Genomic DNA, 139,645 nt, shown 5'->3' on the forward strand with positions numbered 1-139,645 from the left:
TGGAGAACAGCGACAAAAAAATTTTAAAAAGACTAGTACGCGAAAGACAGCAGAAGAGAAAGGTAAAATAATGAATCCTACATGCCACATGCATAACTCTCTTCATTCAAGGCTATTTTCAAAATGAGAAGAAAAAAAAAAAAAAAAAGATCATCTTTTCCTCAGAGAGCAAAAGTGGAGTAACTGGATTGTGTTGCCTTGCTTACAGTTACCAGAAGAGTTAACAGCAGTGTTGAAAACTCCTGAAGCTGGCTAACTACACCTCTAAATGTTTTACTACTGTGTTATGATTCTGTCTTCAGTTAATAGAACCTGATATACAACAAAGAGATGGGAGCACATGGAGATGCATTGGAGAGCCTACGCTGGAGGTAACACATTCATTTTTTACTCAAACAAATCCAAATTAGAAATGTTGAAAATGACCTGGGGCCATTTCAACAGCCAGCAAACTGACTAACACAACCAACTTTTTGCTTTTATTCAATCCTTTGCTTGTTTTACCTGGGCCTTGAAGATCTGTCTGCAGCCTTCCTCTCTGCAAATATATCACACTCGTCCTATTGAGAACCCATGGCTCATCACAGCTGCTTCGCCACGCCTGCTTCCAGAAGAACTGGCAACTACAAGCTGGGAGCCAAGAGATACAACACTTCACTTGGAAAAGGGCCTTCCATGAATCCTAGAATCCCAGAATGGTTTGGACTAGAAGAGACCTTAGAGACAGATTCTCTTCTTCCCACATCCTGACATGGGCAGGGACACTTTTCCACTAGTCCAGGTTGCTCCATGTCCGCTCCAGCCTGGCCCTGGACACTTCCTGCCATGGGGCTCCCACACAGCCTCTTTGAGCAACATGTGCCAGGCCTCAGCACCCACACAAGGAAGAATTCCTTTCCAATATCCCAGCTACCGCAGCCCTCTGGCAGTTTGAAGCTATTCCCCCTTGTCCTGCGAGTCCAGAACCTTTTCCAAAGTCCCTCCCCAGCTATCTTGGAGCCCCAGCAGGCACTGCAAGGGGCTCGAAGATCTCCCTGGAGCCTTCTGTTCTCCAGATTGGACACCCTCAGCTCTCCCAGACTGTCCTAGAGCAAAGAAGCTCCACCTTTCAAAGCACCTTAGACGCCTCCTACCGGCCAAACTCGATGGCAACGCTGGCCTTCCGGGCCCTACGGATATCGCTTCCGGTGTCGCTCGGGGTCACTCCCGGCTCTCTCCCCGCCCCCCATGGGGCCCTCAGGCGATGCTGCTCCGACGCCGCTCCTGCCGCTGTCAGACCAACGGGAGGGCGGGGGGCCAGCCCAGCCTCATCCACAATCCACAGTGTCCTCGGCGGCTGCTGCGGGCTCATGGAGGCCCACACACCCGGAAGCAGAGCTCCCAACACAGAGGATCATAGCCCCACATTTGTGTTCGTCTCTGCACAAGGCAGGGCAGACTTGCCATGCCCGGACTTTTCAGTTCAGCACGAGAATGAGAATGCACCTGCGCCATGGGGGAGGAAACCGCTAAAGACTACCTCATACCTGGACCCTCAACTTAATGCCTAGGCACATGCCATTCCTAAAGCTGCACTAAAGTATTTTCCCTTGTGGGTAAGAAATGCCATTGTTCTGGTGTGCAGCTAAAGGCGCAGCACAGGGAGGCCAGGGCAAAAGCTGGGCAAGCGCCCGTACTCACTCCTTCGCTGTGCTGTACTCCGCGCAGCTAGAGCGAAGCAAGAAGGACGCGAGGAAGAAGAAAGCGTTCTTAAAGTAGCCCCCTGGCAGCAGCCCTGAAAGGGCGCATAACACACGGCGTCTCGCTGTCCTCCGTTCTACATACTCGCGGCTCCCTCTGCCGACTCGCAAAAGTTGCTACCAGAGCAGAGGCGGCCAGATTGAAGAGGCAGTGCCTAGGTTCACCTTCTCCTTAGGAACTGCACGTAAGCCACGTCCAGCTCCTCGCTGCACTCTGGATTTCCCCTCTCCGCGGCACTTACCGTGGTGCTGTGTGCAACTCGGCGCCTAGAAGCGACCGCCAATGCTTTCCCAGCAGGCTGCAAGGGAACCAAGGAGCAGCACAAGCAGCAGTGCTTCAGCTTGCTCCTTCCGACTGCTAAGGGCACTTGGGAAGGCAAGCGAGAGTCAACCACCTTCCTCTCCTAGTAGCCTGTAACGTGGTGCACACAAGCACGGCTCTTGTGCCGCTTCGTTCACCGCTCTCTCCCTCGCCCTCGCCTGGCGCCGCTTTCACTTCCCGGCGGCCAGAAGCCCCTGCAGGGGCGCCACATAGCCATCAGTGTGCCGGCAGCCAAGAGCTCGAGAACGCTGCTTCTGCCCAAGCCCGCCTAGGGCGTGCACCTTTGTTCTCAGAGCTCCGTGCAACAGTCTGCCTCTCTCGCACTTCTAACGGAAAACGAAAGCTTTTCGCCTACGCCCTTCACAGAGATCCGTTGCCAGAACGAGAATGACTTGTAGCCGGAGCTCGCCCCCGCCGCGAGGAAGCTGCTCTTAGCACCGCGTTGCAGGGACACGTCTCGCTTCTTGACTACGTGCTTAGCGCTCTCCGAATTCGCTGCTAGCCCCACGGTCCTTCTCAGCTGCAAGTAGCAGCGCTCGCAGTACATAGAGCTTCGCAAGGACCGAAGACCCGGAGGGAAGTATCGCACACGAAAATGTGGCAGGACAGAGACGTGTTCTACATTTTCCCTTCTCGTCATCCACTTTGTGTTTCTGATGCTTCTGCTGTTAGGAATCACTCCTTGAAAGACGAGCGAGAGCGTCTTTCTGGGTGCATTGCACTGAGTGAGTGCTTGCTAGTGACTTTGCACTCGGAGCCAAGGCAAGAGGGCGTGCTTGCCAGCAGAACTGAGAACACGCTTTTGGGCAGAGCTGAAACTGACCGCTGGAGTTCTGCTCTCTCCGGACGGCAGAAGGCGAAGAATGAAGCCGCTTGCGAGCGGCGCTGTGCAGCGAAGAGCACACGAGTGAGTGCTCGCTAGAGACTATGCACTCGGAGCCAAGGCAACAGGGCGTGCTTGCCAGCTGAACTGAGAACACGCTGTTGGGCAGAGCTGAAACTGACCGCTGGAGTTCAGCTCCTTCCGACTGCTAATGGCACTTGCGAAGGAAAGCGAGAGTCAACCACCTTCCTCTCCTAGTAGCCTGTAACGTGGTGCACACAAACACGGCTCTTGTGCCGCTTCGTTCACCGCCCTCGCCCACGCCTACGCCTGGCGCCGCTTTCACTTGCCGGCGGCCAGAAGCCCCTGCAGGGGCGCCCCATAGCCAGCAATGTGCCGGCAGCCAAGAGCTAGAGAACGCTGCTTCTGCCCAAGCCCGCCTAGGGCGTGCACCTTTGTTCTCAGAGCTCCGTGCAACAGTCTGCCTCTCACGCACTTCGAATGGAAAACGAAAGCTTTTCGCCTACCCCCTTCACAGAGATGCGTAGCCAGGACGAGAATGACTTGTAGCCGGAGCTCGCCCCCGCCGCGAGGAAGCTGCTCTTAGCACCGCATTGCAAGGACACGTCTCGCTTCTTGACTACGTGCTTAGCGCTCTCCGAATTCGCTGCTAGCTCCGCGGTCCTTCTCAGCTGCAAGTAGCAGCGCTCGCAGTACATAGAGCTTCGCAAGGACCGAAGACCCGGAGGGAAGTATTGCGCACGAAAATGTGGCAGGACAGAGACGTGTTCTACATTTTCCCTTCTCGTCATCCACTTTGTGTTTCTGCTGTTTCTGCTCTTAGGAATTGCTCCTTGAAAGACGAGCGAGAGCGTCATTCTGGGTGCATTGCACTGAGTGAGTGCTCGCTAGTGACTATGCACTCGGAGCCAAGGCAACAGGGCGTGCTTGCCAGCTGAACTGAGAACACGCTGTTGGGCAGAGCTGAAACTGACCGCTGGACTTCAGCTCCTTCCGAATGCAAAGGGCACTTGCGAAGGAAAGCGAGAGTCAACCACCTTCCTCTCCTAGTAGCCTGTATCGTGGTGCACACAAGCACGGCTCTTGTGCCGCTTCGTTCACCGCCCTCTTCCTCGCCCTCGCCTGGCGCCGCTTTCACTTCCCGGCGGCCAGAAGCCGCTGCAGGGGCGCCACATAGCCAGCAGTGTGCCGGCAGCCAAGAGCTCGAGAACGCTGCTTCTGCCCAAGCCCGCCTAGGGCGTGCACCTTTGTTCTCAGAGCTCCGTGCAACAGTCTGCCTCTCTGGCAGTTCGAACGGAAAACGAAAGCTTTTCGCCTACGCCCTTCACAGAGATCCGTTGCCAGGACGAGAATGACTTGTAGCCGGAGCTCGCCCCCGCCGCGAGGAAGCTGCTCTTAGCACCGCATTGCAGGGACACGTCTCGCTTCTTGACTACGTGCTTAGCGCTCTCCGAATTCGCTGCTAGCCCCACGGTCCTTCTCAGCTGCAAGTAGCAGCTCTCGCAGTACATAGAGCTTCGCAAGGACCGAAGACCCGGAGGGACATATCGCACACGAAAATGTGGCAGGACAGAGACGTGTTCTACATTGTCCTTTCTCGTCATCCAGTTTGTACATCTGCTTCCTTTGCTGTTAGGAATCGCTCCTTGAAAGACAAGCGAGAACGTCTTTCTGATTGCACTGCACTGAGTGAGTGCTCGCTAGGGTCTTTGCACTCGGAGCCAAGGCAAGAGGGCGTGCTTGCTCGCAGAACTGAGAACACGCTGTTGGGCAGAGCTGAAACTGACCGCTGGAGTTCAGCTCTCTCCGGACGGCAGAAGGCGAAGAACGAAGCCGCTTGCGAGTGGCGCAGTGCAGCGAAGAGCACACGAGCAGCCAAAGAGCTCCTTCACAATCGCTTTCACTTCTCAGTGCTCTTGCTGCTTGGAAAAGCAGCACACAGCCTTTTCACACCAGGGCAAAAGCTGGGGCAGACCCCGTCCTCACTCCTTCGCGCTGCTGTACTCCATGCAGCTAGAGCGAAGCGAGAAGGACGCGAGGAAGAAGAAGCCGTTCTTAAAGTAGCCCCCTGGCAGCAGCCCTGAAAGGGCGCATAACACACGGCATCTCGCTGCCCTCCGTTCTACATACTCGCGGCTCCCTCTGCCGACTCGCAAAAGTTGCTACCAGAGCAGAGGCGGCCAGATTGAAAAGGCAGTGCCTAGGTTCACCTTCTCCTTAGGAACTGCACGTAAGCCACGTCCAGCTCCTCGCTGCACTCTGGATTTCCCCTCTCCGCGGCACTTACCGTGGTGCTGTGTGCAACTCGGCGCCTAGAAGCGACCGCCAATGCTTTCCCAGCAGGCTGCAAGGGAACCAAGGAGCAGCACAAGCAGCAGTGCTTCAGCTTGCTCCTTCCGACTGCTAAGGGCACTTGGGAAGGCAAGCGAGAGTCAACAACCTCCCTCACCTAGTAGCCTGTAACGTGGTGCACACAAGCACGGCTCTTGTGCCGCTTCGTTCACCGCTCTCTCCCTCGCCCTCGCCTGGCGCCGCTTTCACTTCCCGGCGGCCAGAAGCCCCTGCAGGGGCGCCCCATAGCCATCAGTGTGCCGGCAGCCAAGAGCTAGAGAACGCTGCTTCTGCCCAAGCCCGCCTAGGACGTGCACCTTTGTTCTCAGAGCTCCGTGCAACAGTCTGCCTCTCTCGCAGTTCGAACGGAAAACGAAAGCTTTTCGCCTACGCCCTTGTCCTGGTTTTGGGCAAATTTGGGGGAAAACCTCCAGAAGGAGCCCCCAGACAGCAAACCCCACTACTCCTCCCCCCCACCCCACCGGGTTCGGGAAGAATTTCCTCGGAGAAGAGTGGGAGAAAAAACCTGTTTATTTAACAAGCAAGACACTCCCCAGCACAGGGAAAAAAGACAACACCAGCTGACAAAAAAAATCTCTTTCACCGTTCTGAAGGGATGACAAACTCAGTCTCTCTGGCGAGTGGTCGCTCAGTTATCAGTCTCTGGCGCTGGGGATGACTGCTGCAGGTGACAGAGTGTAGACTCCCGGTGTTTCTTGGGGTTTCCCAGGTCCCCGTCCGGAACAGGTTCAGATGGTATCCAGGAGAGGGAGGGGACGGGGTGGAAGAGAAAACAGTCCAGGGAAAAAGTTGGACTGCCTAGCTGAACTAACTAATAAGAAAAAAGCAAGGGCAAAGCGAACGAAAGAAAAAGAGGCAGAAGCGAGCAAGCAGGCAAGCAAGCAGGCAAGCAAGCAGGCAAGCAAGCAAGCAAGCAAGCAAGCAAGCAAGCAGGCAAGCCGAGCTAAAACCTCTCCTAAACATAGACCATGGGGGAGGTGAGCCGGCTGATAATAAGACAAAACAAAGCTTCACTCTCAGACTCAGTCCTGGAAGCACAGGACATAATACCAAACATAATCAGGACACACGATTGGAGATAGAAACACCATAACATCACCCTAGGACATTCCACCCCTTATCTCCATATCGTGAACATACTAAACAGCATGTAAAAACTTCAGCAAGTAGAAATTTCCATCTTTCACTTATTCGGACACATTTTCTTCCATCTCACTTGCTCAAACCTTCGACACTTACACATTTCCTTCTATCTCACTTGCTCAGACCTTTGACACTTACATATTTCCTTCTGTCTCATGCTGCCTCACCCCACAATCAGATCTCCCTGAGGCACACATCGTGTTGTTCCATCTCTCTGCATTACCCACCATGTACAACCTGGTCCTTGAGCAAAGACAATCCCACGAATGGGTTTGTCTGTACTCGGGGCAGAATTGATCCAAACTGCCTTCCCCAACAAACCTCTGATATGTGCCACTGGGACTTTGTCTCCATCTACTATATTCAGGGACTTAGACTGGGCAGGGCCCGCTCGGTTGGTGGAACCCCGGGTGTTAACTAACCAAGTGGCCTTTGCTAAATGCTGCTCCCAGTTTTTGAATGATCCCCCACCCAATGCTCTCAAGGTGGTTTTTAACAGTCCATTGTACCTTTCCACCTTCCCTGCAGCTGGTGCATGGTAGGGGATATGGTACACCCACTCAATGCCATGTTCCCTAGCCCAAGTGTTGATAAGGCTATTCTTGAAATGAGTCCCATTGTCTGACTCAATCCTCTCAGGGGTGCCATGCCTCCAAAGGACCTGCTTTTCCAGGCCCAGGATGGTGTTACAGGCTGTAGCGTGAGACACAGGGTAGGTCTCCAACCATCCAGTGGTGGCTTCCACCATGGTCAGTACATAGCGCTTGCCCTGGCGGGTTTGAGGCAGTGTGATGTAGTCAATCTGCCAGGCCTCTCCATACTTGTACTTGGACCACCGCCCCCCATACCAGAGGGGCTTCACCCGCTTGGCTTGCTTGATGGCAGCGCACGTCTCACAGTCATGGATAACTTGAGAAATACTGTCCATGGTTAGATCCACCCCTCGGTCTCGTGCCCACTTATATGTGGCATCTCTGCCCTGATGACCTGAGGCATCATGGGCCCATCGAGCCAGGAACAACTCTCCCTTGTGTTCCCAATCAAGGTCTATCTTCGACACCCCTATCTTTGCAGCCTGATCTACCTGCTGATTGTTTTTCTGCTCTTCATTAGCCCTACTTCTGGGAACATGGGCATCTACATGGCGAACCTTCACAGGTAATTTCTCTAACCGGGTAGCGATATCTTTCCACTCTTCGGCAGCCCAAATTGGTTTTCCTCTACGCTGCCAGTTAGCCTCTTTCCATCTCTCCAACCATCCCCACAGAGCATTGGCTACCATCCATGAATCGGTATAAAGGTAAAGCTTTGGCCACTTCTCTCTTTCAGCAATGTCTAAGGCCAGTTGAACCGCTTTGAGTTCAGCAAGTTGACTGGATCCACCCTCTCCTTCAGTGGCCTCTGCTACCCGTCGCGTGGGGCTCCATACGGCTGCTTTCCACCTCCGATTCATCCCCACAATGCGACAGGAACCGTCGGTGAATAGAGCATAGCGTGTTTCCTCTGCTGGTAGTTGGTTATATGGTGGAGCTTCTTCAGCCCGTGTCACTGGTTCTTGTTCCTCATCTGTGACACCAAAACTTTCACCTTCAGGCCAATTTGTAATTACTTCCAAAATCCCAGGGCGATTCAGTTTTCCAATCCGGGTGCGCTGTGTAATGAGGGCAATCCACTTGCTCCATGTAGCACTGGTGGCATGGTGGGTTGAGGGAACCTTTCCTCTGAACATCCACCCCAGCACTGGCAGTCGGGGTGCCAGGAGGAGTTGTGCTTCTGTGCCAACCACCTCTGAGGCTGCTTGGACCCCTTCGTAGGCGGCCAAGATCTCCTTCTCTGTTGGGGTGTAGTTAGCTTCAGACCCTCTGTAGCTCCGACTCCAAAATCCTAATGGTCGGCCTCGAGTCTCACCAGGCACCTTCTGCCACAGGCTCCAGGACAGACCATGGTTCCCGGCTGCAGAGTAGAGCACGTTCTTCACATCTGGTCCCGTCCTGACTGGGCCAAGGGCTACTGCATGAGCAATTTCCTGCTTTATCTGGGCAAAAGCTTGTTGCTGCTCAGGGCCCCAATGGAAATCGTTCTTCTTGCGGGTGACCAGGTAAAGAGGGCTCACAATCTGACTGTACTCAGGAATGTGCATCCTCCAAAAACCTATGGCGCCTAAGAAAGCTTGTGTCTCCTTCTTGTTGGTTGGTGGGGACATAGCTGTGATTTTGTTGATGACATCAGTAGGAATCTGACGCCGTCCATCTTGCCACTTCACTCCCAGGAACTGGATCTCTCGAGCAGGTCCCTTAACTTTACTCTTCTTGATGGCGAAGCCGGCTTCCAGGAGGATTTGGATGATTCTCTCTCCTTTCTTGAACACTTCTGCTGCTGTGTTCCCCCACACAATGATATCATCAATATATTGTAAATGTTCTGGAGCCTCACCTTTTTCTAGTGTAGTCTGGATCAGTCCATGGCAGATAGTAGGACTGTGCTTCCACCCCTGGGGCAGTCGATTCCAGGTGTACTGCACTCCCCTCCATGTGAAAGCGAACTGAGGCCTGCACTCTGCTGCCAGAGGAATGAAGAAAAATGCATTGGCGATATCGATAGTGGCATACCACTTTGCTGCCTTGGACTCCAGCTCGTACTGCAGTTCCAGCATGTCCGGCACGGCAGCGCTCAGTGGTGGAGTCACCTCATTCAATGCACGATAGTCTACGGTCAGTCTCCATTCTCCTTCAGATTTACGTACAGGCCAGATGGGGCTGTTGAAGGGTGAGTGGGTTTTGCTGACCACCCCTTGGCTCTCCAGCTCACGGATCATTTTATGGATGGGAACCACAGCATCTCGAGTTGTTCTGTATTGTCGGCGATGCACTATGGAAGTGGCAATTGGTACCTTTTGCTCTTCTCCTTTCAGAAGTCCTACAGTACTTGGATTCTCAGACAGTCCAGACAAGGTGTTCAATTGCTGGATGCCCTCTGTCACCACAGCTGCTATCCCAAATGCCCACCTGAATCCTTTTGGATCTTTAAAATACCCCCTTCGGAGGTAATCTATGCCCAAAATGCATGGGGCCTCTGGGCCAGTCACAATAGGATGTTTTTTCCATTCATGTCCAGTCAAGCTCACATCAGCTTCCACCAAGGTAAAGTCCTGTGATCCACCTGTCACACCAGCAATAGAAACAGATTCTGCCCCCACATATCTTGATGGGACTAATGTGCATTGGGCACCAGTATCAACCAAAGCTTTATACTTTTGTGGTTCCGATGTGCCAGGCCAACGAATCCACACAGTCCAGAAGACACGATTTTCCCTCGCCTCTCCCTGGCTAGAGGCAGGGCCCCTCTAAGCCTGTTTATCCTTCTTTCCTTGGGCATATGTCTTAGAGGTTCCTTCAAGGGGATCAGATATATCATCATCATCATACTTGGCAGCTTGGCTACGGGCAACTGGAGCTGCTCTCCTTTTGGTGGAACTTCCTCTTTGGGTCTTGCCTTCCTTCAATTCACGCACCCGTTGTGCCAGAGCAGCAGTAGATTTTCCATCCCATCTCCTCATGTTTTCTCCGCAATCACGTAGGAAGAACCACAGCTCAGCTCGTGGGGTGTACCTCCTCTCCCCATCAGGGGAACGTCTGCGTTGGATACCAGGGCCTCTAATTTGTACTGCTGAGATTTGGAGAAGGTCCTCTTTAATCTCCTCCCTGAGTCTTTTATGATTCTCCTCTATCTTGTCTTCTAATTTCTGCAGACGTGTTTCCACAGCTGCAATTCTGGCATGTGTTGGGCCATGCACAGCATCTGCATATGCTCGGAGCTTCTTTGCCATATCAAGCATGGTCTCATCCCTCTCGTCCCGCTTCATTATTGCTAAAGCAGAAGCGTATTCATGGGGCCCAAGTCGTACAAGTTTTCGCCACATCACAGATGTACATGGTACCAAGTCCGGATTCCTAGTTGTTATGTCATCTGAGAAGATAATCTCTGCCACTGCCATTTCTCTCAGGCGTTGGATCCCTTGTTCTATCGTCTTCCAGTGGGTCTGCTGCATATAAAGATCATCTGCACACAGGTATCTTTGTGCTACACTGTCCAGGACCCGTGCCCAGAGGCTGTGAGGGTTAGGCCCTCTCATCATTCCTTGGTCGATGACAGGATCATGTGACAGGGATCCCAAATGCCTGGCTTCAGTGCCATCCAGAATTGTAGCCTCGCCTGCAGCATCCCAAAGACGGACCAACCAACTAATTATAGACTCATCAGGTCGTCGGGTGTAATCCTTTCTTAGGCCACGGAGGTCCTTTAGGGAAAAAGACTCAATATTGGCCTCTGATCTTTTACCAGTTGCTTTGACTCCTGGTTTTATGTCAGGAGGCGTCGAGGGTCCTTCTCCTGCATCATCATCATCATCATCCACTGGTCGATCAGTCTTGTCTGTGCACTTTCCACTTCTCGTGCTGGTAGCAACAGCCATTGGTTGAGGCTTACTGACAGGTTTAGCTGCTGGCTTAGGCTCACTGTCTGGTGTAGTTGTTGGCCTCGAGCCTGGGGTGTTGGCTGCAGCCTGAGTGACTGGGATAGTGGCTGATTTATCTGCCTGTCCCCCTTCCTCTGTCTGCTGCCCTACAGTATCTAGCAGGGTACGGTAAGCATATGCCAGGGCCCAGCTCACTGCAATGATCTTCTTCTCCTTAGAATTACCATGGCACTTCTCTTTCAGGTACTTTGCTACCTCAGCTGGGTTCTGAATTTGTTCACATGGAAAATCCCAGGATGTAGGGTCAGAAAATTCCTTTAAGATTTGGCCCATATCCTCCCATTTCCCACACCATTCAGGATTCCTCACGCCTGGCTCTACTCTGGGGTCAAGGGTCTCAGCCCCTCTAGAAATCTCAGCTCTCATTCTAGAGAAACTGCAGACTGTATAGAGAAAGCTTACTATATTAAACACCAGAAAGATGGTCTCTTTAACACTCAGGGGGAACTGAACATTCTCTAATAAGGATGTAACAAATTCAGAGGAGAAGAAGGAGAACAAAGGCTGAAAAGCCTCATCCCCTGCTTCTCCTCTAACAAACTGAGTGCACAACCACAACCAAGAACCATACATTCCTGGAACAGATTCCAGCACCTTTATAAATCTCCTGCAGGCCATTAAAACCAAGCCCAGCCCGATGGATATTTTGGTCAATGCCCCTCTGCTACAGAAACTACACATTAGGGACAATACCGCAGCTATTTCTGGATAAGCAAATAAACCCAGGGACCACAAAGGTATTAAGACTTCAAAAAACCCTAGGGACCAAAAACCCATGCAGGCCTCCACCCCAAAAGACATGAATTCCAACAACATAGCCAATAACTGCTCTATACCAACACAAAAGAATTTGAACCAAATTATTATTATTAGAACAGGGTTTTTTCCCACTTTCTTGAGCCTCGAGTTGGGCGCCAATTTATTTGTCCTGGTTTTGGGCAAATTTGGGGGAAAACCTCCAGAAGGAGCCCCCAGACAGCAAACCCCACTACTCCTCCCCCCCACCCCACCGGGTTCGGGAAGAATTTCCTCGGAGAAGAGTGGGAGAAAAAACCTGTTTATTTAACAAGCAAGACACTCCCCAGCACAGGGAAAAAAGACAACACCAGCTGACAAAAAAAATCTCTTTCACCGTTCTGAAGGGATGACAAACTCAGTCTCTCTGGCGAGTGGTCGCTCAGTTATCAGTCTCTGGCGCTGGGGATGACTGCTGCAGGTGACAGAGTGTAGACTCCCGGTGTTTCTTGGGGTTTCCCAGGTCCCCGTCCGGAACAGGTTCAGATGGTATCCAGGAGAGGGAGGGGACGGGGTGGAAGAGAAAACAGTCCAGGGAAAAAGTTGGACTGCCTAGCTGAACTAACTAATAAGAAAAAAGCAAGGGCAAAGCGAAGGAAAGAAAAAGAGGCAGAAGCGAGCAAGCAGGCAAGCAAGCAAGCAAGCAAGCAAGCAAGCAAGCAGGCAAGCCGAGCTAAAACCTCTCCTAAACATAGACCATGGGGGAGGTGAGCCGGCTGATAATAAGACAAAACAAAGCTTCACTCTCAGACTCAGTCCTGGAAGCACAGGACATAATACCAAACATAATCAGGACACACGATTGGAGATAGAAACACCATAACATCACCCTAGGACAGCCCTTCACAGAGATCCGTTGCCAGGACGAGAATGACTTGTAGCCGGAGCTCGCCCCCGCCGCGAGGAAGCTGCTCTTAGCACCGCATTGCAGGGACACGTCTCGCTTCTTGACTACGTGCTTAGCGCTCTCCGAATTCGCTGCTAGCCCCACGGTCCTTCTCAGCTGCAAGTAGCAGCGCTCGCAGTACATAGAGCTTCGCAAGGACCGAAGACCCGGAGGGAAGTATCGCACACGAAAATGTGGCAGGACAGAGACGTGTTCTACATTTTCCCTTCTCGTCATCCACTTTGTGTTTCTGCTGTTTCTGCTCTTAGGAATTGCTCCTTGAAAGACGAGCGAGAGCGTCTTTCTGGGTGCATTGCACTGAGTGAGTGCTCGCTAGTGACTATGCACTCGGAGCCAAGGCAAAAGGGCATGCTTGCCAGCTGAACTGAGAACACGCTGTTGGGCAGAGCTGAAACTGACCGCTGGACTTCAGCTCCTTCCGAATGCAAAGGGCACTTGCGAAGGAAAGCGAGAGTCAACCACCTTCCTCTCCTAGTAGCCTGTATCGTGGTGCACACAAGCACGGCTCTTGTGCCGCTTCGTTCACCGCCCTCTCCCTCGCCCTCGCCTGGCGCCGCTTTCACTTGCCGGCGGCCAGAAGCCGCTGCAGGGGCGCCACATAGCCAGCAGTGTGCCGGCAGCCAAGAGCTCGAGAACGCTGCTTCTGCCCAAGCCCGCCTAGGACGTGCACCTTTGTTCTCAGAGCTCCGTGCAACAGTCTGCCTCTCTGGCAGTTCGAATGGAAAACGAAAGCTTTTCGCCTACGCCCTTCACAGAGATCCGTTGCCAGGACGAGAATGACTTGTAGCCGGAGCTCGCCCCCGCCGCGAGGAAGCTGCTCTTAGCACCGCATTGCAGGGACACGTCTCGCTTCTTGACTACGTGCTTAGCGCTCTCCGAATTCGCTGCTAGCCCCACGGTCCTTCTCAGCTGCAAGTAGCAGCGCTCGCAGTACATAGAGCTTCGCAAGGACCAAAGACCCGGAGGGAAGTATTGCGCACGAAAATGTGGCAGGACATAGTCGTGTTCTACATTTTCCCTACTCGTCATCCACTTTGTGTTTCTGATGCTTCTGCTGTTAGGAATTGCTCCCTGAAAGACGAGCGAGAGCGTCTTTCTGGGTGCATTGCACTGAGTGAGTGCTCGCTAGTAACTTTGCACTCGGAGCCAAGGCAAGAGGGCGTGCTTGCCAGCAGAACTGAGAACACGCTGTTGGGCAGAGCTGAAACTGACCGCTGGAGTTCAGCTCCTTCCGACTGCTAAGGGCACTTGCGAAGGAAAGCGAGAGTCAACCACCTTCCTCTCCTAGTAGCCTGTAACGTGGTGCACACAAGCACGGCTCTTGTGCCGCTTCGTTCACCACCCTCTCCCTCGCCCTCGCCTGGCGCCGCTTTCACTTCCCGGCGGCCAGAAGCCGCTGCAGGGGCGCCACATAGCCATCAGTGTGCCGGCAGCCAAGAGCTAGAGAACGCTGCTTCTGCCCAAGCCCGCCTAGGGCGTGCACCTTTGTTCTCAGAGCTCCGTGCAACAGTCTGCCTCTCTCGCACTTCGAACGGAAAACGAAAGCTTTTCGCCTACGCCCTTCACAGAGATCCGTTGCCAGAACGAGAATGACTTGTAGCCGGAGCTCGCCCCCGCCGCGAGGAAGCTGCTCTTAGCACCGCATTGCAGGGACACGTCTCGCTTCTTGACTACGTGCTTAGCGCTCTCCGAATTCGCTGCTAGCCCCACGGTCCTTCTCAGCTGCAAGTAGCAGCTCTCGCAGTACATAGATTTCGCAAGGACCGAAGACCCGGAGGGACATATCGCACACGAAAATGTGGCAGGACAGAGACGTGTTCTACATTGTCCTTTCTCGTCATCCAGTTTGTACATCTGCTTCCTTTGCTGTTAGGAATCGCTCCTTGAAAGACAAGCGAGAGCGTCTTTCTGGTTGCACTGCACTGAGTGAGTGCTCGCTAGGGTCTTTGCACTCGGAGCGAAGGCAAGAGGGCGTGCTTGCTCGCATAACTGAGAACACGCTTTTGGGCAGAGCTGAAACTGACCGCTGGAGTTCAGCTCTCTCCGGACGGCAGAAGGCGAAGAACGAAGCCGCTTGCGAGCGGCGCAGTGCAGCGAAGAGCACACGAGCAGCCAAAGAGCTCCTTCACAATCGCTTTCACTTCTCAGTGCTCTTGCTGCTTGGAAAAGCAGCACACAGCCTTTTCACACCAGGGCAAAAGCTGGGGCAGACCCCGTCCTCACTCCTTCGCGCTGCTGTACTCCATGCAGCTAGAGCGAAGCGAGAAGGACGCGAGGAAGAAGAAGCCGTTCTTAAAGTAGCCCCCTGGCAGCAGCCCTGAAAGGGCGCATAACACACGGCATCTCGCTGCCCTCCGTTCTACATACTCGCGGCTCCCTCTGCCGACTCGCAAAAGTTGCTACCAGAGCAGAGGCGGCCAGATTGAAAAGGCAGTGCCTAGGTTCACCTTCTCCTTAGGAACTGCACGTAAGCCACGTCCAGCTCCTCGCTGCACTCTGGATTTCCCCTCTCCGCGGCACTTACCGTGGTGCTGTGTGCAACTCGGCGCCTAGAAGCGACCGCCAATGCTTTCCCAGCAGGCTGCAAGGGAACCAAGGAGCAGCACAAGCAGCAGTGCTTCAGCTTGCTCCTTCCGACTGCTAAGGGCACTTGGGAAGGAAAGCGAGAGTCAACCACCTTCCTCTCCTAGTAGCCTGTAACGTGGTGCACACAAGCACGGCTCTTGTGCCGCTTCGTTCACCGCTCTCTCCCTCGCCCTCGCCTGGCGCCGCTTTCACTTCCCGGCGGCCAGAAGCCGCTGCAGGGGATCCACATAGCCATCAGTGTGCCGGCAGCCAAGAGCTCGAGAACGCTGCTTCTGCCCAAGCCCGCCTAGGACGTGCACCTTTGTTCTCAGAGCTCCGTGCAACAGTCTGCCTCTCTCGCACTTCGAACGGAAAACGAAAGCTTTTCGCCTACGCCCTTCACAGAGATCCGTTGCCAGGACGAGAATGACCTGTAGCCTGAGCTCGCCCCCGCCGCGAGGAAGCTGCTCTTAGCACCGCATTGCAGGGACACGTCTCGCTTCTTGACTACGTGCTTAGCGCTCTCCGAATTCGCTGCTAGCCCCACGGTCCTTCTCAGTTGCAAGTAGCTGCGCTCGCAGTACACAGAGCTTCGCAAGGACCGAAGACCCGGAGGGAAGTATCGCACACGAAAATGTGGCAGGACAGAGACGTGTTCTACATTTTCCCTTCTCGTCATCCACTTTGTGTTTCTGCTGTTTCTGCTCTTAGGAATTGCTCCTTGAAAGACGAGCGAGAGCGTCTTTCTGGGTGCATTGCACTGAGTGAGTGCTCGCTAGTGACTATGCACTCGGAGCCAAGGCAAAAGGGCATGCTTGCCAGCTGAACTGAGAACACGCTTTTGGGCAGAGCTGAAACTGACCGCTGGACTTCAGCTCCTTCCGAATGCAAAGGGCACTTGCGAAGGCAAGCGAGAGTCAACCACCTTCCTCTCCTAGTAGCCTGTATCGTGGTGCACACAAGCACGGCTCTTGTGCCGCTTCGTTCACCGCCCTCTCCCTCCCCCTCGCCTGGCGCCGCTTTCACTTGCCGGCGGCCAGAAGCCGCTGCAGGGGCGCCCCACCGCCAGCAGTGTACTGGCAGCCAAGAGCTCGAGAACGCTGCTTCTGCCCAAGCCCGCCTAGGACGTGCACCTTTGTTCTCAGAGCTCCGTGTAACAGTCTGCCTCTCTCGCAGTTCGAACGGAAAACGAAAGCTTTTCGCCTACGCCCTTCACAGAGATCCGTTGCCAGGACGAGAATGACTTGTAGCCGGAGCTCGCCCCCGCCGCGAGGAAGCTGCTCTTAGCACCGCATTGCAGGGACACGTCTCGCTTCTTGACTACGTGCTTAGCGCTCTCCGAATTCGCTGCTAGCCCCACGGTCCTTCTCAGCTGCAAGTAGCAGCGCTCGCAGTACATAGATTTCGCAAGGACCGAAGACCCGGAGGGACATATCGCACACGAAAATGTACGAGGACAGAGACGTGTTCTACATTGTCCTTTCTCGTCATCCAGTTTGTACATCTGCTTCCTTTGCTGTTAGGAATCGCTCCTTGAAAGACGAGCGAGAGCGTCTTTCTGGGTGCACTGCACTGAGTGAGTGCTCGCTAGGGTCTTTGCACTCGGAGCCAAGGCAAGAGGGCGTGCTTGCTCGCAGAACTGAGAACACGCTTTTTGGCAGAGCTTAAACTGACCGCTGGAATTCAGCTCTCTCCGGACGGCAGAAGGCGAAGAACGAAGCCGCTTGCGAGCGGCGCTGTACAGCGAAGAGCACACGAGTGAGTGCTCGCTAGTGACTATGCACTCGGAGCCAAGGCAACAGGGCGTGCTTGCCAGCTGAACTGAGAACACGCTGTTGGGCAGAGCTGAAACTGACCGCTGGAGTTCAGCTCCTTCCTACTGCTAAGGGCACTTGCGAAGGAAAGCGAGAGTCAACCACCTTCCTCTCCTAGTAGCCTGTAACGTGGTGCACACAAGCACGGCTCTTGTGCCGCTTCGTTCACCGCCCTCTCCCTCGCCCTCGCCTGGCGTCGCTTTCACTTCCCGGCGGCCAGAAGCCGCTGCAGGGGCGCCCCACCGCCAGCAGTGTGCTGGCAGCCAAGAGCTAGAGAACGCTGCTTCTGCCCAAGCCCGCCTAGGACGTGCACCTTTGTTCTCAGAGCTCCGTGCAACAGTCTGCCTCTCTCTCACTTCGAACGGAAAACGAAAGCTTTTCGCCTACGCCCTTCACAGAGATCCGTTGCCAGGACGAGAATGACTTGTAGCCGGAGCTCGCCCCCGCCGCGAGGAAGCTGCTCTTAGCACCGCATTGCAGGGACACGTCTCGCTTCTTGACTACGTGCTTAGCGCTCTCCGAATTCGCTGCTAGCCCCACGGTCCTTCTCAGCTGCAAGTAGCAGCGCTCGCAGTACATAGAGCTTCGCAAGGACCGAAGACCCGGAGGGACATATCTCACACGGAAATGTGGCAGGACAGAGACGTGTTCTACATTTTCCCTTCTCGTCATCCACTTTGTGCTTCTGCTGCTTCTGCTGTTAGGAATCACTCCTTGAAAGACGAGCGAGAGCGTCTTTCTGGGTGCATTGCACTGAGTGAGTGCTTGCTAGTGACTTTGCACTCGGAGCCAAGGCAAGAGGGCGTGCTTGCCAGCAGAACTGAGAACACGCTGTTGGGCAGAGCTGAAACTGACCGCTGGAGTTCAGCTCTCTCCGGACGGCAGAAAGCGAAGAACGAAGCCGCTTGCGAGCGGCGCAGTGCAGCGAAGAGCACACGAGCAGCCAAAGAGTTCCTTCACAATCGCTTTCTCTTCTCAGTGCTCTTGCTGCTTGGAAAAGCAGCACACAGCCTTTGCAGGCCAGGGCAAAAGCTGGGGCAGACCCCGTCCTCACTCCTTCGCGCTGCTGTACTCCATGCAGCTAGAGCGAAGCGAGAAGGACGCGAGGAAGAAGAAGCTGTTCTTAAAGTAGCCCCCTGGCAGCAGCCCTGAAAGGGCGCATAACACACGGCGTCTCGCTGCCCTCCCTTCTACATACTCGCGGCTCCCTCTGCCGACTTGCAAAAGTTGCTACCAGAGCAGAGGCGGCCAGATTAAAGAGGCAGTGCCTAGGTTCACCTTCTCCTTAGTAACTGCACGTAAGCCACGTCCAGCTCCTCGCTGCAATCTGGATTTCCCTTCTCCGCGGCACTTACCGTGGTGCTGTGTGCAACTCGGCGCCTAGAAGCGACCGCCAATGCTTTCACAGCGGGCTGCAAGGCAACCAAGGAGCAGCACAAGCAGCAGTGCTTCAGCTTGCTCCTTCCTACTGCTAAGGGCACTTGGAAGGCAAGCGAGAGTCAACCACCTTCCTCTCCTAGTAGCCTGTAACGTGGTGCACACAAACACGGCTCTTGTGCCGCTTCGTTCACCGCCCTCGCCCACGCCTACGCCTGGCTCCGCTTTCACTTGCCGGAGGCCAGAAGACGCTGCAGGGGCGCCCCACCGCCAGCAGTGTGCTGGCAGCCAAGAGCTCGAGAACGCTGCTTCTGCCCAAGCCCGCCTAGGGGGTGCACCTTTGTTCTCAGAGCTCCGTGCAACAGTCTGCCTCTCTCGCAGTTCGAACGGAAAACGAAAGCTTTTCGCCTACGCCCTTCACAGAGATCCGTTGCCAGAACGAGAATGACTTGTAGCCGGAGCTCGCCCCCGCCGCGAGGAAGCTGCTCTTAGCACCGCATTGCAGGGACACGTCTCGCTTCTTGTCTACGTGCTTAGCGCTCTCCGAATTCGCTGCTAGCCCCACGGTCCTTCTCAGCTGCAAGTAGCAGCGCTCGCAGTACATAGAGCTTCGCAAGGACCGAAGACCCGGAGGGACATATCGCACACGAAAATGTACGAGGACAGAGACGTGTTCTACATTGTCCTTTCTCGTCATCCAGTTTGTACATCTGCTTCCTTTGCTGTTAGGAATCGCTCCTTGAAAGACGAGCGAGAGCGTCTTTCTGGGTGCACTGCACTAAGTGAGTGCTCGCTAGGGTCTTTGCACTCGGAGCCAAGGCAAGAGGGCGTGCTTGCTCGCAGAACTGAGAACACGCTTTTGGGCAGAGCTGAAACTGACCGCTGGAGTTCAGCTCTCTCCGTACGGCAGAAGGCGAAGAACGAAGCCGCTTGCGAGCGGCGCTGTGCAGCGAAGAGCACACGAGTGAGTGCTCGCTAGTGACTATGCACTCGGAGCCAAGGCAACAGGGCGTGCTTGCCAGCTGAACTGAGAACACGCTGTTGGGCAGAGCTGAAACTGACCGCTGGAGTTCAGCTCCTTCCTACTGCTAAGGGCACTTGCGAAGGAAAGCGAGAGTCAACCACCTTCCTCTCCTAGTAGCCTGTAACGTGGTGCACACAAGCACGGCTCTTGTGCCGCTTCGTTCACCGCCCTCTCCCTCGCCCTCGCCTGGCGCCGCTTTCACTTCCCGGCGGCCAGAAGCCGCTGCAGGGGCGCCACATAGCCAGCAGTGTGCTGGCAGCCAAGAGCTAGAGAACGCTGCTTCTGCCCAAGCCCGCCTAGGCGCGTGCAACTTTGTTCTCAGAGCTCCGTGCAACAGTCTGCCTCTCTCTCACTTCGAACGGAAAACGAAAGCTTTTCGCCTAAGCCCTTCACAGAGATCCGTTGCCAGGACGAGAATGACTTGAAGCCGGAGCTCGCCTCCGCCGCGAGGAAGCTGCTCTTAGCACCGCATTGCAGGGACACGTCTCGCTTCTTGACTACGTGCTTAGCGCTCTCCGAATTCGCTGCTAGCCCCACGGTCCTTCTCAGCTGCAAGTAGCAGCGCTCGCAGTACATAGAGCTTCGCAAGGACCGAAGACCCGGAGGGACATATCGCACACGAAAATGTACGAGGACAGAGACGTGTTCTACATTGTCCTTTCTCGTCATCCAGTTTGTACATCTGCTTCCTTTGCTGTTAGGAATCGCTCCTTGAAAGACAAGCGAGAGCGTCTTTCTGGTTGCACTGCACTGAGTGCTCGCTAGGGTCTTTGCACTCGGAGCCAAGGCAAGAGGGCGTGCTTGCCAGCTGAACTGAGAACACGCTTTTGGGCAGAGCTGAAACTGACCGCTGGAGTTCAGCTCCTTCCGACTGCTAAGGGCACCTGGGAAGGCAAGCGAGAGTCAACCACCTTCCTCTCCCAGTAGCCTGTAACGTGGTGCACAAAACCACGGCTCTTGTGCCGCTTCGTTCACCGCCCTCGCCCACGCCTACGCCTGGCTCCGCTTTCACTTGCCGGCGGCCAGAAGCCCCTGCAGGGGCGCCACATAGCCAGCAGTGTGCCGGCAGCCAAGAGCTCGGGAACGCTGCTTCTGCCCAAGCCCGCCTAGGACGTGCACCTTTGTTCTCAGAGCTCCGTGCAACAGTCTGCCTCTCTCTCACTTCGAACGGAAAACGAAAGCTTTTCGCCTACGCCCTTCACAGAGATCCGTTGCCAGGACGAGAATGACTTGTAGCCGGAGCTCGCCCCCGCCGCGAGGAAGCTGCTCTTAGCACCGCATTGCAGGGACACGTCTCGCTTCTTGACTACGTGCTTAGCGCTCTCCGAATTCGCTGCTAGCCCCACGGTCCTTCTCAGCTGCAAGTAGCAGCGCTCGCAGTACACAGAGCTTCGCAAGGACCGAAGACCCGGAGGGAAGTATCGCACACGAAAATGTACGAGGACAGAGACGTGTTCTACTTTATCCTTTCTCGTCATCCAGTTTGTACATCTGCTTCCTTTGCTGTTAGGAATCGCTCCTTGAAAGACGAGCGAGAGCGTCTTTCTGGGTGCACTGCACTGAGTGAGTGCTCGCTAGGGTCTTTGCACTCGGAGCCAAGGCAACAGGGCGTGCTTGCCAGCTGAACTGAGAACACGCTGTTGGGCAGAGCTGAAACTGACCGCTGGAGTTCAGCTCCTTCCTACCACTAAGGGCACTTGCGAAGGAAAGCGAGAGTCAACCACCTTCCTCTCCTAGTAGCCTGTAACGTGGTGCACACAAGCACGGCTCTTGTGCCGCTTCGTTCACCGCCCTCTCCCTCGCCCTCGCCTGGCGCCGCTTTCACTTCCCGGCGGCCAGAAGCCGCTGCAGGGGCGCCCCACCGCCAGCAGTGTGCTGGCAGCCAAGAGCTCGAGAACGCTGCTTCTGCCCAAGCCCGCCTAGGACGTGCACCTTTGTTCTCAGAGCTCCGTGCAACAGTCTGCCTCTCTCGCACTTCGAACGGAAAACGAAAGCTTTTCGCCTACGCCCTTCACAGAGATCCGTTGCCAGAACGAGAATGACTTGTAGCCGGAGCTCGCCCCCGCCGCGAGGAAGCTGCTCTTAGCACCGCATTGCAGGGACACGTCTCGCTTCTTGACTACGTGCTTAGCGCTCTCCGAATTCGCTGCTAGCCCCACGGTCCTTCTCAGCTGCAAGTAGCAGCGCTCGCAGTACATAGAGCTTCGCAAGGACCGAAGACCCGGAGGGAAGTATCGCACACGAAAATGTACGAGGACAGAGACGTGTTCTACTTTATCCTTTCTCGTCATCCAGTTTGTACATCTGCTTCCTTTGCTGTTAGGAATCGCTCCTTGAAAGACGAGCGAGAGCGTCTTTCTGGGTGCACTGCACTGAGTGAGTGCTCGCTAGGGTCTTTGCACTCGGAGCCAAGGCAAGAGGGCGTGCTTGCTCGCAGAACTGAGAACACGCTTTTGGGCAGAGCTGAAACTGACCGCTGGAGTTCAGCTCTCTCCGGACGGCAGAAGGCGAAGAACGAAGCCGCTTGCGAGCGGCGCTGTGCAGCGAAGAGCACACGAGTGAGTGCTCGCTAGTGACTATGCACTCGGAGCCAAGGCAACAGGGCGTGCTTGCCAGCTGAACTGAGAACACGCTGTTGGGCAGAGCTGAAACTGACCGCTGGAGTTCAGCTCCTTCCTACTGCTAAGGGCACTTGCGAAGGAAAGCGAGAGTCAACCACCTTCCTCTCCTAGTAGCCTGTAACGTGGTGCACACAAGCACGGCTCTTGTGCCGCTTCGTTCACCGCCCTCTCCCTCGCCCTCGCCTGGCGCCGCTTTCACTTCCCGGCGGCCAGAAGCCGCTGCAGGGGCGCCACATAGCCAGCAGTGTGCTGGCAGCCAAGAGCTAGAGAACGCTGCTTCTGCCCAAGCCCGCCTAGGCGCGTGCAACTTTGTTCTCAGAGCTCCGTGCAACAGTCTGCCTCTCTCTCACTTCGAACGGAAAACGAAAGCTTTTCGCCTACGCCCTTCACAGAGATCCGTTGCCAGGACGAGAATGACTTGTAGCCGGAGCTCGCCCCCGCCGCGAGGAAGCTGCTCTTAGCACCGCATTGCAGGGACACGTCTCGCTTCTTGACTACGTGCTTAGCGCTCTCCGAATTCGCTGCTAGCCCCACGGTCCTTCTCAGCTGCAAGTAGCAGCGCTCGCAGTACACAGAGCTTCGCAAGGACCGAAGACCCGGAGGGAAGTATCGCACACGAAAATGTACGAGGACAGAGACGTGTTCTACTTTATCCTTTCTCGTCATCCAGTTTGTACATCTGCTTCCTTTGCTGTTAGGAATCGCTCCTTGAAAGACGAGCGAGAGCGTCTTTCTGGGTGCACTGCACTGAGTGAGTGCTCGCTAGGGTCTTTGCACTCGGAGCCAAGGCAACAGGGCGTGCTTGCCAGCTGAACTGAGAACACGCTGTTGGGCAGAGCTGAAACTGACCGCTGGAGTTCAGCTCCTTCCTACCACTAAGGGCACTTGCGAAGGAAAGCGAGAGTCAACCACCTTCCTCTCCTAGTAGCCTGTAACGTGGTGCACACAAGCACGGCTCTTGTGCCGCTTCGTTCACCGCCCTCTCCCTCGCCCTCGCCTGGCGCCGCTTTCACTTCCCGGCGGCCAGAAGACGCTGCAGGGGCGCCCCACCGCCAGCAGTGTGCTGGCAGCCAAGAGCTCGAGAACGCTGCTTCTGCCCAAGCCCGCCTAGGGGGTGCACCTTTGTTCTCAGAGCTCCGTGCAACAGTCTGCCTCTCTCGCACTTCGAACGGAAAACGAAAGCTTTTCGCCTACGCCCTTCACAGAGATCCGTTGCCAGAACGAGAATGACTTGTAGCCGGAGCTCGCCCCCGCCGCGAGGAAGCTGCTCTTAGCACCGCATTGCAGGGACACGTCTCGCTTCTTGACTACGTGCTTAGCGCTCTCCGAATTCGCTGCTAGCCCCACGGTCCTTCTCAGCTGCAAGTAGCAGCGCTCGCAGTACATAGAGCTTCGCAAGGACCGAAGACCCGGAGGGAAGTATCGCACACGAAAATGTACGAGGACAGAGACGTGTTCTACTTTATCCTTTCTCGTCATCCAGTTTGTACATCTGCTTCCTTTGCTGTTAGGAATCGCTCCTTGAAAGACGAGCGAGAGCGTCTTTCTGGGTGCACTGCACTGAGTGAGTGCTCGCTAGGGTCTTTGCACTCGGAGCCAAGGCAAGAGGGCGTGCTTGCTCGCAGAACTGAGAACACGCTTTTGGGCAGAGCTGAAACTGACCGCTGGAGTTCAGCTCTCTCCGTACGGCAGAAGGCGAAGAACGAAGCCGCTTGCGAGCGGCGCTGTGCAGCGAAGAGCACACGAGTGAGTGCTCGCTAGTGACTATGCACTCGGAGCCAAGGCAACAGGGCGTGCTTGCCAGCTGAACTGAGAACACGCTGTTGGGCAGAGCTGAAACTGACCGCTGGAGTTCAGCTCCTTCCTACTGCTAAGGGCACTTGCGAAGGAAAGCGAGAGTCAACCACCTTCCTCTCCTAGTAGCCTGTAACGTGGTGCACACAAGCACGGCTCTTGTGCCGCTTCGTTCACCGCCCTCTCCCTCGCCCTCGCCTGGCGCCGCTTTCACTTGCCGGCGGCCAGAAGACGCTGCAGGGGCGCCACATAGCCAGCAGTGTGCCGGCAGCCAAGAGCTCGAGAACGCTGCTTCTGCCCAAGCCCGCCTAGGACGTGCACCTTTGTTCTCAGAGCTCCGTGCAACAGTCTGCCTCTCTCGCACTTCGAACGGAAAACGAAAGCTTTTCGCCTACGCCCTTCACAGAGATCCGTTGCCAGAACGAGAATGACTTGTAGCCGGAGCTCGCCCCCGCCGCGAGGAAGCTGCTCTTAGCACCGCATTGCAGGGACACGTCTCGCTTCTTGACTACGTGCTTAGCGCTCTCCGAATTCGCTGCTAGCCCCACGGTCCTTCTCAGCTGCAAGTAGCAGCGCTCGCAGTACATAGAGCTTCGCAAGGACCGAAGACCCGGAGGGAAGTATCGCACACGAAAATGTACGAGGACAGAGACGTGTTCTACTTTATCCTTTCTCGTCATCCAGTTTGTACATCTGCTTCCTTTGCTGTTAGGAATCGCTCCTTGAAAGACGAGCGAGAGCGTCTTTCTGGGTGCACTGCACTGAGTGAGTGCTCGCTAGGGTCTTTGCACTCGGAGCCAAGGCAAGAGGGCGTGCTTGCCAGCTGAACTGAGAACACGCTGTTGGGCAGAGCTGAAACTGACCGCTGGAGTTCAGCTCCTTCCGACTGCTAAGGGCACCTGGGAAGGCAAGCGAGAGTCAACCACCTTCCTCTCCCAGTAGCCTGTAACGTGGTGCACAAAACCACGGCTCTTGTGCCGCTTCGTTCACCGCCCTCGCCCACGCCTACGCCTGGCTCCGCTTTCACTTGCCGGCGGCCAGAAGACGCTGCAGGGGCGCCACATAGCCAGCAGTGTGCCGGCAGCCAAGAGCTCGGGAACGCTGCTTCTGCCCAAGCCCGCCTAGGACGTGCACCTTTGTTCTCAGAGCTCCGTGCAACAGTCTGCCTCTCTCGCAGTTCGAACGGAAAACGAAAGCTTTTCGCCTACGCCCTTCACAGAGATCCGTTGCCAGGACGAGAATGACTTGTAGCCGGAGCTCGCCCCCGCCGCGAGGAAGCTGCTCTTAGCACCGCATTGCAGGGACACGTCTCGCTTCTTGTCTACGTGCTTAGCGCTCTCCGAATTCGCTGCTAGCCCCACGGTCCTTCTCAGCTGCAAGTAGCAGCGCTCGCAGTACATAGAGCTTCGCAAGGACCGAAGACCCGGAGGGAAGTATCGCACACGAAAATGTACGAGGACAGAGACGTGTTCTACATTGTCCTTTCTCGTCATCCAGTTTGTACATCTGCTTCCTTTGCTGTTAGGAATCGCTCCTTGAAAGACGAGCGAGAGCGTCTTTCTGGGTGCACTGCACTGAGTGAGTGCTCGCTAGGGTCTTTGCACTCGGAGCCAAGGCAAGAGGGCGTGCTTGCCAGCTGAACTGAGAACACGCTGTTGGGCAGAGCTGAAACTGACCGCTGGAGTTCAGCTCCTTCCGACTGCTAAGGGCACCTGGGAAGGCAAGCGAGAGTCAACCACCTTCCTCTCCTAGTAGCCTGTAACGTGGTGCACACAAGCACGGCTCTTGTGCCGCTTCGTTCACCGCCCTCTCCCTCGCCCTCGCCTGGCGCCGCTTTCACTTGCCGGCGGCCAGAAGACGCTACAGGGGCGCCACATAGCCAGCAGTGTGCCGGCGGCCAAGAGCTCGAGAACGCTGCTTCTGCCCAAGCCCGCCTAGGACGTGCACCTTTGTTCTCAGAGCTCCGTGCAACAGTCTGCCTCTCTCTCACTTCGAACGGAAAACGAAAGCTTTTCGCCTAAGCCCTTCACAGAGATCCGTTGCCAGAACGAGAATGACTTGTAGCCGGAGCTCGCCCCCGCCGCGAGGAAGCTGCTCTTAGCACCGCATTGCAGGGACACGTCTCGCTTCTTGACTACGTGCTTAGCGCTCTCCGAATTCGCTGCTAGCCCCACGGTCCTTCTCAGCTGCAAGTAGCAGCGCTCGCAGTACACAGAGCTTCGCAAGGACCGAAGACCCGGAGGGAAGTATCGCACACGAAAATGTACGAGGACAGAGACGTGTTCTACTTTATCCTTTCTCGTCATCCAGTTTGTACATCTGCTTCCTTTGCTGTTAGGAATCGCTCCTTGAAAGACGAGCGAGAGCGTCTTTCTGGGTGCACTGCACTAAGTGAGTGCTCGCTAGGGTCTTTGCACTCGGAGCCAAGGCAAGAGGGCGTGCTTGCTCGCAGAACTGAGAACACGCTTTTGGGCAGAGCTGAAACTGACCGCTGGAGTTCAGCTCTCTCCGTACGGCAGAAGGCGAAGAACGAAGCCGCTTGCGAGCGGCGCTGTGCAGCGAAGAGCACACGAGTGAGTGCTCGCTAGTGACTATGCACTCGGAGCCAAGGCAACAGGGCGTGCTTGCCAGCTGAACTGAGAACACGCTGTTGGGCAGAGCTGAAACTGACCGCTGGAGTTCAGCTCCTTCCTACTGCTAAGGGCACTTGCGAAGGAAAGCGAGAGTCAACCACCTTCCTCTCCTAGTAGCCTGTAACGTGGTGCACACAAGCACGGCTCTTGTGCCGCTTCGTTCACCGCCCTCTCCCTCGCCCTCGCCTGGCGCCGCTTTCACTTGCCGGCGGCCAGAAGACGCTTCAGGGGCGCCCCACCGCCAGCAGTGTGCTGGCAGCCAAGAGCTCGAGAACGCTGCTTCTGCCCAAGCCCGCCTAGGACGTGCACTTTGTTCTCAGAGCTCCGTGCAACAGTCTGCCTCTCTCTCACTTCGAACGGAAAACGAAAGCTTTTCGCCTAAGCCCTTCACAGAGATCCGTTGCCAGGACGAGAATGACTTGAAGCCGGAGCTCGCCTCCGCCGCGAGGAAGCTGCTCTTAGCACCGCATTGCAGGGACACGTCTCGCTTCTTGACTACGTGCTTAGCGCTCTCCGAATTCGCTGCTAGCCCCACGGTCCTTCTCAGCTGCAAGTAGCAGCGCTCGCAGTACATAGAGCTTCGCAAGGACCGAAGACCCGGAGGGACATATCGCACACGAAAATGTACGAGGACAGAGACGTGTTCTACATTGTCCTTTCTCGTCATCCAGTTTGTACATCTGCTTCCTTTGCTGTTAGGAATCGCTCCTTGAAAGACAAGCGAGAGCGTCTTTCTGGTTGCACTGCACTGAGTGCTCGCTAGGGTCTTTGCACTCGGAGCCAAGGCAAGAGGGCGTGCTTGCCAGCTGAACTGAGAACACGCTGTTGGGCAGAGCTGAAACTGACCGCTGGAGTTCAGCTCCTTCCGACTGCTAAGGGCACCTGGGAAGGCAAGCGAGAGTCAACCACCTTCCTCTCCCAGTAGCCTGTAACGTGGTGCACAAAACCACGGCTCTTGTGCCGCTTCGTTCACCGCCCTCGCCCACGCCTACGCCTGGCTCCGCTTTCACTTGCCGGCGGCCAGAAGCCCCTGCAGGGGCGCCACATAGCCAGCAGTGTGCCGGCAGCCAAGAGCTCGGGAACGCTGCTTCTGCCCAAGCCCGCCTAGGACGTGCACCTTTGTTCTCAGAGCTCCGTGCAACAGTCTGCCTCTCTCTCACTTCGAACGGAAAACGAAAGCTTTTCGCCTAAGCCCTTCACAGAGATCCGTTGCCAGAACGAGAATGACTTGTAGCCGGAGCTCGCCCCCGCCGCGAGGAAGCTGCTCTTAGCACCGCATTGCAGGGACACGTCTCGCTTCTTGACTACGTGCTTAGCGCTCTCCGAATTCGCTGCTAGCCCCACGGTCCTTCTCAGCTGCAAGTAGCAGCGCTCGCAGTACACAGAGCTTCGCAAGGACCGAAGACCCGGAGGGAAGTATCGCACACGAAAATGTACGAGGACAGAGACGTGTTCTACTTTATCCTTTCTCGTCATCCAGTTTGTACATCTGCTTCCTTTGCTGTTAGGAATCGCTCCTTGAAAGACGAGCGAGAGCGTATTTCTGGGTGCACTGCACTGAGTGAGTGCTCGCTAGGGTCTTTGCACTCGGAGCCAAGGCAACAGGGCGTGCTTGCCAGCTGAACTGAGAACACGCTGTTGGGCAGAGCTGAAACTGACCGCTGGAGTTCAGCTCCTTCCTACTGCTAAGGGCACTTGCGAAGGAAAGCGAGAGTCAACCACCTTCCTCTCCTAGTAGCCTGTAACGTGGTGCACACAAGCACGGCTCTTGTGCCGCTTCGTTCACCGCCCTCTCCCTCGCCCTCGCCTGGCGCCGCTTTCACTTCCCGGCGGCCAGAAGCCGCTGCAGGGGCGCCACATAGCCAGCAGTGTGCTGGCAGCCAAGAGCTAGAGAACGCTGCTTCTGCCCAAGCCCGCCTAGGCGCGTGCAACTTTGTTCTCAGAGCTCCGTGCAACAGTCTGCCTCTCTCTCACTTCGAACGGAAAACGAAAGCTTTTCGCCTAAGCCCTTCACAGAGATCCGTTGCCAGGACGAGAATGACTTGAAGCCGGAGCTCGCCTCCGCCGCGAGGAAGCTGCTCTTAGCACCGCATTGCAGGGACACGTCTCGCTTCTTGACTACGTGCTTAGCGCTCTCCGAATTCGCTGCTAGCCCCACGGTCCTTCTCAGCTGCAAGTAGCAGCGCTCGCAGTACATAGAGCTTCGCAAGGACCGAAGACCCGGAGGGACATATCGCACACGAAAATGTACGAGGACAGAGACGTGTTCTACATTGTCCTTTCTCGTCATCCAGTTTGTACATCTGCTTCCTTTGCTGTTAGGAATCGCTCCTTGAAAGACAAGCGAGAGCGTCTTTCTGGTTGCACTGCACTGAGTGCTCGCTAGGGTCTTTGCACTCGGAGCCAAGGCAAGAGGGCGTGCTTGCCAGCTGAACTGAGAACACGCTGTTGGGCAGAGCTGAAACTGACCGCTGGAGTTCAGCTCCTTCCGACTGCTAAGGGCACCTGGGAAGGCAAGCGAGAGTCAACCACCTTCCTCTCCCAGTAGCCTGTAACGTGGTGCACAAAACCACGGCTCTTGTGCCGCTTCGTTCACCGCCCTCGCCCACGCCTACGCCTGGCTCCGCTTTCACTTGCCGGCGGCCAGAAGACGCTGCAGGGGCGCCACATAGCCAGCAGTGTGCCGGCAGCCAAGAGCTCGGGAACGCTGCTTCTGCCCAAGCCCGCCTAGGACGTGCACCTTTGTTCTCAGAGCTCCGTGCAACAGTCTGCCTCTCTCGCAGTTCGAACGGAAAACGAAAGCTTTTCGCCTACGCCCTTCACAGAGATCCGTTGCCAGAACGAGAATGACTTGTAGCCGGAGCTCGCCCCCGCCGCGAGGAAGCTGCTCTTAGCACCGCATTGCAGGGACACGTCTCGCTTCTTGACTACGTGCTTAGCGCTCTCCGAATTCGCTGCTAGCCCCACGGTCCTTCTCAGCTGCAAGTAGCAGCGCTCGCAGTACATAGAGCTTCGCAAGGACCGAAGACCCGGAGAGAAGTATCGCACACGAAAATGTACGAGGACAGAGACGTGTTCTACTTTATCCTTTCTCGTCATCCAGTTTGTACATCTGCTTCCTTTGCTGTTAGGAATCGCTCCTTGAAAGACGAGCGAGAGCGTCTTTCTGGGTGCACTGCACTGAGTGAGTGCTCGCTAGGGTCTTTGCACTCGGAGCCAAGGCAAGAGGGCGTGCTTGCTCGCAGAACTGAGAACACGCTTTTGGGCAGAGCTGAAACTGACCGCTGGAGTTCAGCTCTCTCCGTACGGCAGAAGGCGAAGAACGAAGCCGCTTGCGAGCGGCGCTGTGCAGCGAAGAGCACACGAGTGAGTGCTCGCTAGTGACTATGCACTCGGAGCCAAGGCAACAGGGCGTGCTTGCCAGCTGAACTGAGAACACGCTGTTGGGCAGAGCTGAAACTGACCGCTGGAGTTCAGCTCCTTCCTACTGCTAAGGGCACTTGCGAAGGAAAGCGAGAGTCAATCACCTTCCTCTCCTAGTAGCCTGTAACGTGGTGCACACAAGCACGGCTCTTGTGCCGCTTCGTTCACCGCCCTCTCCCTCGCCCTCGCCTGGCGCCGCTTTCACTTCCCGGCGGCCAGAAGCCGCTGCAGGGGCGCCCCACCGCCAGCAGTGTGCCGGCAGCCAAGAGCTCGAGAACGCTGCTTCTGCCCAAGCCCGCCTAGGACGTGCACCTTTGTTCTCAGAGCTCCGTGCAACAGTCTGCCTCTCTCGCAGTTCGAACGGAAAACGAAAGCTTTTCGCCTACGCCCTTCACAGAGATCCGTTGCCAGAACGAGAATGACTTGTAGCCGGAGCTCGCCCCCGCCGCGAGGAAGCTGCTCTTAGCACCGCATTGCAGGGACACGTCTCGTTTCTTGTCTACGTGCTTAGCGCTCTCCGAATTCGCTGCTAGCCCCACGGTCCTTCTCAGCTGCAAGTAGCAGCGCTCTCAGTACATAGAGCTTCGCAAGGACCGAAGACCCGGAGGGACATATCGCACACGAAAATGTACGAGGACAGAGACGTGTTCTACATTGTCCTTTCTCGTCATCCAGTTTGTACATCTGCTTCCTTTGCTGTTAGGAATCGCTCCTTGAAAGACAAGCGAGAGCGTCTTTCTGGTTGCACTGCACTGAGTGCTCGCTAGGGTCTTTGCACTCGGAGCCAAGGCAAGAGGGCGTGCTTGCCAGCTGAACTGAGAACACGCTGTTGGGCAGAGCTGAAACTGACCGCTGGAGTTCAGCTCCTTCCGACTGCTAAGGGCACCTGGGAAGGCAAGCGAGAGTCAACCACCTTCCTCTCCCAGTAGCCTGTAACGTGGTGCACAAAACCACGGCTCTTGTGCCGCTTCGTTCACCGCCCTCGCCCACGCCTACGCCTGGCTCCGCTTTCACTTGCCGGCGGCCAGAAGACGCTGCAGGGGCGCCACATAGCCAGCAGTGTGCCGGCAGCCAAGAGCTCGGGAACGCTGCTTCTGCCCAAGCCCGCCTAGGACGTGCACCTTTGTTCTCAGAGCTCCGTGCAACAGTCTGCCTCTCTCGCAGTTCGAACGGAAAACGAAAGCTTTTCGCCTACGCCCTTCACAGAGATCCGTTGCCAGAACGAGAATGACTTGTAGCCGGAGCTCGCCCCCGCCGCGAGGAAGCTGCTCTTAGCACCGCATTGCAGGGACACGTCTCGCTTCTTGACTACGTGCTTAGCGCTCTCCGAATTCGCTGCTAGCCCCACGGTCCTTCTCAGCTGCAAGTAGCAGCGCTCGCAGTACATAGAGCTTCGCAAGGACCGAAGACCCGGAGGGAAGTATCGCACACGAAAATGTACGAGGACAGAGACGTGTTCTACTTTATCCTTTCTCGTCATCCAGTTTGTACATCTGCTTCCTTTGCTGTTAGGAATCGCTCCTTGAAAGACGAGCGAGAGCGTCTTTCTGGGTGCACTGCACTGAGTGAGTGCTCGCTAGGGTCTTTGCACTCGGAGCCAAGGCAAGAGGGCGTGCTTGCTCGCAGAACTGAGAACACGCTTTTGGGCAGAGCTTAAACTGACCGCTGGAGTTCAGCTCTCTCCGGACGGCAGAAGGCGAAGAACGAAGCCGCTTGCGAGCGGCGCTGTGCAGCGAAGAGCACACGAGTGAGTGCTCGCTAGTGACTATGCACTCGGAGCCAAGGCAACAGGGCGTGCTTGCCAGCTGAACTGAGAACACGCTGTTGGGCAGAGCTGAAACTGACCGCTGGAGTTCAGCTCCTTCCTACTGCTAAGGGCACTTGCGAAGGAAAGCGAGAGTCAACCACCTTCCTCTCCTAGTAGCCTGTAACGTGGTGCACACAAGCACGGCTCTTGTGCCCCTTCGTTCACCGCCCTCGCCCACGCCTGCGCAAGGCTCCGCTTTCACTTGCCGGCGGCCAGAAGCCCCTGCAGGGGCGCCACACAGCCAGCAGTGTGCCGGCAGCCAAGAGCTCGAGAACGCTGCTTCTGCCCAAGCCCGCCTAGGACGTGCACCTTTGTTCTCAGAGCTCCGTGCAACAGTCTGCCTCTCTCTCACTTCGAACGGAAAACGAAAGCTTTTCGCCTACGCCCTTCACAGAGATCCGTTGCCAGAACGAGAATGACTTGTAGCCGGAGTTCGCCCCCGCCGCGAGGAAGCTGCTCTTAGCACCGCATTGCAGGGACACGTCTCGCTTCTTGTCTACGTGCTTAGCGCTCTCCGAATTCGCTGCTAGCCCCACGGTCCTTCTCAGCTGCAAGTAGCAGCGCTCGCAGTACATAGAGCTTCGCAAGGACCGAAGACCCGGAGGGAAGTATCGCACACGAAAATGTACGAGGACAGAGACGTGTTCTACTTTATCCTTTCTCGTCATCCAGTTTGTACATCTGCTTCCTTTGCTGTTAGGAATCGCTCCTTGAAAGACGAGCGAGAGCGTCTTTCTGGGTGCACTGCACTGAGTGAGTGCTCGCTAGGGTCTTTGCACTCGGAGCCAAGGCAAGAGGGCGTGCTTGCTCGCAGAACTGAGAACACGCTTTTGGGCAGAGCTGAAACTGACCGCTGGAGTTCAGCTCTCTCCGCACGGCAGAAGGCGAAGAACGAAGCCGCTTGCGAGCGGCGCTGTGCAGCGAAGAGCACACGAGTGAGTGCTCGCTAGTGACTATGCACTCGGAGCCAAGGCAACAGGGCGTGCTTGCCAGCTGAACTGAGAACACGCTTTTGGGCAGAGCTGAAACTGACCGCTGGAGTTCAGCTCTCTCCGGACGGCAGAAGGCGAAGAACGAAGCCGCTTGCGAGCGGCGCTGTGCAGCGAAGAGCACACGAGTGAGTGCTCGCTAGTGACTATGCACTCGGAGCCAAGGCAACAGGGCGTGCTTGCCAGCTGAACTGAGAACACGCTGTTGGGCAGAGCTGAAACTGACCGCTGGAGTTCAGCTCCTTCCTACTGCTAAGGGCACTTGCGAAGGAAAGCGAGAGTCAACCACCTTCCTCTCCTAGTAGCCTGTAACGTGGTGCACACAAGCACGGCTCTTGTGCCGCTTCGTTCACCGCCCTCTCCCTCGCCCTCGCCTGGCGCCGCTTTCACTTCCCGGCGGCCAGAAGCCGCTGCAGGGGCGCCCCACCGCCAGCAGTGTGCCGGCAGCCAAGAGCTCGAGAACGCTGCTTCTGCCCAAGCCCGCCTAGGACGTGCACCTTTGTTCTCAGAGCTCCGTGCAACAGTCTGCCTCTCTCGCAGTTCGAACGGAAAACGAAAGCTTTTCGCCTACGCCCTTCACAGAGATCCGTTGCCAGAACGAGAATGACTTGTAGCCGGAGCTCGCCCCAGCCGCGATGAAGCTGCTCTTAGCACCGCATTGCAGGGACACGTCTCGCTTCTTGTCTACGTGCTTAGCGCTCTCCGAATTCGCTGCTAGCCCCACGGTCCTTCTCAGCTGCAAGTAGCAGCGCTCGCAGTACATAGAGCTTCGCAAGGACCGAAGACCCGGAGGGACATATCGCACACGAAAATGTACGAGGACAGAGACGTGTTCTACATTGTCCTTTCTCGTCATCCAGTTTGTACATCTGCTTCCTTTGCTGTTAGGAATCGCTCCTTGAAAGACAAGCGAGAGCGTCTTTCTGGTTGCACTGCACTGAGTGCTCGCTAGGGTCTTTGCACTCGGAGCCAAGGCAAGAGGGCGTGCTTGCCAGCTGAACTGAGAACACGCTGTTGGGCAGAGCTGAAACTGACCGCTGGAGTTCAGCTCCTTCCTACTGCTAAGGGCACTTGCGAAGGAAAGCGAGAGTCAACCACCTTCCTCTCCTAGTAGCCTGTAACGTGGTGCACACAAGCACGGCTCTTGTGCCGCTTCGTTCACCGCCCTCTCCCTCGCCCTCGCCTGGCGCCGCTTTCACTTCCCGGCGGCCAGAAGCCGCTGCAGGGGCGCCCCACCGCCAGCAGTGTGCTGGCAGCCAAGAGCTCGAGAACGCTGCTTCTGCCCAAGCCCGCCTAGGACGTGCACCTTTGTTCTCAGAGCTCCGTGCAACAGTCTGCCTCTCTCGCAGTTCGAACGGAAAACGAAAGCTTTTCGCCTACGCCCTTCACAGAGATCCGTTGCCAGAACGAGAATGACTTGTAGCCGGAGCTCGCCCCCGCCGCGATGAAGCTGCTCTTAGCACCGCATTGCAGGGACACGTCTCGCTTCTTGTCTACGTGCTTAGCGCTCTCCGAATTCGCTGCTAGCTCCGCGGTCCTTCTCAGCTGCAAGTAGCAGCGCTCGCAGTACATAGAGCTTCGCAAGGACCGAAGACCCGGAGGGACATATCGCACACGAAAATGTACGAGGACAGAGACGTGTTCTACATTGTCCTTTCTCGTCATCCAGTTTGTACATCTGCTTCCTTTGCTGTTAGGAATCGCTCCTTGAAAGACAAGCGAGAGCGTCTTTCTGGTTGCACTGCACTGAGTGCTCGCTAGGGTCTTTGCACTCGGAGCCAAGGCAAGAGGGCGTGCTTGCCAGCTGAACTGAGAACACGCTGTTGGGCAGAGCTGAAACTGACCGCTGGAGTTCAGCTCCTTCCGACTGCTAAGGGCACCTGGGAAGGCAAGCGAGAGTCAACCACCTTCCTCTCCCAGTAGCCTGTAACGTGGTGCACAAAACCACGGCTCTTGTGCCGCTTCGTTCTCCGCCCTCGCCCACGCCTACGCCTGGCTCCGCTTTCACTTGCCGGCGGCCAGAAGACGCTGCAGGGGCGCCACATAGACAGCAGTGTGCCGGCAGCCAAGAGCTCGGGAACGCTGCTTCTGCCCAAGCCCGCCTAGGACGTGCACCTTTGTTCTCAGAGCTCCGTGCAACAGTCTGCCTCTCTCGCAGTTCGAACGGAAAACGAAAGCTTTTCGCCTACGCCCTTCACAGAGATCCGTTGCCAGAACGAGAATGACTTGTAGCCGGAGCTCGCCCCCGCCGCGAGGAAGCTGCTCTTAGCACCGCATTGCAGGGACACGTCTCGCTTCTTGACTACGTGCTTAGCGCTCTCCGAATTCGCTGCTAGCCCCACGGTCCTTCTCAGCTGCAAGTAGCAGCGCTCGCAGTACACAGAGCTTCGCAAGGACCGAAGACCCGGAGGGAAGTATCGCACACGAAAATGTACGAGGACAGAGACGTGTTCTACTTTATCCTTTCTCGTCATCCAGTTTGTACATCTGCTTCCTTTGCTGTTAGGAATCGCTCCTTGAAAGACGAGCGAGAGCGTCTTTCTGGGTGCACTGCACTGAGTGAGTGCTCGCTAGGGTCTTTGCACTCGGAGCCAAGGCAACAGGGCGTGCTTGCTCGCTGAACTGAGAACACGCTTTTGGGCAGAGCTTAAACTGACCGCTGGAGTTCAGCTCTCTCCGGACGGCAGAAGGCGAAGAACGAAGCCGCTTGCGAGCGGCGCTGTGCAGCGAAGAGCACACGAGTGAGCGCTCGCTAGTGACTATGCACTCGGAGCCAAGGCAACAGGGCGTGCTTGCCAGCTGAACTGAGAACACGCTGTTGGGCAGAGCTGAAACTGACCGCTGGAGTTCAGCTCCTTCCTACTGCTAAGGGCACTTGCGAAGGAAAACGAGAGTCAACCACCTTCCTCTCCTAGTAGCCTGTAACGTGGTGCACACAAGCACGGCTCTTGTGCCGCTTCGTTCACCGCCCTCTCCCTCGCCCTCGCCTGGCGCCGCTTTCACTTCCCGGCGGCCAGAAGCCGCTGCAGGGGCGCCCCACCGCCAGCAGTGTGCTGGCAGCCAAGAGCTCGAGAACGCTGCTTCTGCCCAAGCCCGCCTAGGACGTGCACCTTTGTTCTCAGAGCTCCGTGCAACAGTCTGCCTCTCTCGCAGTTCGAACGGAAAACGAAAGCTTTTCGCCTACGCCCTTCACAGAGATCCGTTGCCAGAACGAGAATGACTTGTAGCCGGAGCTCGCCCCAGCCGCGATGAAGCTGCTCTTAGCACCGCATTGCAGGGACACGTCTCGCTTCTTGTCTACGTGCTTAGCGCTCTCCGAATTCGCTGCTAGCCCCACGGTCCTTCTCAGCTGCAAGTAGCAGCGCTCGCAGTACATAGAGCTTCGCAAGGACCGAAGACCCGGAGGGACATATCGCACACGAAAATGTACGAGGACAGAGACGTGTTCTACATTGTCCTTTCTCGTCATCCAGTTTGTACATCTGCTTCCTTTGCTGTTAGGAATCGCTCCTTGAAAGACAAGCGAGAGCGTCTTTCTGGTTGCACTGCACTGAGTGCTCGCTAGGGTCTTTGCACTCGGAGCCAAGGCAAGAGGGCGTGCTTGCCAGCTGAACTGAGAACACGCTGTTGGGCAGAGCTGAAACTGACCGCTGGAGTTCAGCTCCTTCCTACTGCTAAGGGCACTTGCGAAGGAAAGCGAGAGTCAACCACCTTCCTCTCCTAGTAGCCTGTAACGTGGTGCACACAAGCACGGCTCTTGTGCCGCTTCGTTCACCGCCCTCGCCCACGCCTACGCCTGGCTCCGCTTTCACTTGCCGGCGGCCAGAAGACGCTGCAGGGGCGCCACATAGCCAGCAGTGTGCCGGCAGCCAAGAGCTCGGGAACGCTGCTTCTGCCCAAGCCCGCCTAGGACGTGCACCTTTGTTCTCAGAGCTCCGTGCAACAGTCTGCCTCTAACGCAGTTCGAACGGAAAACGAAAGCTTTTCGCCTACGCCCTTCACAGAGATCCGTTGCCAGGACGAGAATGACTTGTAGCCGGAGCTCGCCCCCGCCGCGAGGAAGCTGCTCTTAGCACCGCATTGCAGGGACACGTCTCGCTTCTTGACTACGTGCTTAGCGCTCTCCGAATTCGCTGCTAGCCCCACGGTCCTTCTCAGCTGCAAGTAGCAGCGCTCGCAGTACACAGAGCTTCGCAAGGACCGAAGACCCGGAGGGAAGTATCGCACACGAAAATGTACGAGGACAGAGACGTGTTCTACTTTATCCTTTCTCGTCATCCAGTTTGTACATCTGCTTCCTTTGCTGTTAGGAATCGCTCCTTGAAAGACGAGCGAGAGCGTCTTTCTGGGTGCACTGCACTGAGTGAGTGCTCGCTAGGGTCTTTGCACTCGGAGCCAAGGCAAGAGGGCGTGCTTGCTCGCAGAACTGAGAACACGCTTTTGGGCAGAGCTTAAACTGACCGCTGGAGTTCAGCTCTCTCCGGACGGCAGAAGGCGAAGAACGAAGCCGCTTGCGAGCGGCGCTGTGCAGCGAAGAGCACACGAGTGAGTGCTCGCTAGTGACTATGCACTCGGAGCCAAGGCAACAGGGCGTGCTTGCCAGCTGAACTGAGAACACGCTGTTGGGCAGAGCTGAAACTGACCGCTGGAGTTCAGCTCCTTCCTACTGCTAAGGGCACTTGCGAAGGAAAGCGAGAGTCAACCACCTTCCTCTCCTAGTAGCCTGTAACGTGGTGCACACAAGCACGGCTCTTGTGCCGCTTCGTTCACCGCCCTCTCCCTCGCCCTCGCCTGGCGCCGCTTTCACTTCCCGGCTGCCAGAAGCCGCTGCAGGGGCGCCCCACCGCCAGCAGTGTGCTGGCAGCCAAGAGCTCGAGAACGCTGCTTCTGCCCAAGCCCGCCTAGGACGTGCACCTTTGTTCTCAGAGCTCCGTGCAACAGTCTGCCTCTCTCTCACTTCGAACGGAAAACGAAAGCTTTTCGCCTACGCCCTTCACAGAGATCCGTTGCCAGGACGAGAATGACTTGTAGCCGGAGCTCGCCCCCGCCGCGAGGAAGCTGCTCTTAGCACCGCATTGCAGGGACACGTCTCGCTTCTTGTCTACGTGCTTAGCGCTCTCCGAATTCGCTGCTAGCCCCACGGTCCTTCTCAGCTGCAAGTAGCAGCGCTCGCAGTACATAGAGCTTCGCAAGGACCGAAGACCCGGAGGGACATATCGCACACGAAAATGTACGAGGACAGAGACGTGTTCTACATTGTCCTTTCTCGTCATCCAGTTTGTACATCTGCTTCCTTTGCTGTTAGGAATCGCTCCTTGAAAGACAAGCGAGAGCGTCTTTCTGGTTGCACTGCACTGAGTGCTCGCTAGGGTCTTTGCACTCGGAGCCAAGGCAAGAGGGCGTGCTTGCCAGCTGAACTGAGAACACGCTTTTGGGCAGAGCTGAAACTGACCGCTGGAGTTCAGCTCCTTCCGACTGCTAAGGGCACCTGGGAAGGCAAGCGAGAGTCAACCACCTTCCTCTCCCAGTAGCCTGTAACGTGGTGCACAAAACCACGGCTCTTGTGCCGCTTCGTTCACCGCCCTCGCCCACGCCTACGCCTGGCTCCGCTTTCACTTGCCGGCGGCCAGAAGCCCCTGCAGGGGCGCCACATAGCCAGCAGTGTGCCGGCAGCCAAGAGCTCGAGAACGCTGCTTCTGCCCAAGCCCGCCTAGGACGTGCACCTTTGTTCTCAGAGCTCCGTGCAACAGTCTGCCTCTCTCTCACTTCGAACGGAAAACGAAAGCTTTTCGCCTAAGCCCTTCACAGAGATCCGTTGCCAGGACGAGAATGACTTGTAGCCGGAGCTCGCCCCCGCCGCGAGGAAGCTGCTCTTAGCACCGCATTGCAGGGACACGTCTCGCTTCTTGACTACGTGCTTAGCGCTCTCCGAATTCGCTGCTAGCCCCACGGTCCTTCTCAGCTGCAAGTAGCAGCGCTCGGAGTACATAGAGCTTCGCAAGGACCGAAGACCCGGAGAGAAGTATCGCACACGAAAATGTACGAGGACAGAGACGTGTTCTACTTTATCCTTTCTCGTCATCCAGTTTGTACATCTGCTTCCTTTGCTGTTAGGAATCGCTCCTTGAAAGACGAGCGAGAGCGTCTTTCTGGGTGCACTGCACTGAGTGAGTGCTCGCTAGGGTCTTTGCACTCGGAGCCAAGGCAAGAGGGCGTGCTTGCTCGCTGAACTGAGAACACGGTGTTGGGCAGAGCTGAAACTGACCGCTGGAGTTCAGCTCTCTCCGGACGGCAGAAGGCGAAGAACGAAGCCGCTTGCGAGCGGCGCTGTGCAGCGAAGAGCACACGAGTGAGTGCTCGCTAGTGACTATGCACTCGGAGCCAAGGCAACAGGGCGTGCTTGCCAGCTGAACTGAGAACACGCTGTTGGGCAGAGCTGAAACTGACCGCTGGAGTTCAGCTCCTTCCTACTGCTAAGGGCACTTGCGAAGGAAAGCGAGAGTCAATCACCTTCCTCTCCTAGTAGCCTGTAACGTGGTGCACACAAGCACGGCTCTTGTGCCGCTTCGTTCACCGCCCTCTCCCTCGCCCTCGCCTGGCGCCGCTTTCACTTCCCGGCGGCCAGAAGCCGCTGCAGGGGCGCCCCACCGCCAGCAGTGTGCCGGCAGCCAAGAGCTCGAGAACGCTGCTTCTGCCCAAGCCCGCCTAGGACGTGCACCTTTGTTCTCAGAGCTCCGTGCAACAGTCTGCCTCTCTCGCAGTTCGAACGGAAAACGAAAGCTTTTCGCCTACGCCCTTCACAGAGATCCGTTGCCAGAACGAGAATGACTTGTAGCCGGAGCTCGCCCCCGCCGCGAGGAAGCTGCTCTTAGCACCGCATTGCAGGGACACGTCTCGCTTCTTGACTACGTGCTTAGCGCTCTCCGAATTCGCTGCTAGCCCCACGGTCCTTCTCAGCTGCAAGTAGCAGCGCTCGCAGTACATAGAGCTTCGCAAGGACCGAAGACCCGGAGGGACATATCGCACACGAAAATGTACGAGGACAGAGACGTGTTCTACATTGTCCTTTCTCGTCATCCAGTTTGTACATCTGCTTCCTTTGCTGTTAGGAATCGCTCCTTGAAAGACGAGCGAGAGCGTCTTTCTGGGTGCACTGCACTGAGTGAGTGCTCGCTAGGGTCTTTGCACTCGGAGCCAAGGCAAGAGGGCGTGCTTGCCAGCTGAACTGAGAACACGCTTTTGGGCAGAGCTGAAACTGACCGCTGGAGTTCAGCTCCTTCCGACTGCTAAGGGCACCTGGGAAGGCAAGCGAGAGTCAACCACCTTCCTCTCCTAGTAGCCTGTAACGTGGTGCACACAAGCACGGCTCTTGTGCCGCTTCGTTCACCGCCCTCTCCCTCGCCCTCGCCTGGCGCCGCTTTCACTTGCCGGCGGCCAGAAGACGCTGCAGGGGCGCCACATAGCCAGCAGTGTGCCGGCGGCCAAAAGCTCGAGAACGCTGCTTCTGCCCAAGCCCGCCTAGGACGTGCACCTTTGTTCTCAGAGCTCCGTGCAACAGTCTGCCTCTCTCTCACTTCGAACGGAAAACGAAAGCTTTTCGCCTAAGCCCTTCACAGAGATCCGTTGCCAGGACGAGAATGACTTGTAGCCGGAGCTCGCCCCCGCCGCGAGGAAGCTGCTCTTAGCACCGCATTGCAGGGACACGTCTCGCTTCTTGACTACGTGCTTAGCGCTCTCCGAATTCGCTGCTAGCCCCACGGTCCTTCTCAGCTGCAAGTAGCAGCGCTCGCAGTACACAGAGCTTCGCAAGGACCGAAGACCCGGAGGGAAGTATCGCACACGAAAATGTACGAGGACAGAGACGTGTTCTACTTTATCCTTTCTCGTCATCCAGTTTGTACATCTGCTTCCTTTGCTGTTAGGAATCGCTCCTTGAAAGACGAGCGAGAGCGTCTTTCTGGGTGCACTGCACTGAGTGAGTGCTCGCTAGGGTCTTTGCACTCGGAGCCAAGGCAAGAGGGCGTGCTTGCTCGCAGAACTGAGAACACGCTTTTGGGCAGAGCTGAAACTGACCGCTGGAGTTCAGCTCTCTCCGTACGGCAGAAGGCGAAGAACGAAGCCGCTTGCGAGCGGCGCTGTGCAGCGAAGAGCACACGAGTGAGTGCTCGCTAGTGACTATGCACTCGGAGCCAAGGCAACAGGGCGTGCTTGCCAGCTGAACTGAGAACACGCTGTTGGGCAGAGCTGAAACTGACCGCTGGAGTTCAGCTCCTTCCTACTGCTAAGGGCACTTGCGAAGGAAAGCGAGAGTCAACCACCTTCCTCTCCTAGTAGCCTGTAACGTGGTGCACACAAGCACGGCTCTTGTGCCGCTTCGTTCACCGCCCTCTCCCTCGCCCTCGCCTGGCGCCGCTTTCACTTCCCGGCGGCCAGAAGCCGCTGCAGGGGCGCCACATAGCCAGCAGTGTGCCGGCAGCCAAGAGCTAGAGAACGCTGCTTCTGCCCAAGCCCGCCTAGGCGCGTGCAACTTTGTTCTCAGAGCTCCGTGCAACAGTCTGCCTCTCTCTCACTTCGAACGGAAAACGAAAGCTTTTCGCCTAAGCCCTTCACAGAGATCCGTTGCCAGGACGAGAATGACTTGAAGCCGGAGCTCGCCTCCGCCGCGAGGAAGCTGCTCTTAGCACCGCATTGCAGGGACACGTCTCGCTTCTTGACTACGTGCTTAGCGCTCTCCGAATTCGCTGCTAGCCCCACGGTCCTTCTCAGCTGCAAGCAGCAGCGCTCGCAGTACATAGAGCTTCGCAAGGACCGAAGACCCGGAGGGACATATCGCACACGAAAATGTACGAGGACAGAGACGTGTTCTACATTGTCCTTTCTCGTCATCCAGTTTGTACATCTGCTTCCTTTGCTGTTAGGAATCGCTCCTTGAAAGACAAGCGAGAGCGTCTTTCTGGTTGCACTGCACTGAGTGCTCGCTAGGGTCTTTGCACTCGGAGCCAAGGCAAGAGGGCGTGCTTGCCAGCTGAACTGAGAACACGCTTTTGGGCAGAGCTGAAACTGACCGCTGGAGTTCAGCTCCTTCCGACTGCTAAGGGCACCTGGGAAGGCAAGCGAGAGTCAACCACCTTCCTCTCCCAGTAGCCTGTAACGTGGTGCACAAAACCACGGCTCTTGTGCCGCTTCGTTCACCGCCCTCGCCCACGCCTACGCCTGGCTCCGCTTTCACTTGCCGGCGGCCAGAAGCCCCTGCAGGGGCGCCACATAGCCAGCAGTGTGCCGGCAGCCAAGAGCTCGAGAACGCTGCTTCTGCCCAAGCCCGCCTAGGACGTGCACCTTTGTTCTCAGAGCTCCGTGCAACAGTCTGCCTCTCTCTCACTTCGAACGGAAAACGAAAGCTTTTCGCCTAAGCCCTTCACAGAGATCCGTTGCCAGGACGAGAATGACTTGTAGCCGGAGCTCGCCCCCGCCGCGAGGAAGCTGCTCTTAGCACCGCATTGCAGGGACACGTCTCGCTTCTTGACTACGTGCTTAGCGCTCTCCGAATTCGCTGCTAGCCCCACGGTCCTTCTCAGCTGCAAGTAGCAGCGCTCGCAGTACATAGAGCTTCGCAAGGACCGAAGACCCGGAGAGAAGTATCGCACACGAAAATGTACGAGGACAGAGACGTGTTCTACTTTATCCTTTCTCGTCATCCAGTTTGTACATCTGCTTCCTTTGCTGTTAGGAATCGCTCCTTGAAAGACGAGCGAGAGCGTCTTTCTGGGTGCACTGCACTGAGTGAGTGCTCGCTAGGGTCTTTGCACTCGGAGCCAAGGCAAGAGGGCGTGCTTGCTCGCAGAACTGAGAACACGCTTTTGGGCAGAGCTGAAACTGACCGCTGGAGTTCAGCTCTCTCCGGACGGCAGAAGGCGAAGAACGAAGCCGCTTGCGAGCGGCGCTGTGCAGCGAAGAGCACACGAGTGAGTGCTCGCTAGTGACTATGCATTCGGAGCCAAGGCAACAGGGCGTGCTTGCCAGCTGAACTGAGAACACGCTGTTGGGCAGAGCTGAAACTGACCGCTGGAGTTCAGCTCCTTCCTACTGCTAAGGGCACTTGCGAAGGAAAGCGAGAGTCAACCACCTTCCTCTCCTAGTAGCCTGTAACGTGGTGCACACAAGCACGGCTCTTGTGCCGCTTCGTTCACCGCCCTCTCCCTCGCCCTCGCCTGGCGCCGCTTTCACTTCCCGGCGGCCAGAAGCCGCTGCAGGGGCGCCACATAGCCAGCAGTGTGCCGGCAGCCAAGAGCTAGAGAACGCTGCTTCTGCCCAAGCCCGCCTAGGCGCGTGCAACTTTGTTCTCAGAGCTCCGTGCAACAGTCTGCCTCTCTCTCACTTCGAACGGAAAACGAAAGCTTTTCGCCTAAGCCCTTCACAGAGATCCGTTGCCAGGACGAGAATGACTTGAAGCCGGAGCTCGCCTCCGCCGCGAGGAAGCTGCTCTTAGCACCGCATTGCAGGGACACGTCTCGCTTCTTGACTACGTGCTTAGCGCTCTCCGAATTCGCTGCTAGCCCCACGGTCCTTCTCAGCTGCAAGTAGCAGCGCTCGCAGTACATAGAGCTTCGCAAGGACCGAAGACCCGGAGGGACATATCGCACACGAAAATGTACGAGGACAGAGACGTGTTCTACATTGTCCTTTCTCGTCATCCAGTTTGTACATCTGCTTCCTTTGCTGTTAGGAATCGCTCCTTGAAAGACAAGCGAGAGCGTCTTTCTGGTTGCACTGCACTGAGTGCTCGCTAGGGTCTTTGCACTCGGAGCCAAGGCAAGAGGGCGTGCTTGCCAGCTGAACTGAGAACACGCTTTTGGGCAGAGCTGAAACTGACCGCTGGAGTTCAGCTCCTTCCGACTGCTAAGGGCACCTGGGAAGGCAAGCGAGAGTCAACCACCTTCCTCTCCCAGTAGCCTGTAACGTGGTGCACAAAACCACGGCTCTTGTGCCGCTTCGTTCACCGCCCTCGCCCACGCCTACGCCTGGCTCCGCTTTCACTTGCCGGCGGCCAGAAGCCCCTGCAGGGGCGCCACATAGCCAGCAGTGTGCCGGCAGCCAAGAGCTCGAGAACGCTGCTTCTGCCCAAGCCCGCCTAGGACGTGCACCTTTGTTCTCAGAGCTCCGTGCAACAGTCTGCCTCTCTCTCACTTCGAACGGAAAACGAAAGCTTTTCGCCTAAGCCCTTCACAGAGATCCGTTGCCAGGACGAGAATGACTTGTAGCCGGAGCTCGCCCCCGCCGCGAGGAAGCTGCTCTTAGCACCGCATTGCAGGGACACGTCTCGCTTCTTGACTACGTGCTTAGCGCTCTCCGAATTCGCTGCTAGCCCCACGGTCCTTCTCAGCTGCAAGCAGCAGCGCTCGCAGTACATAGAGCTTCGCAAGGACCGAAGACCCGGAGAGAAGTATCGCACACGAAAATGTACGAGGACAGAGACGTGTTCTACTTTATCCTTTCTCGTCATCCAGTTTGTACATCTGCTTCCTTTGCTGTTAGGAATCGCTCCTTGAAAGACGAGCGAGAGCGTCTTTCTGGGTGCACTGCACTGAGTGAGTGCTCGCTAGGGTCTTTGCACTCGGAGCCAAGGCAAGAGGGCGTGCTTGCTCGCAGAACTGAGAACACGCTTTTGGGCAGAGCTGAAACTGACCGCTGGAGTTCAGCTCTCTCCGGACGGCAGAAGGCGAAGAACGAAGCCGCTTGCGAGCGGCGCTGTGCAGCGAAGAGCACACGAGTGAGTGCTCGCTAGTGACTATGCACTCGGAGCCAAGGCAACAGGGCGTGCTTGCCAGCTGAACTGAGAACACGCTGTTGGGCAGAGCTGAAACTGACCGCTGGAGTTCAGCTCCTTCCTACTGCTAAGGGCACTTGCGAAGGAAAGCGAGAGTCAATCACCTTCCTCTCCTAGTAGCCTGTAACGTGGTGCACACAAGCACGGCTCTTGTGCCGCTTCGTTCACCGCCCTCTCCCTCGCCCTCGCCTGGCGCCGCTTTCACTTCCCGGCGGCCAGAAGCCGCTGCAGGGGCGCCCCACCGCCAGCAGTGTGCCGGCAGCCAAGAGCTCGAGAACGCTGCTTCTGCCCAAGCCCGCCTAGGACGTGCACCTTTGTTCTCAGAGCTCCGTGCAACAGTCTGCCTCTCTCGCAGTTCGAACGGAAAACGAAAGCTTTTCGCCTACGCCCTTCACAGAGATCCGTTGCCAGAACGAGAATGACTTGTAGCCGGAGCTCGCCCCCGCCGCGAGGAAGCTGCTCTTAGCACCGCATTGCAGGGACACGTCTCGCTTCTTGACTACGTGCTTAGCGCTCTCCGAATTCGCTGCTAGCCCCACGGTCCTTCTCAGCTGCAAGTAGCAGCGCTCGCAGTACATAGAGCTTCGCAAGGACCGAAGACCCGGAGGGACATATCGCACACGAAAATGTACGAGGACAGAGACGTGTTCTACATTGTCCTTTCTCGTCATCCAGTTTGTACATCTGCTTCCTTTGCTGTTAGGAATCGCTCCTTGAAAGACAAGCGAGAGCGTCTTTCTGGTTGCACTGCACTGAGTGCTCGCTAGGGTCTTTGCACTCGGAGCCAAGGCAAGAGGGCGTGCTTGCCAGCTGAACTGAGAACACGCTTTTGGGCAGAGCTGAAACTGACCGCTGGAGTTCAGCTCCTTCCGACTGCTACGGGCACCTGGGAAGGCAAGCGAGAGTCAACCACCTTCCTCTCCCAGTAGCCTGTAACGTGGTGCACAAAACCACGGCTCTTGTGCCGCTTCGTTCACCGCCCTCGCCCACGCCTACGCCTGGCTCCGCTTTCACTTGCCGGCGGCCAGAAGCCCCTGCAGGGGCGCCACATAGCCAGCAGTGTGCTGGCAGCCAAGAGCTCGGGAACGCTGCTTCTGCCCAAGCCCGCCTAGGACGTGCACCTTTGTTCTCAGAGCTCCGTGCAACAGTCTGCCTCTCTCGCACTTCGAACGGAAAACGAAAGCTTTTCGCCTAAGCCCTTCACAGAGATCCGTTGCCAGAACGAGAATGACTTGTAGCCGGAGCTCGCCCCAGCCGCGAGGAAGCTGCTCTTAGCACCGCATTGCAGGGACACGTCTCGCTTCTTGTCTACGTGCTTAGCGCTCTCCGAATTCGCTGCTAGCCCCACGGTCCTTCTCAGCTGCAAGTAGCAGCGCTCGCAGTACATAGAGCTTCGCAAGGACCGAAGACCCGGAGGGAAGTATCGCACACGAAAATGTACGAGGACAGAGACGTGTTCTACTTTATCCTTTCTCGTCATCCAGTTTGTACATCTGCTTCCTTTGCTGTTAGGAATCGCTCCTTGAAAGACGAGCGAGAGCGTCTTTCTGGGTGCACTGCACTGAGTGAGTGCTCGCTAGGGTCTTTGCACTCGGAGCCAAGGCAAGAGGGCGTGCTTGCTCGCAGAACTGAGAACACGCTTTTGGGCAGAGCTGAAACTGACCGCTGGAGTTCAGCTCTCTCCGGACGGCAGAAGGCGAAGAACGAAGCCGCTTGCGAGCGGCGCTGTGCAGCGAAGAGCACACGAGTGAGTGCTCGCTAGTGACTATGCACTCGGAGCCAAGGCAAGAGGGCGTGCTTGCCAGCTGAACTGAGAACACGCTGTTGGGCAGAGCTGAAACTGACCGCTGGAGTTCAGCTCCTTCCTACTGCTAAGGGCACTTGCGAAGGAAAGCGAGAGTCAATCACCTTCCTCTCCTAGTAGCCTGTAACGTGGTGCACACAAGCACGGCTCTTGTGCCGCTTCGTTCACCGCCCTCTCCCGCGCCCTCGCCTGGCGCCGCTTTCACTTCCCGGCGGCCAGAAGCCGCTTCAGGGGGGCCCCACCGCCAGCAGTGTGCTGGCAGCCAAGAGCTCGAGAACGCTGCTTCTGCCCAAGCCCGCCTAGGACGTGCACTTTGTTCTCAGAGCTCCGTGCAACAGTCTGCCTCTCTCGCAGTTCGAACGGAAAACGAAAGCTTTTCGCCTACGCCCTTCACAGAGATCCGTTGCCAGAACGAGAATGACTTCTAGCCGGAGCTCGCCCCCGCCGCGAGGAAGCTGCTCTTAGCACCGCATTGCAGGGACACGTCTCGCTTCTTGTCTACGTGCTTAGCGCTCTCCGAATTCGCTGCTAGCCCCACGGTCCTTCTCAGCTGCAAGTAGCAGCGCTCGCAGTACATAGAGCTTCGCAAGGACCGAAGACCCGGAGGGACATATCGCACACGAAAATGTACGAGGACAGAGACGTGTTCTACATTGTCCTTTCTCGTCATCCAGTTTGTACATCTGCTTCCTTTGCTGTTAGGAATCGCTCCTTGAAAGACAAGCGAGAGCGTCTTTCTGGTTGCACTGCACTGAGTGCTCGCTAGGGTCTTTGCACTCGGAGCCAAGGCAAGAGGGCGTGCTTGCCAGCTGAACTGAGAACACGCTGTTGGGCAGAGCTGAAACTGACCGCTGGAGTTCAGCTCCTTCCGACTGCTAAGGGCACCTGGGAAGGCAAGCGAGAGTCAACCACCTTCCTCTCCCAGTAGCCTGTAACGTGGTGCACAAAACCACGGCTCTTGTGCCGCTTCGTTCACCGCCCTCGCCCACGCCTACGCCTGGCTCCGCTTTCACTTGCCGGCGGCCAGAAGACGCTGCAGGGGCGCCACATAGCCAGCAGTGTGCCGGCAGCCAAGAGCTCGGGAACGCTGCTTCTGCCCAAGCCCGCCTAGGACGTGCACCTTTGTTCTCAGAGCTCCGTGCAACAGTCTGCCTCTCTCGCAGTTCGAACGGAAAACGAAAGCTTTTCGCCTAAGCCCTTCACAGAGATCCGTTGCCAGGACGAGAATGACTTGAAGCCGGAGCTCGCCTCCGCCGCGAGGAAGCTGCTCTTAGCACCGCATTGCAGGGACACGTCTCGCTTCTTGACTACGTGCTTAGCGCTCTCCGAATTCGCTGCTAGCCCCACGGTCCTTCTCAGCTGCAAGTAGCAGCGCTCGCAGTACACAGAGCTTCGCAAGGACCGAAGACCCGGAGGGAAGTATCGCACACGAAAATGTACGAGGACAGAGACGTGTTCTACTTTATCCTTTCTCGTCATCCAGTTTGTACATCTGCTTCCTTTGCTGTTAGGAATCGCTCCTTGAAAGACGAGCGAGAGCGTCTTTCTGGGTGCACTGCACTAAGTGAGTGCTCGCTAGGGTCTTTGCACTCGGAGCCAAGGCAAGAGGGCGTGCTTGCTCGCAGAACTGAGAACACGCTTTTGGGCAGAGCTGAAACTGACCGCTGGAGTTCAGCTCTCTCCGGACGGCAGAAGGCGAAGAACGAAGCCGCTTGCGAGCGGCGCTGTGCAGCGAAGAGCACACGAGTGAGTGCTCGCTAGTGACTATGCATTCGGAGCCAAGGCAACAGGGCGTGCTTGCCAGCTGAACTGAGAACACGCTGTTGGGCAGAGCTGAAACTGACCGCTGGAGTTCAGCTCCTTCCTACTGCTAAGGGCACTTGCGAAGGAAAGCGAGAGTCAACCACCTTCCTCTCCTAGTAGCCTGTAACGTGGTGCACACAAGCACGGCTCTTGTGCCGCTTCGTTCACCGCCCTCTCCCTCGCCCTCGCCTGGCGCCGCTTTCACTTCCCGGCGGCCAGAAGCCGCTGCAGGGGCGCCACATAGCCAGCAGTGTGCCGGCAGCCAAGAGCTAGAGAACGCTGCTTCTGCCCAAGCCCGCCTAGGCGCGTGCAACTTTGTTCTCAGAGCTCCGTGCAACAGTCTGCCTCTCTCTCACTTCGAACGGAAAACGAAAGCTTTTCGCCTAAGCCCTTCACAGAGATCCGTTGCCAGGACGAGAATGACTTGAAGCCGGAGCTCGCCTCTGCCGCGAGGAAGCTGCTCTTAGCACCGCATTGCAGGGACACGTCTCGCTTCTTGACTACGTGCTTAGCGCTCTCCGAATTCGCTGCTAGCCCCACGGTCCTTCTCAGCTGCAAGCAGCAGCGCTCGCAGTACATAGAGCTTCGCAAGGACCGAAGACCCGGAGGGACATATCGCACACGAAAATGTACGAGGACAGAGACGTGTTCTACATTGTCCTTTCTCGTCATCCAGTTTGTACATCTGCTTCCTTTGCTGTTAGGAATCGCTCCTTGAAAGACAAGCGAGAGCGTCTTTCTGGTTGCACTGCACTGAGTGCTCGCTAGGGTCTTTGCACTCGGAGCCAAGGCAAGAGGGCGTGCTTGCCAGCTGAACTGAGAACACGCTTTTGGGCAGAGCTGAAACTGACCGCTGGAGTTCAGCTCCTTCCGACTGCTAAGGGCACCTGGGAAGGCAAGCGAGAGTCAACCACCTTCCTCTCCCAGTAGCCTGTAACGTGGTGCACAAAACCACGGCTCTTGTGCCGCTTCGTTCACCGCCCTCGCCCACGCCTACGCCTGGCTCCGCTTTCACTTGCCGGCGGCCAGAAGCCCCTGCAGGAGCGCCACATAGCCAGCAGTGTGCCGGCAGCCAAGAGCTCGAGAACGCTGCTTCTGCCCAAGCCCGCCTAGGACGTGCACCTTTGTTCTCAGAGCTCCGTGCAACAGTCTGCCTCTCTCTCACTTCGAACGGAAAACGAAAGCTTTTCGCCTAAGCCCTTCACAGAGATCCGTTGCCAGGACGAGAATGACTTGTAGCCGGAGCTCGCCCCCGCCGCGAGGAAGCTGCTCTTAGCACCGCATTGCAGGGACACGTCTCGCTTCTTGACTACGTGCTTAGCGCTCTCCGAATTCGCTGCTAGCCCCACGGTCCTTCTCAGCTGCAAGCAGCAGCGCTCGCAGTACATAGAGCTTCGCAAGGACCGAAGACCCGGAGAGAAGTATCGCACACGAAAATGTACGAGGACAGAGACGTGTTCTACTTTATCCTTTCTCGTCATCCAGTTTGTACATCTGCTTCCTTTGCTGTTAGGAATCGCTCCTTGAAAGACGAGCGAGAGCGTCTTTCTGGGTGCACTGCACTGAGTGAGTGCTCGCTAGGGTCTTTGCACTCGGAGCCAAGGCAAGAGGGCGTGCTTGCTCGCAGAACTGAGAACACGCTTTTGGGCAGAGCTGAAACTGACCGCTGGAGTTCAGCTCTCTCCGGACGGCAGAAGGCGAAGAACGAAGCCGCTTGCGAGCGGCGCTGTGCAGCGAAGAGCACACGAGTGAGTGCTCGCTAGTGACTATGCACTCGGAGCCAAGGCAACAGGGCGTGCTTGCCAGCTGAACTGAGAACACGCTGTTGGGCAGAGCTGAAACTGACCGCTGGAGTTCAGCTCCTTCCTACTGCTAAGGGCACTTGCGAAGGAAAGCGAGAGTCAATCACCTTCCTCTCCTAGTAGCCTGTAACGTGGTGCACACAAGCACGGCTCTTGTGCCGCTTCGTTCACCGCCCTCTCCCTCGCCCTCGCCTGGCGCCGCTTTCACTTCCCGGCGGCCAGAAGCCGCTGCAGGGGCGCCACATAGCCAGCAGTGTGCCGGCAGCCAAGAGCTCGAGAACGCTGCTTCTGCCCAAGCCCGCCTAGGACGTGCACCTTTGTTCTCAGAGCTCCGTGCAACAGTCTGCCTCTCTCGCAGTTCGAACGGAAAACGAAAGCTTTTCGCCTACGCCCTTCACAGAGATCCGTTGCCAGAACGAGAATGACTTGTAGCCGGAGCTCGCCCCCGCCGCGAGGAAGCTGCTCTTAGCACCGCATTGCAGGGACACGTCTCGCTTCTTGACTACGTGCTTAGCGCTCTCCGAATTCGCTGCTAGCCCCACGGTCCTTCTCAGCTGCAAGTAGCAGCGCTCGCAGTACATAGAGCTTCGCAAGGACCGAAGACCCGGAGGGACATATCGCACACGAAAATGTACGAGGACAGAGACGTGTTCTACATTGTCCTTTCTCGTCATCCAGTTTGTACATCTGCTTCCTTTGCTGTTAGGAATCGCTCCTTGAAAGACAAGCGAGAGCGTCTTTCTGGTTGCACTGCACTGAGTGCTCGCTAGGGTCTTTGCACTCGGAGCCAAGGCAAGAGGGCGTGCTTGCCAGCTGAACTGAGAACACGCTTTTGGGCAGAGCTGAAACTGACCGCTGGAGTTCAGCTCCTTCCGACTGCTACGGGCACCTGGGAAGGCAAGCGAGAGTCAACCACCTTCCTCTCCCAGTAGCCTGTAACGTGGTGCACAAAACCACGGCTCTTGTGCCGCTTCGTTCACCGCCCTCGCCCACGCCTACGCCTGGCTCCGCTTTCACTTGCCGGCGGCCAGAAGCCCCTGCAGGGGCGCCACATAGCCAGCAGTGTGCTGGCAGCCAAGAGCTCGGGAACGCTGCTTCTGCCCAAGCCCGCCTAGGACGTGCACCTTTGTTCTCAGAGCTCCGTGCAACAGTCTGCCTCTCTCTCACTTCGAACGGAAAACGAAAGCTTTTCGCCTAAGCCCTTCACAGAGATCCGTTGCCAGAACGAGAATGACTTGTAGCCGGAGCTCGCCCCAGCCGCGAGGAAGCTGCTCTTAGCACCGCATTGCAGGGACACGTCTCGCTTCTTGTCTACGTGCTTAGCGCTCTCCGAATTCGCTGCTAGCCCCACGGTCCTTCTCAGCTGCAAGTAGCAGCGCTCGCAGTACATAGAGCTTCGCAAGGACCGAAGACCCGGAGGGAAGTATCGCACACGAAAATGTACGAGGACAGAGACGTGTTCTACTTTATCCTTTCTCGTCATCCAGTTTGTACATCTGCTTCCTTTGCTGTTAGGAATCGCTCCTTGAAAGACGAGCGAGAGCGTCTTTCTGGGTGCACTGCACTGAGTGAGTGCTCGCTAGGGTCTTTGCACTCGGAGCCAAGGCAAGAGGGCGTGCTTGCTCGCAGAACTGAGAACACGCTTTTGGGCAGAGCTGAAACTGACCGCTGGAGTTCAGCTCTCTCCGTACGGCAGAAGGCGAAGAACGAAGCCGCTTGCGAGCGGCGCTGTGCAGCGAAGAGCACACGAGTGAGTGCTCGCTAGTGACTATGCACTCGGAGCCAAGGCAAGAGGGCGTGCTTGCCAGCTGAACTGAGAACACGCTGTTGGGCAGAGCTGAAACTGACCGCTGGAGTTCAGCTCCTTCCTACTGCTAAGGGCACTTGCGAAGGAAAGCGAGAGTCAATCACCTTCCTCTCCTAGTAGCCTGTAACGTGGTGCACACAAGCACGGCTCTTGTGCCGCTTCGTTCACCGCCCTCTCCCGCGCCCTCGCCTGGCGCCGCTTTCACTTCCCGGCGGCCAGAAGCCGCTTCAGGGGCGCCCCACCGCCAGCAGTGTGCTGGCAGCCAAGAGCTCGAGAACGCTGCTTCTGCCCAAGCCCGCCTAGGACGTGCACTTTGTTCTCAGAGCTCCGTGCAACAGTCTGCCTCTCTCGCAGTTCGAACGGAAAACGAAAGCTTTTCGCCTACGCCCTTCACAGAGATCCGTTGCCAGAACGAGAATGACTTGTAGCCGGAGCTCGCCCCCGCCGCGAGGAAGCTGCTCTTAGCACCGCATTGCAGGGACACGTCTCGCTTCTTGTCTACGTGCTTAGCGCTCTCCGAATTCGCTGCTAGCCCCACGGTCCTTCTCAGCTGCAAGTAGCAGCGCTCGCAGTACATAGAGCTTCGCAAGGACCGAAGACCCGGAGGGACATATCGCACACGAAAATGTACGAGGACAGAGACGTGTTCTACATTGTCCTTTCTCGTCATCCAGTTTGTACATCTGCTTCCTTTGCTGTTAGGAATCGCTCCTTGAAAGACAAGCGAGAGCGTCTTTCTGGTTGCACTGCACTGAGTGCTCGCTAGGGTCTTTGCACTCGGAGCCAAGGCAAGAGGGCGTGCTTGCCAGCTGAACTGAGAACACGCTGTTGGGCAGAGCTGAAACTGACCGCTGGAGTTCAGCTCCTTCCGACTGCTAAGGGCACCTGGGAAGGCAAGCGAGAGTCAACCACCTTCCTCTCCCAGTAGCCTGTAACGTGGTGCACAAAACCACGGCTCTTGTGCCGCTTCGTTCACCGCCCTCGCCCACGCCTACGCCTGGCTCCGCTTTCACTTGCCGGCGGCCAGAAGACGCTGCAGGGGCGCCACATAGCCAGCAGTGTGCGGGCAGCCAAGAGCTCGGGAACGCTGCTTCTGCCCAAGCCCGCCTAGGACGTGCACCTTTGTTCTCAGAGCTCCGTGCAACAGTCTGCCTCTCTCGCAGTTCGAACGGAAAACGAAAGCTTTTCGCCTACGCCCTTCACAGAGATCCGTTGCCAGAACGAGAATGACTTGTAGCCGGAGCTCGCCCCCGCCGCGAGGAAGCTGCTCTTAGCACCGCATTGCAGGGACACGTCTCGCTTCTTGACTACGTGCTTAGCGCTCTCCGAATTCGCTGCTAGCCCCACGGTCCTTCTCAGCTGCAAGTAGCAGCGCTCGCAGTACATAGAGCTTCGCAAGGACCGAAGACCCGGAGAGAAGTATCGCACACGAAAATGTACGAGGACAGAGACGTGTTCTACTTTATCCTTTCTCGTCATCCAGTTTGTACATCTGCTTCCTTTGCTGTTAGGAATCGCTCCTTGAAAGACGAGCGAGAGCGTCTTTCTGGGTGTACTGCACTGAGTGAGTGCTCGCTAGGGTCTTTGCACTCGGAGCCAAGGCAAGAGGGCGTGCTTGCCAGCTGAACTGAGAACACGCTGTTGGGCAGAGCTGAAACTGACCGCTGGAGTTCAGCTCCTTCCTACCACTAAGGGCACTTGCGAAAGAAAGCGAGAGTCAACCACCTTCCTCTCCTAGTAGCCTGTAACGTGGTGCACACAAGCACGGCTCTTGTGCCGCTTCGTTCACCGCCCTCTCCCTCGCCCTCGCCTGGCGCCGCTTTCACTTCCCGGCGGCCAGAAGCCGCTGCAGGGGCGCCCCACCGCCAGCAGTGTGCTGGCAGCCAAGAGCTCGAGAACGCTGCTTCTGCCCAAGCCCGCCTAGGGGGTGCACCTTTGTTCTCAGAGCTCCGTGCAACAGTCTGCCTCTCTCGCACTTCGAACGGAAAACGAAAGCTTTTCGCCTACGCCCTTCACAGAGATCCGTTGCCAGAACGAGAATGACTTGTAGCCGGAGCTCGCCCCAGCCGCGAGGAAGCTGCTCTTAGCACCGCATTGCAGGGACACGTCTCGCTTCTTGTCTACGTGCTTAGCGCTCTCCGAATTCGCTGCTAGCCCCACGGTCCTTCTCAGCTGCAAGTAGCAGCGCTCGCAGTACATAGAGCTTCGCAAGGACCGAAGACCCGGAGGGAAGTATCGCACACGAAAATGTACGAGGACAGAGACGTGTTCTACATTGTCCTTTCTCGTCATCCAGTTTGTACATCTGCTTCCTTTGCTGTTAGGAATCGCTCCTTGAAAGACAAGCGAGAGCGTCTTTCTGGTTGCACTGCACTGAGTGCTCGCTAGGGTCTTTGCACTCGGAGCCAAGGCAAGAGGGCGTGCTTGCCAGCTGAACTGAGAACACGCTGTTGGGCAGAGCTGAAACTGACCGCTGGAGTTCAGCTCCTTCCGACTGCTAAGGGCACCTGGGAAGGCAAGCGAGAGTCAACCACCTTCCTCTCCTAGTAGCCTGTAACGTGGTGCACACAAGCACGGCTCTTGTGCCGCTTCGTTCAACGCCGTCGCCCACGCCTACGCCTGGCTCCGCTTTCACTTCCCGGCGGCCAGAAGCCGCTGCAGGGGCGCCCCACCGCCAGCAGTGTGCTGGCAGCCAAGAGCTCGAGAACGCTGCTTCTGCCCAAGCCCGCCTAGGACGTGCACCTTTGTTCTCAGAGCTCCGTGCAACAGTCTGCCTCTCTCGCACTTCGAACGGAAAACGAAAGCTTTTCGCCTACGCCCTTCACAGAGATCCGTTGCCAGAACGAGAATGACTTGTAGCCGGAGCTCGCCCCAGCCGCGATGAAGCTGCTCTTAGCACCGCATTGCAGGGACACGTCTCGCTTCTTGTCTACGTGCTTAGCGCTCTCCGAATTCGCTGCTAGCCCCACGGTCCTTCTCAGCTGCAAGTAGCAGATCTCGCAGTACATAGAGCTTCGCAAGGACCGAAGACCCGGAGGGACATATCGCACACGAAAATGTACGAGGACAGAGACGTGTTCTACATTGTCCTTTCTCGTCATCCAGTTTGTACATCTGCTTCCTTTGCTGTTAGGAATCGCTCCTTGAAAGACGAGCGAGAGCGTCTTTCTGGGTGCACTGCACTGAGTGAGTGCTCGCTAGGGTCTTTGCACTCGGAGCCAAGGCAAGAGGGCGTGCTTGCTCGCAGAACTGAGAACACGCTTTTGGGCAGAGCTGAAACTGACCGCTGGAGTTCAGCTCTCTCCGGACGGCAGAAGGCGAAGAACGAAGCCGCTTGCGAGCGGCGCTGTGCAGCGAAGAGCACACGAGTGAGTGCTCGCTAGTGACTATGCACTCGGAGCCAAGGCAAGAGGGCGTGCTTGCCAGCTGAACTGAGAACACGCTGTTGGGCAGAGCTGAAACTGACCGCTGGAGTTCAGCTCCTTCCTACTGCTAAGGGCACTTGCGAAGGAAAGCGAGAGTCAACCACCTTCCTCTCCTAGTAGCCTGTAACGTGGTGCACACAAGCACGGCTCTTGTGCCGCTTCGTTCACCGCCCTCGCCCACGCCTACGCCTGGCGCCGCTTTCACTTCCCGGCGGCCAGAAGCCGCTGCAGGGGCGCCCCACCGCCAGCAGTGTGCTGGCAGCCAAGAGCTCGAGAACGCTGCTTCTGCCCAAGCCCGCCTAGGACGTGCACCTTTGTTCTCAGAGCTCCGTGCAACAGTCTGCCTCTCTCGCAGTTCGAACGGAAAACGAAAGCTTTTCGCCTACGCCCTTCACAGAGATCCGTTGCCAGAACGAGAATGACTTGTAGCCGGAGCTCGCCCCCGCCGCGAGGAAGCTGCTCTTAGCACCGCATTGCAGGGACACGTCTCGCTTCTTGACTACGTGCTTAGCGCTCTCCGAATTCGCTGCTAGCCCCACGGTCCTTCTCAGCTGCAAGTAGCAGCGCTCGCAGTACACAGAGCTTCGCAAGGACCGAAGACCCGGAGGGAAGTATCGCACACGAAAATGTACGAGGACAGAGACGTGTTCTACTTTATCCTTTCTCGTCATCCAGTTTGTACATCTGCTTCCTTTGCTGTTAGGAATCGCTCCTTGAAAGACGAGCGAGAGCGTCTTTCTGGGTGCACTGCACTGAGTGAGTGCTCGCTAGGGTCTTTGCACTCGGAGCCAAGGCAAGAGGGCGTGCTTGCCAGCTGAACTGAGAACACGCTTTTGGGCAGAGCTGAAACTGACCGCTGGAGTTCAGCTCCTTCCGACTGCTAAGGGCACCTGGGAAGGCAAGCGAGAGTCAACCACCTTCCTCTCCCAGTAGCCTGTAACGTGGTGCACAAAACCACGGCTCTTGTGCCGCTTCGTTCACCGCCCTCGCCCACGCCTACGCCTGGCTCCGCTTTCACTTGCCGGCGGCCAGAAGCCCCTGCAGGGGCGCCACATAGCCAGCAGTGTGCCGGCAGCCAAGAGCTCGAGAACGCTGCTTCTGCCCAAGCCCGCCTAGGACGTGCACCTTTGTTCTCAGAGCTCCGTGCAACAGTCTGCCTCTCTCTCACTTCGAACGGAAAACGAAAGCTTTTCGACTAAGCCCTTCACAGAGATCCGTTGCCAGGACGAGAATGACTTGTAGCCGGAGCTCGCCCCCGCCGCGAGGAAGCTGCTCTTAGCACCGCATTGCAGGGACACGTCTCGCTTCTTGACTACGTGCTTAGCGCTCTCCGAATTCGCTGCTAGCCCCACGGTCCTTCTCAGCTGCAAGCAGCAGCGCTCGCAGTACATAGAGCTTCGCAAGGACCGAAGACCCGGAGAGAAGTATCGCACACGAAAATGTACGAGGACAGAGACGTGTTCTACTTTATCCTTTCTCGTCATCCAGTTTGTACATCTGCTTCCTTTGCTGTTAGGAATCGCTCCTTGAAAGACGAGCGAGAGCGTCTTTCTGGGTGCACTGCACTGAGTGAGTGCTCGCTAGGGTCTTTGCACTCGGAGCCAAGGCAAGAGGGCGTGCTTGCTCGCAGAACTGAGAACACGCTTTTGGGCAGAGCTGAAACTGACCGCTGGAGTTCAGCTCTCTCCGGACGGCAGAAGGCGAAGAACGAAGCCGCTTGCGAGCGGCGCTGTGCAGCGAAGAGCACACGAGTGAGTGCTCGCTAGTGACTATGCACTCGGAGCCAAGGCAACAGGGCGTGCTTGCCAGCTGAACTGAGAACACGCTGTTGGGCAGAGCTGAAACTGACCGCTGGAGTTCAGCTCCTTCCTACTGCTAAGGGCACTTGCGAAGGAAAGCGAGAGTCAATCACCTTCCTCTCCTAGTAGCCTGTAACGTGGTGCACACAAGCACGGCTCTTGTGCCGCTTCGTTCACCGCCCTCTCCCTCGCCCTCGCCTGGCGCCGCTTTCACTTCCCGGCGGCCAGAAGCCGCTGCAGGGGCGCCCCACCGCCAGCAGTGTGCCGGCAGCCAAGAGCTCGAGAACGCTGCTTCTGCCCAAGCCCGCCTAGGACGTGCACCTTTGTTCTCAGAGCTCCGTGCAACAGTCTGCCTCTCTCGCAGTTCGAACGGAAAACGAAAGCTTTTCGCCTACGCCCTTCACAGAGATCCGTTGCCAGAACGAGAATGACTTGTAGCCGGAGCTCGCCCCCGCCGCGAGGAAGCTGCTCTTAGCACCGCATTGCAGGGACACGTCTCGCTTCTTGACTACGTGCTTAGCGCTCTCCGAATTCGCTGCTAGCCCCACGGTCCTTCTCAGCTGCAAGTAGCAGCGCTCGCAGTACATAGAGCTTCGCAAGGACCGAAGACCCGGAGGGACATATCGCACACGAAAATGTACGAGGACAGAGACGTGTTCTACATTGTCCTTTCTCGTCATCCAGTTTGTACATCTGCTTCCTTTGCTGTTAGGAATCGCTCCTTGAAAGACAAGCGAGAGCGTCTTTCTGGTTGCACTGCACTGAGTGCTCGCTAGGGTCTTTGCACTCGGAGCCAAGGCAAGAGGGCGTGCTTGCCAGCTGAACTGAGAACACGCTTTTGGGCAGAGCTGAAACTGACCGCTGGAGTTCAGCTCCTTCCGACTGCTACGGGCACCTGGGAAGGCAAGCGAGAGTCAACCACCTTCCTCTCCCAGTAGCCTGTAACGTGGTGCACAAAACCACGGCTCTTGTGCCGCTTCGTTCACCGCCCTCGCCCACGCCTACGCCTGGCTCCGCTTTCACTTGCCGGCGGCCAGAAGCCCCTGCAGGGGCGCCACATAGCCAGCAGTGTGCTGGCAGCCAAGAGCTCGGGAACGCTGCTTCTGCCCAAGCCCGCCTAGGACGTGCACCTTTGTTCTCAGAGCTCCGTGCAACAGTCTGCCTCTCTCGCACTTCGAACGGAAAACGAAAGCTTTTCGCCTAAGCCCTTCACAGAGATCCGTTGCCAGAACGAGAATGACTTGTAGCCGGAGCTCGCCCCAGCCGCGAGGAAGCTGCTCTTAGCACCGCATTGCAGGGACACGTCTCGCTTCTTGTCTACGTGCTTAGCGCTCTCCGAATTCGCTGCTAGCCCCACGGTCCTTCTCAGCTGCAAGTAGCAGCGCTCGCAGTACATAGAGCTTCGCAAGGACCGAAGACCCGGAGGGAAGTATCGCACACGAAAATGTACGAGGACAGAGACGTGTTCTACTTTATCCTTTCTCGTCATCCAGTTTGTACATCTGCTTCCTTTGCTGTTAGGAATCGCTCCTTGAAAGACGAGCGAGAGCGTCTTTCTGGGTGCACTGCACTGAGTGAGTGCTCGCTAGGGTCTTTGCACTCGGAGCCAAGGCAAGAGGGCGTGCTTGCTCGCAGAACTGAGAACACGCTTTTGGGCAGAGCTGAAACTGACCGCTGGAGTTCAGCTCTCTCCGTACGGCAGAAGGCGAAGAACGAAGCCGCTTGCGAGCGGCGCTGTGCAGCGAAGAGCACACGAGTGAGTGCTCGCTAGTGACTATGCACTCGGAGCCAAGGCAAGAGGGCGTGCTTGCCAGCTGAACTGAGAACACGCTGTTGGGCAGAGCTGAAACTGACCGCTGGAGTTCAGCTCCTTCCTACTGCTAAGGGCACTTGCGAAGGAAAGCGAGAGTCAATCACCTTCCTCTCCTAGTAGCCTGTAACGTGGTGCACACAAGCACGGCTCTTGTGCCGCTTCGTTCACCGCCCTCTCCCGCGCCCTCGCCTGGCGCCGCTTTCACTTCCCGGCGGCCAGAAGCCGCTTCAGGGGCGCCCCACCGCCAGCAGTGTGCTGGCAGCCAAGAGCTCGAGAACGCTGCTTCTGCCCAAGCCCGCCTAGGACGTGCACTTTGTTCTCAGAGCTCCGTGCAACAGTCTGCCTCTCTCGCAGTTCGAACGGAAAACGAAAGCTTTTCGCCTACGCCCTTCACAGAGATCCGTTGCCAGAACGAGAATGACTTGTAGCCGGAGCTCGCCCCCGCCGCGAGGAAGCTGCTCTTAGCACCGCATTGCAGGGACACGTCTCGCTTCTTGTCTACGTGCTTAGCGCTCTCCGAATTCGCTGCTAGCCCCACGGTCCTTCTCAGCTGCAAGTAGCAGCGCTCGCAGTACATAGAGCTTCGCAAGGACCGAAGACCCGGAGGGACATATCGCACACGAAAATGTACGAGGACAGAGACGTGTTCTACATTGTCCTTTCTCGTCATCCAGTTTGTACATCTGCTTCCTTTGCTGTTAGGAATCGCTCCTTGAAAGACAAGCGAGAGCGTCTTTCTGGTTGCACTGCACTGAGTGCTCGCTAGGGTCTTTGCACTCGGAGCCAAGGCAAGAGGGCGTGCTTGCCAGCTGAACTGAGAACACGCTGTTGGGCAGAGCTGAAACTGACCGCTGGAGTTCAGCTCCTTCCGACTGCTAAGGGCACCTGGGAAGGCAAGCGAGAGTCAACCACCTTCCTCTCCCAGTAGCCTGTAACGTGGTGCACACAAGCACGGCTCTTGTGCCGCTTCGTTCACCGCCCTCTCCCTCGCCCTCGCCTGGCGCCGCTTTCACTTGCCGGCGGCCAGAAGACGCTGCAGGGGCGCCACATAGCCAGCAGTGTGCCGGCAGCCAAGAGCTCGAGAACGCTGCTTCTGCCCAAGCCCGCCTAGGACGTGCACCTTTGTTCTCAGAGCTCCGTGCAACAGTCTGCCTCTCTCGCAGTTCGAACGGAAAACGAAAGCTTTTCGCCTACGCCCTTCACAGAGATCCGTTGCCAGAACGAGAATGACTTGTAGCCGGAGCTCGCCCCCGCCGCGAGGAAGCTGCTCTTAGCACCGCATTGCAGGGACACGTCTCGCTTCTTGACTACGTGCTTAGCGCTCTCCGAATTCGCTGCTAGCCCCACGGTCCTTCTCAGCTGCAAGTAGCAGCGCTCGCAGTACACAGAGCTTCGCAAGGACCGAAGACCCGGAGGGAAGTATCGCACACGAAAATGTACGAGGACAGAGACGTGTTCTACTTTATCCTTTCTCGTCATCCAGTTTGTACATCTGCTTCCTTTGCTGTTAGGAATCGCTCCTTGAAAGACGAGCGAGAGCGTCTTTCTGGGTGCACTGCACTGAGTGAGTGCTCGCTAGGGTCTTTGCACTCGGAGCCAAGGCAAGAGGGCGTGCTTGCCAGCTGAACTGAGAACACGCTTTTGGGCAGAGCTGAAACTGACCGCTGGAGTTCAGCTCCTTCCGACTGCTAAGGGCACCTGGGAAGGCAAGCGAGAGTCAACCACCTTCCTCTCCCAGTAGCCTGTAACGTGGTGCACAAAACCACGGCTCTTGTGCCGCTTCGTTCACCGCCCTCGCCCACGCCTACGCCTGGCTCCGCTTTCACTTGCCGGCGGCCAGAAGCCCCTGCAGGGGCGCCACATAGCCAGCAGTGTGCCGGCAGCCAAGAGCTCGAGAACGCTGCTTCTGCCCAAGCCCGCCTAGGACGTGCACCTTTGTTCTCAGAGCTCCGTGCAACAGTCTGCCTCTCTCTCACTTCGAACGGAAAACGAAAGCTTTTCGACTAAGCCCTTCACAGAGATCCGTTGCCAGGACGAGAATGACTTGTAGCCGGAGCTCGCCCCCGCCGCGAGGAAGCTGCTCTTAGCACCGCATTGCAGGGACACGTCTCGCTTCTTGACTACGTGCTTAGCGCTCTCCGAATTCGCTGCTAGCCCCACGGTCCTTCTCAGCTGCAAGCAGCAGCGCTCGCAGTACATAGAGCTTCGCAAGGACCGAAGACCCGGAGAGAAGTATCGCACACGAAAATGTACGAGGACAGAGACGTGTTCTACTTTATCCTTTCTCGTCATCCAGTTTGTACATCTGCTTCCTTTGCTGTTAGGAATCGCTCCTTGAAAGACGAGCGAGAGCGTCTTTCTGGGTGCACTGCACTGAGTGAGTGCTCGCTAGGGTCTTTGCACTCGGAGCCAAGGCAAGAGGGCGTGCTTGCTCGCAGAACTGAGAACACGCTTTTGGGCAGAGCTGAAACTGACCGCTGGAGTTCAGCTCTCTCCGGACGGCAGAAGGCGAAGAACGAAGCCGCTTGCGAGCGGCGCTGTGCAGCGAAGAGCACACGAGTGAGTGCTCGCTAGTGACTATGCACTCGGAGCCAAGGCAACAGGGCGTGCTTGCCAGCTGAACTGAGAACACGCTGTTGGGCAGAGCTGAAACTGACCGCTGGAGTTCAGCTCCTTCCTACTGCTAAGGGCACTTGCGAAGGAAAGCGAGAGTCAATCACCTTCCTCTCCTAGTAGCCTGTAACGTGGTGCACACAAGCACGGCTCTTGTGCCGCTTCGTTCACCGCCCTCTCCCTCGCCCTCGCCTGGCGCCGCTTTCACTTCCCGGCGGCCAGAAGCCGCTGCAGGGGCGCCCCACCGCCAGCAGTGTGCCGGCAGCCAAGAGCTCGAGAACGCTGCTTCTGCCCAAGCCCGCCTAGGACGTGCACCTTTGTTCTCAGAGCTCCGTGCAACAGTCTGCCTCTCTCGCAGTTCGAACGGAAAACGAAAGCTTTTCGCCTACGCCCTTCACAGAGATCCGTTGCCAGAACGAGAATGACTTGTAGCCGGAGCTCGCCCCCGCCGCGAGGAAGCTGCTCTTAGCACCGCATTGCAGGGACACGTCTCGCTTCTTGACTACGTGCTTAGCGCTCTCCGAATTCGCTGCTAGCCCCACGGTCCTTCTCAGCTGCAAGTAGCAGCGCTCGCAGTACATAGAGCTTCGCAAGGACCGAAGACCCGGAGGGACATATCGCACACGAAAATGTACGAGGACAGAGACGTGTTCTACATTGTCCTTTCTCGTCATCCAGTTTGTACATCTGCTTCCTTTGCTGTTAGGAATCGCTCCTTGAAAGACAAGCGAGAGCGTCTTTCTGGTTGCACTGCACTGAGTGCTCGCTAGGGTCTTTGCACTCGGAGCCAAGGCAAGAGGGCGTGCTTGCCAGCTGAACTGAGAACACGCTTTTGGGCAGAGCTGAAACTGACCGCTGGAGTTCAGCTCCTTCCGACTGCTACGGGCACCTGGGAAGGCAAGCGAGAGTCAACCACCTTCCTCTCCCAGTAGCCTGTAACGTGGTGCACAAAACCACGGCTCTTGTGCCGCTTCGTTCACCGCCCTCGCCCACGCCTACGCCTGGCTCCGCTTTCACTTGCCGGCGGCCAGAAGCCCCTGCAGGGGCGCCACATAGCCAGCAGTGTGCTGGCAGCCAAGAGCTCGGGAACGCTGCTTCTGCCCAAGCCCGCCTAGGACGTGCACCTTTGTTCTCAGAGCTCCGTGCAACAGTCTGCCTCTCTCGCACTTCGAACGGAAAACGAAAGCTTTTCGCCTAAGCCCTTCACAGAGATCCGTTGCCAGAACGAGAATGACTTGTAGCCGGAGCTCGCCCCAGCCGCGAGGAAGCTGCTCTTAGCACCGCATTGCAGGGACACGTCTCGCTTCTTGTCTACGTGCTTAGCGCTCTCCGAATTCGCTGCTAGCCCCACGGTCCTTCTCAGCTGCAAGTAGCAGCGCTCGCAGTACATAGAGCTTCGCAAGGACCGAAGACCCGGAGGGAAGTATCGCACACGAAAATGTACGAGGACAGAGACGTGTTCTACTTTATCCTTTCTCGTCATCCAGTTTGTACATCTGCTTCCTTTGCTGTTAGGAATCGCTCCTTGAAAGACGAGCGAGAGCGTCTTTCTGGGTGCACTGCACTGAGTGAGTGCTCGCTAGGGTCTTTGCACTCGGAGCCAAGGCAAGAGGGCGTGCTTGCTCGCAGAACTGAGAACACGCTTTTGGGCAGAGCTGAAACTGACCGCTGGAGTTCAGCTCTCTCCGGACGGCAGAAGGCGAAGAACGAAGCCGCTTGCGAGCGGCGCTGTGCAGCGAAGAGCACACGAGTGAGTGCTCGCTAGTGACTATGCACTCGGAGCCAAGGCAAGAGGGCGTGCTTGCCAGCTGAACTGAGAACACGCTGTTGGGCAGAGCTGAAACTGACCGCTGGAGTTCAGCTCCTTCCTACTGCTAAGGGCACTTGCGAAGGAAAGCGAGAGTCAATCACCTTCCTCTCCTAGTAGCCTGTAACGTGGTGCACACAAGCACGGCTCTTGTGCCGCTTCGTTCACCGCCCTCTCCCTCGCCCTCGCCTGGCGCCGCTTTCACTTCCCGGCGGCCAGAAGCCGCTGCAGGGGCGCCCCACCGCCAGCAGTGTGCTGGCAGCCAAGAGCTCGAGAACGCTGCTTCTGCCCAAGCCCGCCTAGGACGTGCACTTTGTTCTCAGAGCTCCGTGCAACAGTCTGCCTCTCTCGCAGTTCGAACGGAAAACGAAAGCTTTTCGCCTACGCCCTTCACAGAGATCCGTTGCCAGAACGAGAATGACTTCTAGCCGGAGCTCGCCCCCGCCGCGAGGAAGCTGCTCTTAGCACCGCATTGCAGGGACACGTCTCGCTTCTTGTCTACGTGCTTAGCGCTCTCCGAATTCGCTGCTAGCCCCACGGTCCTTCTCAGCTGCAAGTAGCAGCGCTCGCAGTACATAGAGCTTCGCAAGGACCGAAGACCCGGAGGGACATATCGCACACGAAAATGTACGAGGACAGAGACGTGTTCTACATTGTCCTTTCTCGTCATCCAGTTTGTACATCTGCTTCCTTTGCTGTTAGGAATCGCTCCTTGAAAGACAAGCGAGAGCGTCTTTCTGGTTGCACTGCACTGAGTGCTCGCTAGGGTCTTTGCACTCGGAGCCAAGGCAAGAGGGCGTGCTTGCCAGCTGAACTGAGAACACGCTGTTGGGCAGAGCTGAAACTGACCGCTGGAGTTCAGCTCCTTCCGACTGCTAAGGGCACCTGGGAAGGCAAGCGAGAGTCAACCACCTTCCTCTCCCAGTAGCCTGTAACGTGGTGCACAAAACCACGGCTCTTGTGCCGCTTCGTTCACCGCCCTCGCCCACGCCTACGCCTGGCTCCGCTTTCACTTGCCGGCGGCCAGAAGCCCCTGCAGGGGCGCCACATAGCCAGCAGTGTGCCGGCAGCCAAGAGCTCGGGAACGCTGCTTCTGCCCAAGCCCGCCTAGGACGTGCACCTTTGTTCTCAGAGCTCCGTGCAACAGTCTGCCTCTCTCGCACTTCGAACGGAAAACGAAAGCTTTTCGCCTACGCCCTTCACAGAGATCCGTTGCCAGAACGAGAATGACTTGTAGCCGGAGCTCGCCCCAGCCGCGAGGAAGCTGCTCTTAGCACCGCATTGCAGGGACACGTCTCGCTTCTTGACTACGTGCTTAGCGCTCTCCGAATTCGCTGCTAGCCCCACGGTCCTTCTCAGCTGCAAGTAGCAGCGCTCGCAGTACATAGAGCTTCGCAAGGACCGAAGACCCGGAGAGAAGTATCGCACACGAAAATGTACGAGGACAGAGACGTGTTCTACTTTATCCTTTCTCGTCATCCAGTTTGTACATCTGCTTCCTTTGCTGTTAGGAATCGCTCCTTGAAAGACGAGCGAGAGCGTCTTTCTGGGTGCACTGCACTGAGTGAGTGCTCGCTAGGGTCTTTGCACTCGGAGCCAAGGCAAGAGGGCGTGCTTGCTCGCAGAACTGAGAACACGCTTTTGGGCAGAGCTGAAACTGACCGCTGGAGTTCAGCTCTCTCCGGACGGCAGAAGGCGAAGAACGAAGCCGCTTGCGAGCGGCGCTGTGCAGCGAAGAGCACACGAGTGAGTGCTCGCTAGTGACTATGCACTCGGAGCCAAGGCAACAGGGCGTGCTTGCCAGCTGAACTGAGAACACGCTGTTGGGCAGAGCTGAAACTGACCGCTGGAGTTCAGCTCCTTCCTACTGCTAAGGGCACTTGCGAAGGAAAGCGAGAGTCAATCACCTTCCTCTCCTAGTAGCCTGTAACGTGGTGCACACAAGCACGGCTCTTGTGCCGCTTCGTTCACCGCCCTCTCCCTCGCCCTCGCCTGGCGCCGCTTTCACTTCCCGGCGGCCAGAAGCCGCTGCAGGGGCGCCCCACCGCCAGCAGTGTGCCGGCAGCCAAGAGCTCGAGAACGCTGCTTCTGCCCAAGCCCGCCTAGGGGGTGCACCTTTGTTCTCAGAGCTCCGTGCAACAGTCTGCCTCTCTCGCACTTCGAACGGAAAACGAAAGCTTTTCGCCTACGCCCTTCACAGAGATCCGTTGCCAGAACGAGAATGACTTGTAGCCGGAGCTCGCCCCCGCCGCGAGGAAGCTGCTCTTAGCACCGCATTGCAGGGACACGTCTCGCTTCTTGTCTACGTGCTTAGCGCTCTCCGAATTCGCTGCTAGCCCCACGGTCCTTCTCAGCTGCAAGTAGCAGCGCTCGCAGTACATAGAGCTTCGCAAGGACCGAAGACCCGGAGGGACATATCGCACACGAAAATGTACGAGGACAGAGACGTGTTCTACATTGTCCTTTCTCGTCATCCAGTTTGTACATCTGCTTCCTTTGCTGTTAGGAATCGCTCCTTGAAAGACAAGCGAGAGCGTCTTTCTGGTTGCACTGCACTGAGTGCTCGCTAGGGTCTTTGCACTCGGAGCCAAGGCAAGAGGGCGTGCTTGCCAGCTGAACTGAGAACACGCTGTTGGGCAGAGCTGAAACTGACCGCTGGAGTTCAGCTCCTTCCGACTGCTAAGGGCACCTGGGAAGGCAAGCGAGAGTCAACCACCTTCCTCTCCCAGTAGCCTGTAACGTGGTGCACAAAACCACGGCTCTTGTGCCGCTTCGTTCAACGCCGTCGCCCACGCCTACGCCTGGCTCCGCTTTCACTTGCCGGCGGCCAGAAGCCCCTGCAGGGGCGCCACATAGCCAGCAGTGTGCTGGCAGCCAAGAGCTCGGGAACGCTGCTTCTGCCCAAGCCCGCCTAGGACGTGCACCTTTGTTCTCAGAGCTCCGTGCAACAGTCTGCCTCTCTCTCACTTCGAACGGAAAACGAAAGCTTTTCGCCTAAGCCCTTCACAGAGATCCGTTGCCAGAACGAGAATGACTTGTAGCCGGAGCTCGCCCCCGCCGCGAGGAAGCTGCTCTTAGCACCGCATTGCAGGGACACGTCTCGCTTCTTGACTACGTGCTTAGCGCTCTCCGAATTCGCTGCTAGCCCCACGGTCCTTCTCAGCTGCAAGTAGCAGCGCTCGCAGTACACAGAGCTTCGCAAGGACCGAAGACCCGGAGGGAAGTATCGCACACGAAAATGTACGAGGACAGAGACGTGTTCTACTTTATCCTTTCTCGTCATCCAGTTTGTACATCTGCTTCCTTTGCTGTTAGGAATCGCTCCTTGAAAGACGAGCGAGAGCGTCTTTCTGGGTGCACTGCACTGAGTGAGTGCTCGCTAGGGTCTTTGCACTCGGAGCCAAGGCAAGAGGGCGTGCTTGCTCGCAGAACTGAGAACACGCTTTTGGGCAGAGCTGAAACTGACCGCTGGAGTTCAGCTCTCTCCGTACGGCAGAAGGCGAAGAACGAAGCCGCTTGCGAGCGGCGCTGTGCAGCGAAGAGCACACGAGTGAGTGCTCGCTAGTGACTATGCACTCGGAGCCAAGGCAACAGGGCGTGCTTGCCAGCTGAACTGAGAACACGCTGTTGGGCAGAGCTGAAACTGACCGCTGGAGTTCAGCTCCTTCCTACTGCTAAGGGCACTTGCGAAGGAAAGCGAGAGTCAATCACCTTCCTCTCCTAGTAGCCTGTAACGTGGTGCACACAAGCACGGCTCTTGTGCCGCTTCGTTCACCGCCCTCTCCCTCGCCCTCGCCTGGCGCCGCTTTCACTTCCCGGCGGCCAGAAGCCGCTTCAGGGGCGCCCCACCGCCAGCAGTGTGCTGGCAGCCAAGAGCTCGAGAACGCTGCTTCTGCCCAAGCCCGCCTAGGACGTGCACTTTGTTCTCAGAGCTCCGTGCAACAGTCTGCCTCTCTCGCAGTTCGAACGGAAAACGAAAGCTTTTCGCCTACGCCCTTCACAGAGATCCGTTGCCAGAACGAGAATGACTTGTAGCCGGAGCTCGCCCCCGCCGCGAGGAAGCTGCTCTTAGCACCGCATTGCAGGGACACGTCTCGCTTCTTGTCTACGTGCTTAGCGCTCTCCGAATTCGCTGCTAGCCCCACGGTCCTTCTCAGCTGCAAGTAGCAGCGCTCGCAGTACATAGAGCTTCGCAAGGACCGAAGACCCGGAGGGACATATCGCACACGAAAATGTACGAGGACAGAGACGTGTTCTACATTGTCCTTTCTCGTCATCCAGTTTGTACATCTGCTTCCTTTGCTGTTAGGAATCGCTCCTTGAAAGACAAGCGAGAGCGTCTTTCTGGTTGCACTGCACTGAGTGCTCGCTAGGGTCTTTGCACTCGGAGCCAAGGCAAGAGGGCGTGCTTGCCAGCTGAACTGAGAACACGCTGTTGGGCAGAGCTGAAACTGACCGCTGGAGTTCAGCTCCTTCCGACTGCTACGGGCACCTGGGAAGGCAAGCGAGAGTCAACCACCTTCCTCTCCCAGTAGCCTGTAACGTGGTGCACAAAACCACGGCTCTTGTGCCGCTTCGTTCACCGCCCTCGCCCACGCCTACGCCCGGCTCCGCTTTCACTTGCCGGCGGCCAGAAGACGCTGCAGGGGCGCCACATAGCCAGCAGTGTGCCGGCAGCCAAGAGCTCGGGAACGCTGCTTCTGCCCAAGCCCGCCTAGGACGTGCACCTTTGTTCTCAGAGCTCCGTGCAACAGTCTGCCTCTCTCGCAGTTCGAACGGAAAACGAAAGCTTTTCGCCTACGCCCTTCACAGAGATCCGTTGCCAGAACGGGAATGACTTGTAGCCGGAGCTCGCCCCCGCCGCGAGGAAGCTGCTCTTAGCACCGCATTGCAGGGACACGTCTCGCTTCTTGACTACGTGCTTAGCGCTCTCCGAATTCGCTGCTAGCCCCACGGTCCTTCTCAGCTGCAAGTAGCAGCGCTCGCAGTACACAGAGCTTCGCAAGGACCGAAGACCCGGAGAGAAGTATCGCACACGAAAATGTACGAGGACAGAGACGTGTTCTACTTTATCCTTTCTCGTCATCCAGTTTGTACATCTGCTTCCTTTGCTGTTAGGAATCGCTCCTTGAAAGACGAGCGAGAGCGTCTTTCTGGGTGTACTGCACTGAGTGAGTGCTCGCTAGGGTCTTTGCACTCGGAGCCAAGGCAAGAGGGCGTGCTTGCCAGCTGAACTGAGAACACGCTGTTGGGCAGAGCTGAAACTGACCGCTGGAGTTCAGCTCCTTCCTACCACTAAGGGCACTTGCGAAAGAAAGCGAGAGTCAACCACCTTCCTCTCCTAGTAGCCTGTAACGTGGTGCACACAAGCACGGCTCTTGTGCCGCTTCGTTCACCGCCCTCTCCCTCGCCCTCGCCTGGCGCCGCTTTCACTTCCCGGCGTCCAGAAGCCGCTGCAGGGGCGCCCCACCGCCAGCAGTGTGCTGGCAGCCAAGAGCTCGAGAACGCTGCTTCTGCCCAAGCCCGCCTAGGGGGTGCACCTTTGTTCTCAGAGCTCCGTGCAACAGTCTGCCTCTCTCGCACTTCGAACGGAAAACGAAAGCTTTTCGCCTACGCCCTTCACAGAGATCCGTTGCCAGAACGAGAATGACTTGTAGCCGGAGCTCGCCCCAGCCGCGAGGAAGCTGCTCTTAGCACCGCATTGCAGGGACACGTCTCGCTTCTTGTCTACGTGCTTAGCGCTCTCCGAATTCGCTGCTAGCCCCACGGTCCTTCTCAGCTGCAAGTAGCAGCGCTCGCAGTACATAGAGCTTCGCAAGGACTGAAGACCCGGAGGGACATATCGCACACGAAAATGTACGAGGACAGAGACGTGTTCTACATTGTCCTTTCTCGTCATCCAGTTTGTACATCTGCTTCCTTTGCTGTTAGGAATCGCTCCTTGAAAGACAAGCGAGAGCGTCTTTCTGGTTGCACTGCACTGAGTGCTCGCTAGGGTCTTTGCACTCGGAGCCAAGGCAAGAGGGCGTGCTTGCCAGCTGAACTGAGAACACGCTGTTGGGCAGAGCTGAAACTGACCGCTGGAGTTCAGCTCCTTCCGACTGCTAAGGGCACCTGGGAAGGCAAGCGAGAGTCAACCACCTTCCTCTCCTAGTAGCCTGTAACGTGGTGCACACAAGCACGGCTCTTGTGCCGCTTCGTTCAACGCCGTCGCCCACGCCTACGCCTGGCTCCGCTTTCACTTGCCGGCGGCCAGAAGCCGCTGCAGGGGCGCCCCACCGCCAGCAGTGTGCTGGCAGCCAAGAGCTCGAGAACGCTGCTTCTGCCCAAGCCCGCCTAGGACGTGCACCTTTGTTCTCAGAGCTCCGTGCAACAGTCTGCCTCTCTCGCACTTCGAACGGAAAACGAAAGCTTTTCGCCTACGCCCTTCACAGAGATCCGTTGCCAGAACGAGAATGACTTGTAGCCGGAGCTCGCCCCAGCCGCGATGAAGCTGCTCTTAGCACCGCATTGCAGGGACACGTCTCGCTTCTTGTCTACGTGCTTAGCGCTCTCCGAATTCGCTGCTAGCCCCACGGTCCTTCTCAGCTGCAAGTAGCAGAGCTCGCAGTACATAGAGCTTCGCAAGGACCGAAGACCCGGAGGGACATATCGCACACGAAAATGTACGAGGACAGAGACGTGATCTACATTGTCCTTTCTCGTCATCCAGTTTGTACATCTGCTTCCTTTGCTGTTAGGAATCGCTCCTTGAAAGACGAGCGAGAGCGTCTTTCTGGGTGCACTGCACTGAGTGAGTGCTCGCTAGGGTCTTTGCACTCGGAGCCAAGGCAAGAGGGCGTGCTTGCTCGCAGAACTGAGAACACGCTTTTGGGCAGAGCTGAAACTGACCGCTGGAGTTCAGCTCTCTCCGGACGGCAGAAGGCGAAGAACGAAGCCGCTTGCGAGCGGCGCTGTGCAGCGAAGAGCACACGAGTGAGTGCTCGCTAGTGACTATGCACTCGGAGCCAAGGCAAGAGGGCGTGCTTGCCAGCTGAACTGAGAACACGCTGTTGGGCAGAGCTGAAACTGACCGCTGGAGTTCAGCTCCTTCCTACTGCTAAGGGCACTTGCGAAGGAAAGCGAGAGTCAACCACCTTCCTCTCCTAGTAGCCTGTAACGTGGTGCACACAAGCACGGCTCTTGTGCCGCTTCGTTCACCGCCCTCGCCCACGCCTACGCCTGGCGCCGCTTTCACTTCCCGGCGGCCAGAAGCCGCTGCAGGGGCGCCCCACCGCCAGCAGTGTGCTGGCAGCCAAGAGCTCGAGAACGCTGCTTCTGCCCAAGCCCGCCTAGGGGGTGCACCTTTGTTCTCAGAGCTCCGTGCAACAGTCTGCCTCTCTCGCAGTTCGAACGGAAAACGAAAGCTTTTCGCCTACGCCCTTCACAGAGATCCGTTGCCAGAACGAGAATGACTTGTAGCCGGAGCTCGCCCCCGCCGCGAGGAAGCTGCTCTTAGCACCGCATTGCAGGGACACGTCTCGCTTCTTGACTACGTGCTTAGCGCTCTCCGAATTCGCTGCTAGCCCCACGGTCCTTCTCAGCTGCAAGTAGCAGCGCTCGCAGTACATAGAGCTTCGCAAGGACCGAAGACCCGGAGGGACATATCGCACACGAAAATGTACGAGGACAGAGACGTGTACTACATTGTCCTTTCTCGTCATCCAGTTTGTACATCTGCTTCCTTTGCTGTTAGGAATCGCTCCTTGAAAGACAAGCGAGAGCGTCTTTCTGGTTGCACTGCACTGAGTGCTCGCTAGGGTCTTTGCACTCGGAGCCAAGGCAAGAGGGCGTGCTTGCCAGCTGAACTGAGAACACGCTGTTGGGCAGAGCTGAAACTGACCGCTGGAGTTCAGCTCCTTCCGACTGCTAAGGGCACCTGGGAAGGCAAGCGAGAGTCAACCACCTTCCTCTCCTAGTAGCCTGTAACGTGGTGCACACAAGCACGGCTCTTGTGCCGCTTCGTTCAACGCCGTCGCCCACGCCTACGCCTGGCTCCGCTTTCACTTGCCGGCGGCCAGAAGACGCTGCAGGGGCGCCACATAGCCAGCAGTGTGCCGGCAGCCAAGAGCTCGAGAACGCTGCTTCTGCCCAAGCCCGCCTAGGACGTGCACCTTTGTTCTCAGAGCTCCGTGCAACAGTCTGCCTCTCTCGCAGTTCGAACGGAAAACGAAAGCTTTTCGCCTACGCCCTTCACAGAGATCCGTTGCCAGAACGAGAATGACTTGTAGCCGGAGCTCGCCCCCGCCGCGAGGAAGCTGCTCTTAGCACCGCATTGCAGGGACACGTCTCGCTTCTTGACTACGTGCTTAGCGCTCTCCGAATTCGCTGCTAGCCCCACGGTCCTTCTCAGCTGCAAGTAGCAGCGCTCGCAGTACACAGAGCTTCGCAAGGACCGAAGACCCGGAGGGAAGTATCGCACACGAAAATGTACGAGGACAGAGACGTGTTCTACTTTATCCTTTCTCGTCATCCAGTTTGTACATCTGCTTCCTTTGCTGTTAGGAATCGCTCCTTGAAAGACGAGCGAGAGAGTCTTTCTGGGTGCACTGCACTGAGTGAGTGCTCGCTAGGGTCTTTGCACTCGGAGCCAAGGCAAGAGGGCGTGCTTGCCAGCTGAACTGAGAACACGCTGTTGGGCAGAGCTGAAACTGACCGCTGGAGTTCAGCTCCTTCCGACTGCTAAGGGCACCTGGGAGGGCAAGCGAGAGTCAACCACCTTCCTCTCCTAGTAGCCTGTAACGTGGTGCACACAAGCACGGCTCTTGTGCCGCTTCGTTCACCGCCCTCTTCCTCGCCCTCGCCTGGCGCCGCTTTCACTTGCCGGCGGCCAGAAGACGCTGCAGGGGCGCCACATAGCCAGCAGTGTGCCGGCGGCCAAAAGCTCGAGAACGCTGCTTCTGCCCAAGCCCGCCTAGGACGTGCACCTTTGTTCTCAGAGCTCCGTGCAACAGTCTGCCTCTCTCTCACTTCGAACGGAAAACGAAAGCTTTTCGCCTAAGCCCTTCACAGAGATCCGTTGCCAGGACGAGAATGACTTGTAGCCGGAGCTCGCCCCCGCCGCGAGGAAGCTGCTCTTAGCACCGCATTGCAGGGACACGTCTCGCTTCTTGACTACGTGCTTAGCGCTCTCCGAATTCGCTGCTAGCCCCACGGTCCTTCTCAGCTGCAAGTAGCAGCGCTCGCAGTACACAGAGCTTCGCAAGGACCGAAGACCCGGAGGGAAGTATCGCACACGAAAATGTACGAGGACAGAGACGTGTTCTACTTTATCCTTTCTCGTCATCCAGTTTGTACATCTGCTTCCTTTGCTGTTAGGAATCGCTCCTTGAAAGACGAGCGAGAGCGTCTTTCTGGGTGCACTGCACTAAGTGAGTGCTCGCTAGGGTCTTTGCACTCGGAGCCAAGGCAAGAGGGCGTGCTTGCTCGCAGAACTGAGAACACGCTTTTGGGCAGAGCTGAAACTGACCGCTGGAGTTCAGCTCTCTCCGTACGGCAGAAGGCGAAGAACGAAGCCGCTTGCGAGCGGCGCTGTGCAGCGAAGAGCACACGAGTGAGTGCTCGCTAGTGACTATGCACTCGGAGCCAAGGCAACAGGGCGTGCTTGCCAGCTGAACTGAGAACACGCTGTTGGGCAGAGCTGAAACTGACCGCTGGAGTTCAGCTCCTTCCTACTGCTAAGGGCACTTGCGAAGGAAAGCGAGAGTCAACCACCTTCCTCTCCTAGTAGCCTGTAACGTGGTGCACACAAGCACGGCTCTTGTGCCGCTTCGTTCACCGCCCTCTCCCTCGCCCTCGCCTGGCGCCGCTTTCACTTCCCGGCGGCCAGAAGCCGCTGCAGGGGCGCCACATAGCCAGCAGTGTGCTGGCAGCCAAGAGCTAGAGAACGCTGCTTCTGCCCAAGCCCGCCTAGGCGCGTGCAACTTTGTTCTCAGAGCTCCGTGCAACAGTCTGCCTCTCTCTCACTTCGAACGGAAAACGAAAGCTTTTCGCCTACGCCCTTCACAGAGATCCGTTGCCAGGACGAGAATGACTTGTAGCCGGAGCTCGCCCCCGCCGCGAGGAAGCTGCTCTTAGCACCGCATTGCAGGGACACGTCTCGCTTCTTGACTACGTGCTTAGCGCTCTCCGAATTCGCTGCTAGCCCCACGGTCCTTCTCAGCTGCAAGTAGCAGCGCTCGCAGTACACAGAGCTTCGCAAGGACCGAAGACCCGGAGGGAAGTATCGCACACGAAAATGTACGAGGACAGAGACGTGTTCTACTTTATCCTTTCTCGTCATCCAGTTTGTACATCTGCTTCCTTTGCTGTTAGGAATCGCTCCTTGAAAGACGAGCGAGAGCGTCTTTCTGGGTGCACTGCACTGAGTGAGTGCTCGCTAGGGTCTTTGCACTCGGAGCCAAGGCAACAGGGCGTGCTTGCCAGCTGAACTGAGAACACGCTGTTGGGCAGAGCTGAAACTGACCGCTGGAGTTCAGCTCCTTCCTACCACTAAGGGCACTTGCGAAGGAAAGCGAGAGTCAACCACCTTCCTCTCCTAGTAGCCTGTAACGTGGTGCACACAAGCACGGCTCTTGTGCCGCTTCGTTCACCGCCCTCTCCCTCGCCCTCGCCTGGCGCCGCTTTCACTTCCCGGCGGCCAGAAGACGCTGCAGGGGCGCCCCACCGCCAGCAGTGTGCTGGCAGCCAAGAGCTCGAGAACGCTGCTTCTGCCCAAGCCCGCCTAGGGGGTGCACCTTTGTTCTCAGAGCTCCGTGCAACAGTCTGCCTCTCTCGCACTTCGAACGGAAAACGAAAGCTTTTCGCCTACGCCCTTCACAGAGATCCGTTGCCAGAACGAGAATGACTTGTAGCCGGAGCTCGCCCCCGCCGCGAGGAAGCTGCTCTTAGCACCGCATTGCAGGGACACGTCTCGCTTCTTGACTACGTGCTTAGCGCTCTCCGAATTCGCTGCTAGCCCCACGGTCCTTCTCAGCTGCAAGTAGCAGCGCTCGCAGTACATAGAGCTTCGCAAGGACCGAAGACCCGGAGGGAAGTATCGCACACGAAAATGTACGAGGACAGAGACGTGTTCTACTTTATCCTTTCTCGTCATCCAGTTTGTACATCTGCTTCCTTTGCTGTTAGGAATCGCTCCTTGAAAGACGAGCGAGAGCGTCTTTCTGGGTGCACTGCACTGAGTGAGTGCTCGCTAGGGTCTTTGCACTCGGAGCCAAGGCAAGAGGGCGTGCTTGCTCGCAGAACTGAGAACACGCTTTTGGGCAGAGCTGAAACTGACCGCTGGAGTTCAGCTCTCTCCGTACGGCAGAAGGCGAAGAACGAAGCCGCTTGCGAGCGGCGCTGTGCAGCGAAGAGCACACGAGTGAGTGCTCGCTAGTGACTATGCACTCGGAGCCAAGGCAACAGGGCGTGCTTGCCAGCTGAACTGAGAACACGCTGTTGGGCAGAGCTGAAACTGACCGCTGGAGTTCAGCTCCTTCCTACTGCTAAGGGCACTTGCGAAGGAAAGCGAGAGTCAACCACCTTCCTCTCCTAGTAGCCTGTAACGTGGTGCACACAAGCACGGCTCTTGTGCCGCTTCGTTCACCGCCCTCTCCCTCGCCCTCGCCTGGCGCCGCTTTCACTTGCCGGCGGCCAGAAGACGCTGCAGGGGCGCCACATAGCCAGCAGTGTGCCGGCAGCCAAGAGCTCGAGAACGCTGCTTCTGCCCAAGCCCGCCTAGGACGTGCACCTTTGTTCTCAGAGCTCCGTGCAACAGTCTGCCTCTCTCGCACTTCGAACGGAAAACGAAAGCTTTTCGCCTACGCCCTTCACAGAGATCCGTTGCCAGAACGAGAATGACTTGTAGCCGGAGCTCGCCCCCGCCGCGAGGAAGCTGCTCTTAGCACCGCATTGCAGGGACACGTCTCGCTTCTTGTCTACGTGCTTAGCGCTCTCCGAATTCGCTGCTAGCCCCACGGTCCTTCTCAGCTGCAAGTAGCAGCGCTCGCAGTACATAGAGCTTCGCAAGGACCGAAGACCCGGAGGGAAGTATCGCACACGAAAATGTACGAGGACAGAGACGTGTTCTACATTGTCCTTTCTCGTCATCCAGTTTGTACATCTGCTTCCTTTGCTGTTAGGAATCGCTCCTTGAAAGACGAGCGAGAGCGTCTTTCTGGGTGCACTGCACTGAGTGAGTGCTCGCTAGGGTCTTTGCACTCGGAGCCAAGGCAAGAGGGCGTGCTTGCCAGCTGAACTGAGAACACGCTGTTGGGCAGAGCTGAAACTGACCGCTGGAGTTCAGCTCCTTCCGACTGCTAAGGGCACCTGGGAAGGCAAGCGAGAGTCAACCACCTTCCTCTCCTAGTAGCCTGTAACGTGGTGCACACAAGCACGGCTCTTGTGCCGCTTCGTTCACCGCCCTCTCCCTCGCCCTCGCCTGGCGCCGCTTTCACTTGCCGGCGGCCAGAAGACGCTGCAGGGGCGCCACATAGCCAGCAGTGTGCCGGCGGCCAAGAGCTCGAGAACGCTGCTTCTGCCCAAGCCCGCCTAGGACGTGCACCTTTGTTCTCAGAGCTCCGTGCAACAGTCTGCCTCTCTCTCACTTCGAACGGAAAACGAAAGCTTTTCGCCTAAGCCCTTCACAGAGATCCGTTGCCAGAACGAGAATGACTTGTAGCCGGAGCTCGCCCCCGCCGCGAGGAAGCTGCTCTTAGCACCGCATTGCAGGGACACGTCTCGCTTCTTGACTACGTGCTTAGCGCTCTCCGAATTCGCTGCTAGCCCCACGGTCCTTCTCAGCTGCAAGTAGCAGCGCTCGCAGTACACAGAGCTTCGCAAGGACCGAAGACCCGGAGGGAAGTATCGCACACGAAAATGTACGAGGACAGAGACGTGTTCTACTTTATCCTTTCTCGTCATCCAGTTTGTACATCTGCTTCCTTTGCTGTTAGGAATCGCTCCTTGAAAGACGAGCGAGAGCGTCTTTCTGGGTGCACTGCACTAAGTGAGTGCTCGCTAGGGTCTTTGCACTCGGAGCCAAGGCAAGAGGGCGTGCTTGCTCGCAGAACTGAGAACACGCTTTTGGGCAGAGCTGAAACTGACCGCTGGAGTTCAGCTCTCTCCGGACGGCAGAAGGCGAAGAACGAAGCCGCTTGCGAGCGGCGCTGTGCAGCGAAGAGCACACGAGTGAGTGCTCGCTAGTGACTATGCACTCGGAGCCAAGGCAACAGGGCGTGCTTGCCAGCTGAACTGAGAACACGCTGTTGGGCAGAGCTGAAACTGACCGCTGGAGTTCAGCTCCTTCCTACTGCTAAGGGCACTTGCGAAGGAAAGCGAGAGTCAACCACCTTCCTCTCCTAGTAGCCTGTAACGTGGTGCACACAAGCACGGCTCTTGTGCCGCTTCGTTCACCGCCCTCTCCCTCGCCCTCGCCTGGCGCCGCTTTCACTTCCCGGCGGCCAGAAGCCGCTTCAGGGGCGCCCCACCGCCAGCAGTGTGCTGGCAGCCAAGAGCTCGAGAACGCTGCTTCTGCCCAAGCCCGCCTAGGACGTGCACTTTGTTCTCAGAGCTCCGTGCAACAGTCTGCCTCTCTCTCACTTCGAACGGAAAACGAAAGCTTTTCGCCTAAGCCCTTCACAGAGATCCGTTGCCAGGACGAGAATGACTTGAAGCCGGAGCTCGCCTCCGCCGCGAGGAAGCTGCTCTTAGCACCGCATTGCAGGGACACGTCTCGCTTCTTGACTACGTGCTTAGCGCTCTCCGAATTCGCTGCTAGCCCCACGGTCCTTCTCAGCTGCAAGTAGCAGCGCTCGCAGTACATAGAGCTTCGCAAGGACCGAAGACCCGGAGGGACATATCGCACACGAAAATGTACGAGGACAGAGACGTGTTCTACATTGTCCTTTCTCGTCATCCAGTTTGTACATCTGCTTCCTTTGCTGTTAGGAATCGCTCCTTGAAAGACAAGCGAGAGCGTCTTTCTGGTTGCACTGCACTGAGTGCTCGCTAGGGTCTTTGCACTCGGAGCCAAGGCAAGAGGGCGTGCTTGCCAGCTGAACTGAGAACACGCTGTTGGGCAGAGCTGAAACTGACCGCTGGAGTTCAGCTCCTTCCGACTGCTAAGGGCACCTGGGAAGGCAAGCGAGAGTCAACCACCTTCCTCTCCCAGTAGCCTGTAACGTGGTGCACAAAACCACGGCTCTTGTGCCGCTTCGTTCACCGCCCTCGCCCACGCCTACGCCTGGCTCCGCTTTCACTTGCCGGCGGCCAGAAGCCCCTGCAGGGGCGCCACATAGCCAGCAGTGTGCCGGCAGCCAAGAGCTCGGGAACGCTGCTTCTGCCCAAGCCCGCCTAGGACGTGCACCTTTGTTCTCAGAGCTCCGTGCAACAGTCTGCCTCTCTCTCACTTCGAACGGAAAACGAAAGCTTTTCGCCTAAGCCCTTCACAGAGATCCGTTGCCAGAACGAGAATGACTTGTAGCCGGAGCTCGCCCCCGCCGCGAGGAAGCTGCTCTTAGCACCGCATTGCAGGGACACGTCTCGCTTCTTGACTACGTGCTTAGCGCTCTCCGAATTCGCTGCTAGCCCCACGGTCCTTCTCAGCTGCAAGTAGCAGCGCTCGCAGTACACAGAGCTTCGCAAGGACCGAAGACCCGGAGGGAAGTATCGCACACGAAAATGTACGAGGACAGAGACGTGTTCTACTTTATCCTTTCTCGTCATCCAGTTTGTACATCTGCTTCCTTTGCTGTTAGGAATCGCTCCTTGAAAGACGAGCGAGAGCGTATTTCTGGGTGCACTGCACTGAGTGAGTGCTCGCTAGGGTCTTTGCACTCGGAGCCAAGGCAACAGGGCGTGCTTGCCAGCTGAACTGAGAACACGCTGTTGGGCAGAGCTGAAACTGACCGCTGGAGTTCAGCTCCTTCCTACTGCTAAGGGCACTTGCGAAGGAAAGCGAGAGTCAACCACCTTCCTCTCCTAGTAGCCTGTAACGTGGTGCACACAAGCACGGCTCTTGTGCCGCTTCGTTCACCGCCCTCTCCCTCGCCCTCGCCTGGCGCCGCTTTCACTTCCCGGCGGCCAGAAGCCGCTGCAGGGGCGCCACATAGCCAGCAGTGTGCTGGCAGCCAAGAGCTAGAGAACGCTGCTTCTGCCCAAGCCCGCCTAGGCGCGTGCAACTTTGTTCTCAGAGCTCCGTGCAACAGTCTGCCTCTCTCTCACTTCGAACGGAAAACGAAAGCTTTTCGCCTAAGCCCTTCACAGAGATCCGTTGCCAGGACGAGAATGACTTGAAGCCGGAGCTCGCCTCCGCCGCGAGGAAGCTGCTCTTAGCACCGCATTGCAGGGACACGTCTCGCTTCTTGACTACGTGCTTAGCGCTCTCCGAATTCGCTGCTAGCCCCACGGTCCTTCTCAGCTGCAAGTAGCAGCGCTCGCAGTACATAGAGCTTCGCAAGGACCGAAGACCCGGAGGGACATATCGCACACGAAAATGTACGAGGACAGAGACGTGTTCTACATTGTCCTTTCTCGTCATCCAGTTTGTACATCTGCTTCCTTTGCTGTTAGGAATCGCTCCTTGAAAGACAAGCGAGAGCGTCTTTCTGGTTGCACTGCACTGAGTGCTCGCTAGGGTCTTTGCACTCGGAGCCAAGGCAAGAGGGCGTGCTTGCCAGCTGAACTGAGAACACGCTGTTGGGCAGAGCTGAAACTGACCGCTGGAGTTCAGCTCCTTCCTACTGCTAAGGGCACTTGCGAAGGAAAGCGAGAGTCAACCACCTTCCTCTCCTAGTAGCCTGTAACGTGGTGCACACAAGCACGGCTCTTGTGCCCCTTCGTTCACCGCCCTCGCCCACGCCTGCGCAAGGCTCCGCTTTCACTTGCCGGCGGCCAGAAGCCCCTGCAGGGGCGCCACACAGCCAGCAGTGTGCCGGCAGCCAAGAGCTCGAGAACGCTGCTTCTGCCCAAGCCCGCCTAGGACGTGCACCTTTGTTCTCAGAGCTCCGTGCAACAGTCTGCCTCTCTCTCACTTCGAACGGAAAACGAAAGCTTTTCGCCTACGCCCTTCACAGAGATCCGTTGCCAGAACGAGAATGACTTGTAGCCGGAGTTCGCCCCCGCCGCGAGGAAGCTGCTCTTAGCACCGCATTGCAGGGACACGTCTCGCTTCTTGTCTACGTGCTTAGCGCTCTCCGAATTCGCTGCTAGCCCCACGGTCCTTCTCAGCTGCAAGTAGCAGCGCTCGCAGTACATAGAGCTTCGCAAGGACCGAAGACCCGGAGGGAAGTATCGCACACGAAAATGTACGAGGACAGAGACGTGTTCTACTTTATCCTTTCTCGTCATCCAGTTTGTACATCTGCTTCCTTTGCTGTTAGGAATCGCTCCTTGAAAGACGAGCGAGAGCGTCTTTCTGGGTGCACTGCACTGAGTGAGTGCTCGCTAGGGTCTTTGCACTCGGAGCCAAGGCAAGAGGGCGTGCTTGCTCGCAGAACTGAGAACACGCTTTTGGGCAGAGCTGAAACTGACCGCTGGAGTTCAGCTCTCTCCGCACGGCAGAAGGCGAAGAACGAAGCCGCTTGCGAGCGGCGCTGTGCAGCGAAGAGCACACGAGTGAGTGCTCGCTAGTGACTATGCACTCGGAGCCAAGGCAACAGGGCGTGCTTGCCAGCTGAACTGAGAACACGCTTTTGGGCAGAGCTGAAACTGACCGCTGGAGTTCAGCTCTCTCCGGACGGCAGAAGGCGAAGAACGAAGCCGCTTGCGAGCGGCGCTGTGCAGCGAAGAGCACACGAGTGAGTGCTCGCTAGTGACTATGCACTCGGAGCCAAGGCAACAGGGCGTGCTTGCCAGCTGAACTGAGAACACGCTGTTGGGCAGAGCTGAAACTGACCGCTGGAGTTCAGCTCCTTCCTACTGCTAAGGGCACTTGCGAAGGAAAGCGAGAGTCAACCACCTTCCTCTCCTAGTAGCCTGTAACGTGGTGCACACAAGCACGGCTCTTGTGCCGCTTCGTTCACCGCCCTCTCCCTCGCCCTCGCCTGGCGCCGCTTTCACTTCCCGGCGGCCAGAAGCCGCTGCAGGGGCGCCCCACCGCCAGCAGTGTGCCGGCAGCCAAGAGCTCGAGAACGCTGCTTCTGCCCAAGCCCGCCTAGGACGTGCACCTTTGTTCTCAGAGCTCCGTGCAACAGTCTGCCTCTCTCGCAGTTCGAACGGAAAACGAAAGCTTTTCGCCTACGCCCTTCACAGAGATCCGTTGCCAGAACGAGAATGACTTGTAGCCGGAGCTCGCCCCAGCCGCGATGAAGCTGCTCTTAGCACCGCATTGCAGGGACACGTCTCGCTTCTTGTCTACGTGCTTAGCGCTCTCCGAATTCGCTGCTAGCCCCACGGTCCTTCTCAGCTGCAAGTAGCAGCGCTCGCAGTACATAGAGCTTCGCAAGGACCGAAGACCCGGAGGGACATATCGCACACGAAAATGTACGAGGACAGAGACGTGTTCTACATTGTCCTTTCTCGTCATCCAGTTTGTACATCTGCTTCCTTTGCTGTTAGGAATCGCTCCTTGAAAGACAAGCGAGAGCGTCTTTCTGGTTGCACTGCACTGAGTGCTCGCTAGGGTCTTTGCACTCGGAGCCAAGGCAAGAGGGCGTGCTTGCCAGCTGAACTGAGAACACGCTGTTGGGCAGAGCTGAAACTGACCGCTGGAGTTCAGCTCCTTCCTACTGCTAAGGGCACTTGCGAAGGAAAGCGAGAGTCAACCACCTTCCTCTCCTAGTAGCCTGTAACGTGGTGCACACAAGCACGGCTCTTGTGCCGCTTCGTTCACCGCCCTCTCCCTCGCCCTCGCCTGGCGCCGCTTTCACTTCCCGGCGGCCAGAAGCCGCTGCAGGGGCGCCCCACCGCCAGCAGTGTGCTGGCAGCCAAGAGCTCGAGAACGCTGCTTCTGCCCAAGCCCGCCTAGGACGTGCACCTTTGTTCTCAGAGCTCCGTGCAACAGTCTGCCTCTCTCGCAGTTCGAACGGAAAACGAAAGCTTTTCGCCTACGCCCTTCACAGAGATCCGTTGCCAGAACGAGAATGACTTGTAGCCGGAGCTCGCCCCCGCCGCGATGAAGCTGCTCTTAGCACCGCATTGCAGGGACACGTCTCGCTTCTTGTCTACGTGCTTAGCGCTCTCCGAATTCGCTGCTAGCTCCGCGGTCCTTCTCAGCTGCAAGTAGCAGCGCTCGCAGTACATAGAGCTTCGCAAGGACCGAAGACCCGGAGGGACATATCGCACACGAAAATGTACGAGGACAGAGACGTGTTCTACATTGTCCTTTCTCGTCATCCAGTTTGTACATCTGCTTCCTTTGCTGTTAGGAATCGCTCCTTGAAAGACAAGCGAGAGCGTCTTTCTGGTTGCACTGCACTGAGTGCTCGCTAGGGTCTTTGCACTCGGAGCCAAGGCAAGAGGGCGTGCTTGCCAGCTGAACTGAGAACACGCTGTTGGGCAGAGCTGAAACTGACCGCTGGAGTTCAGCTCCTTCCGACTGCTAAGGGCACCTGGGAAGGCAAGCGAGAGTCAACCACCTTCCTCTCCCAGTAGCCTGTAACGTGGTGCACAAAACCACGGCTCTTGTGCCGCTTCGTTCTCCGCCCTCGCCCACGCCTACGCCTGGCTCCGCTTTCACTTGCCGGCGGCCAGAAGACGCTGCAGGGGCGCCACATAGACAGCAGTGTGCCGGCAGCCAAGAGCTCGGGAACGCTGCTTCTGCCCAAGCCCGCCTAGGACGTGCACCTTTGTTCTCAGAGCTCCGTGCAACAGTCTGCCTCTCTCGCAGTTCGAACGGAAAACGAAAGCTTTTCGCCTACGCCCTTCACAGAGATCCGTTGCCAGAACGAGAATGACTTGTAGCCGGAGCTCGCCCCCGCCGCGAGGAAGCTGCTCTTAGCACCGCATTGCAGGGACACGTCTCGCTTCTTGACTACGTGCTTAGCGCTCTCCGAATTCGCTGCTAGCCCCACGGTCCTTCTCAGCTGCAAGTAGCAGCGCTCGCAGTACACAGAGCTTCGCAAGGACCGAAGACCCGGAGGGAAGTATCGCACACGAAAATGTACGAGGACAGAGACGTGTTCTACTTTATCCTTTCTCGTCATCCAGTTTGTACATCTGCTTCCTTTGCTGTTAGGAATCGCTCCTTGAAAGACGAGCGAGAGCGTCTTTCTGGGTGCACTGCACTGAGTGAGTGCTCGCTAGGGTCTTTGCACTCGGAGCCAAGGCAACAGGGCGTGCTTGCTCGCTGAACTGAGAACACGCTTTTGGGCAGAGCTTAAACTGACCGCTGGAGTTCAGCTCTCTCCGGACGGCAGAAGGCGAAGAACGAAGCCGCTTGCGAGCGGCGCTGTGCAGCGAAGAGCACACGAGTGAGCGCTCGCTAGTGACTATGCACTCGGAGCCAAGGCAAGAGGGCGTGCTTGCCAGCTGAACTGAGAACACGCTGTTGGGCAGAGCTGAAACTGACCGCTGGAGTTCAGCTCCTTCCTACTGCTAAGGGCACTTGCGAAGGAAAACGAGAGTCAACCACCTTCCTCTCCTAGTAGCCTGTAACGTGGTGCACACAAGCACGGCTCTTGTGCCGCTTCGTTCACCGCCCTCTCCCTCGCCCTCGCCTGGCGCCGCTTTCACTTCCCGGCGGCCAGAAGCCGCTGCAGGGGCGCCCCACCGCCAGCAGTGTGCTGGCAGCCAAGAGCTCGAGAACGCTGCTTCTGCCCAAGCCCGCCTAGGACGTGCACCTTTGTTCTCAGAGCTCCGTGCAACAGTCTGCCTCTCTCGCAGTTCGAACGGAAAACGAAAGCTTTTCGCCTACGCCCTTCACAGAGATCCGTTGCCAGAACGAGAATGACTTGTAGCCGGAGCTCGCCCCAGCCGCGATGAAGCTGCTCTTAGCACCGCATTGCAGGGACACGTCTCGCTTCTTGTCTACGTGCTTAGCGCTCTCCGAATTCGCTGCTAGCCCCACGGTCCTTCTCAGCTGCAAGTAGCAGCGCTCGCAGTACATAGAGCTTCGCAAGGACCGAAGACCCGGAGGGACATATCGCACACGAAAATGTACGAGGACAGAGACGTGTTCTACATTGTCCTTTCTCGTCATCCAGTTTGTACATCTGCTTCCTTTGCTGTTAGGAATCGCTCCTTGAAAGACAAGCGAGAGCGTCTTTCTGGTTGCACTGCACTGAGTGCTCGCTAGGGTCTTTGCACTCGGAGCCAAGGCAAGAGGGCGTGCTTGCCAGCTGAACTGAGAACACGCTGTTGGGCAGAGCTGAAACTGACCGCTGGAGTTCAGCTCCTTCCTACTGCTAAGGGCACTTGCGAAGGAAAGCGAGAGTCAACCACCTTCCTCTCCTAGTAGCCTGTAACGTGGTGCACACAAGCACGGCTCTTGTGCCGCTTCGTTCACCGCCCTCTCCCTCGCCCTCGCCTGGCGCCGCTTTCACTTCCCGGCGGCCAGAAGCCGCTGCAGGGGCGCCCCACCGCCAGCAGTGTGCTGGCAGCCAAGAGCTCGAGAACGCTGCTTCTGCCCAAGCCCGCCTAGGACGTGCACCTTTGTTCTCAGAGCTCCGTGCAACAGTCTGCCTCTCTCGCAGTTCGAACGGAAAACGAAAGCTTTTCGCCTACGCCCTTCACAGAGATCCGTTGCCAGAACGAGAATGACTTGTAGCCGGAGCTCGCCCCCGCCGCGAGGAAGCTGCTCTTAGCACCGCATTGCAGGGACACGTCTCGCTTCTTGACTACGTGCTTAGCGCTCTCCGAATTCGCTGCTAGCCCCACGGTCCTTCTCAGCTGCAAGTAGCAGCGCTCGCAGTACATAGAGCTTCGCAAGGACCGAAGACCCGGAGGGACATATCGCACACGAAAATGTACGAGGACAGAGACGTGTACTACATTGTCCTTTCTCGTCATCCAGTTTGTACATCTGCTTCCTTTGCTGTTAGGAATCGCTCCTTGAAAGACAAGCGAGAGCGTCTTTCTGGTTGCACTGCACTGAGTGCTCGCTAGGGTCTTTGCACTCGGAGCCAAGGCAAGAGGGCGTGCTTGCCAGCTGAACTGAGAACACGCTGTTGGGCAGAGCTGAAACTGACCGCTGGAGTTCAGCTCCTTCCGACTGCTAAGGGCACCTGGGAAGGCAAGCGAGAGTCAACCACCTTCCTCTCCCAGTAGCCTGTAACGTGGTGCACAAAACCACGGCTCTTGTGCCGCTTCGTTCACCGCCCTCGCCCACGCCTACGCCTGGCTCCGCTTTCACTTGCCGGCGGCCAGAAGACGCTGCAGGGGCGCCACATAGCCAGCAGTGTGCCGGCAGCCAAGAGCTCGGGAACGCTGCTTCTGCCCAAGCCCGCCTAGGACGTGCACCTTTGTTCTCAGAGCTCCGTGCAACAGTCTGCCTCTAACGCAGTTCGAACGGAAAACGAAAGCTTTTCGCCTACGCCCTTCACAGAGATCCGTTGCCAGGACGAGAATGACTTGTAGCCGGAGCTCGCCCCCGCCGCGAGGAAGCTGCTCTTAGCACCGCATTGCAGGGACACGTCTCGCTTCTTGACTACGTGCTTAGCGCTCTCCGAATTCGCTGCTAGCCCCACGGTCCTTCTCAGCTGCAAGTAGCAGCGCTCGCAGTACACAGAGCTTCGCAAGGACCGAAGACCCGGAGGGAAGTATCGCACACGAAAATGTACGAGGACAGAGACGTGTTCTACTTTATCCTTTCTCGTCATCCAGTTTGTACATCTGCTTCCTTTGCTGTTAGGAATCGCTCCTTGAAAGACGAGCGAGAGCGTCTTTCTGGGTGCACTGCACTGAGTGAGTGCTCGCTAGGGTCTTTGCACTCGGAGCCAAGGCAAGAGGGCGTGCTTGCTCGCAGAACTGAGAACACGCTTTTGGGCAGAGCTTAAACTGACCGCTGGAGTTCAGCTCTCTCCGGACGGCAGAAGGCGAAGAACGAAGCCGCTTGCGAGCGGCGCTGTGCAGCGAAGAGCACACGAGTGAGTGCTCGCTAGTGACTATGCACTCGGAGCCAAGGCAACAGGGCGTGCTTGCCAGCTGAACTGAGAACACGCTGTTGGGCAGAGCTGAAACTGACCGCTGGAGTTCAGCTCCTTCCTACTGCTAAGGGCACTTGCGAAGGAAAGCGAGAGTCAACCACCTTCCTCTCCTAGTAGCCTGTAACGTGGTGCACACAAGCACGGCTCTTGTGCCGCTTCGTTCACCGCCCTCTCCCTCGCCCTCGCCTGGCGCCGCTTTCACTTCCCGGCTGCCAGAAGCCGCTGCAGGGGCGCCCCACCGCCAGCAGTGTGCTGGCAGCCAAGAGCTCGAGAACGCTGCTTCTGCCCAAGCCCGCCTAGGACGTGCACCTTTGTTCTCAGAGCTCCGTGCAACAGTCTGCCTCTCTCTCACTTCGAACGGAAAACGAAAGCTTTTCGCCTACGCCCTTCACAGAGATCCGTTGCCAGGACGAGAATGACTTGTAGCCGGAGCTCGCCCCCGCCGCGAGGAAGCTGCTCTTAGCACCGCATTGCAGGGACACGTCTCGCTTCTTGTCTACGTGCTTAGCGCTCTCCGAATTCGCTGCTAGCCCCACGGTCCTTCTCAGCTGCAAGTAGCAGCGCTCGCATTACATAGAGCTTCGCAAGGACCGAAGACCCGGAGGGACATATCGCACACGAAAATGTACGAGGACAGAGACGTGTACTACATTGTCCTTTCTCGTCATCCAGTTTGTACATCTGCTTCCTTTGCTGTTAGGAATCGCTCCTTGAAAGACAAGCGAGAGCGTCTTTCTGGTTGCACTGCACTGAGTGCTCGCTAGGGTCTTTGCACTCGGAGCCAAGGCAAGAGGGCGTGCTTGCCAGCTGAACTGAGAACACGCTGTTGGGCAGAGCTGAAACTGACCGCTGGAGTTCAGCTCCTTCCGACTGCTAAGGGCACCTGGGAAGGCAAGCGATAGTCAACCACCTTCCTCTCCCAGTAGCCTGTAACGTGGTGCACAAAACCACGGCTCTTGTGCCGCTTCGTTCACCGCCCTCGCCCACGCCTACGCCTGGCTCCGCTTTCACTTGCCGGCGGCCAGAAGACGCTGCAGGGGCGCCACATAGCCAGCAGTGTGCCGGCAGCCAAGAGCTCGAGAACGCTGCTTCTGCCCAAGCCCGCCTAGGACGTGCACCTTTGTTCTCAGAGCTCCGTGCAACAGTCTGCCTCTCTCGCAGTTCGAACGGAAAACGAAAGCTTTTCGCCTACGCCCTTCACAGAGATCCGTTGCCAGAACGAGAATGACTTGTAGCCGGAGCTCGCCCCCGCCGCGAGGAAGCTGCTCTTAGCACCGCATTGCAGGGACACGTCTCGCTTCTTGACTACGTGCTTAGCGCTCTCCGAATTCGCTGCTAGCCCCACGGTCCTTCTCAGCTGCAAGTAGCAGCGCTCGCAGTACATAGAGCTTCGCAAGGACCGAAGACCCGGAGGGAAGTATCGCACACGAAAATGTACGAGGACAGAGACGTGTTCTACTTTATCCTTTCTCGTCATCCAGTTTGTACATCTGCTTCCTTTGCTGTTAGGAATCGCTCCTTGAAAGACGAGCGAGAGCGTCTTTCTGGGTGCACTGCACTGAGTGAGTGCTCGCTAGGGTCTTTGCACTCGGAGCCAAGGCAAGAGGGCGTGCTTGCCAGCTGAACTGAGAACACGCTTTTGGGCAGAGCTGAAACTGACCGCTGGAGTTCAGCTCTCTCCGGACGGCAGAAGGCGAAGAACGAAGCCGCTTGCGAGCGGCGCTGTGCAGCGAAGAGCACACGAGTGAGTGCTCGCTAGTGACTATGCATTCGGAGCCAAGGCAACAGGGCGTGCTTGCCAGCTGAACTGAGAACACGCTGTTGGGCAGAGCTGAAACTGACCGCTGGAGTTCAGCTCCTTCCTACTGCTAAGGGCACTTGCGAAGGAAAGCGAGAGTCAACCACCTTCCTCTCCTAGTAGCCTGTAACGTGGTGCACACAAGCACGGCTCTTGTGCCGCTTCGTTCACCGCCCTCTCCCTCGCCCTCGCCTGGCGCCGCTTTCACTTCCCGGCGGCCAGAAGCCGCTGCAGGGGCGCCACATAGCCAGCAGTGTGCCGGCAGCCAAGAGCTAGAGAACGCTGCTTCTGCCCAAGCCCGCCTAGGCGCGTGCAACTTTGTTCTCAGAGCTCCGTGCAACAGTCTGCCTCTCTCTCACTTCGAACGGAAAACGAAAGCTTTTCGCCTAAGCCCTTCACAGAGATCCGTTGCCAGGACGAGAATGACTTGAAGCCGGAGCTCGCCTCCGCCGCGAGGAAGCTGCTCTTAGCACCGCATTGCAGGGACACGTCTCGCTTCTTGACTACGTGCTTAGCGCTCTCCGAATTCGCTGCTAGCCCCACGGTCCTTCTCAGCTGCAAGTAGCAGCGCTCGCAGTACATAGAGCTTCGCAAGGACCGAAGACCCGGAGGGACATATCGCACACGAAAATGTACGAGGACAGAGACGTGTTCTACATTGTCCTTTCTCGTCATCCAGTTTGTACATCTGCTTCCTTTGCTGTTAGGAATCGCTCCTTGAAAGACAAGCGAGAGCGTCTTTCTGGTTGCACTGCACTGAGTGCTCGCTAGGGTCTTTGCACTCGGAGCCAAGGCAAGAGGGCGTGCTTGCCAGCTGAACTGAGAACACGCTTTTGGGCAGAGCTGAAACTGACCGCTGGAGTTCAGCTCCTTCCGACTGCTAAGGGCACCTGGGAAGGCAAGCGAGAGTCAACCACCTTCCTCTCCCAGTAGCCTGTAACGTGGTGCACAAAACCACGGCTCTTGTGCCGCTTCGTTCACCGCCCTCGCCCACGCCTACGCCTGGCTCCGCTTTCACTTGCCGGCGGCCAGAAGCCCCTGCAGGGGCGCCACATAGCCAGCAGTGTGCCGGCAGCCAAGAGCTCGAGAACGCTGCTTCTGCCCAAGCCCGCCTAGGACGTGCACCTTTGTTCTCAGAGCTCCGTGCAACAGTCTGCCTCTCTCTCACTTCGAACGGAAAACGAAAGCTTTTCGCCTAAGCCCTTCACAGAGATCCGTTGCCAGGACGAGAATGACTTGTAGCCGGAGCTCGCCCCCGCCGCGAGGAAGCTGCTCTTAGCACCGCATTGCAGGGACACGTCTCGCTTCTTGACTACGTGCTTAGCGCTCTCCGAATTCGCTGCTAGCCCCACGGTCCTTCTCAGCTGCAAGTAGCAGCGCTCGCAGTACATAGAGCTTCGCAAGGACCGAAGACCCGGAGAGAAGTATCGCACACGAAAATGTACGAGGACAGAGACGTGTTCTACTTTATCCTTTCTCGTCATCCAGTTTGTACATCTGCTTCCTTTGCTGTTAGGAATCGCTCCTTGAAAGACGAGCGAGAGCGTCTTTCTGGGTGCACTGCACTGAGTGAGTGCTCGCTAGGGTCTTTGCACTCGGAGCCAAGGCAAGAGGGCGTGCTTGCTCGCTGAACTGAGAACACGGTGTTGGGCAGAGCTGAAACTGACCGCTGGAGTTCAGCTCTCTCCGGACGGCAGAAGGCGAAGAACGAAGCCGCTTGCGAGCGGCGCTGTGCAGCGAAGAGCACACGAGTGAGTGCTCGCTAGTGACTATGCACTCGGAGCCAAGGCAACAGGGCGTGCTTGCCAGCTGAACTGAGAACACGCTGTTGGGCAGAGCTGAAACTGACCGCTGGAGTTCAGCTCCTTCCTACTGCTAAGGGCACTTGCGAAGGAAAGCGAGAGTCAATCACCTTCCTCTCCTAGTAGCCTGTAACGTGGTGCACACAAGCACGGCTCTTGTGCCGCTTCGTTCACCGCCCTCTCCCTCGCCCTCGCCTGGCGCCGCTTTCACTTCCCGGCGGCCAGAAGCCGCTGCAGGGGCGCCCCACCGCCAGCAGTGTGCCGGCAGCCAAGAGCTAGAGAACGCTGCTTCTGCCCAAGCCCGCCTAGGCGCGTGCAACTTTGTTCTCAGAGCTCCGTGCAACAGTCTGCCTCTCTCTCACTTCGAACGGAAAACGAAAGCTTTTCGCCTAAGCCCTTCACAGAGATCCGTTGCCAGGACGAGAATGACTTGAAGCCGGAGCTCGCCTCCGCCGCGAGGAAGCTGCTCTTAGCACCGCATTGCAGGGACACGTCTCGCTTCTTGACTACGTGCTTAGCGCTCTCCGAATTCGCTGCTAGCCCCACGGTCCTTCTCAGCTGCAAGCAGCAGCGCTCGCAGTACATAGAGCTTCGCAAGGACCGAAGACCCGGAGGGACATATCGCACACGAAAATGTACGAGGACAGAGACGTGTTCTACATTGTCCTTTCTCGTCATCCAGTTTGTACATCTGCTTCCTTTGCTGTTAGGAATCGCTCCTTGAAAGACAAGCGAGAGCGTCTTTCTGGTTGCACTGCACTGAGTGCTCGCTAGGGTCTTTGCACTCGGAGCCAAGGCAAGAGGGCGTGCTTGCCAGCTGAACTGAGAACACGCTTTTGGGCAGAGCTGAAACTGACCGCTGGAGTTCAGCTCCTTCCGACTGCTAAGGGCACCTGGGAAGGCAAGCGAGAGTCAACCACCTTCCTCTCCCAGTAGCCTGTAACGTGGTGCACAAAACCACGGCTCTTGTGCCGCTTCGTTCACCGCCCTCGCCCACGCCTACGCCTGGCTCCGCTTTCACTTGCCGGCGGCCAGAAGCCCCTGCAGGGGCGCCACATAGCCAGCAGTGTGCCGGCAGCCAAGAGCTCGAGAACGCTGCTTCTGCCCAAGCCCGCCTAGGACGTGCACCTTTGTTCTCAGAGCTCCGTGCAACAGTCTGCCTCTCTCTCACTTCGAACGGAAAACGAAAGCTTTTCGCCTAAGCCCTTCACAGAGATCCGTTGCCAGGACGAGAATGACTTGTAGCCGGAGCTCGCCCCCGCCGCGAGGAAGCTGCTCTTAGCACCGCATTGCAGGGACACGTCTCGCTTCTTGACTACGTGCTTAGCGCTCTCCGAATTCGCTGCTAGCCCCACGGTCCTTCTCAGCTGCAAGTAGCAGCGCTCGCAGTACATAGAGCTTCGCAAGGACCGAAGACCCGGAGAGAAGTATCGCACACGAAAATGTACGAGGACAGAGACGTGTTCTACTTTATCCTTTCTCGTCATCCAGTTTGTACATCTGCTTCCTTTGCTGTTAGGAATCGCTCCTTGAAAGACGAGCGAGAGCGTCTTTCTGGGTGCACTGCACTGAGTGAGTGCTCGCTAGGGTCTTTGCACTCGGAGCCAAGGCAAGAGGGCGTGCTTGCTCGCAGAACTGAGAACACGCTTTTGGGCAGAGCTGAAACTGACCGCTGGAGTTCAGCTCTCTCCGGACGGCAGAAGGCGAAGAACGAAGCCGCTTGCGAGCGGCGCTGTGCAGCGAAGAGCACACGAGTGAGTGCTCGCTAGTGACTATGCATTCGGAGCCAAGGCAACAGGGCGTGCTTGCCAGCTGAACTGAGAACACGCTGTTGGGCAGAGCTGAAACTGACCGCTGGAGTTCAGCTCCTTCCTACTGCTAAGGGCACTTGCGAAGGAAAGCGAGAGTCAACCACCTTCCTCTCCTAGTAGCCTGTAACGTGGTGCACACAAGCACGGCTCTTGTGCCGCTTCGTTCACCGCCCTCTCCCTCGCCCTCGCCTGGCGCCGCTTTCACTTCCCGGCGGCCAGAAGCCGCTGCAGGGGCGCCACATAGCCAGCAGTGTGCCGGCAGCCAAGAGCTAGAGAACGCTGCTTCTGCCCAAGCCCGCCTAGGCGCGTGCAACTTTGTTCTCAGAGCTCCGTGCAACAGTCTGCCTCTCTCTCACTTCGAACGGAAAACGAAAGCTTTTCGCCTAAGCCCTTCACAGAGATCCGTTGCCAGGACGAGAATGACTTGAAGCCGGAGCTCGCCTCCGCCGCGAGGAAGCTGCTCTTAGCACCGCATTGCAGGGACACGTCTCGCTTCTTGACTACGTGCTTAGCGCTCTCCGAATTCGCTGCTAGCCCCACGGTCCTTCTCAGCTGCAAGTAGCAGCGCTCGCAGTACACAGAGCTTCGCAAGGACCGAAGACCCGGAGGGAAGTATCGCACACGAAAATGTACGAGGACAGAGACGTGTTCTACTTTATCCTTTCTCGTCATCCAGTTTGTACATCTGCTTCCTTTGCTGTTAGGAATCGCTCCTTGAAAGACGAGCGAGAGCGTCTTTCTGGGTGCACTGCACTAAGTGAGTGCTCGCTAGGGTCTTTGCACTCGGAGCCAAGGCAAGAGGGCGTGCTTGCTCGCAGAACTGAGAACACGCTTTTGGGCAGAGCTGAAACTGACCGCTGGAGTTCAGCTCTCTCCGGACGGCAGAAGGCGAAGAACGAAGCCGCTTGCGAGCGGCGCTGTGCAGCGAAGAGCACACGAGTGAGTGCTCGCTAGTGACTATGCATTCGGAGCCAAGGCAACAGGGCGTGCTTGCCAGCTGAACTGAGAACACGCTGTTGGGCAGAGCTGAAACTGACCGCTGGAGTTCAGCTCCTTCCTACTGCTAAGGGCACTTGCGAAGGAAAGCGAGAGTCAACCACCTTCCTCTCCTAGTAGCCTGTAACGTGGTGCACACAAGCACGGCTCTTGTGCCGCTTCGTTCACCGCCCTCTCCCTCGCCCTCGCCTGGCGCCGCTTTCACTTCCCGGCGGCCAGAAGCCGCTGCAGGGGCGCCACATAGCCAGCAGTGTGCCGGCAGCCAAGAGCTAGAGAACGCTGCTTCTGCCCAAGCCCGCCTAGGCGCGTGCAACTTTGTTCTCAGAGCTCCGTGCAACAGTCTGCCTCTCTCTCACTTCGAACGGAAAACGAAAGCTTTTCGCCTAAGCCCTTCACAGAGATCCGTTGCCAGGACGAGAATGACTTGAAGCCGGAGCTCGCCTCCGCCGCGAGGAAGCTGCTCTTAGCACCGCATTGCAGGGACACGTCTCGCTTCTTGACTACGTGCTTAGCGCTCTCCGAATTCGCTGCTAGCCCCACGGTCCTTCTCAGCTGCAAGCAGCAGCGCTCGCAGTACATAGAGCTTCGCAAGGACCGAAGACCCGGAGGGACATATCGCACACGAAAATGTACGAGGACAGAGACGTGTTCTACATTGTCCTTTCTCGTCATCCAGTTTGTACATCTGCTTCCTTTGCTGTTAGGAATCGCTCCTTGAAAGACAAGCGAGAGCGTCTTTCTGGTTGCACTGCACTGAGTGCTCGCTAGGGTCTTTGCACTCGGAGCCAAGGCAAGAGGGCGTGCTTGCCAGCTGAACTGAGAACACGCTTTTGGGCAGAGCTGAAACTGACCGCTGGAGTTCAGCTCCTTCCGACTGCTAAGGGCACCTGGGAAGGCAAGCGAGAGTCAACCACCTTCCTCTCCCAGTAGCCTGTAACGTGGTGCACAAAACCACGGCTCTTGTGCCGCTTCGTTCACCGCCCTCGCCCACGCCTACGCCTGGCTCCGCTTTCACTTGCCGGCGGCCAGAAGACGCTGCAGGGGCGCCACATAGCCAGCAGTGTGCCGGCAGCCAAGAGCTCGAGAACGCTGCTTCTGCCCAAGCCCGCCTAGGACGTGCACCTTTGTTCTCAGAGCTCCGTGCAACAGTCTGCCTCTCTCGCACTTCGAACGGAAAACGAAAGCTTTTCGCCTACGCCCTTCACAGAGATCCGTTGCCAGAACGAGAATGACTTGTAGCCGGAGCTCGCCCCCGCCGCGAGGAAGCTGCTCTTAGCACCGCATTGCAGGGACACGTCTCGCTTCTTGACTACGTGCTTAGCGCTCTCCGAATTCGCTGCTAGCCCCACGGTCCTTCTCAGCTGCAAGTAGCAGCGCTCGCAGTACATAGAGCTTCGCAAGGACCGAAGACCCGGAGGGAAGTATCGCACACGAAAATGTACGAGGACAGAGACGTGTTCTACTTTATCCTTTCTCGTCATCCAGTTTGTACATCTGCTTCCTTTGCTGTTAGGAATCGCTCCTTGAAAGACGAGCGAGAGCGTCTTTCTGGGTGCACTGCACTGAGTGAGTGCTCGCTAGGGTCTTTGCACTCGGAGCCAAGGCAAGAGGGCGTGCTTGCCAGCTGAACTGAGAACACGCTTTTGGGCAGAGCTGAAACTGACCGCTGGAGTTCAGCTCTCTCCGGACGGCAGAAGGCGAAGAACGAAGCCGCTTGCGAGCGGCGCTGTGCAGCGAAGAGCACACGAGTGAGTGCTCGCTAGTGACTATGCATTCGGAGCCAAGGCAACAGGGCGTGCTTGCCAGCTGAACTGAGAACACGCTGTTGGGCAGAGCTGAAACTGACCGCTGGAGTTCAGCTCCTTCCTACTGCTAAGGGCACTTGCGAAGGAAAGCGAGAGTCAACCACCTTCCTCTCCTAGTAGCCTGTAACGTGGTGCACACAAGCACGGCTCTTGTGCCGCTTCGTTCACCGCCCTCTCCCTCGCCCTCGCCTGGCGCCGCTTTCACTTCCCGGCGGCCAGAAGCCGCTGCAGGGGCGCCACATAGCCAGCAGTGTGCCGGCAGCCAAGAGCTAGAGAACGCTGCTTCTGCCCAAGCCCGCCTAGGCGCGTGCAACTTTGTTCTCAGAGCTCCGTGCAACAGTCTGCCTCTCTCTCACTTCGAACGGAAAACGAAAGCTTTTCGCCTAAGCCCTTCACAGAGATCCGTTGCCAGGACGAGAATGACTTGAAGCCGGAGCTCGCCTCCGCCGCGAGGAAGCTGCTCTTAGCACCGCATTGCAGGGACACGTCTCGCTTCTTGACTACGTGCTTAGCGCTCTCCGAATTCGCTGCTAGCCCCACGGTCCTTCTCAGCTGCAAGTAGCAGCGCTCGCAGTACATAGAGCTTCGCAAGGACCGAAGACCCGGAGGGACATATCGCACACGAAAATGTACGAGGACAGAGACGTGTTCTACATTGTCCTTTCTCGTCATCCAGTTTGTACATCTGCTTCCTTTGCTGTTAGGAATCGCTCCTTGAAAGACAAGCGAGAGCGTCTTTCTGGTTGCACTGCACTGAGTGCTCGCTAGGGTCTTTGCACTCGGAGCCAAGGCAAGAGGGCGTGCTTGCCAGCTGAACTGAGAACACGCTTTTGGGCAGAGCTGAAACTGACCGCTGGAGTTCAGCTCCTTCCGACTGCTAAGGGCACCTGGGAAGGCAAGCGAGAGTCAACCACCTTCCTCTCCCAGTAGCCTGTAACGTGGTGCACAAAACCACGGCTCTTGTGCCGCTTCGTTCACCGCCCTCGCCCACGCCTACGCCTGGCTCCGCTTTCACTTGCCGGCGGCCAGAAGCCCCTGCAGGGGCGCCACATAGCCAGCAGTGTGCCGGCAGCCAAGAGCTCGAGAACGCTGCTTCTGCCCAAGCCCGCCTAGGACGTGCACCTTTGTTCTCAGAGCTCCGTGCAACAGTCTGCCTCTCTCTCACTTCGAACGGAAAACGAAAGCTTTTCGCCTAAGCCCTTCACAGAGATCCGTTGCCAGGACGAGAATGACTTGTAGCCGGAGCTCGCCCCCGCCGCGAGGAAGCTGCTCTTAGCACCGCATTGCAGGGACACGTCTCGCTTCTTGACTACGTGCTTAGCGCTCTCCGAATTCGCTGCTAGCCCCACGGTCCTTCTCAGCTGCAAGTAGCAGCGCTCGCAGTACATAGAGCTTCGCAAGGACCGAAGACCCGGAGAGAAGTATCGCACACGAAAATGTACGAGGACAGAGACGTGTTCTACTTTATCCTTTCTCGTCATCCAGTTTGTACATCTGCTTCCTTTGCTGTTAGGAATCGCTCCTTGAAAGACGAGCGAGAGCGTCTTTCTGGGTGCACTGCACTGAGTGAGTGCTCGCTAGGGTCTTTGCACTCGGAGCCAAGGCAAGAGGGCGTGCTTGCTCGCTGAACTGAGAACACGGTGTTGGGCAGAGCTGAAACTGACCGCTGGAGTTCAGCTCTCTCCGGACGGCAGAAGGCGAAGAACGAAGCCGCTTGCGAGCGGCGCTGTGCAGCGAAGAGCACACGAGTGAGTGCTCGCTAGTGACTATGCACTCGGAGCCAAGGCAACAGGGCGTGCTTGCCAGCTGAACTGAGAACACGCTGTTGGGCAGAGCTGAAACTGACCGCTGGAGTTCAGCTCCTTCCTACTGCTAAGGGCACTTGCGAAGGAAAGCGAGAGTCAATCACCTTCCTCTCCTAGTAGCCTGTAACGTGGTGCACACAAGCACGGCTCTTGTGCCGCTTCGTTCACCGCCCTCTCCCTCGCCCTCGCCTGGCGCCGCTTTCACTTCCCGGCGGCCAGAAGCCGCTGCAGGGGCGCCCCACCGCCAGCAGTGTGCCGGCAGCCAAGAGCTCGAGAACGCTGCTTCTGCCCAAGCCCGCCTAGGACGTGCACCTTTGTTCTCAGAGCTCCGTGCAACAGTCTGCCTCTCTCGCAGTTCGAACGGAAAACGAAAGCTTTTCGCCTACGCCCTTCACAGAGATCCGTTGCCAGAACGAGAATGACTTGTAGCCGGAGCTCGCCCCCGCCGCGAGGAAGCTGCTCTTAGCACCGCATTGCAGGGACACGTCTCGCTTCTTGACTACGTGCTTAGCGCTCTCCGAATTCGCTGCTAGCCCCACGGTCCTTCTCAGCTGCAAGTAGCAGCGCTCGCAGTACATAGAGCTTCGCAAGGACCGAAGACCCGGAGGGACATATCGCACACGAAAATGTACGAGGACAGAGACGTGTTCTACATTGTCCTTTCTCGTCATCCAGTTTGTACATCTGCTTCCTTTGCTGTTAGGAATCGCTCCTTGAAAGACGAGCGAGAGCGTCTTTCTGGGTGCACTGCACTGAGTGAGTGCTCGCTAGGGTCTTTGCACTCGGAGCCAAGGCAAGAGGGCGTGCTTGCCAGCTGAACTGAGAACACGCTTTTGGGCAGAGCTGAAACTGACCGCTGGAGTTCAGCTCCTTCCGACTGCTAAGGGCACCTGGGAAGGCAAGCGAGAGTCAACCACCTTCCTCTCCTAGTAGCCTGTAACGTGGTGCACACAAGCACGGCTCTTGTGCCGCTTCGTTCACCGCCCTCTCCCTCGCCCTCGCCTGGCGCCGCTTTCACTTGCCGGCGGCCAGAAGACGCTGCAGGGGCGCCACATAGCCAGCAGTGTGCCGGCGGCCAAAAGCTCGAGAACGCTGCTTCTGCCCAAGCCCGCCTAGGACGTGCACCTTTGTTCTCAGAGCTCCGTGCAACAGTCTGCCTCTCTCTCACTTCGAACGGAAAACGAAAGCTTTTCGCCTAAGCCCTTCACAGAGATCCGTTGCCAGGACGAGAATGACTTGTAGCCGGAGCTCGCCCCCGCCGCGAGGAAGCTGCTCTTAGCACCGCATTGCAGGGACACGTCTCGCTTCTTGACTACGTGCTTAGCGCTCTCCGAATTCGCTGCTAGCCCCACGGTCCTTCTCAGCTGCAAGTAGCAGCGCTCGCAGTACACAGAGCTTCGCAAGGACCGAAGACCCGGAGGGAAGTATCGCACACGAAAATGTACGAGGACAGAGACGTGTTCTACTTTATCCTTTCTCGTCATCCAGTTTGTACATCTGCTTCCTTTGCTGTTAGGAATCGCTCCTTGAAAGACGAGCGAGAGCGTCTTTCTGGGTGCACTGCACTGAGTGAGTGCTCGCTAGGGTCTTTGCACTCGGAGCCAAGGCAAGAGGGCGTGCTTGCTCGCTGAACTGAGAACACGCTTTTGGGCAGAGCTGAAACTGACCGCTGGAGTTCAGCTCTCTCCGGACGGCAGAAGGCGAAGAACGAAGCCGCTTGCGAGCGGCGCTGTGCAGCGAAGAGCACACGAGTGAGTGCTCGCTAGTGACTATGCACTCGGAGCCAAGGCAACAGGGCGTGCTTGCCAGCTGAACTGAGAACACGCTGTTGGGCAGAGCTGAAACTGACCGCTGGAGTTCAGCTCCTTCCTACTGCTAAGGGCACTTGCGAAGGAAAGCGAGAGTCAACCACCTTCCTCTCCTAGTAGCCTGTAACGTGGTGCACACAAGCACGGCTCTTGTGCCGCTTCGTTCACCGCCCTCTCCCTCGCCCTCGCCTGGCGCCGCTTTCACTTCCCGGCGGCCAGAAGCCGCTGCAGGGGCGCCACATAGCCAGCAGTGTGCCGGCAGCCAAGAGCTAGAGAACGCTGCTTCTGCCCAAGCCCGCCTAGGCGCGTGCAACTTTGTTCTCAGAGCTCCGTGCAACAGTCTGCCTCTCTCTCACTTCGAACGGAAAACGAAAGCTTTTCGCCTAAGCCCTTCACAGAGATCCGTTGCCAGGACGAGAATGACTTGAAGCCGGAGCTCGCCTCCGCCGCGAGGAAGCTGCTCTTAGCACCGCATTGCAGGGACACGTCTCGCTTCTTGACTACGTGCTTAGCGCTCTCCGAATTCGCTGCTAGCCCCACGGTCCTTCTCAGCTGCAAGCAGCAGCGCTCGCAGTACATAGAGCTTCGCAAGGACCGAAGACCCGGAGGGACATATCGCACACGAAAATGTACGAGGACAGAGACGTGTTCTACATTGTCCTTTCTCGTCATCCAGTTTGTACATCTGCTTCCTTTGCTGTTAGGAATCGCTCCTTGAAAGACAAGCGAGAGCGTCTTTCTGGTTGCACTGCACTGAGTGCTCGCTAGGGTCTTTGCACTCGGAGCCAAGGCAAGAGGGCGTGCTTGCCAGCTGAACTGAGAACACGCTTTTGGGCAGAGCTGAAACTGACCGCTGGAGTTCAGCTCCTTCCGACTGCTAAGGGCACCTGGGAAGGCAAGCGAGAGTCAACCACCTTCCTCTCCCAGTAGCCTGTAACGTGGTGCACAAAACCACGGCTCTTGTGCCGCTTCGTTCACCGCCCTCGCCCACGCCTACGCCTGGCTCCGCTTTCACTTGCCGGCGGCCAGAAGCCCCTGCAGGGGCGCCACATAGCCAGCAGTGTGCCGGCAGCCAAGAGCTCGAGAACGCTGCTTCTGCCCAAGCCCGCCTAGGACGTGCACCTTTGTTCTCAGAGCTCCGTGCAACAGTCTGCCTCTCTCTCACTTCGAACGGAAAACGAAAGCTTTTCGCCTAAGCCCTTCACAGAGATCCGTTGCCAGGACGAGAATGACTTGTAGCCGGAGCTCGCCCCCGCCGCGAGGAAGCTGCTCTTAGCACCGCATTGCAGGGACACGTCTCGCTTCTTGACTACGTGCTTAGCGCTCTCCGAATTCGCTGCTAGCCCCACGGTCCTTCTCAGCTGCAAGTAGCAGCGCTCGCAGTACATAGAGCTTCGCAAGGACCGAAGACCCGGAGAGAAGTATCGCACACGAAAATGTACGAGGACAGAGACGTGTTCTACTTTATCCTTTCTCGTCATCCAGTTTGTACATCTGCTTCCTTTGCTGTTAGGAATCGCTCCTTGAAAGACGAGCGAGAGCGTCTTTCTGGGTGCACTGCACTGAGTGAGTGCTCGCTAGGGTCTTTGCACTCGGAGCCAAGGCAAGAGGGCGTGCTTGCTCGCAGAACTGAGAACACGCTTTTGGGCAGAGCTGAAACTGACCGCTGGAGTTCAGCTCTCTCCGGACGGCAGAAGGCGAAGAACGAAGCCGCTTGCGAGCGGCGCTGTGCAGCGAAGAGCACACGAGTGAGTGCTCGCTAGTGACTATGCATTCGGAGCCAAGGCAACAGGGCGTGCTTGCCAGCTGAACTGAGAACACGCTGTTGGGCAGAGCTGAAACTGACCGCTGGAGTTCAGCTCCTTCCTACTGCTAAGGGCACTTGCGAAGGAAAGCGAGAGTCAACCACCTTCCTCTCCTAGTAGCCTGTAACGTGGTGCACACAAGCACGGCTCTTGTGCCGCTTCGTTCACCGCCCTCTCCCTCGCCCTCGCCTGGCGCCGCTTTCACTTCCCGGCGGCCAGAAGCCGCTGCAGGGGCGCCACATAGCCAGCAGTGTGCCGGCAGCCAAGAGCTAGAGAACGCTGCTTCTGCCCAAGCCCGCCTAGGCGCGTGCAACTTTGTTCTCAGAGCTCCGTGCAACAGTCTGCCTCTCTCTCACTTCGAACGGAAAACGAAAGCTTTTCGCCTAAGCCCTTCACAGAGATCCGTTGCCAGGACGAGAATGACTTGAAGCCGGAGCTCGCCTCCGCCGCGAGGAAGCTGCTCTTAGCACCGCATTGCAGGGACACGTCTCGCTTCTTGACTACGTGCTTAGCGCTCTCCGAATTCGCTGCTAGCCCCACGGTCCTTCTCAGCTGCAAGTAGCAGCGCTCGCAGTACACAGAGCTTCGCAAGGACCGAAGACCCGGAGGGAAGTATCGCACACGAAAATGTACGAGGACAGAGACGTGTTCTACTTTATCCTTTCTCGTCATCCAGTTTGTACATCTGCTTCCTTTGCTGTTAGGAATCGCTCCTTGAAAGACGAGCGAGAGCGTCTTTCTGGGTGCACTGCACTAAGTGAGTGCTCGCTAGGGTCTTTGCACTCGGAGCCAAGGCAAGAGGGCGTGCTTGCTCGCAGAACTGAGAACACGCTTTTGGGCAGAGCTGAAACTGACCGCTGGAGTTCAGCTCTCTCCGGACGGCAGAAGGCGAAGAACGAAGCCGCTTGCGAGCGGCGCTGTGCAGCGAAGAGCACACGAGTGAGTGCTCGCTAGTGACTATGCATTCGGAGCCAAGGCAACAGGGCGTGCTTGCCAGCTGAACTGAGAACACGCTGTTGGGCAGAGCTGAAACTGACCGCTGGAGTTCAGCTCCTTCCTACTGCTAAGGGCACTTGCGAAGGAAAGCGAGAGTCAACCACCTTCCTCTCCTAGTAGCCTGTAACGTGGTGCACACAAGCACGGCTCTTGTGCCGCTTCGTTCACCGCCCTCTCCCTCGCCCTCGCCTGGCGCCGCTTTCACTTCCCGGCGGCCAGAAGCCGCTGCAGGGGCGCCACATAGCCAGCAGTGTGCCGGCAGCCAAGAGCTAGAGAACGCTGCTTCTGCCCAAGCCCGCCTAGGCGCGTGCAACTTTGTTCTCAGAGCTCCGTGCAACAGTCTGCCTCTCTCTCACTTCGAACGGAAAACGAAAGCTTTTCGCCTAAGCCCTTCACAGAGATCCGTTGCCAGGACGAGAATGACTTGAAGCCGGAGCTCGCCTCCGCCGCGAGGAAGCTGCTCTTAGCACCGCATTGCAGGGACACGTCTCGCTTCTTGACTACGTGCTTAGCGCTCTCCGAATTCGCTGCTAGCCCCACGGTCCTTCTCAGCTGCAAGCAGCAGCGCTCGCAGTACATAGAGCTTCGCAAGGACCGAAGACCCGGAGGGACATATCGCACACGAAAATGTACGAGGACAGAGACGTGTTCTACATTGTCCTTTCTCGTCATCCAGTTTGTACATCTGCTTCCTTTGCTGTTAGGAATCGCTCCTTGAAAGACAAGCGAGAGCGTCTTTCTGGTTGCACTGCACTGAGTGCTCGCTAGGGTCTTTGCACTCGGAGCCAAGGCAAGAGGGCGTGCTTGCCAGCTGAACTGAGAACACGCTTTTGGGCAGAGCTGAAACTGACCGCTGGAGTTCAGCTCCTTCCGACTGCTAAGGGCACCTGGGAAGGCAAGCGAGAGTCAACCACCTTCCTCTCCCAGTAGCCTGTAACGTGGTGCACAAAACCACGGCTCTTGTGCCGCTTCGTTCACCGCCCTCGCCCACGCCTACGCCTGGCTCCGCTTTCACTTGCCGGCGGCCAGAAGCCCCTGCAGGGGCGCCACATAGCCAGCAGTGTGCCGGCAGCCAAGAGCTCGAGAACGCTGCTTCTGCCCAAGCCCGCCTAGGACGTGCACCTTTGTTCTCAGAGCTCCGTGCAACAGTCTGCCTCTCTCTCACTTCGAACGGAAAACGAAAGCTTTTCGCCTAAGCCCTTCACAGAGATCCGTTGCCAGGACGAGAATGACTTGTAGCCGGAGCTCGCCCCCGCCGCGAGGAAGCTGCTCTTAGCACCGCATTGCAGGGACACGTCTCGCTTCTTGACTACGTGCTTAGCGCTCTCCGAATTCGCTGCTAGCCCCACGGTCCTTCTCAGCTGCAAGCAGCAGCGCTCGCAGTACATAGAGCTTCGCAAGGACCGAAGACCCGGAGAGAAGTATCGCACACGAAAATGTACGAGGACAGAGACGTGTTCTACTTTATCCTTTCTCGTCATCCAGTTTGTACATCTGCTTCCTTTGCTGTTAGGAATCGCTCCTTGAAAGACGAGCGAGAGCGTCTTTCTGGGTGCACTGCACTGAGTGAGTGCTCGCTAGGGTCTTTGCACTCGGAGCCAAGGCAAGAGGGCGTGCTTGCTCGCAGAACTGAGAACACGCTTTTGGGCAGAGCTGAAACTGACCGCTGGAGTTCAGCTCTCTCCGGACGGCAGAAGGCGAAGAACGAAGCCGCTTGCGAGCGGCGCTGTGCAGCGAAGAGCACACGAGTGAGTGCTCGCTAGTGACTATGCACTCGGAGCCAAGGCAACAGGGCGTGCTTGCCAGCTGAACTGAGAACACGCTGTTGGGCAGAGCTGAAACTGACCGCTGGAGTTCAGCTCCTTCCTACTGCTAAGGGCACTTGCGAAGGAAAGCGAGAGTCAATCACCTTCCTCTCCTAGTAGCCTGTAACGTGGTGCACACAAGCACGGCTCTTGTGCCGCTTCGTTCACCGCCCTCTCCCTCGCCCTCGCCTGGCGCCGCTTTCACTTCCCGGCGGCCAGAAGCCGCTGCAGGGGCGCCCCACCGCCAGCAGTGTGCCGGCAGCCAAGAGCTCGAGAACGCTGCTTCTGCCCAAGCCCGCCTAGGACGTGCACCTTTGTTCTCAGAGCTCCGTGCAACAGTCTGCCTCTCTCGCAGTTCGAACGGAAAACGAAAGCTTTTCGCCTACGCCCTTCACAGAGATCCGTTGCCAGAACGAGAATGACTTGTAGCCGGAGCTCGCCCCCGCCGCGAGGAAGCTGCTCTTAGCACCGCATTGCAGGGACACGTCTCGCTTCTTGACTACGTGCTTAGCGCTCTCCGAATTCGCTGCTAGCCCCACGGTCCTTCTCAGCTGCAAGTAGCAGCGCTCGCAGTACATAGAGCTTCGCAAGGACCGAAGACCCGGAGGGACATATCGCACACGAAAATGTACGAGGACAGAGACGTGTTCTACATTGTCCTTTCTCGTCATCCAGTTTGTACATCTGCTTCCTTTGCTGTTAGGAATCGCTCCTTGAAAGACAAGCGAGAGCGTCTTTCTGGTTGCACTGCACTGAGTGCTCGCTAGGGTCTTTGCACTCGGAGCCAAGGCAAGAGGGCGTGCTTGCCAGCTGAACTGAGAACACGCTTTTGGGCAGAGCTGAAACTGACCGCTGGAGTTCAGCTCCTTCCGACTGCTACGGGCACCTGGGAAGGCAAGCGAGAGTCAACCACCTTCCTCTCCCAGTAGCCTGTAACGTGGTGCACAAAACCACGGCTCTTGTGCCGCTTCGTTCACCGCCCTCGCCCACGCCTACGCCTGGCTCCGCTTTCACTTGCCGGCGGCCAGAAGCCCCTGCAGGGGCGCCACATAGCCAGCAGTGTGCTGGCAGCCAAGAGCTCGGGAACGCTGCTTCTGCCCAAGCCCGCCTAGGACGTGCACCTTTGTTCTCAGAGCTCCGTGCAACAGTCTGCCTCTCTCGCACTTCGAACGGAAAACGAAAGCTTTTCGCCTAAGCCCTTCACAGAGATCCGTTGCCAGAACGAGAATGACTTGTAGCCGGAGCTCGCCCCAGCCGCGAGGAAGCTGCTCTTAGCACCGCATTGCAGGGACACGTCTCGCTTCTTGTCTACGTGCTTAGCGCTCTCCGAATTCGCTGCTAGCCCCACGGTCCTTCTCAGCTGCAAGTAGCAGCGCTCGCAGTACATAGAGCTTCGCAAGGACCGAAGACCCGGAGGGAAGTATCGCACACGAAAATGTACGAGGACAGAGACGTGTTCTACTTTATCCTTTCTCGTCATCCAGTTTGTACATCTGCTTCCTTTGCTGTTAGGAATCGCTCCTTGAAAGACGAGCGAGAGCGTCTTTCTGGGTGCACTGCACTGAGTGAGTGCTCGCTAGGGTCTTTGCACTCGGAGCCAAGGCAAGAGGGCGTGCTTGCTCGCAGAACTGAGAACACGCTTTTGGGCAGAGCTGAAACTGACCGCTGGAGTTCAGCTCTCTCCGGACGGCAGAAGGCGAAGAACGAAGCCGCTTGCGAGCGGCGCTGTGCAGCGAAGAGCACACGAGTGAGTGCTCGCTAGTGACTATGCACTCGGAGCCAAGGCAAGAGGGCGTGCTTGCCAGCTGAACTGAGAACACGCTGTTGGGCAGAGCTGAAACTGACCGCTGGAGTTCAGCTCCTTCCTACTGCTAAGGGCACTTGCGAAGGAAAGCGAGAGTCAATCACCTTCCTCTCCTAGTAGCCTGTAACGTGGTGCACACAAGCACGGCTCTTGTGCCGCTTCGTTCACCGCCCTCTCCCGCGCCCTCGCCTGGCGCCGCTTTCACTTCCCGGCGGCCAGAAGCCGCTTCAGGGGCGCCCCACCGCCAGCAGTGTGCTGGCAGCCAAGAGCTCGAGAACGCTGCTTCTGCCCAAGCCCGCCTAGGACGTGCACTTTGTTCTCAGAGCTCCGTGCAACAGTCTGCCTCTCTCGCAGTTCGAACGGAAAACGAAAGCTTTTCGCCTACGCCCTTCACAGAGATCCGTTGCCAGAACGAGAATGACTTCTAGCCGGAGCTCGCCCCCGCCGCGAGGAAGCTGCTCTTAGCACCGCATTGCAGGGACACGTCTCGCTTCTTGTCTACGTGCTTAGCGCTCTCCGAATTCGCTGCTAGCCCCACGGTCCTTCTCAGCTGCAAGTAGCAGCGCTCGCAGTACATAGAGCTTCGCAAGGACCGAAGACCCGGAGGGACATATCGCACACGAAAATGTACGAGGACAGAGACGTGTTCTACATTGTCCTTTCTCGTCATCCAGTTTGTACATCTGCTTCCTTTGCTGTTAGGAATCGCTCCTTGAAAGACAAGCGAGAGCGTCTTTCTGGTTGCACTGCACTGAGTGCTCGCTAGGGTCTTTGCACTCGGAGCCAAGGCAAGAGGGCGTGCTTGCCAGCTGAACTGAGAACACGCTGTTGGGCAGAGCTGAAACTGACCGCTGGAGTTCAGCTCCTTCCGACTGCTAAGGGCACCTGGGAAGGCAAGCGAGAGTCAACCACCTTCCTCTCCCAGTAGCCTGTAACGTGGTGCACAAAACCACGGCTCTTGTGCCGCTTCGTTCACCGCCCTCGCCCACGCCTACGCCTGGCTCCGCTTTCACTTGCCGGCGGCCAGAAGACGCTGCAGGGGCGCCACATAGCCAGCAGTGTGCCGGCAGCCAAGAGCTCGGGAACGCTGCTTCTGCCCAAGCCCGCCTAGGACGTGCACCTTTGTTCTCAGAGCTCCGTGCAACAGTCTGCCTCTCTCGCAGTTCGAACGGAAAACGAAAGCTTTTCGCCTAAGCCCTTCACAGAGATCCGTTGCCAGGACGAGAATGACTTGAAGCCGGAGCTCGCCTCCGCCGCGAGGAAGCTGCTCTTAGCACCGCATTGCAGGGACACGTCTCGCTTCTTGACTACGTGCTTAGCGCTCTCCGAATTCGCTGCTAGCCCCACGGTCCTTCTCAGCTGCAAGTAGCAGCGCTCGCAGTACACAGAGCTTCGCAAGGACCGAAGACCCGGAGGGAAGTATCGCACACGAAAATGTACGAGGACAGAGACGTGTTCTACTTTATCCTTTCTCGTCATCCAGTTTGTACATCTGCTTCCTTTGCTGTTAGGAATCGCTCCTTGAAAGACGAGCGAGAGCGTCTTTCTGGGTGCACTGCACTAAGTGAGTGCTCGCTAGGGTCTTTGCACTCGGAGCCAAGGCAAGAGGGCGTGCTTGCTCGCAGAACTGAGAACACGCTTTTGGGCAGAGCTGAAACTGACCGCTGGAGTTCAGCTCTCTCCGGACGGCAGAAGGCGAAGAACGAAGCCGCTTGCGAGCGGCGCTGTGCAGCGAAGAGCACACGAGTGAGTGCTCGCTAGTGACTATGCATTCGGAGCCAAGGCAACAGGGCGTGCTTGCCAGCTGAACTGAGAACACGCTGTTGGGCAGAGCTGAAACTGACCGCTGGAGTTCAGCTCCTTCCTACTGCTAAGGGCACTTGCGAAGGAAAGCGAGAGTCAACCACCTTCCTCTCCTAGTAGCCTGTAACGTGGTGCACACAAGCACGGCTCTTGTGCCGCTTCGTTCACCGCCCTCTCCCTCGCCCTCGCCTGGCGCCGCTTTCACTTCCCGGCGGCCAGAAGCCGCTGCAGGGGCGCCACATAGCCAGCAGTGTGCCGGCAGCCAAGAGCTAGAGAACGCTGCTTCTGCCCAAGCCCGCCTAGGCGCGTGCAACTTTGTTCTCAGAGCTCCGTGCAACAGTCTGCCTCTCTCTCACTTCGAACGGAAAACGAAAGCTTTTCGCCTAAGCCCTTCACAGAGATCCGTTGCCAGGACGAGAATGACTTGAAGCCGGAGCTCGCCTCTGCCGCGAGGAAGCTGCTCTTAGCACCGCATTGCAGGGACACGTCTCGCTTCTTGACTACGTGCTTAGCGCTCTCCGAATTCGCTGCTAGCCCCACGGTCCTTCTCAGCTGCAAGCAGCAGCGCTCGCAGTACATAGAGCTTCGCAAGGACCGAAGACCCGGAGGGACATATCGCACACGAAAATGTACGAGGACAGAGACGTGTTCTACATTGTCCTTTCTCGTCATCCAGTTTGTACATCTGCTTCCTTTGCTGTTAGGAATCGCTCCTTGAAAGACAAGCGAGAGCGTCTTTCTGGTTGCACTGCACTGAGTGCTCGCTAGGGTCTTTGCACTCGGAGCCAAGGCAAGAGGGCGTGCTTGCCAGCTGAACTGAGAACACGCTTTTGGGCAGAGCTGAAACTGACCGCTGGAGTTCAGCTCCTTCCGACTGCTAAGGGCACCTGGGAAGGCAAGCGAGAGTCAACCACCTTCCTCTCCCAGTAGCCTGTAACGTGGTGCACAAAACCACGGCTCTTGTGCCGCTTCGTTCACCGCCCTCGCCCACGCCTACGCCTGGCTCCGCTTTCACTTGCCGGCGGCCAGAAGCCCCTGCAGGAGCGCCACATAGCCAGCAGTGTGCCGGCAGCCAAGAGCTCGAGAACGCTGCTTCTGCCCAAGCCCGCCTAGGACGTGCACCTTTGTTCTCAGAGCTCCGTGCAACAGTCTGCCTCTCTCTCACTTCGAACGGAAAACGAAAGCTTTTCGCCTAAGCCCTTCACAGAGATCCGTTGCCAGGACGAGAATGACTTGTAGCCGGAGCTCGCCCCCGCCGCGAGGAAGCTGCTCTTAGCACCGCATTGCAGGGACACGTCTCGCTTCTTGACTACGTGCTTAGCGCTCTCCGAATTCGCTGCTAGCCCCACGGTCCTTCTCAGCTGCAAGCAGCAGCGCTCGCAGTACATAGAGCTTCGCAAGGACCGAAGACCCGGAGAGAAGTATCGCACACGAAAATGTACGAGGACAGAGACGTGTTCTACTTTATCCTTTCTCGTCATCCAGTTTGTACATCTGCTTCCTTTGCTGTTAGGAATCGCTCCTTGAAAGACGAGCGAGAGCGTCTTTCTGGGTGCACTGCACTGAGTGAGTGCTCGCTAGGGTCTTTGCACTCGGAGCCAAGGCAAGAGGGCGTGCTTGCTCGCAGAACTGAGAACACGCTTTTGGGCAGAGCTGAAACTGACCGCTGGAGTTCAGCTCTCTCCGGACGGCAGAAGGCGAAGAACGAAGCCGCTTGCGAGCGGCGCTGTGCAGCGAAGAGCACACGAGTGAGTGCTCGCTAGTGACTATGCACTCGGAGCCAAGGCAACAGGGCGTGCTTGCCAGCTGAACTGAGAACACGCTGTTGGGCAGAGCTGAAACTGACCGCTGGAGTTCAGCTCCTTCCTACTGCTAAGGGCACTTGCGAAGGAAAGCGAGAGTCAATCACCTTCCTCTCCTAGTAGCCTGTAACGTGGTGCACACAAGCACGGCTCTTGTGCCGCTTCGTTCACCGCCCTCTCCCTCGCCCTCGCCTGGCGCCGCTTTCACTTGCCGGCGGCCAGAAGCCGCTGCAGGGGCGCCACATAGCCAGCAGTGTGCCGGCAGCCAAGAGCTAGAGAACGCTGCTTCTGCCCAAGCCCGCCTAGGACGTGCACCTTTGTTCTCAGAGCTCCGTGCAACAGTCTGCCTCTCTCGCAGTTCGAACGGAAAACGAAAGCTTTTCGCCTACGCCCTTCACAGAGATCCGTTGCCAGAACGAGAATGACTTGTAGCCGGAGCTCGCCCCCGCCGCGAGGAAGCTGCTCTTAGCACCGCATTGCAGGGACACGTCTCGCTTCTTGACTACGTGCTTAGCGCTCTCCGAATTCGCTGCTAGCCCCACGGTCCTTCTCAGCTGCAAGTAGCAGCGCTCGCAGTACATAGAGCTTCGCAAGGACCGAAGACCCGGAGGGACATATCGCACACGAAAATGTACGAGGACAGAGACGTGTTCTACATTGTCCTTTCTCGTCATCCAGTTTGTACATCTGCTTCCTTTGCTGTTAGGAATCGCTCCTTGAAAGACAAGCGAGAGCGTCTTTCTGGTTGCACTGCACTGAGTGCTCGCTAGGGTCTTTGCACTCGGAGCCAAGGCAAGAGGGCGTGCTTGCCAGCTGAACTGAGAACACGCTTTTGGGCAGAGCTGAAACTGACCGCTGGAGTTCAGCTCCTTCCGACTGCTACGGGCACCTGGGAAGGCAAGCGAGAGTCAACCACCTTCCTCTCCCAGTAGCCTGTAACGTGGTGCACAAAACCACGGCTCTTGTGCCGCTTCGTTCACCGCCCTCGCCCACGCCTACGCCTGGCTCCGCTTTCACTTGCCGGCGGCCAGAAGCCCCTGCAGGGGCGCCACATAGCCAGCAGTGTGCTGGCAGCCAAGAGCTCGGGAACGCTGCTTCTGCCCAAGCCCGCCTAGGACGTGCACCTTTGTTCTCAGAGCTCCGTGCAACAGTCTGCCTCTCTCTCACTTCGAACGGAAAACGAAAGCTTTTCGCCTAAGCCCTTCACAGAGATCCGTTGCCAGAACGAGAATGACTTGTAGCCGGAGCTCGCCCCAGCCGCGAGGAAGCTGCTCTTAGCACCGCATTGCAGGGACACGTCTCGCTTCTTGTCTACGTGCTTAGCGCTCTCCGAATTCGCTGCTAGCCCCACGGTCCTTCTCAGCTGCAAGTAGCAGCGCTCGCAGTACATAGAGCTTCGCAAGGACCGAAGACCCGGAGGGAAGTATCGCACACGAAAATGTACGAGGACAGAGACGTGTTCTACTTTATCCTTTCTCGTCATCCAGTTTGTACATCTGCTTCCTTTGCTGTTAGGAATCGCTCCTTGAAAGACGAGCGAGAGCGTCTTTCTGGGTGCACTGCACTGAGTGAGTGCTCGCTAGGGTCTTTGCACTCGGAGCCAAGGCAAGAGGGCGTGCTTGCTCGCAGAACTGAGAACACGCTTTTGGGCAGAGCTGAAACTGACCGCTGGAGTTCAGCTCTCTCCGTACGGCAGAAGGCGAAGAACGAAGCCGCTTGCGAGCGGCGCTGTGCAGCGAAGAGCACACGAGTGAGTGCTCGCTAGTGACTATGCACTCGGAGCCAAGGCAAGAGGGCGTGCTTGCCAGCTGAACTGAGAACACGCTGTTGGGCAGAGCTGAAACTGACCGCTGGAGTTCAGCTCCTTCCTACTGCTAAGGGCACTTGCGAAGGAAAGCGAGAGTCAATCACCTTCCTCTCCTAGTAGCCTGTAACGTGGTGCACACAAGCACGGCTCTTGTGCCGCTTCGTTCACCGCCCTCTCCCGCGCCCTCGCCTGGCGCCGCTTTCACTTCCCGGCGGCCAGAAGCCGCTTCAGGGGCGCCCCACCGCCAGCAGTGTGCTGGCAGCCAAGAGCTCGAGAACGCTGCTTCTGCCCAAGCCCGCCTAGGACGTGCACTTTGTTCTCAGAGCTCCGTGCAACAGTCTGCCTCTCTCGCAGTTCGAACGGAAAACGAAAGCTTTTCGCCTACGCCCTTCACAGAGATCCGTTGCCAGAACGAGAATGACTTGTAGCCGGAGCTCGCCCCCGCCGCGAGGAAGCTGCTCTTAGCACCGCATTGCAGGGACACGTCTCGCTTCTTGTCTACGTGCTTAGCGCTCTCCGAATTCGCTGCTAGCCCCACGGTCCTTCTCAGCTGCAAGTAGCAGCGCTCGCAGTACATAGAGCTTCGCAAGGACCGAAGACCCGGAGGGACATATCGCACACGAAAATGTACGAGGACAGAGACGTGTTCTACATTGTCCTTTCTCGTCATCCAGTTTGTACATCTGCTTCCTTTGCTGTTAGGAATCGCTCCTTGAAAGACAAGCGAGAGCGTCTTTCTGGTTGCACTGCACTGAGTGCTCGCTAGGGTCTTTGCACTCGGAGCCAAGGCAAGAGGGCGTGCTTGCCAGCTGAACTGAGAACACGCTGTTGGGCAGAGCTGAAACTGACCGCTGGAGTTCAGCTCCTTCCGACTGCTAAGGGCACCTGGGAAGGCAAGCGAGAGTCAACCACCTTCCTCTCCCAGTAGCCTGTAACGTGGTGCACAAAACCACGGCTCTTGTGCCGCTTCGTTCACCGCCCTCGCCCACGCCTACGCCTGGCTCCGCTTTCACTTGCCGGCGGCCAGAAGACGCTGCAGGGGCGCCACATACCCAGCAGTGTGCCGGCAGCCAAGAGCTCGGGAACGCTGCTTCTGCCCAAGCCCGCCTAGGACGTGCACCTTTGTTCTCAGAGCTCCGTGCAACAGTCTGCCTCTCTCGCAGTTCGAACGGAAAACGAAAGCTTTTCGCCTACGCCCTTCACAGAGATCCGTTGCCAGAACGAGAATGACTTGTAGCCGGAGCTCGCCCCCGCCGCGAGGAAGCTGCTCTTAGCACCGCATTGCAGGGACACGTCTCGCTTCTTGACTACGTGCTTAGCGCTCTCCGAATTCGCTGCTAGCCCCACGGTCCTTCTCAGCTGCAAGTAGCAGCGCTCGCAGTACATAGAGCTTCGCAAGGACCGAAGACCCGGAGAGAAGTATCGCACACGAAAATGTACGAGGACAGAGACGTGTTCTACTTTATCCTTTCTCGTCATCCAGTTTGTACATCTGCTTCCTTTGCTGTTAGGAATCGCTCCTTGAAAGACGAGCGAGAGCGTCTTTCTGGGTGTACTGCACTGAGTGAGTGCTCGCTAGGGTCTTTGCACTCGGAGCCAAGGCAAGAGGGCGTGCTTGCCAGCTGAACTGAGAACACGCTGTTGGGCAGAGCTGAAACTGACCGCTGGAGTTCAGCTCCTTCCTACCACTAAGGGCACTTGCGAAAGAAAGCGAGAGTCAACCACCTTCCTCTCCTAGTAGCCTGTAACGTGGTGCACACAAGCACGGCTCTTGTGCCGCTTCGTTCACCGCCCTCTCCCTCGCCCTCGCCTGGCGCCGCTTTCACTTCCCGGCGGCCAGAAGCCGCTGCAGGGGCGCCCCACCGCCAGCAGTGTGCTGGCAGCCAAGAGCTCGAGAACGCTGCTTCTGCCCAAGCCCGCCTAGGGGGTGCACCTTTGTTCTCAGAGCTCCGTGCAACAGTCTGCCTCTCTCGCACTTCGAACGGAAAACGAAAGCTTTTCGCCTACGCCCTTCACAGAGATCCGTTGCCAGAACGAGAATGACTTGTAGCCGGAGCTCGCCCCAGCCGCGAGGAAGCTGCTCTTAGCACCGCATTGCAGGGACACGTCTCGCTTCTTGTCTACGTGCTTAGCGCTCTCCGAATTCGCTGCTAGCCCCACGGTCCTTCTCAGCTGCAAGTAGCAGCGCTCGCAGTACATAGAGCTTCGCAAGGACCGAAGACCCGGAGGGAAGTATCGCACACGAAAATGTACGAGGACAGAGACGTGTTCTACATTGTCCTTTCTCGTCATCCAGTTTGTACATCTGCTTCCTTTGCTGTTAGGAATCGCTCCTTGAAAGACAAGCGAGAGCGTCTTTCTGGTTGCACTGCACTGAGTGCTCGCTAGGGTCTTTGCACTCGGAGCCAAGGCAAGAGGGCGTGCTTGCCAGCTGAACTGAGAACACGCTGTTGGGCAGAGCTGAAACTGACCGCTGGAGTTCAGCTCCTTCCGACTGCTAAGGGCACCTGGGAAGGCAAGCGAGAGTCAACCACCTTCCTCTCCTAGTAGCCTGTAACGTGGTGCACACAAGCACGGCTCTTGTGCCGCTTCGTTCAACGCCGTCGCCCACGCCTACGCCTGGCTCCGCTTTCACTTCCCGGCGGCCAGAAGCCGCTGCAGGGGCGCCCCACCGCCAGCAGTGTGCTGGCAGCCAAGAGCTCGAGAACGCTGCTTCTGCCCAAGCCCGCCTAGGACGTGCACCTTTGTTCTCAGAGCTCCGTGCAACAGTCTGCCTCTCTCGCACTTCGAACGGAAAACGAAAGCTTTTCGCCTACGCCCTTCACAGAGATCCGTTGCCAGAACGAGAATGACTTGTAGCCGGAGCTCGCCCCAGCCGCGATGAAGCTGCTCTTAGCACCGCATTGCAGGGACACGTCTCGCTTCTTGTCTACGTGCTTAGCGCTCTCCGAATTCGCTGCTAGCCCCACGGTCCTTCTCAGCTGCAAGTAGCAGAGCTCGCAGTACATAGAGCTTCGCAAGGACCGAAGACCCGGAGGGACATATCGCACACGAAAATGTACGAGGACAGAGACGTGTTCTACATTGTCCTTTCTCGTCATCCAGTTTGTACATCTGCTTCCTTTGCTGTTAGGAATCGCTCCTTGAAAGACGAGCGAGAGCGTCTTTCTGGGTGCACTGCACTAAGTGAGTGCTCGCTAGGGTCTTTGCACTCGGAGCCAAGGCAAGAGGGCGTGCTTGCTCGCAGAACTGAGAACACGCTTTTGGGCAGAGCTGAAACTGACCGCTGGAGTTCAGCTCTCTCCGGACGGCAGAAGGCGAAGAACGAAGCCGCTTGCGAGCGGCGCTGTGCAGCGAAGAGCACACGAGTGAGTGCTCGCTAGTGACTATGCACTCGGAGCCAAGGCAAGAGGGCGTGCTTGCCAGCTGAACTGAGAACACGCTGTTGGGCAGAGCTGAAACTGACCGCTGGAGTTCAGCTCCTTCCTACTGCTAAGGGCACTTGCGAAGGAAAGCGAGAGTCAACCACCTTCCTCTCCTAGTAGCCTGTAACGTGGTGCACACAAGCACGGCTCTTGTGCCGCTTCGTTCACCGCCCTCGCCCACGCCTACGCCTGGCGCCGCTTTCACTTCCCGGCGGCCAGAAGCCGCTGCAGGGGCGCCCCACCGCCAGCAGTGTGCTGGCAGCCAAGAGCTCGAGAACGCTGCTTCTGCCCAAGCCCGCCTAGGACGTGCACCTTTGTTCTCAGAGCTCCGTGCAACAGTCTGCCTCTCTCGCAGTTCGAACGGAAAACGAAAGCTTTTCGCCTAAGCCCTTCACAGAGATCCGTTGCCAGGACGAGAATGACTTGAAGCCGGAGCTCGCCTCCGCCGCGAGGAAGCTGCTCTTAGCACCGCATTGCAGGGACACGTCTCGCTTCTTGACTACGTGCTTAGCGCTCTCCGAATTCGCTGCTAGCCCCACGGTCCTTCTCAGCTGCAAGTAGCAGCGCTCGCAGTACACAGAGCTTCGCAAGGACCGAAGACCCGGAGGGAAGTATCGCACACGAAAATGTACGAGGACAGAGACGTGTTCTACTTTATCCTTTCTCGTCATCCAGTTTGTACATCTGCTTCCTTTGCTGTTAGGAATCGCTCCTTGAAAGACGAGCGAGAGCGTCTTTCTGGGTGCACTGCACTGAGTGAGTGCTCGCTAGGGTCTTTGCACTCGGAGCCAAGGCAAGAGGGCGTGCTTGCCAGCTGAACTGAGAACACGCTTTTGGGCAGAGCTGAAACTGACCGCTGGAGTTCAGCTCCTTCCGACTGCTAAGGGCACCTGGGAAGGCAAGCGAGAGTCAACCACCTTCCTCTCCCAGTAGCCTGTAACGTGGTGCACAAAACCACGGCTCTTGTGCCGCTTCGTTCACCGCCCTCGCCCACGCCTACGCCTGGCTCCGCTTTCACTTGCCGGCGGCCAGAAGCCCCTGCAGGGGCGCCACATAGCCAGCAGTGTGCCGGCAGCCAAGAGCTCGAGAACGCTGCTTCTGCCCAAGCCCGCCTAGGACGTGCACCTTTGTTCTCAGAGCTCCGTGCAACAGTCTGCCTCTCTCTCACTTCGAACGGAAAACGAAAGCTTTTCGACTAAGCCCTTCACAGAGATCCGTTGCCAGGACGAGAATGACTTGTAGCCGGAGCTCGCCCCCGCCGCGAGGAAGCTGCTCTTAGCACCGCATTGCAGGGACACGTTTCGCTTCTTGACTACGTGCTTAGCGCTCTCCGAATTCGCTGCTAGCCCCACGGTCCTTCTCAGCTGCAAGCAGCAGCGCTCGCAGTACATAGAGCTTCGCAAGGACCGAAGACCCGGAGAGAAGTATCGCACACGAAAATGTACGAGGACAGAGACGTGTTCTACTTTATCCTTTCTCGTCATCCAGTTTGTACATCTGCTTCCTTTGCTGTTAGGAATCGCTCCTTGAAAGACGAGCGAGAGCGTCTTTCTGGGTGCACTGCACTGAGTGAGTGCTCGCTAGGGTCTTTGCACTCGGAGCCAAGGCAAGAGGGCGTGCTTGCTCGCAGAACTGAGAACACGCTTTTGGGCAGAGCTGAAACTGACCGCTGGAGTTCAGCTCTCTCCGGACGGCAGAAGGCGAAGAACGAAGCCGCTTGCGAGCGGCGCTGTGCAGCGAAGAGCACACGAGTGAGTGCTCGCTAGTGACTATGCACTCGGAGCCAAGGCAACAGGGCGTGCTTGCCAGCTGAACTGAGAACACGCTGTTGGGCAGAGCTGAAACTGACCGCTGGAGTTCAGCTCCTTCCTACTGCTAAGGGCACTTGCGAAGGAAAGCGAGAGTCAATCACCTTCCTCTCCTAGTAGCCTGTAACGTGGTGCACACAAGCACGGCTCTTGTGCCGCTTCGTTCACCGCCCTCTCCCTCGCCCTCGCCTGGCGCCGCTTTCACTTCCCGGCGGCCAGAAGCCGCTGCAGGGGCGCCCCACCGCCAGCAGTGTGCCGGCAGCCAAGAGCTCGAGAACGCTGCTTCTGCCCAAGCCCGCCTAGGACGTGCACCTTTGTTCTCAGAGCTCCGTGCAACAGTCTGCCTCTCTCGCAGTTCGAACGGAAAACGAAAGCTTTTCGCCTACGCCCTTCACAGAGATCCGTTGCCAGAACGAGAATGACTTGTAGCCGGAGCTCGCCCCCGCCGCGAGGAAGCTGCTCTTAGCACCGCATTGCAGGGACACGTCTCGCTTCTTGACTACGTGCTTAGCGCTCTCCGAATTCGCTGCTAGCCCCACGGTCCTTCTCAGCTGCAAGTAGCAGCGCTCGCAGTACATAGAGCTTCGCAAGGACCGAAGACCCGGAGGGACATATCGCACACGAAAATGTACGAGGACAGAGACGTGTTCTACATTGTCCTTTCTCGTCATCCAGTTTGTACATCTGCTTCCTTTGCTGTTAGGAATCGCTCCTTGAAAGACAAGCGAGAGCGTCTTTCTGGTTGCACTGCACTGAGTGCTCGCTAGGGTCTTTGCACTCGGAGCCAAGGCAAGAGGGCGTGCTTGCCAGCTGAACTGAGAACACGCTTTTGGGCAGAGCTGAAACTGACCGCTGGAGTTCAGCTCCTTCCGACTGCTACGGGCACCTGGGAAGGCAAGCGAGAGTCAACCACCTTCCTCTCCCAGTAGCCTGTAACGTGGTGCACAAAACCACGGCTCTTGTGCCGCTTCGTTCACCGCCCTCGCCCACGCCTACGCCTGGCTCCGCTTTCACTTGCCGGCGGCCAGAAGCCCCTGCAGGGGCGCCACATAGCCAGCAGTGTGCTGGCAGCCAAGAGCTCGGGAACGCTGCTTCTGCCCAAGCCCGCCTAGGACGTGCACCTTTGTTCTCAGAGCTCCGTGCAACAGTCTGCCTCTCTCGCACTTCGAACGGAAAACGAAAGCTTTTCGCCTAAGCCCTTCACAGAGATCCGTTGCCAGAACGAGAATGACTTGTAGCCGGAGCTCGCCCCAGCCGCGAGGAAGCTGCTCTTAGCACCGCATTGCAGGGACACGTCTCGCTTCTTGTCTACGTGCTTAGCGCTCTCCGAATTCGCTGCTAGCCCCACGGTCCTTCTCAGCTGCAAGTAGCAGCGCTCGCAGTACATAGAGCTTCGCAAGGACCGAAGACCCGGAGGGAAGTATCGCACACGAAAATGTACGAGGACAGAGACGTGTTCTACTTTATCCTTTCTCGTCATCCAGTTTGCACATCTGCTTCCTTTGCTGTTAGGAATCGCTCCTTGAAAGACGAGCGAGAGCGTCTTTCTGGGTGCACTGCACTGAGTGAGTGCTCGCTAGGGTCTTTGCACTCGGAGCCAAGGCAAGAGGGCGTGCTTGCTCGCAGAACTGAGAACACGCTTTTGGGCAGAGCTGAAACTGACCGCTGGAGTTCAGCTCTCTCCGTACGGCAGAAGGCGAAGAACGAAGCCGCTTGCGAGCGGCGCTGTGCAGCGAAGAGCACACGAGTGAGTGCTCGCTAGTGACTATGCACTCGGAGCCAAGGCAAGAGGGCGTGCTTGCCAGCTGAACTGAGAACACGCTGTTGGGCAGAGCTGAAACTGACCGCTGGAGTTCAGCTCCTTCCTACTGCTAAGGGCACTTGCGAAGGAAAGCGAGAGTCAATCACCTTCCTCTCCTAGTAGCCTGTAACGTGGTGCACACAAGCACGGCTCTTGTGCCGCTTCGTTCACCGCCCTCTCCCGCGCCCTCGCCTGGCGCCGCTTTCACTTCCCGGCGGCCAGAAGCCGCTTCAGGGGCGCCCCACCGCCAGCAGTGTGCTGGCAGCCAAGAGCTCGAGAACGCTGCTTCTGCCCAAGCCCGCCTAGGACGTGCACTTTGTTCTCAGAGCTCCGTGCAACAGTCTGCCTCTCTCGCAGTTCGAACGGAAAACGAAAGCTTTTCGCCTACGCCCTTCACAGAGATCCGTTGCCAGAACGAGAATGACTTCTAGCCGGAGCTCGCCCCCGCCGCGAGGAAGCTGCTCTTAGCACCGCATTGCAGGGACACGTCTCGCTTCTTGTCTACGTGCTTAGCGCTCTCCGAATTCGCTGCTAGCCCCACGGTCCTTCTCAGCTGCAAGTAGCAGCGCTCGCAGTACATAGAGCTTCGCAAGGACCGAAGACCCGGAGGGACATATCGCACACGAAAATGTACGAGGACAGAGACGTGTTCTACATTGTCCTTTCTCGTCATCCAGTTTGTACATCTGCTTCCTTTGCTGTTAGGAATCGCTCCTTGAAAGACAAGCGAGAGCGTCTTTCTGGTTGCACTGCACTGAGTGCTCGCTAGGGTCTTTGCACTCGGAGCCAAGGCAAGAGGGCGTGCTTGCCAGCTGAACTGAGAACACGCTGTTGGGCAGAGCTGAAACTGACCGCTGGAGTTCAGCTCCTTCCGACTGCTAAGGGCACCTGGGAAGGCAAGCGAGAGTCAACCACCTTCCTCTCCCAGTAGCCTGTAACGTGGTGCACAAAACCACGGCTCTTGTGCCGCTTCGTTCACCGCCCTCGCCCACGCCTACGCCTGGCTCCGCTTTCACTTGCCGGCGGCCAGAAGCCCCTGCAGGGGCGCCACATAGCCAGCAGTGTGCCGGCAGCCAAGAGCTCGGGAACGCTGCTTCTGCCCAAGCCCGCCTAGGACGTGCACCTTTGTTCTCAGAGCTCCGTGCAACAGTCTGCCTCTCTCGCACTTCGAACGGAAAACGAAAGCTTTTCGCCTACGCCCTTCACAGAGATCCGTTGCCAGAACGAGAATGACTTGTAGCCGGAGCTCGCCCCCGCCGCGAGGAAGCTGCTCTTAGCACCGCATTGCAGGGACACGTCTCGCTTCTTGACTACGTGCTTAGCGCTCTCCGAATTCGCTGCTAGCCCCACGGTCCTTCTCAGCTGCAAGTAGCAGCGCTCGCAGTACATAGAGCTTCGCAAGGACCGAAGACCCGGAGGGAAGTATCGCACACGAAAATGTACGAGGACAGAGACGTGTTCTACTTTATCCTTTCTCGTCATCCAGTTTGTACATCTGCTTCCTTTGCTGTTAGGAATCGCTCCTTGAAAGACGAGCGAGAGCGTCTTTCTGGGTGCACTGCACTGAGTGAGTGCTCGCTAGGGTCTTTGCACTCGGAGCCAAGGCAAGAGGGCGTGCTTGCTCGCAGAACTGAGAACACGCTTTTGGGCAGAGCTGAAACTGACCGCTGGAGTTCAGCTCTCTCCGGACGGCAGAAGGCGAAGAACGAAGCCGCTTGCGAGCGGCGCTGTGCAGCGAAGAGCACACGAGTGAGTGCTCGCTAGTGACTATGCATTCGGAGCCAAGGCAACAGGGCGTGCTTGCCAGCTGAACTGAGAACACGCTGTTGGGCAGAGCTGAAACTGACCGCTGGAGTTCAGCTCCTTCCTACTGCTAAGGGCACTTGCGAAGGAAAGCGAGAGTCAACCACCTTCCTCTCCTAGTAGCCTGTAACGTGGTGCACACAAGCACGGCTCTTGTGCCGCTTCGTTCACCGCCCTCTCCCTCGCCCTCGCCTGGCGCCGCTTTCACTTCCCGGCGGCCAGAAGCCGCTGCAGGGGCGCCACATAGCCAGCAGTGTGCCGGCAGCCAAGAGCTAGAGAACGCTGCTTCTGCCCAAGCCCGCCTAGGCGCGTGCAACTTTGTTCTCAGAGCTCCGTGCAACAGTCTGCCTCTCTCTCACTTCGAACGGAAAACGAAAGCTTTTCGCCTAAGCCCTTCACAGAGATCCGTTGCCAGGACGAGAATGACTTGAAGCCGGAGCTCGCCTCCGCCGCGAGGAAGCTGCTCTTAGCACCGCATTGCAGGGACACGTCTCGCTTCTTGACTACGTGCTTAGCGCTCTCCGAATTCGCTGCTAGCCCCACGGTCCTTCTCAGCTGCAAGTAGCAGCGCTCGCAGTACACAGAGCTTCGCAAGGACCGAAGACCCGGAGGGAAGTATCGCACACGAAAATGTACGAGGACAGAGACGTGTTCTACTTTATCCTTTCTCGTCATCCAGTTTGTACATCTGCTTCCTTTGCTGTTAGGAATCGCTCCTTGAAAGACGAGCGAGAGCGTCTTTCTGGGTGCACTGCACTAAGTGAGTGCTCGCTAGGGTCTTTGCACTCGGAGCCAAGGCAAGAGGGCGTGCTTGCTCGCAGAACTGAGAACACGCTTTTGGGCAGAGCTGAAACTGACCGCTGGAGTTCAGCTCTCTCCGGACGGCAGAAGGCGAAGAACGAAGCCGCTTGCGAGCGGCGCTGTGCAGCGAAGAGCACACGAGTGAGTGCTCGCTAGTGACTATGCATTCGGAGCCAAGGCAACAGGGCGTGCTTGCCAGCTGAACTGAGAACACGCTGTTGGGCAGAGCTGAAACTGACCGCTGGAGTTCAGCTCCTTCCTACTGCTAAGGGCACTTGCGAAGGAAAGCGAGAGTCAACCACCTTCCTCTCCTAGTAGCCTGTAACGTGGTGCACACAAGCACGGCTCTTGTGCCGCTTCGTTCACCGCCCTCTCCCTCGCCCTCGCCTGGCGCCGCTTTCACTTCCCGGCGGCCAGAAGCCGCTGCAGGGGCGCCACATAGCCAGCAGTGTGCCGGCAGCCAAGAGCTAGAGAACGCTGCTTCTGCCCAAGCCCGCCTAGGCGCGTGCAACTTTGTTCTCAGAGCTCCGTGCAACAGTCTGCCTCTCTCTCACTTCGAACGGAAAACGAAAGCTTTTCGCCTAAGCCCTTCACAGAGATCCGTTGCCAGGACGAGAATGACTTGAAGCCGGAGCTCGCCTCCGCCGCGAGGAAGCTGCTCTTAGCACCGCATTGCAGGGACACGTCTCGCTTCTTGACTACGTGCTTAGCGCTCTCCGAATTCGCTGCTAGCCCCACGGTCCTTCTCAGCTGCAAGCAGCAGCGCTCGCAGTACATAGAGCTTCGCAAGGACCGAAGACCCGGAGGGACATATCGCACACGAAAATGTACGAGGACAGAGACGTGTTCTACATTGTCCTTTCTCGTCATCCAGTTTGTACATCTGCTTCCTTTGCTGTTAGGAATCGCTCCTTGAAAGACAAGCGAGAGCGTCTTTCTGGTTGCACTGCACTGAGTGCTCGCTAGGGTCTTTGCACTCGGAGCCAAGGCAAGAGGGCGTGCTTGCCAGCTGAACTGAGAACACGCTTTTGGGCAGAGCTGAAACTGACCGCTGGAGTTCAGCTCCTTCCGACTGCTAAGGGCACCTGGGAAGGCAAGCGAGAGTCAACCACCTTCCTCTCCCAGTAGCCTGTAACGTGGTGCACAAAACCACGGCTCTTGTGCCGCTTCGTTCACCGCCCTCGCCCACGCCTACGCCTGGCTCCGCTTTCACTTGCCGGCGGCCAGAAGCCCCTGCAGGGGCGCCACATAGCCAGCAGTGTGCCGGCAGCCAAGAGCTCGAGAACGCTGCTTCTGCCCAAGCCCGCCTAGGACGTGCACCTTTGTTCTCAGAGCTCCGTGCAACAGTCTGCCTCTCTCTCACTTCGAACGGAAAACGAAAGCTTTTCGCCTAAGCCCTTCACAGAGATCCGTTGCCAGGACGAGAATGACTTGTAGCCGGAGCTCGCCCCCGCCGCGAGGAAGCTGCTCTTAGCACCGCATTGCAGGGACACGTCTCGCTTCTTGACTACGTGCTTAGCGCTCTCCGAATTCGCTGCTAGCCCCACGGTCCTTCTCAGCTGCAAGCAGCAGCGCTCGCAGTACATAGAGCTTCGCAAGGACCGAAGACCCGGAGAGAAGTATCGCACACGAAAATGTACGAGGACAGAGACGTGTTCTACTTTATCCTTTCTCGTCATCCAGTTTGTACATCTGCTTCCTTTGCTGTTAGGAATCGCTCCTTGAAAGACGAGCGAGAGCGTCTTTCTGGGTGCACTGCACTGAGTGAGTGCTCGCTAGGGTCTTTGCACTCGGAGCCAAGGCAAGAGGGCGTGCTTGCTCGCAGAACTGAGAACACGCTTTTGGGCAGAGCTGAAACTGACCGCTGGAGTTCAGCTCTCTCCGGACGGCAGAAGGCGAAGAACGAAGCCGCTTGCGAGCGGCGCTGTGCAGCGAAGAGCACACGAGTGAGTGCTCGCTAGTGACTATGCACTCGGAGCCAAGGCAACAGGGCGTGCTTGCCAGCTGAACTGAGAACACGCTGTTGGGCAGAGCTGAAACTGACCGCTGGAGTTCAGCTCCTTCCTACTGCTAAGGGCACTTGCGAAGGAAAGCGAGAGTCAATCACCTTCCTCTCCTAGTAGCCTGTAACGTGGTGCACACAAGCACGGCTCTTGTGCCGCTTCGTTCACCGCCCTCTCCCTCGCCCTCGCCTGGCGCCGCTTTCACTTCCCGGCGGCCAGAAGCCGCTGCAGGGGCGCCCCACCGCCAGCAGTGTGCCGGCAGCCAAGAGCTCGAGAACGCTGCTTCTGCCCAAGCCCGCCTAGGACGTGCACCTTTGTTCTCAGAGCTCCGTGCAACAGTCTGCCTCTCTCGCAGTTCGAACGGAAAACGAAAGCTTTTCGCCTACGCCCTTCACAGAGATCCGTTGCCAGAACGAGAATGACTTGTAGCCGGAGCTCGCCCCCGCCGCGAGGAAGCTGCTCTTAGCACCGCATTGCAGGGACACGTCTCGCTTCTTGACTACGTGCTTAGCGCTCTCCGAATTCGCTGCTAGCCCCACGGTCCTTCTCAGCTGCAAGTAGCAGCGCTCGCAGTACATAGAGCTTCGCAAGGACCGAAGACCCGGAGGGACATATCGCACACGAAAATGTACGAGGACAGAGACGTGTTCTACATTGTCCTTTCTCGTCATCCAGTTTGTACATCTGCTTCCTTTGCTGTTAGGAATCGCTCCTTGAAAGACAAGCGAGAGCGTCTTTCTGGTTGCACTGCACTGAGTGCTCGCTAGGGTCTTTGCACTCGGAGCCAAGGCAAGAGGGCGTGCTTGCCAGCTGAACTGAGAACACGCTTTTGGGCAGAGCTGAAACTGACCGCTGGAGTTCAGCTCCTTCCGACTGCTACGGGCACCTGGGAAGGCAAGCGAGAGTCAACCACCTTCCTCTCCCAGTAGCCTGTAACGTGGTGCACAAAACCACGGCTCTTGTGCCGCTTCGTTCACCGCCCTCGCCCACGCCTACGCCTGGCTCCGCTTTCACTTGCCGGCGGCCAGAAGCCCCTGCAGGGGCGCCACATAGCCAGCAGTGTGCTGGCAGCCAAGAGCTCGGGAACGCTGCTTCTGCCCAAGCCCGCCTAGGACGTGCACCTTTGTTCTCAGAGCTCCGTGCAACAGTCTGCCTCTCTCGCACTTCGAACGGAAAACGAAAGCTTTTCGCCTAAGCCCTTCACAGAGATCCGTTGCCAGAACGAGAATGACTTGTAGCCGGAGCTCGCCCCAGCCGCGAGGAAGCTGCTCTTAGCACCGCATTGCAGGGACACGTCTCGCTTCTTGTCTACGTGCTTAGCGCTCTCCGAATTCGCTGCTAGCCCCACGGTCCTTCTCAGCTGCAAGTAGCAGCGCTCGCAGTACATAGAGCTTCGCAAGGACCGAAGACCCGGAGGGAAGTATCGCACACGAAAATGTACGAGGACAGAGACGTGTTCTACTTTATCCTTTCTCGTCATCCAGTTTGTACATCTGCTTCCTTTGCTGTTAGGAATCGCTCCTTGAAAGACGAGCGAGAGCGTCTTTCTGGGTGCACTGCACTGAGTGAGTGCTCGCTAGGGTCTTTGCACTCGGAGCCAAGGCAAGAGGGCGTGCTTGCTCGCAGAACTGAGAACACGCTTTTGGGCAGAGCTGAAACTGACCGCTGGAGTTCAGCTCTCTCCGGACGGCAGAAGGCGAAGAACGAAGCCGCTTGCGAGCGGCGCTGTGCAGCGAAGAGCACACGAGTGAGTGCTCGCTAGTGACTATGCACTCGGAGCCAAGGCAAGAGGGCGTGCTTGCCAGCTGAACTGAGAACACGCTGTTGGGCAGAGCTGAAACTGACCGCTGGAGTTCAGCTCCTTCCTACTGCTAAGGGCACTTGCGAAGGAAAGCGAGAGTCAATCACCTTCCTCTCCTAGTAGCCTGTAACGTGGTGCACACAAGCACGGCTCTTGTGCCGCTTCGTTCACCGCCCTCTCCCGCGCCCTCGCCTGGCGCCGCTTTCACTTCCCGGCGGCCAGAAGCCGCTGCAGGGGCGCCCCACCGCCAGCAGTGTGCTGGCAGCCAAGAGCTCGAGAACGCTGCTTCTGCCCAAGCCCGCCTAGGACGTGCACTTTGTTCTCAGAGCTCCGTGCAACAGTCTGCCTCTCTCGCAGTTCGAACGGAAAACGAAAGCTTTTCGCCTACGCCCTTCACAGAGATCCGTTGCCAGAACGAGAATGACTTCTAGCCGGAGCTCGCCCCCGCCGCGAGGAAGCTGCTCTTAGCACCGCATTGCAGGGACACGTCTCGCTTCTTGTCTACGTGCTTAGCGCTCTCCGAATTCGCTGCTAGCCCCACGGTCCTTCTCAGCTGCAAGTAGCAGCGCTCGCAGTACATAGAGCTTCGCAAGGACCGAAGACCCGGAGGGACATATCGCACACGAAAATGTACGAGGACAGAGACGTGTTCTACATTGTCCTTTCTCGTCATCCAGTTTGTACATCTGCTTCCTTTGCTGTTAGGAATCGCTCCTTGAAAGACAAGCGAGAGCGTCTTTCTGGTTGCACTGCACTGAGTGCTCGCTAGGGTCTTTGCACTCGGAGCCAAGGCAAGAGGGCGTGCTTGCCAGCTGAACTGAGAACACGCTGTTGGGCAGAGCTGAAACTGACCGCTGGAGTTCAGCTCCTTCCGACTGCTAAGGGCACCTGGGAAGGCAAGCGAGAGTCAACCACCTTCCTCTCCCAGTAGCCTGTAACGTGGTGCACAAAACCACGGCTCTTGTGCCGCTTCGTTCACCGCCCTCGCCCACGCCTACGCCTGGCTCCGCTTTCACTTGCCGGCGGCCAGAAGACGCTGCAGGGGCGCCACATAGCCAGCAGTGTGCCGGCAGCCAAGAGCTCGGGAACGCTGCTTCTGCCCAAGCCCGCCTAGGACGTGCACCTTTGTTCTCAGAGCTCCGTGCAACAGTCTGCCTCTCTCGCAGTTCGAACGGAAAACGAAAGCTTTTCGCCTAAGCCCTTCACAGAGATCCGTTGCCAGGACGAGAATGACTTGAAGCCGGAGCTCGCCTCCGCCGCGAGGAAGCTGCTCTTAGCACCGCATTGCAGGGACACGTCTCGCTTCTTGACTACGTGCTTAGCGCTCTCCGAATTCGCTGCTAGCCCCACGGTCCTTCTCAGCTGCAAGTAGCAGCGCTCGCAGTACACAGAGCTTCGCAAGGACCGAAGACCCGGAGGGAAGTATCGCACACGAAAATGTACGAGGACAGAGACGTGTTCTACTTTATCCTTTCTCGTCATCCAGTTTGTACATCTGCTTCCTTTGCTGTTAGGAATCGCTCCTTGAAAGACGAGCGAGAGCGTCTTTCTGGGTGCACTGCACTAAGTGAGTGCTCGCTAGGGTCTTTGCACTCGGAGCCAAGGCAAGAGGGCGTGCTTGCTCGCAGAACTGAGAACACGCTTTTGGGCAGAGCTGAAACTGACCGCTGGAGTTCAGCTCTCTCCGGACGGCAGAAGGCGAAGAACGAAGCCGCTTGCGAGCGGCGCTGTGCAGCGAAGAGCACACGAGTGAGTGCTCGCTAGTGACTATGCATTCGGAGCCAAGGCAACAGGGCGTGCTTGCCAGCTGAACTGAGAACACGCTGTTGGGCAGAGCTGAAACTGACCGCTGGAGTTCAGCTCCTTCCTACTGCTAAGGGCACTTGCGAAGGAAAGCGAGAGTCAACCACCTTCCTCTCCTAGTAGCCTGTAACGTGGTGCACACAAGCACGGCTCTTGTGCCGCTTCGTTCACCGCCCTCTCCCTCGCCCTCGCCTGGCGCCGCTTTCACTTCCCGGCGGCCAGAAGCCGCTGCAGGGGCGCCACATAGCCAGCAGTGTGCCGGCAGCCAAGAGCTAGAGAACGCTGCTTCTGCCCAAGCCCGCCTAGGCGCGTGCAACTTTGTTCTCAGAGCTCCGTGCAACAGTCTGCCTCTCTCTCACTTCGAACGGAAAACGAAAGCTTTTCGCCTAAGCCCTTCACAGAGATCCGTTGCCAGGACGAGAATGACTTGAAGCCGGAGCTCGCCTCTGCCGCGAGGAAGCTGCTCTTAGCACCGCATTGCAGGGACACGTCTCGCTTCTTGACTACGTGCTTAGCGCTCTCCGAATTCGCTGCTAGCCCCACGGTCCTTCTCAGCTGCAAGCAGCAGCGCTCGCAGTACATAGAGCTTCGCAAGGACCGAAGACCCGGAGGGACATATCGCACACGAAAATGTACGAGGACAGAGACGTGTTCTACATTGTCCTTTCTCGTCATCCAGTTTGTACATCTGCTTCCTTTGCTGTTAGGAATCGCTCCTTGAAAGACAAGCGAGAGCGTCTTTCTGGTTGCACTGCACTGAGTGCTCGCTAGGGTCTTTGCACTCGGAGCCAAGGCAAGAGGGCGTGCTTGCCAGCTGAACTGAGAACACGCTTTTGGGCAGAGCTGAAACTGACCGCTGGAGTTCAGCTCCTTCCGACTGCTAAGGGCACCTGGGAAGGCAAGCGAGAGTCAACCACCTTCCTCTCCCAGTAGCCTGTAACGTGGTGCACAAAACCACGGCTCTTGTGCCGCTTCGTTCACCGCCCTCGCCCACGCCTACGCCTGGCTCCGCTTTCACTTGCCGGCGGCCAGAAGCCCCTGCAGGAGCGCCACATAGCCAGCAGTGTGCCGGCAGCCAAGAGCTCGAGAACGCTGCTTCTGCCCAAGCCCGCCTAGGACGTGCACCTTTGTTCTCAGAGCTCCGTGCAACAGTCTGCCTCTCTCTCACTTCGAACGGAAAACGAAAGCTTTTCGCCTAAGCCCTTCACAGAGATCCGTTGCCAGGACGAGAATGACTTGTAGCCGGAGCTCGCCCCCGCCGCGAGGAAGCTGCTCTTAGCACCGCATTGCAGGGACACGTCTCGCTTCTTGACTACGTGCTTAGCGCTCTCCGAATTCGCTGCTAGCCCCACGGTCCTTCTCAGCTGCAAGCAGCAGCGCTCGCAGTACATAGAGCTTCGCAAGGACCGAAGACCCGGAGAGAAGTATCGCACACGAAAATGTACGAGGACAGAGACGTGTTCTACTTTATCCTTTCTCGTCATCCAGTTTGTACATCTGCTTCCTTTGCTGTTAGGAATCGCTCCTTGAAAGACGAGCGAGAGCGTCTTTCTGGGTGCACTGCACTGAGTGAGTGCTCGCTAGGGTCTTTGCACTCGGAGCCAAGGCAAGAGGGCGTGCTTGCTCGCAGAACTGAGAACACGCTTTTGGGCAGAGCTGAAACTGACCGCTGGAGTTCAGCTCTCTCCGGACGGCAGAAGGCGAAGAACGAAGCCGCTTGCGAGCGGCGCTGTGCAGCGAAGAGCACACGAGTGAGTGCTCGCTAGTGACTATGCACTCGGAGCCAAGGCAACAGGGCGTGCTTGCCAGCTGAACTGAGAACACGCTGTTGGGCAGAGCTGAAACTGACCGCTGGAGTTCAGCTCCTTCCTACTGCTAAGGGCACTTGCGAAGGAAAGCGAGAGTCAATCACCTTCCTCTCCTAGTAGCCTGTAACGTGGTGCACACAAGCACGGCTCTTGTGCCGCTTCGTTCACCGCCCTCTCCCTCGCCCTCGCCTGGCGCCGCTTTCACTTCCCGGCGGCCAGAAGCCGCTGCAGGGGCGCCACATAGCCAGCAGTGTGCCGGCAGCCAAGAGCTAGAGAACGCTGCTTCTGCCCAAGCCCGCCTAGGACGTGCACCTTTGTTCTCAGAGCTCCGTGCAACAGTCTGCCTCTCTCGCAGTTCGAACGGAAAACGAAAGCTTTTCGCCTACGCCCTTCACAGAGATCCGTTGCCAGAACGAGAATGACTTGTAGCCGGAGCTCGCCCCCGCCGCGAGGAAGCTGCTCTTAGCACCGCATTGCAGGGACACGTCTCGCTTCTTGACTACGTGCTTAGCGCTCTCCGAATTCGCTGCTAGCCCCACGGTCCTTCTCAGCTGCAAGTAGCAGCGCTCGCAGTACATAGAGCTTCGCAAGGACCGAAGACCCGGAGGGACATATCGCACACGAAAATGTACGAGGACAGAGACGTGTTCTACATTGTCCTTTCTCGTCATCCAGTTTGTACATCTGCTTCCTTTGCTGTTAGGAATCGCTCCTTGAAAGACAAGCGAGAGCGTCTTTCTGGTTGCACTGCACTGAGTGCTCGCTAGGGTCTTTGCACTCGGAGCCAAGGCAAGAGGGCGTGCTTGCCAGCTGAACTGAGAACACGCTTTTGGGCAGAGCTGAAACTGACCGCTGGAGTTCAGCTCCTTCCGACTGCTACGGGCACCTGGGAAGGCAAGCGAGAGTCAACCACCTTCCTCTCCCAGTAGCCTGTAACGTGGTGCACAAAACCACGGCTCTTGTGCCGCTTCGTTCACCGCCCTCGCCCACGCCTACGCCTGGCTCCGCTTTCACTTGCCGGCGGCCAGAAGCCCCTGCAGGGGCGCCACATAGCCAGCAGTGTGCTGGCAGCCAAGAGCTCGGGAACGCTGCTTCTGCCCAAGCCCGCCTAGGACGTGCACCTTTGTTCTCAGAGCTCCGTGCAACAGTCTGCCTCTCTCTCACTTCGAACGGAAAACGAAAGCTTTTCGCCTAAGCCCTTCACAGAGATCCGTTGCCAGAACGAGAATGACTTGTAGCCGGAGCTCGCCCCAGCCGCGAGGAAGCTGCTCTTAGCACCGCATTGCAGGGACACGTCTCGCTTCTTGTCTACGTGCTTAGCGCTCTCCGAATTCGCTGCTAGCCCCACGGTCCTTCTCAGCTGCAAGTAGCAGCGCTCGCAGTACATAGAGCTTCGCAAGGACCGAAGACCCGGAGGGAAGTATCGCACACGAAAATGTACGAGGACAGAGACGTGTTCTACTTTATCCTTTCTCGTCATCCAGTTTGTACATCTGCTTCCTTTGCTGTTAGGAATCGCTCCTTGAAAGACGAGCGAGAGCGTCTTTCTGGGTGCACTGCACTGAGTGAGTGCTCGCTAGGGTCTTTGCACTCGGAGCCAAGGCAAGAGGGCGTGCTTGCTCGCAGAACTGAGAACACGCTTTTGGGCAGAGCTGAAACTGACCGCTGGAGTTCAGCTCTCTCCGTACGGCAGAAGGCGAAGAACGAAGCCGCTTGCGAGCGGCGCTGTGCAGCGAAGAGCACACGAGTGAGTGCTCGCTAGTGACTATGCACTCGGAGCCAAGGCAAGAGGGCGTGCTTGCCAGCTGAACTGAGAACACGCTGTTGGGCAGAGCTGAAACTGACCGCTGGAGTTCAGCTCCTTCCTACTGCTAAGGGCACTTGCGAAGGAAAGCGAGAGTCAATCACCTTCCTCTCCTAGTAGCCTGTAACGTGGTGCACACAAGCACGGCTCTTGTGCCGCTTCGTTCACCGCCCTCTCCCGCGCCCTCGCCTGGCGCCGCTTTCACTTCCCGGCGGCCAGAAGCCGCTTCAGGGGCGCCCCACCGCCAGCAGTGTGCTGGCAGCCAAGAGCTCGAGAACGCTGCTTCTGCCCAAGCCCGCCTAGGACGTGCACTTTGTTCTCAGAGCTCCGTGCAACAGTCTGCCTCTCTCGCAGTTCGAACGGAAAACGAAAGCTTTTCGCCTACGCCCTTCACAGAGATCCGTTGCCAGAACGAGAATGACTTGTAGCCGGAGCTCGCCCCCGCCGCGAGGAAGCTGCTCTTAGCACCGCATTGCAGGGACACGTCTCGCTTCTTGTCTACGTGCTTAGCGCTCTCCGAATTCGCTGCTAGCCCCACGGTCCTTCTCAGCTGCAAGTAGCAGCGCTCGCAGTACATAGAGCTTCGCAAGGACCGAAGACCCGGAGGGACATATCGCACACGAAAATGTACGAGGACAGAGACGTGTTCTACATTGTCCTTTCTCGTCATCCAGTTTGTACATCTGCTTCCTTTGCTGTTAGGAATCGCTCCTTGAAAGACAAGCGAGAGCGTCTTTCTGGTTGCACTGCACTGAGTGCTCGCTAGGGTCTTTGCACTCGGAGCCAAGGCAAGAGGGCGTGCTTGCCAGCTGAACTGAGAACACGCTGTTGGGCAGAGCTGAAACTGACCGCTGGAGTTCAGCTCCTTCCGACTGCTAAGGGCACCTGGGAAGGCAAGCGAGAGTCAACCACCTTCCTCTCCCAGTAGCCTGTAACGTGGTGCACAAAACCACGGCTCTTGTGCCGCTTCGTTCACCGCCCTCGCCCACGCCTACGCCTGGCTCCGCTTTCACTTGCCGGCGGCCAGAAGACGCTGCAGGGGCGCCACATACCCAGCAGTGTGCCGGCAGCCAAGAGCTCGGGAACGCTGCTTCTGCCCAAGCCCGCCTAGGACGTGCACCTTTGTTCTCAGAGCTCCGTGCAACAGTCTGCCTCTCTCGCAGTTCGAACGGAAAACGAAAGCTTTTCGCCTACGCCCTTCACAGAGATCCGTTGCCAGAACGAGAATGACTTGTAGCCGGAGCTCGCCCCCGCCGCGAGGAAGCTGCTCTTAGCACCGCATTGCAGGGACACGTCTCGCTTCTTGACTACGTGCTTAGCGCTCTCCGAATTCGCTGCTAGCCCCACGGTCCTTCTCAGCTGCAAGTAGCAGCGCTCGCAGTACATAGAGCTTCGCAAGGACCGAAGACCCGGAGAGAAGTATCGCACACGAAAATGTACGAGGACAGAGACGTGTTCTACTTTATCCTTTCTCGTCATCCAGTTTGTACATCTGCTTCCTTTGCTGTTAGGAATCGCTCCTTGAAAGACGAGCGAGAGCGTCTTTCTGGGTGTACTGCACTGAGTGAGTGCTCGCTAGGGTCTTTGCACTCGGAGCCAAGGCAAGAGGGCGTGCTTGCCAGCTGAACTGAGAACACGCTGTTGGGCAGAGCTGAAACTGACCGCTGGAGTTCAGCTCCTTCCTACCACTAAGGGCACTTGCGAAAGAAAGCGAGAGTCAACCACCTTCCTCTCCTAGTAGCCTGTAACGTGGTGCACACAAGCACGGCTCTTGTGCCGCTTCGTTCACCGCCCTCTCCCTCGCCCTCGCCTGGCGCCGCTTTCACTTCCCGGCGGCCAGAAGCCGCTGCAGGGGCGCCCCACCGCCAGCAGTGTGCTGGCAGCCAAGAGCTCGAGAACGCTGCTTCTGCCCAAGCCCGCCTAGGGGGTGCACCTTTGTTCTCAGAGCTCCGTGCAACAGTCTGCCTCTCTCGCACTTCGAACGGAAAACGAAAGCTTTTCGCCTACGCCCTTCACAGAGATCCGTTGCCAGAACGAGAATGACTTGTAGCCGGAGCTCGCCCCAGCCGCGAGGAAGCTGCTCTTAGCACCGCATTGCAGGGACACGTCTCGCTTCTTGTCTACGTGCTTAGCGCTCTCCGAATTCGCTGCTAGCCCCACGGTCCCTCTCAGCTGCAAGTAGCAGCGCTCGCAGTACATAGAGCTTCGCAAGGACCGAAGACCCGGAGGGAAGTATCGCACACGAAAATGTACGAGGACAGAGACGTGTTCTACATTGTCCTTTCTCGTCATCCAGTTTGTACATCTGCTTCCTTTGCTGTTAGGAATCGCTCCTTGAAAGACAAGCGAGAGCGTCTTTCTGGTTGCACTGCACTGAGTGCTCGCTAGGGTCTTTGCACTCGGAGCCAAGGCAAGAGGGCGTGCTTGCCAGCTGAACTGAGAACACGCTGTTGGGCAGAGCTGAAACTGACCGCTGGAGTTCAGCTCTCTCCGTACGGCAGAAGGCGAAGAACGAAGCCGCTTGCGAGCGGCGCTGTGCAGCGAAGAGCACACGAGTGAGTGCTCGCTAGTGACTATGCACTCGGAGCCAAGGCAAGAGGGCGTGCTTGCCAGCTGAACTGAGAACACGCTGTTGGGCAGAGCTGAAACTGACCGCTGGAGTTCAGCTCCTTCCTACTGCTAAGGGCACTTGCGAAGGAAAGCGAGAGTCAATCACCTTCCTCTCCTAGTAGCCTGTAACGTGGTGCACACAAGCACGGCTCTTGTGCCGCTTCGTTCACCGCCCTCTCCCGCGCCCTCGCCTGGCGCCGCTTTCACTTCCCGGCGGCCAGAAGCCGCTTCAGGGGCGCCCCACCGCCAGCAGTGTGCTGGCAGCCAAGAGCTCGAGAACGCTGCTTCTGCCCAAGCCCGCCTAGGACGTGCACTTTGTTCTCAGAGCTCCGTGCAACAGTCTGCCTCTCTCGCAGTTCGAACGGAAAACGAAAGCTTTTCGCCTACGCCCTTCACAGAGATCCGTTGCCAGAACGAGAATGACTTCTAGCCGGAGCTCGCCCCCGCCGCGAGGAAGCTGCTCTTAGCACCGCATTGCAGGGACACGTCTCGCTTCTTGTCTACGTGCTTAGCGCTCTCCGAATTCGCTGCTAGCCCCACGGTCCTTCTCAGCTGCAAGTAGCAGCGCTCGCAGTACATAGAGCTTCGCAAGGACCGAAGACCCGGAGGGACATATCGCACACGAAAATGTACGAGGACAGAGACGTGTTCTACATTGTCCTTTCTCGTCATCCAGTTTGTACATCTGCTTCCTTTGCTGTTAGGAATCGCTCCTTGAAAGACAAGCGAGAGCGTCTTTCTGGTTGCACTGCACTGAGTGCTCGCTAGGGTCTTTGCACTCGGAGCCAAGGCAAGAGGGCGTGCTTGCCAGCTGAACTGAGAACACGCTGTTGGGCAGAGCTGAAACTGACCGCTGGAGTTCAGCTCCTTCCGACTGCTAAGGGCACCTGGGAAGGCAAGCGAGAGTCAACCACCTTCCTCTCCCAGTAGCCTGTAACGTGGTGCACAAAACCACGGCTCTTGTGCCGCTTCGTTCACCGCCCTCGCCCACGCCTACGCCTGGCTCCGCTTTCACTTGCCGGCGGCCAGAAGCCCCTGCAGGGGCGCCACATAGCCAGCAGTGTGCCGGCAGCCAAGAGCTCGGGAACGCTGCTTCTGCCCAAGCCCGCCTAGGACGTGCACCTTTGTTCTCAGAGCTCCGTGCAACAGTCTGCCTCTCTCGCACTTCGAACGGAAAACGAAAGCTTTTCGCCTACGCCCTTCACAGAGATCCGTTGCCAGAACGAGAATGACTTGTAGCCGGAGCTCGCCCCCGCCGCGAGGAAGCTGCTCTTAGCACCGCATTGCAGGGACACGTCTCGCTTCTTGACTACGTGCTTAGCGCTCTCCGAATTCGCTGCTAGCCCCACGGTCCTTCTCAGCTGCAAGTAGCAGCGCTCGCAGTACATAGAGCTTCGCAAGGACCGAAGACCCGGAGAGAAGTATCGCACACGAAAATGTACGAGGACAGAGACGTGTTCTACTTTATCCTTTCTCGTCATCCAGTTTGTACATCTGCTTCCTTTGCTGTTAGGAATCGCTCCTTGAAAGACGAGCGAGAGCGTCTTTCTGGGTGCACTGCACTGAGTGAGTGCTCGCTAGGGTCTTTGCACTCGGAGCCAAGGCAAGAGGGCGTGCTTGCTCGCAGAACTGAGAACACGCTTTTGGGCAGAGCTGAAACTGACCGCTGGAGTTCAGCTCTCTCCGGACGGCAGAAGGCGAAGAACGAAGCCGCTTGCGAGCGGCGCTGTGCAGCGAAGAGCACACGAGTGAGTGCTCGCTAGTGACTATGCACTCGGAGCCAAGGCAAGAGGGCGTGCTTGCCAGCTGAACTGAGAACACGCTGTTGGGCAGAGCTGAAACTGACCGCTGGAGTTCAGCTCCTTCCTACTGCTAAGGGCACTTGCGAAGGAAAGCGAGAGTCAATCACCTTCCTCTCCTAGTAGCCTGTAACGTGGTGCACACAAGCACGGCTCTTGTGCCGCTTCGTTCACCGCCCTCTCCCTCGCCCTCGCCTGGCGCCGCTTTCACTTCCCGGCGGCCAGAAGCCGCTGCAGGGGCGCCCCACCGCCAGCAGTGTGCCGGCAGCCAAGAGCTCGAGAACGCTGCTTCTGCCCAAGCCCGCCTAGGGGGTGCACCTTTGTTCTCAGAGCTCCGTGCAACAGTCTGCCTCTCTCGCACTTCGAACGGAAAACGAAAGCTTTTCGCCTACGCCCTTCACAGAGATCCGTTGCCAGAACGAGAATGACTTGTAGCCGGAGCTCGCCCCCGCCGCGAGGAAGCTGCTCTTAGCACCGCATTGCAGGGACACGTCTCGCTTCTTGTCTACGTGCTTAGCGCTCTCCGAATTCGCTGCTAGCCCCACGGTCCTTCTCAGCTGCAAGTAGCAGCGCTCGCAGTACATAGAGCTTCGCAAGGACCGAAGACCCGGAGGGACATATCGCACACGAAAATGTACGAGGACAGAGACGTGTTCTACATTGTCCTTTCTCGTCATCCAGTTTGTACATCTGCTTCCTTTGCTGTTAGGAATCGCTCCTTGAAAGACAAGCGAGAGCGTCTTTCTGGTTGCACTGCACTGAGTGCTCGCTAGGGTCTTTGCACTCGGAGCCAAGGCAAGAGGGCGTGCTTGCCAGCTGAACTGAGAACACGCTGTTGGGCAGAGCTGAAACTGACCGCTGGAGTTCAGCTCCTTCCGACTGCTAAGGGCACCTGGGAAGGCAAGCGAGAGTCAACCACCTTCCTCTCCCAGTAGCCTGTAACGTGGTGCACAAAACCACGGCTCTTGTGCCGCTTCGTTCAACGCCGTCGCCCACGCCTACGCCTGGCTCCGCTTTCACTTGCCGGCGGCCAGAAGCCCCTGCAGGGGCGCCACATAGCCAGCAGTGTGCTGGCAGCCAAGAGCTCGGGAACGCTGCTTCTGCCCAAGCCCGCCTAGGACGTGCACCTTTGTTCTCAGAGCTCCGTGCAACAGTCTGCCTCTCTCTCACTTCGAACGGAAAACGAAAGCTTTTCGCCTAAGCCCTTCACAGAGATCCGTTGCCAGAACGAGAATGACTTGTAGCCGGAGCTCGCCCCCGCCGCGAGGAAGCTGCTCTTAGCACCGCATTGCAGGGACACGTCTCGCTTCTTGACTACGTGCTTAGCGCTCTCCGAATTCGCTGCTAGCCCCACGGTCCTTCTCAGCTGCAAGTAGCAGCGCTCGCAGTACACAGAGCTTCGCAAGGACCGAAGACCCGGAGGGAAGTATCGCACACGAAAATGTACGAGGACAGAGACGTGTTCTACTTTATCCTTTCTCGTCATCCAGTTTGTACATCTGCTTCCTTTGCTGTTAGGAATCGCTCCTTGAAAGACGAGCGAGAGCGTCTTTCTGGGTGCACTGCACTGAGTGAGTGCTCGCTAGGGTCTTTGCACTCGGAGCCAAGGCAAGAGGGCGTGCTTGCTCGCAGAACTGAGAACACGCTTTTGGGCAGAGCTGAAACTGACCGCTGGAGTTCAGCTCTCTCCGTACGGCAGAAGGCGAAGAATGAAGCCGCTTGCGAGCGGCGCTGTGCAGCGAAGAGCACACGAGTGAGTGCTCGCTAGTGACTATGCACTCGGAGCCAAGGCAACAGGGCGTGCTTGCCAGCTGAACTGAGAACACGCTGTTGGGCAGAGCTGAAACTGACCGCTGGAGTTCAGCTCCTTCCTACTGCTAAGGGCACTTGCGAAGGAAAGCGAGAGTCAATCACCTTCCTCTCCTAGTAGCCTGTAACGTGGTGCACACAAGCACGGCTCTTGTGCCGCTTCGTTCACCGCCCTCTCCCTCGCCCTCGCCTGGCGCCGCTTTCACTTCCCGGCGGCCAGAAGCCGCTTCAGGGGCGCCCCACCGCCAGCAGTGTGCTGGCAGCCAAGAGCTCGAGAACGCTGCTTCTGCCCAAGCCCGCCTAGGACGTGCACTTTGTTCTCAGAGCTCCGTGCAACAGTCTGCCTCTCTCGCAGTTCGAACGGAAAACGAAAGCTTTTCGCCTACGCCCTTCACAGAGATCCGTTGCCAGAACGAGAATGACTTGTAGCCGGAGCTCGCCCCCGCCGCGAGGAAGCTGCTCTTAGCACCGCATTGCAGGGACACGTCTCGCTTCTTGTCTACGTGCTTAGCGCTCTCCGAATTCGCTGCTAGCCCCACGGTCCTTCTCAGCTGCAAGTAGCAGCGCTCGCAGTACATAGAGCTTCGCAAGGACCGAAGACCCGGAGGGACATATCGCACACGAAAATGTACGAGGACAGAGACGTGTTCTACATTGTCCTTTCTCGTCATCCAGTTTGTACATCTGCTTCCTTTGCTGTTAGGAATCGCTCCTTGAAAGACGAGCGAGAGCGTCTTTCTGGGTGCACTGCACTGAGTGAGTGCTCGCTAGGGTCTTTGCACTCGGAGCCAAGGCAAGAGGGCGTGCTTGCTCGCAGAACTGAGAACACGCTTTTGGGCAGAGCTGAAACTGACCGCTGGAGTTCAGCTCTCTCCGGACGGCAGAAGGCGAAGAACGAAGCCGCTTGCGAGCGGCGCTGTGCAGCGAAGAGCACACGAGTGAGTGCTCGCTAGTGACTATGCACTCGGAGCCAAGGCAAGAGGGCGTGCTTGCCAGCTGAACTGAGAACACGCTGTTGGGCAGAGCTGAAACTGACCGCTGGAGTTCAGCTCCTTCCTACTGCTAAGGGCACTTGCGAAGGAAAGCGAGAGTCAACCACCTTCCTCTCCTAGTAGCCTGTAACGTGGTGCACACAAGCACGGCTCTTGTGCCGCTTCGTTCACCGCCCTCGCCCACGCCTACGCCTGGCGCCGCTTTCACTTCCCGGCGGCCAGAAGCCGCTGCAGGGGCGCCCCACCGCCAGCAGTGTGCTGGCAGCCAAGAGCTCGAGAACGCTGCTTCTGCCCAAGCCCGCCTAGGGGGTGCACCTTTGTTCTCAGAGCTCCGTGCAACAGTCTGCCTCTCTCGCAGTTCGAACGGAAAACGAAAGCTTTTCGCCTACGCCCTTCACAGAGATCCGTTGCCAGAACGAGAATGACTTGTAGCCGGAGCTCGCCCCCGCCGCGAGGAAGCTGCTCTTAGCACCGCATTGCAGGGACACGTCTCGCTTCTTGACTACGTGCTTAGCGCTCTCCGAATTCGCTGCTAGCCCCACGGTCCTTCTCAGCTGCAAGTAGCAGCGCTCGCAGTACATAGAGCTTCGCAAGGACCGAAGACCCGGAGGGACATATCGCACACGAAAATGTACGAGGACAGAGACGTGTACTACATTGTCCTTTCTCGTCATCCAGTTTGTACATCTGCTTCCTTTGCTGTTAGGAATCGCTCCTTGAAAGACAAGCGAGAGCGTCTTTCTGGTTGCACTGCACTGAGTGCTCGCTAGGGTCTTTGCACTCGGAGCCAAGGCAAGAGGGCGTGCTTGCCAGCTGAACTGAGAACACGCTGTTGGGCAGAGCTGAAACTGACCGCTGGAGTTCAGCTCCTTCCGACTGCTAAGGGCACCTGGGAAGGCAAGCGAGAGTCAACCACCTTCCTCTCCTAGTAGCCTGTAACGTGGTGCACACAAGCACGGCTCTTGTGCCGCTTCGTTCAACGCCGTCGCCCACGCCTACGCCTGGCTCCGCTTTCACTTGCCGGCGGCCAGAAGACGCTGCAGGGGCGCCACATAGCCAGCAGTGTGCCGGCAGCCAAGAGCTCGAGAACGCTGCTTCTGCCCAAGCCCGCCTAGGACGTGCACCTTTGTTCTCAGAGCTCCGTGCAACAGTCTGCCTCTCTCTCACTTCGAACGGAAAACGAAAGCTTTTCGACTAAGCCCTTCACAGAGATCCGTTGCCAGGACGAGAATGACTTGTAGCCGGAGCTCGCCCCCGCCGCGAGGAAGCTGCTCTTAGCACCGCATTGCAGGGACACGTTTCGCTTCTTGACTACGTGCTTAGCGCTCTCCGAATTCGCTGCTAGCCCCACGGTCCTTCTCAGCTGCAAGCAGCAGCGCTCGCAGTACATAGAGCTTCGCAAGGACCGAAGACCCGGAGAGAAGTATCGCACACGAAAATGTACGAGGACAGAGACGTGTTCTACTTTATCCTTTCTCGTCATCCAGTTTGTACATCTGCTTCCTTTGCTGTTAGGAATCGCTCCTTGAAAGACGAGCGAGAGCGTCTTTCTGGGTGCACTGCACTGAGTGAGTGCTCGCTAGGGTCTTTGCACTCGGAGCCAAGGCAAGAGGGCGTGCTTGCTCGCAGAACTGAGAACACGCTTTTGGGCAGAGCTGAAACTGACCGCTGGAGTTCAGCTCTCTCCGGACGGCAGAAGGCGAAGAACGAAGCCGCTTGCGAGCGGCGCTGTGCAGCGAAGAGCACACGAGTGAGTGCTCGCTAGTGACTATGCACTCGGAGCCAAGGCAACAGGGCGTGCTTGCCAGCTGAACTGAGAACACGCTGTTGGGCAGAGCTGAAACTGACCGCTGGAGTTCAGCTCCTTCCTACTGCTAAGGGCACTTGCGAAGGAAAGCGAGAGTCAATCACCTTCCTCTCCTAGTAGCCTGTAACGTGGTGCACACAAGCACGGCTCTTGTGCCGCTTCGTTCACCGCCCTCTCCCTCGCCCTCGCCTGGCGCCGCTTTCACTTCCCGGCGGCCAGAAGCCGCTGCAGGGGCGCCCCACCGCCAGCAGTGTGCCGGCAGCCAAGAGCTCGAGAACGCTGCTTCTGCCCAAGCCCGCCTAGGGGGTGCACCTTTGTTCTCAGAGCTCCGTGCAACAGTCTGCCTCTCTCGCAGTTCGAACGGAAAACGAAAGCTTTTCGCCTACGCCCTTCACAGAGATCCGTTGCCAGAACGAGAATGACTTGTAGCCGGAGCTCGCCCCCGCCGCGAGGAAGCTGCTCTTAGCACCGCATTGCAGGGACACGTCTCGCTTCTTGACTACGTGCTTAGCGCTCTCCGAATTCGCTGCTAGCCCCACGGTCCTTCTCAGCTGCAAGTAGCAGCGCTCGCAGTACATAGAGCTTCGCAAGGACCGAAGACCCGGAGGGACATATCGCACACGAAAATGTACGAGGACAGAGACGTGTTCTACATTGTCCTTTCTCGTCATCCAGTTTGTACATCTGCTTCCTTTGCTGTTAGGAATCGCTCCTTGAAAGACAAGCGAGAGCGTCTTTCTGGTTGCACTGCACTGAGTGCTCGCTAGGGTCTTTGCACTCGGAGCCAAGGCAAGAGGGCGTGCTTGCCAGCTGAACTGAGAACACGCTTTTGGGCAGAGCTGAAACTGACCGCTGGAGTTCAGCTCCTTCCGACTGCTACGGGCACCTGGGAAGGCAAGCGAGAGTCAACCACCTTCCTCTCCCAGTAGCCTGTAACGTGGTGCACAAAACCACGGCTCTTGTGCCGCTTCGTTCACCGCCCTCGCCCACGCCTACGCCTGGCTCCGCTTTCACTTGCCGGCGGCCAGAAGCCCCTGCAGGGGCGCCACATAGCCAGCAGTGTGCTGGCAGCCAAGAGCTCGGGAACGCTGCTTCTGCCCAAGCCCGCCTAGGACGTGCACCTTTGTTCTCAGAGCTCCGTGCAACAGTCTGCCTCTCTCGCACTTCGAACGGAAAACGAAAGCTTTTCGCCTAAGCCCTTCACAGAGATCCGTTGCCAGAACGAGAATGACTTGTAGCCGGAGCTCGCCCCAGCCGCGAGGAAGCTGCTCTTAGCACCGCATTGCAGGGACACGTCTCGCTTCTTGTCTACGTGCTTAGCGCTCTCCGAATTCGCTGCTAGCCCCACGGTCCTTCTCAGCTGCAAGTAGCAGCGCTCGCAGTACATAGAGCTTCGCAAGGACCGAAGACCCGGAGGGAAGTATCGCACACGAAAATGTACGAGGACAGAGACGTGTTCTACTTTATCCTTTCTCGTCATCCAGTTTGCACATCTGCTTCCTTTGCTGTTAGGAATCGCTCCTTGAAAGACGAGCGAGAGCGTCTTTCTGGGTGCACTGCACTGAGTGAGTGCTCGCTAGGGTCTTTGCACTCGGAGCCAAGGCAAGAGGGCGTGCTTGCTCGCAGAACTGAGAACACGCTTTTGGGCAGAGCTGAAACTGACCGCTGGAGTTCAGCTCTCTCCGTACGGCAGAAGGCGAAGAACGAAGCCGCTTGCGAGCGGCGCTGTGCAGCGAAGAGCACACGAGTGAGTGCTCGCTAGTGACTATGCACTCGGAGCCAAGGCAAGAGGGCGTGCTTGCCAGCTGAACTGAGAACACGCTGTTGGGCAGAGCTGAAACTGACCGCTGGAGTTCAGCTCCTTCCTACTGCTAAGGGCACTTGCGAAGGAAAGCGAGAGTCAATCACCTTCCTCTCCTAGTAGCCTGTAACGTGGTGCACACAAGCACGGCTCTTGTGCCGCTTCGTTCACCGCCCTCTCCCGCGCCCTCGCCTGGCGCCGCTTTCACTTCCCGGCGGCCAGAAGCCGCTTCAGGGGCGCCCCACCGCCAGCAGTGTGCTGGCAGCCAAGAGCTCGAGAACGCTGCTTCTGCCCAAGCCCGCCTAGGACGTGCACTTTGTTCTCAGAGCTCCGTGCAACAGTCTGCCTCTCTCGCAGTTCGAACGGAAAACGAAAGCTTTTCGCCTACGCCCTTCACAGAGATCCGTTGCCAGAACGAGAATGACTTCTAGCCGGAGCTCGCCCCCGCCGCGAGGAAGCTGCTCTTAGCACCGCATTGCAGGGACACGTCTCGCTTCTTGTCTACGTGCTTAGCGCTCTCCGAATTCGCTGCTAGCCCCACGGTCCTTCTCAGCTGCAAGTAGCAGCGCTCGCAGTACATAGAGCTTCGCAAGGACCGAAGACCCGGAGGGACATATCGCACACGAAAATGTACGAGGACAGAGACGTGTTCTACATTGTCCTTTCTCGTCATCCAGTTTGTACATCTGCTTCCTTTGCTGTTAGGAATCGCTCCTTGAAAGACAAGCGAGAGCGTCTTTCTGGTTGCACTGCACTGAGTGCTCGCTAGGGTCTTTGCACTCGGAGCCAAGGCAAGAGGGCGTGCTTGCCAGCTGAACTGAGAACACGCTGTTGGGCAGAGCTGAAACTGACCGCTGGAGTTCAGCTCCTTCCGACTGCTAAGGGCACCTGGGAAGGCAAGCGAGAGTCAACCACCTTCCTCTCCCAGTAGCCTGTAACGTGGTGCACAAAACCACGGCTCTTGTGCCGCTTCGTTCACCGCCCTCGCCCACGCCTACGCCTGGCTCCGCTTTCACTTGCCGGCGGCCAGAAGCCCCTGC

The sequence above is a fragment of the Sturnus vulgaris genome, unplaced genomic scaffold (assembly GCF_052056855.1).
Source record: "Sturnus vulgaris isolate bStuVul1 unplaced genomic scaffold, bStuVul1.hap1 Scaffold_151, whole genome shotgun sequence".
Taxonomy (NCBI): domain Eukaryota; kingdom Metazoa; phylum Chordata; class Aves; order Passeriformes; family Sturnidae; genus Sturnus; species Sturnus vulgaris.